Source organism: Aphis gossypii, chromosome 2 (genome assembly GCF_020184175.1).
Source record: "Aphis gossypii isolate Hap1 chromosome 2, ASM2018417v2, whole genome shotgun sequence".
In the NCBI taxonomy this organism is placed as follows: Eukaryota; Metazoa; Arthropoda; class Insecta; order Hemiptera; family Aphididae; genus Aphis; species Aphis gossypii.
In genome coordinates, this window is record NC_065531.1 from 56,163,199 (window position 1) to 56,307,377 (window position 144,179).

Here is a 144,179-nt window from a genome sequence, read left to right on the forward strand (position 1 = left end):
TACAAAGGGATATGAAACCGAGACTGATGCACAACGCAAAAAAACTTAAGGAATATCCAATAGTTAATAGAGGCAAAGAAATGTCTGGATTATGTTCAATTATGTAAAAAAAGTATGGTTTATGTTGTGAATTAATAACCCACAAATTTTAATATAAATGTATATAATATATACCTGTTTAAATTTTGTAAATGTATGTGCTTAAAATGTGATATATATTATTTATATATTTATAAATATAATATAAAGTACATTTTGTTTGTATATTATTATAATAATATAAAGTATTTGATTAAGTTGTTCACATTGTTGATTTTTTTACCAAAAATAAATTATAATTTTATAATATTGATTTTAATTTAATTTTTAAAAATGTTTCCTAACTATTCATTTTCTGAGTACTATACTTGAGATTTTTAGTTGATTCATAAATAGTTAATAACATTCAAATAGATATTATGTTTTTTCAATTCACAGGGTTAAAAACAATAGTTGTGATTTGTAGATAGTCTGTATGCAACATTAGAAAAATAAAATCAAGTTATTTCTTTTTATTTCGCATATATACTTATGTTTGTATAATATATTTTTAAGTAATTAATGAATAAAAAAAAATTATTAGTTATCATTACCTATCTTAATAATTACTAGTTTTGTCATTTTTTTTTTTTTTAAAGCGATTTAAATAATACAATATTGTTGATTATTAATATTGTGATGGATTTCTTGTTTACAATAAAGAATTATGCTCATTATTTTATGTATTGTTTATCAAAAATTTATTTTCATATTTTTGTGTGTACATTGTATACATCATGTGTCATCACAGTACCAGCCAATTAATAGTATATGATATTAAAACAGCAATAGAATAAAAATTTAAAATAAAATATAATATATTTTAGTAAATCAAGTTGATTATGATAGAACATACTATATAACAACCAATAGTAATAACTAATAACAAATAAACTAAAAAATAAGTTTTATTAATAATCTCAAGAGTTACATTTTACAATTATGTGGCCATCGAGGAAATGCAATAGTGTCTTTAATATTCTGTACATCTAATAAAACTTGAAGAAATCGTTCAAAACCTATACCAAAACCAGCAGTAGATACATTACCAAATTGTCTCAATTCTAAATACCAATTAAGTTTGTCTTCCATTCCTATCAAAGACAATTTTTTTTTTAAAACATCATAATTGTCTTCACGCACACTTCCACCACATAATTCACCAACATTTGGACATAATAAGTCTACAGCATACACCTATATAATTAAAACAAATAAATTATTATCTTGGTTATTAATTGTTTTTTTTTTTTTTAACATACCAAAGACTCATTATTAGGTATAGCTTTAGCATAAAATGGTTTTAAATCTTTAGGCCAGTCTATGACAAAAATTGGTTTCTGACCATTATATTTCACTAAAAATAATTCATGTTCTTTAGCCAAAGGCTTGCCACGTATCATTTTATTTTTAAAACAATTTTCTTTCTCTAGTACATCACATGCTTTTTGATAACTAATTATTTCATAAGGAACATTCACCATGTTCACGGGGTCATTGTCTTTAGAAGCATCAATGATTTTCCTGTAATGGTATATTTCATCACTAGAATGTTCCAATAGTTGTTTTACAACTGTGGATGTAGTTTTTTCTATTGAGCTTAAGAGTTCCTCTATATTATTGATGAAAGCTTGTTCTGCTTCAATCATATAAAATTCTGATAAATGTAATCTAGACTTAGAATTTTCAGCTCTAAATGTTGGTCCTAATGAATAAACGTTAGTTAGAGCCCGCGCCATACATTCTAAATGCAACTGTCCAGATACAGTTAAATATGTTTGTCCATTAAAGAATGCTTCCATAGGTGACTGATGTTCTTTTGAAATCATTTCTTTAATTAAATCATCACTATCTGGTTTAACTACAAACACTTCACCAGCTCCTTCACAATCATTAGAAGATAACACTGGAGCATTTATTTCAATAAAATTATCTTCAGCAAATCTATTTCTAACAGCAACAGACAATTTATCTCTAAGTCTAAGTAGGCTACTAAATGTTGCTGTACGTGGTCGAATATGTAAGTGTTGTCTAACATATTCTGGATGGTAAGTTTTTCGAGCTCCAAAAGGATAACCATCTTCGACAACACAAGACCCATAAACATTAATAGTTTCAGCTACCAATTCAAGTTGATTGTTAGGATTTTTAACTAAGACACCCTCAGCTTCCAAGGAACATCCATAGGACAAAGAATCTGGAACCTTATTTTTAGGTACTACTACTTGTAAATGGCGATGTGTAGAACCATCATCTAAGTCCACAAATATATTATTTTTCATTTTACGCATTCCTCTTGCCCAACCCTGAAAGTCAAATTAACAAAAGTAATTAGTAAAATATAGTTCATAAGTATAAATTTTAATCAGGACTCTTTTTAATTTTAAACATACAACCATGAAATAAATCTAATAGTTGTAGGAACTTATTAAACATAAAAAAAAATAAACAATATATACTTTTACTTTGATATTATTACATTTTCTCAGTTTTTAATATTTAATAATAATTTCTAAATGGATGCATTTAAAACTTTTGCACAATAATATCCAACTATTAATTTAAAACTACATTATTTTTCTAAACATTTATTATGACATACACTTTGTAAACTCATAAATAATATTATTTAAAATAAAATTAAGATTGATATTATTGGTTAAGAATTTCATTAGAATTAAATTCATAGGTACTTGTAGTTTTTTGATAGGTATTACCTTTAATTTTTTCTTACAACCCTCGGGTTGTGTATTTAAAATGTCTTTTACTGAACAACTGGAGTACAAATACCTGTTGAAAGTATATCTGCATGGTAAACTTAAAAATTTCATGTTCATTATTTACTATATATCTGGAATTGAAAATATGATTATTCATTTTATACCAATAACCAAAAAAATTGTGAAGTATTTTTACTATATTTTTTAGTAACTTATTTCAAAGTATTCAGTTTAAAGAAAACTTTTTAAACCATATATTTTTATTTTGTTTATTACCTACCTACTAATTTGTAAATTAATAAATCTATTTGTACTTTATTAAATGTAATAAGGAATCAATTGTTTTAATATAAGTTAGATCAATGATTAATGAGAATTTTGGAACATTTAAACTTATTAAATTAAACATTCGAATATTCCAAACATTCTGAATTCAAAATTCAAAATAATATATTAATATAATCAATTATCTAGCAATCGCCAATCCTGAATTTATTTTGGATTTGTAAAATAGTAAAATATACTGTTGAGCTAAAGATCTGAACATACCAACAGAATTAATTTTGAAATACCTACTGATGCTAGAAACAAGTTTACGACATAATCATAACACAAAGATCGATTTAATTGTAATAATAATTTTCATGAGAAAAAATTAATAAAAAGTAAAATCAAAATATTTCATGGTATAGGTTTTAATTTATTTGTAGATAAATAATAAATAAATGTTAACTAATAATAATTTAATTACATCTCAATAAAACTGTTATCACGTAAACTTTTTTCAAAGCCATCGTAGTAGAAACCTGGGTAACATTATATTGGTATTTTATAGATAATGGTGGAAGTACTAACCCTGGTCCAGGCGAAATAAATTTTATCTGATAATTTATTTATTTTTTTACTAAGTATTGGGTTTGTTTATAATTTTCAATTTATTTCCATTAAAACTATTAACTATGATGTTCAATATCAATTTAATAATGAGAATATTATAGTTATGTGTATTACTCATTTAACTTTTAACATTACCATTTTAATCTATAGATTATAATTTATAATACCCATCTAGTCTATCATATCTGAACCATTATACATATCGTTTTAAATAAAATTGAAAATACCTGGAACACATAGCGGTAATTCTTTTTTACTGTTAATATATTGTATAACTAGAGTTTTTTCTAAGTGTAATGTGTTATTTGTATAATTAGAATATGGCCACAGACAAGGTGACACTGACTGATGCTTTGTCAAACGTGGACGTGCTCGATGAACTTACACTGCCTGATGAACAACCGTGTATAGAAGCACAACCATGTTCAATTCTTTATCAAGCTGATTTTGATACAAATTTTGAAGATCGTAATGGATTTGTAACAGGCATAGCAAAATATATTGAAGAAGCCACTGTTCACGCCAGCCTTGTAAGATAACAATTAACAACTTGTTGATTACTGAATGCGTTTATATTTATATAATATTTTGTTCTTTTTGTTCAGAACGAATTGTTAGAAGAAGGACAAGTGCATGCGGTCATGCTTTACACATGGCGTTGTTGTTCAAGAGCAATTCCACAGCCAAAATCCAATGAACAACCTAATCGAGTGGAGATATATGAGAAAACTGTTGAGGTTTTAGGACCTGAAGTCAACAAATTACTTCAATTCATGTATTTCCAGGTAACTAAATTAAATTTTCTCTTTATCTTTTACAAAATCTATATTATTCTGTTAGTTTAGAAATTAAAACAATTATTTGTTTTTATAATATTTATTGTATATTAGAGAAAAGCAATTGAACGCTTTTGTGGAGAAGTTAAACGTTTGTGCCATGCTGAAAAACGAAAAGACTTTATATCTGAAGCATACATACTAACACTTGGAAAATTTATCAATATGTTTGCCGTACTTGATGAACTGAAAAATATGAAATCTAGTGTAAAAAATGATTACTCTAGCTATCGTCGAGCCGCTCAATTTTTAAAAGTCATGGCAGATTCTCATACACTTCAAGAATCTCAAAATTTGTCCATGTTCTTAGCCACACAGAATAAAATTAGAGATACAGTAAAAGAAAATTTAGAAAAAATTCCTGCTTATGAAGAACTTTTATCAGATGTTGTCAATTTATGTGTACAAATGTTTGAATCAAAAATGTACCTTACGCCATCAGAAAAACATATGCTTGTTAAGGTAAATATGAATTCTACTACATTTTTATTTTTATTTTAAATCCGTAGCTTGTGTATTATAAGCCAATGTGATAAATATGTAAATGTCATAAACCATGACTTAATTCAAATGAGGAGGAATAATTTCGATAGAATTTTTCAGAGCATGATAATGTTATTAATTAAGGAGGTTTCTACATCATCGTGTTTTGTGATGGCTTGGAGGGTTAGCAGGTAGTGTGTTTAAGGATTGATGTGAGATGAGTGGATTTGTATGGTGTTGTAGTTTCACATAAAATTTGGTATAGTAATTTCTAGCTAATTGGTCAACTACTTTAATTTCTTAGTATTTGTTTAGTGCTTTATTTGTTATAAACCATGGAACTAAGACTATAAGTTGGAGAGAGATTGATTGGAAAGCTTGAATTGTTTGAATTTGGCAAGACTTGGTGCAATTTCTGATTCGCATACCAATATACCATATGCCTAAATTGGCAAAAAGGGTGCTCGAGTTTGGGATTTATGTTTGAGTGGTTTGAGTTTGAGTGGCTCTACTACATTTAATTTTACTTTTTAAAGCTCATATTTATTTTACTTACAGGTTATGGGATTTGGATTGTTTCTCATGGATAATGAGTTGTGTAATATTAATAAATTGGATCAGAAGAAAAAACTTAATTTAGGAAAAATTGACAGGATTTTTAAGGTTTTAATTTTTTTTTTATTTAATTAGTTTTAAATTGTTATTAATATGTATTATTTATTAAAAAAAATTAGAATCTGGAAGTTGTGCCTTTATTTGGAGACATGCAAATAGCGCCGTTTAATTATATAAAGCGATCTAAACATTTTGAACCAGGACGCTGGCCTTTATCTAGTTCACCACAAATAAGTCCTCAAGCAGATCTCATGGTGCATTTACCTCAAATAAGAGAAGATCATGTGAAATATATAAGTGAATTGGCACGTTATAGCAATGAAGTAACCACTACATATAAAGAAACAAGAACAGATACCGAAAACAAAGATACAGCTGAATTGGCATTAAGGGGTTTGCAACTACTGTCTGAGTGGACCAGTGTTGTCACAGAACTTTATTCTTGGAAATTACTTCATCCTACCGATCACCATCAAAATAAGGAATGTCCTGTCGAAGCTGAAGAATATGAACGAGCCACGCGTTACAATTATACAGATGAAGAAAAATTTGCACTTATTGAAGTAATAGCGATGATAAAAGGATTACAAGTACTTATGGCTCGTATGGAAACAGTTTTTACGGATACCATTCGTCGTAATATCTATGCAGAATTACAAGATTTTGTTCAGTTAACATTGAGAGAACCATTAAGAAAGGCCATTAAGAATAAAAGGGATCTTATTAGAAGTATACTCGTTTCAGTTCGAGAAACTTGTGCAGACTGGCAGAGAGGTGTAGAGCCATCAGCAGATCCAGCTTTGAAAGGAAAAAAGGATCCAGATGTTGGATTTGGAATTAAAGTGCCCAGAAGGAATGTTGGTAAGTTATAGATTACAATAATCATGAAAATACATATCTAATTTTGTGTTTCATTGTTTCTAGGTCCATCATCTACTCAACTTTACATGGTTAGAACAATGTTGGAATCATTAATTGCTGATAAATCTGGTGGTAAACGTACTTTACGAAAAGATATTGATGGACAATACCTAATGCAAATTGATCAATTTCATAAGACTTCATTTTTTTGGAGCTATCTCCTTGGATTTAGTCGTATGTATATATTATATTATCATTATTTATATTTCGATATGTATTTGTTATTTTGATTTCCAAGATATTATATAATTAATGGAAAATATCTCACATGTCAGTTAATTGGTAAATAGCTTATTCATAATAAATAAGTGTAATATTAACAATCGCTATACTTCCCATTCTACATTAACTTGTCAACAATGCAACAAATTGCTGATATTGCTGGTAAAATAGTGAAAAATGTAATCTAAGGTAATTTTTATAAGCATGGTAAATGGGTTCAATTGTACATTTGTACGAGTAGGTAATAGTCATTGACTACATTATTCAATTACTGGTTTGATATTATTATTATTGGAATTCAATTGTTATAAAGTTAGTAAATATAATAAACACTTGGGGGGGGGGGGGGTGAAGGACAATTATTTTGATATGTTTTGGCTTAATTTAGAAAAAAAATCTAATTTTATCTATGCAAATAATAATTTATTATATTTTTTTGAATTTATAAAATCATTCAATAATAATCAATTTTTTTTAGAGTCATTACAACAATGTTGTGATCTTTCACAACTGTGGTATCGTGAGTTTTATTTAGAAATGACTATGGCAAGGCGTATACAAAAATGTACTGTCAAACATCAGCACAATGAAGAATGTAGTGATTTGATTACAATGGAGAAAAGAATTCAATTCCCTATTGAAATGTCAATGCCTTGGATATTGACTGATCATATTCTGAAAACAAAAGAACCGTCCATGATGGAATATGTCTTATATCCACTAGATTTGTACAATGACAGTGCTCATTATGCTTTAACTGTATTCCGCAAACAATTCTTATATGACGAAGTTGAAGCTGAAGTGAATCTTTGTTTTGATCAATTTGTTTACAAATTAAGTGAGCAAATTTTTGCTCATTATAAACAATTGGCATCAAGTATATTATTGGACAAGAGATTCCGTGTAGAATGTGTTGCTATGGGAACATATCTTATTTTATATCCAAGAGCAAACAGATATGAAACTCTGTTAAAACAGCGGCATGTGCAATTATTGGGACGCAGTGTAGATTTAAACAAACTCATTACACAGCGGGTTAATGCAGATATGTTGAAGTCTCTGGAACTAGCCATTGCAAAATTCGAAGGTGGTGATATCACTGGAATTGTAGTATGTTATTTTTTGACTTTATTTCTTATCAAGTGTTAGAATGTTGTATGATTTAACCATATTTGTGTATAGGAATTGGAAGGTATAATGCAAGTTAACAGATTGTGCCACAAATTATTATGCAAACATTTAGCTTTGGATGAATTTGATGCCATGTTTCGTGAAGCTAATCATAATGTTCTGGCCCCATATGGCCGTATTACTTTGCATGTTTTTTGGGAATTAAATTATGATTTTTTACCAAACTATTGTTACAATGCTGCTACCAATCGCTTTGTTAAATGTCGGGGCATAAGTTTCACACAACCTGTACAAAGGGATAAACCTCCTCAAATGGGACACCAATATTTGTGGGGCAGCAAACAATTGAATCTTGCATATACTACTATTTATGGACAATATACTGGCAAGTATTATTTATTTTGATGCTTAAATTATTTTATTAATTTACTTTTTTTCAATAAAGGATTTGTTGGCGCTCCACATTTCCGTACTATGTGTAAAATGTTAGGTTATCAAGGAATTGCTGTTGTTATGGAAGAATTGTTAAAAATAGTCAAATCATTAATTCAGGGAAATCTTCTACAATTTGCAAAAACATTAATGGAAGCTATGCCGAGGCAATGCAAATTACCACGATATGACTATGGATCACCTGGTGTTTTAGGGTATTATCATGCTCAACTTAATGATATTGTGCAATATCCTGATGCAAAGACCGAATTGTTTCACAATTTTCGAGAATTAGGCAATACAATTTTATTTTGTTTGTTGATGGAACAAGCATTATCTCAAGAAGAAGTTTGTGACCTCTTACATGCTGCACCATTCCAAAACATTTTACCTAGACCTTTTACTAAAGAAGGTGAAAAGACGGAAAGTAAACAAAAACGCTTAGAAGCAAAATATGCTGCTTTACAAATTGTTCCTAATATTGAGCGATATGGAACAGCTAAAGTTAGTTATTCTATATAATCCATAAACTATTAAAGTACTGTTTATTTATATTATAATTTTAATTTTAGCAAGTTACTATAGCTCGTGATGGAGACCTTTTAACACGTGAGCGTTTATGCTGTGGTCTATCAATATTTGAAGTGGTACTTTCAAGACTTCGAGGTATGTTAGATGACCCTGTATGGGTGGGTCCACCACCTCAAAATGGTGTAATGAACATAGACGAGTGTACAGAATTTCATAGACTATGGTCAGCACTTCAATTTGTCTATTGTATACCAGTGGGTGATACAGAATTTACTGTTGAGTAAGCACATTAATTTATTACTATTATAAATGAGAACAAAGATTGCTATTATCATATTTTAGGGAACTTTTTGGTGAAGGACTTCATTGGGCAGGTTGTACAATGATTGTTCTTCTTGGTCAACAGAGACGATTTGAGGCACTTGACTTTTGCTATCACATACTTAGAGTCCAACGAGTTGACAGCAAAGATGACAATGTTAAGGGAATTGTATGTATATATTATATGACATATTTTAAACTGTAAATTGAATATTGTTTTTTTTTATAAATAGCACCTGAAACGTATGGTTGACAGAATTCGTCGTTTTCAAGTTTTGAATTCACAGATTTTTGCTACATTGAACAAATATTTAAAAGCTAATGAAACAGATGCTAGTGCAGTAGAACATGTTAGATGTTTTCCACCTCCTGTACATCCATCTCATCCTTCATCCCATTATTATAGACCTGATCAAACTGGGTCACGATAAACTCTTGACTACTTCTTTTTGAAGTGCTTTTAATTTATTACATTGTCAAAACTAAATATCTATTTACCTACTATGTACGTTTTAATTTATCTTATATTTATACTTATTTTTAAATGTATTATAATCATTGGATTTTTACTATAACCAATTATATTTACTTTTAAATAATCAGATAAACAATATTATGATAAGTATCTCCCTTTTTTTTATATATATATAATTAGTTAGAAATTTAATTTTGTAATAATTTATTATATGTTTATTATATTAGTTGGTTTTCATAGTTAAAATATTTACTTAATCACTGATTACTTTATTAAGGTAATATTTAAGCAACCATTCCATTTTAACATGGAATTCATTTATTAGAATTAGAATTATTAAAAAATATAATTTATTTTTTATTTTATTTTAGTGCATTTTTTAATGATTCTGCAGATAAAACAATTGATTTGTTGTATACTTTTGAATCATTTGATTTACTAATACTAATAAAAGATATTTCATTACAACCTTATAGTTTTATTGTATGTTAGGTAGTATACTGATTATTAAACTTGATATATTGGTCAACTTAAATTAAAAATTTGTTTTTTAAATAATTTACATAAACAAGAATATATTATTTAAAAATTAAAAAATATATATGTATACCGAGTAAAATCTTATATGACAAAATGTTCCATCAGTATTTTTTTTTAATGAATTTAATAATAAAATTTGTAGTCTTTACATTATCTAAAAAGTTTTATATACAATGCTCCATTTACAAATATTTATTGAAGACCGGAGAAGAAGTCTGTGGCATTAACAACATTTGATGATGGCAAATTAAATTCTTTTGGATTAATCTTCTTAAAGTGTTTTTTTAAATCAAAATCCTCAAAGAATTCTATATTCCAAAATTTAACAACACTACTGAAATAAGATGTTGAAGCTAATAAATGGCCATTGTCTGATATATCCAAAAGATCAACAGACATATCTTGATGATGACCAACAATGCCTAAATGACAGTTGGGAAATAAGTTTGTTGCCCTAAACAATAAATGTTTAAATTTTAATTATGTTTGTGTGAAAAACAAAATGTGTATTTGCATACCTGATTTTTCCATTATCTAAAGCACTTATTACAATGTTTTCTGTAACTGGAACTAATCTGTTCACAGCGGCACCCTTATCAACACATGGAAATTCATCATTGAACGCACTGTAGTCTCCTGCATTAAATGTAATCAAGGATCCTTCACCAGTACCACATACTACTTTTGTTTTTCGTTTCATTGTTACACAGCTAGTTAATACAGACTTATAGGGCTCTGACTGAAATATAATATTAAAAATATATTTAATTTTAATAAAAATCAAATAATGCGTATAAAAGTAAAAATATATTAAAATACCTGGACAACCATTTTCTTTGTTGACAAGTCAATAATAGTCAATGTACCATCACCTGATGTGCAAGCTAAAGTAGGTTCATTATTACTATTATTAATAGTGATCATTGAATTAATACTATCCTCAGTTTTCTTTAATGAAAATCTAAGCCCTTTTGCTCTTATATCCCAAACTAAAATATATATATATAAAATTAATTAAATAGAATATTGATAAAATGTGTGACTACTTTGTTATTTTTTTTACCATTAACTACACCATCTTCATCACCAGTAGCAAACACATTTTCATCAATAAAAGAAAGTGCAGTCACAAAACTCCTATAAAAAAATGCATATTTTATACTAAAATTATAGAAATGAGCGAAGTTTAAATAAACTAACCCAGCTGTATGAGCTTTTTCAAAGTATACTCTCATTTTTCCTGTTTCAGCATCAGACACTGAGACATTGTTGTCTTTACAAGCTGAGTATATATAATCACCAGTTTCATTAAATTCTAATACCATAACTTTTTTTAAATGAACATTATCATTTGTTCTCAAATGCTCATTCATTTCATTAGAATACTTGTACCTATAAGTATAATAAAATGTATTTATATTTAAAATATTCATAACTACTATTTTATATTTTTATAATAAGAAAAAATGTTGCATACATAGCAATATCACCATTTGAGAGACCAAGAGCAATAATATCTGTGTTCGGGTGAAAAGAAAATCCACCAATTAAGACACCAACAGATAAATTAGGTGGATGGTTTCTATTTCTGTCTGAACTAGCTGAAAGGAAAGCTGCTACCACTTCATCTTCTTCTTCCTCTTCTACTTCTTCTTCTTCTTCGTCATCATCTTCATCACCATCACCGCCCCCGTCGTTATTTTCTTCTTCATCATCGTCATCATCATCATCATCATCATTGTCATCGAATTCTTCAATATCATCATCACTTACATCTTCATCATCTTGTAAAATAAGAGCGGCAATTTTAATTGAGTAAAAATAATGAAGAGATAGCAATATAAATTGCTATCTCTAATGACGACAATATGTGGCTTTGATCAGAATATACTAAACAAGTAGATTCAAATCATAGACCTATGATAGGTTTACTTTTTTATTTTTATACGTTTATAATAGGTAATAAGATAATTCTATTATAGGTTAGACAATGCACATTTAACTCATCATGACAATAAAATGCTTTATATATATTAGATGGATCATATTAATTACCTAAACTTGAATCTGATGAGGATTCATTATCGGAATTCGAGTGATAAATGTCTTCGTCACTTTGTTCCTCTTCAAGCACACCATCATCATCAGACATTGACGAGTCGTCAGAGGGTTTCTGCAAATCAGGCATACACATTTCACCTGTAATAAAATATTTTAAACAATTAACATAAAAATGGTTTCGTATTTTAATTTATAATCTAAGAATATTTGAATAATCATTCATATTAGATCCATGTTCTTACGCTATTGCTATCCTTACTTGTTGATAACTTGTAAGCAATTTATAAGTTTTGAACAAAATGTGTTAAATCAAAGTTTTTATTTAGTACTCAAGTAAACTATAAAATTGAAGACGAAACTCAAAAGTCACCAGTCGGTAGTCACTAGTCAGTAGTCGGCAGTCGCCGAATCGGTATGTCGTCACTTTTACATTAAAATCGATATGGCGGATATCACGACGAATGATAATAATAATAAAAAACAACATGAAATATAGTTGAAAAAGATAAAGAACTGCACGACTTGTGTGATTAATATGAACATAGAACAGGTTAATCGTTTAGACATAAACGATTTTTATATTTCATTCACAGCTGATCTATAAAAATACTAAAAATATATCACCTAATATATCTGTGATTTCATTTTTCAGTTTTTATCATGATGCATGGTATGAACTATGAAGTTACGAATAATAATAAATATAATATAGATATTAGAATTAGATAATGTTGTAACTTGTGTCTTGTAATAATAAAAAAATATATATAAAATCAAATTACTTTTTTCCCAATTCACGTTCACGGTTTACATTCCACAGTTTGAATTTCAGAACTATATTGTAGCATAATATAGTAACTATAATATGTATCTATAACTCATAAGCGTGGACATTGAGACATTGAGTTCCTAATAAGTAAGGTGGCGGCCCATGATCTTGGGGCAGATACTTTTTATAAGATTTTTGAACTAAGTCCTAACCCTCCAGATATAAGTAATGCTTCCTTTTTGTTAGATAATTATTTGCCTCTAACTTATACATAAATAAACAAATGACTGGAAGTATCCTATTTCTATATTCCTATACATGGAAAGATGACTTAGCCTTCCAATTAAAATCGAGGAAGAGTACCTAGCTAGTATCATAGTCCTTCCGTTTTAAGGATAAATGCGTGGAAGGATAAAACAGCGGATACTACTATATTAAAAGATAAATATTGAATAGAACCAATAGAACATCTACTTCAAGTGTACTATTTACAAGTCAGGTATTAAAGTCATTTCCTAAATAAAATTATAGTGGGAGTTGGAAGATTTAAATAAAGATAATATTATGATGGAATTGAAATAATTGGAATAAGTACTTTATTACTTTAAGAACCGGCGCATTTTTGATTCAGACACCATGCATGTAAAAAAATTTAACTAGTTATTAGGTATTCAAAATTTTACTTTTAGGTATCAAATTTGATTAGATTTTATTAGTAGTATAATTTTTTTTATTATTATTAGAAAAATATAAAAGAATAAGTTGAAAATCAAAACTTTTGAATTGCTATGAAATACAGGGATAACAGACACGCATAACTAAAAAAATAAATAGTAAAATCAATATTTATATAATATACATTCATGGTTCATCACGGAATTAAAAATATAAAAAATAGCTAATTGTCAATAATTATACAAGATATATTTCAATATTTATTCACATTATAAAAACTATAGTAAATACTTTTTTAATTACCTATTATAATTATTAAATTATAAGCTGCATAGACGGAATTTCGTTTTTAAACTGCGCAACCAGTGCAACCAAGATAAAATATATCATTATTCATTGGCCACAAACTTTTTTAATTACTCAAAAAGTGCATCTGTATCTATTCTATAAAATCATTTGCTATCTCCTCAACAGTATACCTACACAATTATTTTTTCAACAATTCTTTGTTTTCTTATACCAAGATTAGCGCATTTGGTGTGCCAATATATTTTATTCAAAATTTTTATGTTTTATTTATTTTTTTTATTTTAAAATATACCTACAATCTATAGGTACCTAAGAGGCACAATAATCACATGTGGTAGAGGGTAAAATACGTATTCATATATTTTGCATTAAAACGCTAAAATAGAGAACTAATATAGGTAAACATATATAATATATTATATTTACAGGTATAGGGAGATCAAAAGGTCACTGCATCAGCTTATAAATTTAAAATTAAGAATTAACCAAGAAGTTTATTAACCAGATAAAACTTATAGATTCTGAACAGAATGATGAATGTATTGATTTTGCAATGATGTGTGTTTTTTGTTGTGTCTGTGTAATTGTGTAAACTATAACTTGTCAAAATAATGCTAATCTTCGGGGGTGGTTTCCGGTGGTAAATTGAATAACCTTGGTGCATTATAGAGGTAAAAAGTAAGAAGTTTCCAGTAGATTTCAACAAAAATGGAAAATACCAAAAATAAAGTGACAGAAAAACAGGAATTTTTACGCAAATCCAGTTTTTGACAAAATTGATTTTTTATGTAGTTGCAACTCAAAAACGAATCACCGTAATCACCGTTAATACGTAAAATTTAAGCTATTTATAGACTACTGAATTTTTCGATTTTTCTAAATATCGTCGATAAAATTTTTTTGAAAAAACTTGAAAATGTAATAAAAGATTTTTTATAAATTGTTCTTATTGTATAGGTAGTTAAAAAAAATCAATATCGCTAAAGTTTGCGAGTATAATTTTGTATAGTTGAAAATTCATACACATTTTTGTATTTATATCTATATAAGGTTAAAAAAACTCAGCATTATTGTCATTACAAATGTATGTGACCCCCAAGTAACTTCCAAAAATTACATTTGGCCCTTTTTAAAATCCTAGTGAGGACCGCTAGGTTAAAATATACTGCATGCCACACAGGCCAAGTGGGATGCAGGCCTCGCGAAATCTTAAATACGCCAAAGGGAAATGGATAGGTACCTAAACCTTATAGAATTATTAGCTGACTTCACTATCCTTGTTTAAATAATCTATCTTTTTATCGTTTTGCTTTAGTTAAAATAATACCTATTTAAAAAATCCACAATTACAATGGTTATTTTTATGATGTCAATATAAAAAACTGGTATAACAGATTCCACAATTGCTTATAAAAGCCAACGTAAATCAAACGTCGTTTAGATCGGTATTAGGTTTTAAGTGTTTATATCAAACATTTATTTTAAGTTAAGAAAGCGATAATTGAAAATTATAAAATTTTCATTGTAATCGTGTGCATAAGTATTTGGTTTAAAGATTTTTTTTTTTGTAAATATATCTGTAACCAATTTCATATGCAATATTCATACACACTAATAATTAATATAATCTGTAACCAAACATTTAAATAAACAAAAATAAATAAACATGAGCTACCTATAACAATTAACAACGTATAGAGGTTGAAAATAAACTATTAACACTTCCCCTACCGGATTTCAAGGACTCTATATTGATATAACTTATTGAAAACGGTACAATATCTAATGTTTGGGTATATATAAGTACATATAAAGGACAAACAAAGAAATATTCATTGTTTTAAATTTCAAATGATGATTATATTTAAGAAACTGGTTGTTATTTCAAGATATGTAGGTGCCTAGGTAGTACGGTATACTACTTTTTTTTGTGTAATAAACAGAAATCGCGTTCAATACAGGACAGAATGACACTTACGAATTTATTAAATTAATTTAGTAACAACAATTGAATTATGACCTTCGTTACTGGTATCGATATAACCTATTAAGTCTAACTTTTTTTTACAAAATCTACTATTTATAATTTTTATGGCTATGTATATGTAATATGTATGTATGTATATTGTATATTATTATGCAGGGGTACTCCACTCTAAATTTTTTTATCAAGCAAACCGATATTTCAAGTCACTTATATCAAAACCATTAAGTTTGGTGAATATACTTTTTCTATCATTGATATTTGATAAATTACATAATTAAAATTTTTGACTGAGATAAGTTTTAAAATTGAATATTTGATCATTACACATTTTCCCCCTACTACGTATATCAATATTCATAATGTTTTAACCAGAAAATTTTACTAATAAATAAATTATAATATTTTATCAATTAATTTTAATCGCCTATTTTTTTAAATTTTTATCTTGAAAATTATAATTTAATAGCTTAAAAATAACATAAATAATATTAAAATCTGGATGTTTAATAGGTATTGAAAACATATCTTATTATCTTCATAACCATTATAAAAAATAAAATATTTGAAATTTTACTAAATTATATAGTTAAGAATTATAATAATATCAAAATGATTAAAGAATAAACTTATATATTTATATTATGTATTCTGTCCCCGTGCATTTCGTTATCACATATCAGTATAAAATGCTTCAGTGTTAAATTTGATTGCTTAATGCCCTATAATGGTCTAATACATATTATATTAGCGTTACGGGCGTAACTCATGTGGATACATAATGATATTTCCAAAATATAACTAGGTGTTGACCGTTCAAAATTTCAAATTTGTTTGACCATTTAAAAGCATATCAATAAAATGGTAAATGCATATAGGTGTCATATTAAATATTGTTTTTTAGTATTCTCTAAAGTTTTTATGGATTTTCAAATTATTTTTTTGAAAACTACGTAATTTATTTTTATGATTAGGAGCATTAATGTATAAATTATTTTCTTAGCTTAAACGGGAGCAAGCAACATAGCAGTTATCCTCGAGTAGGTACCTCGTTGCTCATAAAGATTACGCCTTTTATGTAATTCAAACTTTGTTCATAATTAGCTATTTATATTCGTCAGTCACAGACAATATGGCGTTCTTTTTAAATTCCTTAATGTGCGTATTTTTCGATTATTTAAAAAAATAATAGGTAACTTAATTGTTAATCAATTTATAGTACGAAAATGGGCTTAGAACGTTCCCCGCCTGAACGAATGCACTGTAGGTCTGTAGTATGTATATCGCTATATCTCAGGTCTAGTATACCTATCTATTAGCTTATTGGCAAAATTTAAATTTTTTCAATCGATTTTTATAATTATTTTTTTTAAATTAACACAATATTCACAATTTTTCTAGTTGTGTTAGGCTCGACTTCGCCATGGAAAAAGTTTTACGTATTTTTGTATTAAATTTAAATTGTATTTTTTTTGAGGGGCAGATAGCGCCACTATTACCTATATTCATATTTTATCGCTCAATATTCCGTAGACAGGAGTTGAGTCCATACAACTACGCTTAAATCTTGCACCATACACTGTAGTGTGCTCTTTTATTTAAAACAAATGACGATTGACAATCGGACGAGCAGTTTCTTATAAAATTGACATTTGAGATTCACTATGTGTTATTTTAGTAATATCCATGTCAAAATTTTCTAAAATCAGATTACAGCGCCATCTCAAATTGTGAAAGTAAACTATGTAAAGACCCACTCAAACACATAAAATATTTCATCAAACTCAGTTCAGTCGTTTAGGAAGAGTTCGGTGCTGTACATACAGAAGAATTATATAAATATTTAGGATACAGGTTTATTAATACAATACATTGAATATACACAAGGAGAAAAAAATGTTCTGATGGTTTTTTAATTTTTAAAAATATTATTTTATAAATATTGATTTTGTCAAACTCATAATGTATAAATCCTATAAGTAGAATATTTTATATTATAATATTATAGATTGTAGTCATGTTATAGTATAACAGTTATAGATAACCATGAATTACTAATAGTCCATGTTTACAACTTACAAAGTTAAGCCAATGGGCAATGATGATATGAATTTATATATGATTTGATAGTTATTAGCATAATTTTGTTTTGTTTACAAGACCATAATAGTTATTATTATTATCAGTTCATGGCATTTATGGTCACTGGACATAATAATATATAATTTATTACACAATTAATTATAGTAACATTGATTAAAAACAATATAGTATTGAGTATACTCACTAAAGAATATTATAAAGTAAAAGTAAAATTAAAATTAAATCACATTATACTTATATAATACAATAGGTAGAATTGTTGTATTGTGTTGATTTTGTATTCAATATATTTATATGAGTTTGGAGGTATTGTACACAGCACCGGATTTAATGTTTCAGATAGATGTCAGTTGATTTTAAATATTCTCATCTCTTTATTTATTATTGTACCTATATTTTGCATTCTTTAAGGTTAATAAGGTTAAGATATATTTGAGTATGATAGTTCAGAGAGCCATCAGTATTATACTACAACACAATCAAATGAAAGTGTATTCTTTCTAGTCTCTCCATTAAATATAGGTGAGAAAAGTAGTAGGTATCTTATTTTGAATAATGTATGCAAGTTTTATATTTTCTTAGAGTTGTTGATGAAGAAGACCCAAGGTATAACTTTGTTCAATTTAGTTGATACCGAGTTTGTTTTAATTTTTCTCCTACTGAAAATGTTTATCTATTTTCATTACTTTCTTTATGTCATGATATGAGAAGAGAGGGTTATAACTTATAAATAAAGTATCTGGGAATGAACGGGCAGGTTTAGTGACCTTGTTAGCACGTTTGATGCCCTCAATATTACAGTGACCTGAAAGAATTAATGTGTATATTATACACATATTATGTAATTTTTTACCAGTTAATATTGTGCACTAACATGTTCTAAATTTTCCTAACGATATCAGAAGAATTATGAAAATTTCAGAGACAAGTGAAGCTAGATATAGTAAGTCGCTGAATAGTTTACAATAATATGCTGTAGACTGTAGAATTGGCGCACGCAGAAATTTGTCTAGGGGTGGGCAAAGTTATAAGATTTGAGGAAAATTATTATAACTTAACTTTACTATTTTAAGACATCAACCTTTTTTATTATACTTGTATAGTTATATATATATTTTATTATGTTACAACTTACAAGTATATGTACATAGCCACATAGGTATAGCCGTATAGGTAAAGTTAACTTAATTAATTCTCAAAAGAAATTGTAGATAATCGTCTCGCATCTTTTCCAAAACGATCAACAATTTCATCATAAAATTGGTTATTTCTAATTAGGCTATTCGCTGTAGAATTATTTTCCTAATATCATAAAAATCAATGTTCACAAAATTCTAAAAAAATTAATCATTCAGTTTAAACCAGGGATGGAAAATGTTTTTAAAAATCGTTGAAAAAAATCAAAAATGAAAACAAAAATAAATCATACCTCGAAAAAAATTAATATATAATAAGAATTATACTTTTGTTATAATTAAAAAAAATAAAAAATGTTATATTTATAAAATGTATGATGAACATTAAGTTATAAAGAAAAAGTTATTCTTGTTTATAACTTAATATTATATTAAAATATTAAGTATTTATTAAATAAAAACAGCTTGTTTTATTTTATTTTTATCGGTGTTTATCTTTATTTTGTATTTAATATTTATTAATTAGTATTTTTGTTTCAATGCGTAAGAGCAAATTTTTAATTTTGATGTTAAGAAGTATTTTATACCTACAACTGTATGTTAATAGCTTCTAAGTTCAGGATAATTTTTATTATTTATTCTAAAAATAGTGTTTCACTTAACCCATGCGCTTTTATAATTTAAAAGCATTTTAATTTAAAATTTTGAATTTTCTAATTTTTATATAAATTATGAATTATAATTTAAATTAAAATACCTATTAAAAACAATTAATTATTTAAATATTTTATTTTTTGTATTTACCTATATTGTGTGGTACACTGATACTATAATAAATTATAAGAATATAAAAAAAAAACGAAAATGAAAGTATCAAAAAAGGTTTAAAAACATTAAACAAAAAATAACGAAAACGGAAAAATTAAAAACGTTTTCCATCCCTGGTTTAAACTTAAAAATTTAATTTCCACTTTATAATATTTACGCAGGCCTCAAAATAATAGTTATCTGTATAATTTTTATGTACCTATTATTATGGTTTTTGAGTTTTCGATTGCAAAGAACCTGATCTAATGTTTTTACAATGGTTACCCATTATTCAAATAATCATTTTCAATTTAAAAATATTTTGGAAAAGTTGGGGGAAATGCTCAAATGCCCCAGCTTGTCCCCCTCCGTACGCTTTATGGACTGTATAATATGTATTCGTTTATGATACATTAATTGTGATTGAGTGAGAGATTACTATATGTACCTACTGGGGCAAGTTGATTTCTTGGGAAGTAAATGTCGGTCAAGCTTGATATTCATTTTATGTCAACTGCAGAGATTATGTTTTCTAGTCTGCATGTATTTTATTTATATGTTGTTGAACAAAGATTATAGATTAGATGAGAGGTCTTTTGGAGATCTTGACATTCCTGCAGCTGCTATTTTAGACGTCATGTGCTCCCTTTACAGTTAAGGAGGGAATGCCTCTAATTAATAAAATTATTTTGATAGATCTGAAGCGGAAAGCACCGATGTAGAGTTAGATTTCCGTGTTGTTGATAGGTTCAAGCCTCAAACCTAACCCTCAAACTTCCACATAAATTAAACGCTGCCACTGAAAATATTCAGTTATCTAGTGGATCTCTCAGCTCCTGCGACCTGCATGTACATGTATTATACCTATATAGGTATGCATTTAGACACATAATAGTTTTTAAATATTTTAAGTACTACCTACTGTACGAATATTATCTAAATTCTAAATGTGTAAATGAGTTATGATTAGGACTCGGAAGTTGTAGGAGCTAAAAAAGGCAAAATATGCATGCAAATATGCACAAAAAAATTGTAAAATATGCATGAAAAAATGTTAAACATGCAAACAAAATTAACCAACTTGATCAAGTTTGTGACAGAACACGGGACCGGCATCACGTAATCGCCGATAAGCCACACATGAACATCTGAACAGTATCTAGTTTTTAGTCTAATATATATATAAAAATAATAATATATATACTTAATATTATCACATTATTCATTTTAATTTTAAAATTTAACTTGTATACAGGACTGCCCTTAGGGTTTTCGCCGACCTAATCAATTTTAACATTTCTATATACTAGATAATAATATAATAATTAAATCGATTTTGTTCATTCGAAATTTTCCATCCTTAAACTAGTGCCGCTCTATAAACGGCTGCCTATTTTGCTATCGCCTTGGGCCGGCCCTGCATAGTGCATATATATTTACAAATAATTAACTCCAATAATTTCTTAACATTATTTTAATTTTACCTATAATAGGTACTTTAATAATTAATTAACTAATTATATTTTTCAATTTTCGTTTCAAATATTTTTTAACATTCATTTTTATTACACTATAAAAAAAAAACTATAAAATATTTTATACAATAAGTTTATGTGTTTTAGGTATATTTAGTAGCTTTAATATATAATTGAATGAAGTAACCTTCCAACGAAGGCACTTCGGCGTGGTTGTGTTGATTTTCAGTGAATTAATAGGTCTTGACACCACTTACGTTTTAGATGCCTTTCAGGGTCACTAGAAAAGTATAGGGTCATAGGGTGTGGCTAGTTCCTTCATGAGTGGATTACGGTGGCTTTGGATATGAGTAAAATTGAATCTTTTGTTAAGAGTGTTGACGATTTTAAAGATAAGAGGGATAAAGAGATCAAAATGAAGTATGTAATTGAAGTATAGTGTGGAATTTTAGTTTTTTGGCGGAGGCACTTTGACTGGAGAGTTTAAATACGATTCATTTTAGAGGGTTTCCTAGGTCCAAATGAGTTTCAGGAAGGTTTTTTAATTAATATTTTGTTACGGAGATATTTGTATTTTGTGGTAAGGAGAAAACAAAGTTATCGGAATCTATTATATAGAATAAGTGGTTTATTGCAGACGTGACTGATGTGAGGTAGGTACTGAGGTACCCATGTTAGAGGGCGGTCAAGATGTACATAGTTCAAATAATTTAAGATACTGTCGTTTTATTTCGCATATTTTAAATCTTAAAAAAAATCAGAGAAATTACTTTACTCATACTGGTGTAGTATACTAGTATGGTCAGTATAGCTGTATAAATGTGGTTTATATATTTATATCTCGTCATTGAATACGACGCTGTAACGTGTTAGATTGAATTACCTATACATTATAGGAATGTAGTTTTAAAATTTTTATCTTTCAAAGTTTAAACTGAGCGTATAATTTTGTTATCAACATACTTTGAAGAAATACTTATCAGTAATTCAAATTTATTTTCATATAATTTTTTATCGATTTTGGTCGAAAATCGGTTTCACGAAGAAAATCACGGTTATACACTTATACTATAATACATTTCTGTCATTTTAAAAGTTTTTAGAACTGTTTTTATTGTCTTCTCAAAGATAACGAATAAAACTACCGACTGCAGGCGACTATGAACTAGACGTAATTTACTAATTTACTACCAGAAACCACCTTTAAAATGGAATATAGGTAAACAACGGATGAGAAAAATAAAACACGGTCATAATATTTGTAAGACGTTTACCACCGATCGCTCCGATCTGAAACTCATTTTCAGATAATAATATAATAATCGATATGATAATGTATGTCACGATCGTATAATCTTAAGTAATAATAATACGTGAACATTTTATTATAATAATATTATTATTACAATAATAATAATAATAATATATTATAATATTATAGAAATATGGCCGTAAGACATCGGCGTCCGGCACTGTCTGTAGAGCGGGCGCATATCGTGGGGGACACGTCCAGACGAGCACACGATCACCGCCACCGCGGCGGCGAGTCGGTGGTCCCGTTTCCGTGCCATGTAATCCCGTCAGTGACGGGCGCGCGCGCTCAAACAGTGTTGCCAAGATTCCTCCACACGGACGGGCGGCGCGCGACGTGCACCTTGCGAACGGCGGCGGCGGCGATCTACAGACTCGAAGTCTCGAACCGCGACTGTTGTAATACTCTACGTACCGGGGACAGCGAGTCGTACGTGCACAGCGGCAGGCCACGCACGGGGCGTCCGGCACCAGCCAGCATTGCAGCGCACCGCGACAACGGCACTACCTACGGGGCCGCGGCGGCGGTGAGGTTACAATATATAGGAAACCACCTGACACGCCCCCACCGTTTTCCCAGTCATCACAAAGGATCCGCCACTCTCCGTAGAGCTGCATCTTCTAATCAACCGAACGCGCGCGCACGTCACGTACACACACACACACACGCACACACACCACATACGCATTAGTGCGCACACACACGCGCGCTTGAGACGCACGTACTCTACACTCACGATATATTATATTATTATTATTATTATTATATAGTTACAGATACATTTTATTATTATTATTGTTTTTTTTTTTCGAATTTTTTTTATTTTATTTTATTTTCTCTTTTGTACGCCACTGACTGATGTGAATAACTTATTAGCGCTGCGCTGGCTCCTCTCGCGTACGGCTGGCTGACGGTGGTGTGTCTCGAAAGCGGATTCTCGTCAAACGATAATAATAATAATAATAACAACACCAATAGTATCTAACGCAATATCGTATTATTATTATTGTTGTTGATTTATATTATAATATAATATTACGTTACCTATCCTCTGACGTTTGTGGGATTTTCGTTCCGCCGCCGCCACCGCCGACGTTGTTCCGTACGTATTATAGTAATTGTTTGAGACTTTTTTCGTCGTAATCGCGTCAATATGGCGTAGTGCCGCCGTTCGATTTCGTCTTCGTCGTCGAGCTGCCGCCGTTAACGGTATTGTCGTAGGTAGTTAAGTAGTTAGCCGTCGCACGGTTCAGTGTTAGTGCGATACATAGCTCCGCCAATAATATTTACCATACATCATAAGATTGTTGTATTGTACCTAATCGCCAATAAATAGTGCGACCGGAGTTTTACTTTCGTTATTGTATCTGTAGTGCTTTTGGATTTCCAAAGTCTGTGCGTGTTACTGTTACCAAGTATCGTTCATTAGTGGTGTTGTAGTCGTTGGCGTGACCGTGAAAAAGAGTTGTCCCTGTTCCATGACTTCGACGGATTTTTTATCAGCAATCCGACAACGGACAACACTCGGAGTTACCTTGTAGCGAACTAACGTCGCTCTTCTTAACAAACATGACTACGTCCATCAGGTCCATTCCGTCTGACAAGGTATGTCAATTTATATTATTTAATTGTTTTTGACATCATTAATAGGATAAAAAAACTGACTGTTTTATTAGAAAGTACCTATGTGTTTTAATATGCACATTGATTTTATCTATTTGTATATGTACTATAGAGTTGTCTAAACATTTCAATATTGTAATTTACAGTGTAAGACAAGTACTCGTCAGTCGTCGTTGTTTGCATATTGTTGTACATGATATGAACCTTAATATCATACCTATAGATACTTACCTAGTTTTATTAAATACAACTATCCAGGATATTAAATTTTTTGTGGATTGCATAAACTAATTTAAAGAGAAAGTCTACCAGTTCTTTCATTTTTATTATGTAGGCATAGAAATGATTTTTACTATCAAAAATAAATTATAACAAACACAATTATAAATAATTTTGCCACAAAGTTAAATATTTGCTATGATTACCTAATATTTAATATCTTTCAGTATAGGTACCAGGTACCTGGTACCTATTAATATTGTAAATTAATTATGGTTGATTTTCAGTAATTTTAAAAATTAAAAGAAAATACAAAATGTTAAGTAGGTAGGTGCTTATATGATTGCCCTTATAAGTATGTTATGAATGTTTTTTGTTGATCTATTGAGGATTGTATGTTTAAATATGATTAAACATTTTGAAGTAAACTCCATCAAGTCAAATAAAAAAAATAAACTCATTCAAAATCAATACATTTTTCTGTACCTAGTTAGTTAATCAGGTATCAGGTTTAGTCTAATAATTAAGCCTATAGACAATACAACAATAATTTGTAGGTATAGCCGTATAGGTATACATTTATTTATTTTTGTTTTAATGATGATTATATAATATAAAAAAATTAATTTAACAATTATAATTCTGCTTAAGTATTTTATGATTTTTAATAATTATATTTCAATCATTTAAAATACTCAATTATAAGTAGACATTGTTTTTTTATTATTATTATTTTAGGTCATGTTTTAATGTACCTAATAATTACTTATTTTGATTGTGTGATGGTAAAGACACATCAATGTAGCATCATAAAGCTGCCACATGTAATATTTTTCATTGATAGATGATGACATTTTACAGTTATTATAACAGTTGTGTTATTAATGAGGTGTCCTCGATACTGTCTATCAATATATTATTAAATTATTTATTAGGTACCTATCTAATTAATTTTGGTGTTTATTGCATGTAACATAATTATAATGTAGGTCTTTAATTGTTATCTATGTAGATACATATTATATTGGTATAGGCCTAAGTGGCTGAGTATAGACTATAGAATTTATCTAAGATTTGATGTAGATAGATAGGTATTATATTTTAAAAATTATTTTCATAACTAGTTTGGTGAACTTAAAGTGTATATGATTTGTAACATATAATACCTTTTTTATTTAAGGGACAATAAAATAACTTTGAAATATATGAATTTATGAGTATACCTATTTAGAAGGTTCTTAGAAAAGTAGAAAGTATTATGTTATATATTTTTATAATAATTTTATTGTATAAATTTTTCAATAGATTTTTTTTTACTAACAAAACAGGAAATAGTTACCTAATTAAATTTATCAAGAAAAATTTGATTAGACCACACTATTTTTTTTATAAAATATTTTATGACTTATGAACAATGTACCGATAATATTATTTTCTAATTTAAAGTGGTACATTGAGTCATTGAGTGATAGTGAAAACTATTAAAAAAAAAATTGTTAAGTATCTATTTACTTAAATAATTTTACGTTGTATTAAAATTTCAACCAGATAATAGTTAAAATTTGACACAAATAAACGATAGTTACAAGTTAATGGGGGTAAATCAAGTCTATAAATTAAACTCAATCAACCATTGTAAAACCAATATTTTGTTGTCATATTTTGAATATTTATTAAAAGAATAGAAAATAGTGATAATTTAGTAGATTACAGTAATTCTTAACTTCTTCCAAGTTTCAATAAAATTATTATTATATCAAAAGAACATTTTTAAGTAACTAGCAAAGAAATTAATTTATTGTTGTAAAACATTGGTTTAAGATTATTACCTATGACCATAATTTACAATAGGTACACTCAATAATATAGCTAAATAATAATTGTTAAAATAATTCTATTTTAGGTTTCAGTAAATTCAAATTCTTAAAAATTTAAATTTCTTTCATCATAAGTTGTTAAGTCATTTGCTTATCATTAATATCTTTTGAGAATAGAACTACAGGATCACCATAATAATTAATAGTTAATAGTTACAGTAGTTTTACAGTTTTACCTATAGATTTATAGTGTAGTCAATATTTGCATATTTATTGATAATCTATTCTTTAGAATAGAGGGGGGGGTAATATTTTTACATAACAAGTAATTTTGTATCATTGTTAATATTTATTTGCTTCTTTTTAGGTAAAAATTGCATTTTTAGTTCTGAAACCTTAACATTTTATTGTAGGTATACTAACTATATTTAAATAATTGATATTGATTATCTTTTTATTATTGTTCAAGTTCAAATTATATTCTCATAACAATGTTGTAAGGGATAGGTGTTTTAAACAATTTTATTTTAATATCTTCTATTTTTATTCTTACCATCATTAACAAAATTTGATTTTATGTTTAAGAGTATTAAAAGTTTTATATGTATTTATATTTTATATATGTGTTTTTAATTTTAGAGTAACAAAAATGGAAATAATTTATCATTTATAAATAAATTGTAGTGATTCTGACACTTCTATTTAAGCATTGTAGTTATAGTTAGCTAGTAGCTATTATGTTAGTAGTATACTTAGCATTTAATTTATAGTAAGTTAGTGAATAGTGACTTCAATTTACATAGGTAAATTATAAATGCATATTTCAAGTTTTTATTTGATCATTGTTGATTTGTTTGTTTGTGTTTTCATTTTATATTTTATACAAGCACTTAAGCGCTCGGCAGTCTAGTTAATTGTTAAATTGGATTCTTAAAATAATGTTGTTATTATTGATATATTTTTTTATGTTTTAATTTTGACTATACACAATAATATGTATATGGAATATTATGTACGTATATATGTATTTATTGTTGGGTGTACTTAATTATTATGTGTTATCTACAAATATAATTATTATTTAGGTAGGTAGATAATTAAAGATGAAGTCATCTTAATTGCATTTAAATATATTGATAACTATAATTAGCATATTTTTACAATACATACACATATATAATATTTGTAATAAATATATTGATATAAATTATGAAAATATTTTTTAATATTTTTAGTATATTTGATTATAGTAGGTACATTTTATATTCATTTTTTGATATTTGTTATTTAATTTCAAATTTTAAATGATGTTAAATAGTAATTACTTTTTAAGTTATTTACATATTAACAAGATGTACATGTTGTTAATTGATGCACATTTTTTGTATAATAATTCATAGGTGTAACTACCTATAATCTTTTGAAAAACAGCTAAATAATAGTAGCTATTCTAAAAAACTCAATTTATTTTTTGTTATATCATATTTAGTAACACTTGTCTATTTAAAAGTATAAATACATACCTATATTTTACATATTATTTTTATTTATTACAAAATAAAGACATAGACACCACTGTTTTGGTTAATCTCACGAGTATTTTATATTAAATTTAAAAGCATAACTATTATTTTATCCAAAAGATGATTCTGGAAGACTAAGATTTTTAAAGAATAGAGAATCACTATTAGAGACTTTTTAAAACTAAATATTAGTACTTAATATTAAATTTGTAATTAATGGGGCTCGAATTTATGTGTATATATATTTACTGTTACTAGATAATTTAATTTAGGCAATGGATAATTTCATTTCAAATAATTTGTAATATAATGATATATACATATTGATATAATATATTTTTAAATATTTCTCACTAATTCCATTTTTTCTTATATATTAACTCAATTTTAATATACATTGTATATTTGCATAATTTTAAGCCTAACAATGACTTGAGTTCAAAGAATAGGACTCATAGAAGCTATAGAGAACATAGAATAAATACAAGAATCATTTGGAGTGGCTGTTTAAGAAAAAATGCACAGAGTATTAAATAAAAATCTTGTTTTAAAGTCCGTAAAATTAATCAGAGATATCTATTGTGAAAAAAATGAGACATTATTGCAGACTAAAATAACTGTTTGGACATTGCATAAATGAAAATTGCACGAATTACATCGAAGTTGAGTGTTTCTTCAGTTGGTATAAATCTATGTTACAGTCAAATCATAGAGCATTCAATTTTGACAATTTGTCTAATATGTTTATTGTTTATAGTATCTCATTTCATTGCTATCAATATCAAGAAGAATAGGTTCAATTTAATTGCCTTAATTCTTTTGTAATTTTTTATAGCTTTCAATATTTTCATTTTTTTTTATCACATATTTTATTATAATTTATAAAGTGATTTTTTTATTGCACATATATTGTACATGTTTTGGTTATTTTAATATATAAATCCGAGCCCTAACAATTAATCATTATTATTATTTTATAATAGGTATTATAATAATTAATAATAGATAATTATTAAATACTATCTATTAAAATTTGATATCACTTGATTTTTTTTTACGTCCAAAATGCTTATGAATCTGGTTTTAAATAATGCTTTTAATTCTGAAAATTTTTTATCTATTTAATTTGCTTTTCAGTGATAGGCGGAAGTTTTTTTTGTTCTGGAATTTAAATTTTTATCAATGTTTAAAAAAATAGTTAACAATTGAATGAAAAAATGCTAAAACCGATTTATTAGAAGAATAAATGATGACTTAAAAACAGTTTTAAAAATTAAAATCTGTGCTTTAAACTTTAAAGACATGCTACATGAACATGAATACGTCCTCCATGCGTTGGTTAAAAATAATATTGATAGGCGTTAGGTAGTAGCGGTGCAGCCTGCTGATAGTTATATTGAACATTAGTGCATTTATCAATTATTTATGATTGTTATACGTAGTATTTTATTGAAATTTTCCATGGATAAACGTTCTTAACAATTATTTTTGTTTTTCATTGATATTTCAAATAATAATCTCTGTAATAAGTAATAACCTAACTTATTTCATACTTGAAACTTTCTAACTTAAACCATTATTTAAGGGTTACGTTCCATATAATATTATGTTTAAAAAATCAGCCCCCACCCCATTGGTCAAATTGTGTGATCGACACTGAGAGTACATTAAATGTAATTTAATAAAAAAAAAAAATGAAATTTGTAATGAAATTTTCACGAAAAAAAAAATCGAAAAAGTCGATACGACAATTACGTACCCTGGCGATTGGCGATGTCGTATATTGTATATTTGTATAAGTATATTATATAAACGGAGTTAATCTGATGATAAAATACCGTTATTTATAATGAAAGCATTTACACAGACATTTACATATAAAAATATAAATATTATGTTTCATACAATTTTAAATATCTCTATAAAATATTTCATTTAAAATTAGTTTGGCAATAATTATTTTTCAAAATTGTTATTAATTTACAAGGTTATTGTATTATTTTACATAACTTTTATTTATTAATATTATTTAATTTATAAATGTGATGTCTTCTGAATTCTGATACATCCGGTATGTACGGACTGATTCTAAAATGTATTGCACCAGCACCATACACTGTTCTCCAGGAGGTCTTAACATTTGTATCTACAATCTATTATTATTTATTTAATGACCCAGATGCCATTGAAATGTATTATTGTTATGTAAAATACGTGTCATGTTTTAGTTTATTTTAACAGTCAATGCGTTTTATTTTTATATGTATATTATATATTTATAAACATATAAATAAAATGTAATATCTATTTTTAATTTACAATGTCTATTGTACAGACGTAGCTCGTAGATAGTATTAACACTTATTTATATTTATGATTTTTTTTTTTTAACGCGAACATATTATGATGTATGCACAATAGATTTTGATATACCTATCACCTATGTCACAAATATATTAAGGGATCCATTGATAATATTATAAAATTAAAAAAATATATATTTTTGTCTTTTATTTTTATTTACACAAATAACCATAAACTTGATTTTAATTGGTATCTTAAAACAAAATATTTAGTAGGTTCTTAATATTTTATACCTAAAATATAGAAAAAAAAAATAGTAAATTCTAGCTTAAGAATAATATACCAGTTTATTAATCTTTTAAATATTATTGTTAGGTAGTATTTAATTTTATCCTCGATTTTATCTTAATAATACGATTTTTAAGATTTCTATTTAGTTTATATCTTTGTTGTGCAATTTTGCAAAAAATATAATAATATAGGTACAGATTTTACAAGGTTATCTATTATGCGTAGGTATATTGATTTTATTTTGTTCAAGAAGTCCATTTAATGTCTATGATATTTATGAAAAATAATATGATCGAGATAATGTCAGTTAATATACCTTATATTTATTGAAAAACAAATATTTTTTTCATTCTTAGATAAACTGTTTGAATTAGATTTCTACTCGATAGACGATAATATTATGTGCCTTTGTGTATATAATATTGCTTATTATATTATGCTATTCAAAAAGTATTATTTTTCTTAATATTTTTATACTGTGACCAATTTTCTTAGACTTAAACAATAAACTAACGTCCAACAGATTAATGTAATTCTAAACAATTTTTTATTCGAAGATATTAAACGTATTATTTTTAATAAAATGTTAAAACTTAATAAGATATAAATTTAATAAAAAAAAAACAAAAGATTAAGTAGTTCGATTTGATACCTGGTATTTAAATATGTATGTAGATAGTTACATTGTAAATGCTTTAATTTAATTTAATTTTTTTTTTCATAAATATTAGTAAATTCAAGTTAAAATGATTCATGAACTACAATTTTCAATTACAATCATTTTCTTATATAATATAATATAGGTACTTAATATTGATCTTATAAATTCTTTAATATGTTTATTATAAGTTACATAAAAATACGTTTATATCTTATATTAAGTATAATTTATTGATGTTTAATAGTTACACAAATACATAGTCATATTGACATATTTTTTTATTTTATAAAGTATTTATTTTCTTTCCTATTTTAAGAATGAATTAAAAAAAGCCTTTTGTTGTCTGTAAGGTGTTTTGTCGACTGTTAGGTATCAGCAGTTTTTTCCCTTCCTTTTGTCTCTTAGTCTACCACAGAACCGTCAGAATATCGATTGCGCCCTTCACCCGGTAGGTTTCGTTCTCTTTCTCCCTCCCTTTTGCCTTGGGACTGAGCCCCGGTGACCCATTTCCGTCGAGCAGGACCACCCTTTTTGCAACAGACGTGTTCTATTTCCGAGAATAAACTTCAAACGAATGATTAAAAACTATCAAAAAATAATTAATTAATTGTATTTGTATAATGAATAAACCCTTTAATTTTGTATCTGTAAAATTAATAATTTAAAAAATATGTAGGTACTCTCATGTTAATTTTTGAGAAATATCTAAATTTACTAAGTATTCCTATTTTACAAGACAATTTATTATCTACCTATAGATGAATGGTATAAATACAATGTTTTATACAGAATATGCAGAAGAACTTAGATGACTCGAAAAATTAAATGTAATTTTTATTTTTTGTTAATAAATATACAATTGAATAAAAGTTTATTTATAATAAGAATATGAAAACTAAATATAATAGTATAAGTTACACGAGAAAAGAAGTAATCCTGGGGTTATATTGGTTATACTTTATTCATAATAAACGATTTGTAAACCATAGTTAATTACATAATATTATCCTACGTATTATCATAAATTATTTTATATCTACAGAATAGATTGCACTTATAAATAAAATCAATTTTATTTAAAATATAAATGATTAAGTTAATAGTTTTTATGTATTTATAATATATACATTATACATGTATTATTAATTTATATTATAGTTTATAGTATAGTTGTATTATTACAATTAATAAAAATAAATATTATTTAATTGTTGGTTATTCTGGTTAAATTTTTATCTTGCAATCGTTAATTCATACTAGTTGTAGTTTTATGCATAAAATAATAATAAAATGATATATTTTCGTCTAAAAATATAATAGTATAATAATCTACCTATTTTATTATACAATATCATGATTTTATGAAATATCGTTGGTATTCTTAACCCAACGCACGTACATATATCAATACTTATGTGATGTCCGTACATATTGTCCTTGTTTATAAACAAAGGCATGAATTGAATAGGAGTAGGATGTGAATTTTACTTCCCAGTCTTCAATTGTTTATTTTATTGTTTCCAACAGTGATGGTTCGTGAAATTTTCAATTCTAATTTTGTGTTGTACCTATATTGAGTCAGTTAACATCGAAGTCGACATTTTTAAATTAAAACATGGTTTTCAGTTATACGCCAAAGAGCGATAAATTGTCTGTAGATCATGATTTAGTTGTTTTAGTGTCTGTAGTAAATGGTCTTAACCCTGAAGATTTGTTAAAGACTAAGGTTTTTTTGTATAAAAACTAATTAAATAGAAATTTAAAAAAAACTTGTTGGTATAATAGATTCATGCAGATATTTTAATAAGTATTAATATTTATGTTATAGATAAACCTCAGATTGATTCTTGTCAGCGGTAAAACTAAAGAATTCATATTTAGTCCTAACGACTCGGCGGGTGATATAGCTCAAGCAATTTTTGATAATTGGCCAGAAGGTAAGATTTTTTTACAAATTAGAAGTATTAAAATTAGTAATGTAAACATTTTAAACAAAAATATTAAATATAATTAAAATATTGTAAACTAATTGTAAAAATTCACAAATTAAAAAATTAGAGTTTTAATTATCAGTAGACGTGTTGAATATTTAAATATACCATAGAGGAGGGATATATTAATTACATTTTGCTCTACTTCAAAGCAAATTTGAAAATTTCTTAAAACCTTTCTTTTAGTTTACAAATTATGAACTATTATATGTATATGAAACAAATCAAATGTTTACATTTATTTTTTTCCAATTTACTCAATAAACAAATTGTTTTTTTTCTTTTTAAAATAGGTACTTAAACATATTATTGTGTTCATTATTAATTCGTAATATAAGCTATTGTTGCAGGTTATTATTAAGCTTCTAAAAATAAATTGTAGTTCAAATAACTTTTGTACCTATTATTCATTGTAATTAAAATTTAGAGTTATAATTTACAAATTAGAATGTAGCTTACTTGCTTACTTTAATCTTCGCTTTAGTCTCAGTATGTGTTGTCTCTGTCGTATTAATGTAAAACTAAAACAGCAAAGACTGTTTTGCGCGAGAAAGAAAGAGTCATGACTAAGAAACAAAATTTTCACCACATAAAAAGGAGAACTTTTGACTGTGAAATATCGTTTTTTTTCGATATCTGAACTAAAAAAAAAAAGTTATTCAAGTTGGAAAAATACAAAAGTAATGGATTTTGAAACAATAAGAACTTTTTTCGTATAAGTGATATAAAAAAATAAAATTATTTTTCACAGTCAATGTTCTCCTTTTTATGTAGTGCAAATTTCGTTTTTTAGTTATAAGTTTATAACTTATGAGTTATGACTGTTGTTGTCTTTCTCGGTTATTTCCCGCGAAAACTGCAGTTTGTTTTATGTTTACATTTTTAAGACTGAGACAACGCATGCGTAACTGTACCCTCTTAATTTAACTGTTAGATTTGGATCTACATAAAATGAAAACTAAAATTTCTCTTATAATAATAACTAATAAGTAATACACCATTCAAAACCAAATTAATAGTATTCGTGCCTACTAGGTACAGGGTTATAACTTACAGAAATTTCAAGTAATGTTTTAAATTTTAGCAATAATGGTATGTACGGTGTACGGTGTACGGTGTACCTACTATCTTTCTACTGGAAACAAAAATAACACATTGTTATTGCTTGTGCGTTAATGACGTAAAAGAAAACGATTATTTACTAAAAACAACATGCCGTATTTACGTCATGAAAATACTTTTTCATTATTATAAATACGGCAATACCTACAAATAATTGTTTTACATTAAAATAATAATAAGAAGCCAATTATATTTTAAATTATATTTGAATTTAATATTATTAATTTTTTTTTTTTTTTTAATTTGACGTTAACAGTTAAATTCATTGAAATATTAAGTTTTATTTAATTTTTAATTTTTGTCTCTTATTTTAATTATAAAAAAAGATATGATTTGTATTTGGGTGTTATTAAATTGTTGTTGATCTGTTCTTGTGTATAAAGTAATATTATATTAGTCTGAATCGTATATTCTTTTCAGTACAAAATCACACGTGTTATATGTAACTGGGCGGGGCAGTAAAATGGAATTTTATTATACTAATAATCAACATGTAAAAACAGATAATTGTATTGTAAACACTTGTAGGATAATTAATAGTTAATACTATTTGGTGCAGTATCTATAAGATAAAGTTTTCATTAATATCTAATCATTAAGACTAAGGATCGATGTTTGTTCCATGGATATCGCAAAGGTCCTTATGATTAAACAGTTTCGCGAAGTTCGAAATTCATTTAATGAAATATTATTCAATTTCCAAAATATACGTTTAATAAAATAATAGCATTTTGTTACTAATGTTTAACTCCAAAGTAACATTTCAACAAAAATCATTGTTATTGATGTCGGAAAAAAATTGATTGTATCTATGGCTATTATTTTAATATATATTTTGTAATTTATTTTAAGTACGTACATTTATACTATTTATATAATTATTGTTATTTATTTTCACGAACTAGTATACATTTTAATACAATGTAGAACCTACCTTTACTGGCTATACTAAGTATAATAATAATATGTACCTATTGTTTTTATTTACATGGAAGTTAACATTTTTAGATCCAAAAATGCTATACTCTTTTTGTCTGGCTCAATCTAACCCTTCCTCTTTCTTTTTGATTTTACCAGCTAAGTTTTCCTCTAAAAACCATAGAATTCTTCACTCGTTAAAATACAGGACATAGTATGGCTAATAGGTAGATACATTTATTTGTAAAAACTGTAGAAAATTTAGTACCTAACTTTAATTTAAAATTATACTGATTATTTTCAGTAAAACCATGTAAAAATATCTATTCCAAATTTTTATGAATTTATACATTTCGTCATTTAGCATTGAAGTGAAAGCTTCTTCTTTTAAATTTATCTTTCTGTTGGCCGTGTTATAGACCATGTAAATGGGCCGGTTGACTGGTGACTGAGTTTTTTTAAGACTTTCTCTCACTTTATTTTGCATCTACAAGGTGTATCATATATAATAATAGTGTTCAATTCAAAACGTATCATTAAGTAAAAGAGCTACACATACAAAACGTATAGATATAAATGCAGTTTGATTTCCATGCTTATTTTTCGATAATTTTTCTTCTTATAATAAGTATATCCTCATTGTAAAAATTTCTAATTACTTTTTTTTATTTAATATACTTTTTTATTAAAAATATTAATATAAAAAATTTTTTACTTAAAAATATTTTAGGTTTTTCAGTATTTATTTTTAATAAAATACACGTTTAATTTTCTATTTAGTAGTGCTTAAAATAATTATATCGTTATAGTAATTGTTATTTATCAATCTCCCTATCTGGGGGCCTTTTTATTTACTTTCTAAGTCATATATCATAAATCATAATACATTATTAGTCACTAGTCTGTCACCATAACGGTTCTTAAAATATGTTCTAGTTCAATCGTGATTCTTTATGACGTGTTGGTTAGACAAATATGGAAAACTAACTGAATTTGATTTTTTAAATTATTATTTATAAATACTTATTATAAAAACAATTTTAGTAATTGAAATTCAACAGTTTAATGTGAAAATAAAATTGACAAATTCTTCATATTAAATGTATACTAGCTAATAGGTATCATTAATTTAAAAAAAATAATCTGCAAGTGGCATTATGAATTTATTTTTTGAAGACATTACAGTAATATGAAAAATCATTTTTTTTTTAGTATAATTTTCTAAGTTAAAAAATTGATGATTTTAAATATTTAAATTCAGTATCCCTAATCTCAACTTTAGCAAACAAGAAAAAAATCGAAAATGAACATGGGTACTAAATAACATTATTATTTGTTCCAAAATGGGCAAAACGTCTATCAAAATTTCTACTTGCAGTTAATTAGTCATCGCCAGGGTATTATGTTATATTTAACTTAAAAGTATTATTATTTACATAAATTAGTTGTATATATTATTATGTTATACATTCATAATAATATGTTACATGTATTATGTATACCTAATATATTTTATATATGTTTGTATTCATCGTTAAGTTTTTGACACTTGTAATAAAACCCTGTTATGATCTTAAAAGAACTAAAATATCACGTTTTCTACAGAACTCCGGGTAAAAATATTCATTTATGCAGTTTCTTACTTGACTATACCTACCTAGTTCGGCAACAAGTGGAATTGTATATCCTTATACATTATTGCGTACGAGATAAGTACTTTCCTAGCAGTCGTTCCCCCTCAAATATTTATTTATATTTAGATTCTGCAGAATATCACACGCGAAGCTATGAATGCATTGCTTTTACAATTATGTGTGTTTTTTGTGTACGTGTACACGATGATAATGCTTCGATATTCAACTTTGAGGGAGGTTTGGTATTTAGAAAATTCGAGTTTGTTTGTACGTTACCAAAATTATAAATTCTCAATATTTTTCAACATATTCGAGAAAAACGAACAAAAAGTAAAGGAAGAATGGAAATTTAAAAACATCAATATAAAATTAATATATTTATCGCTGTGCTCAGAATCTAAGACTAGAAAATCGTAATATTTTAACGATAGATTGACTTATTTTTATACTCTTCGTATATTGTACTCGTTATACTCAAGTTTCCTAATGCATTAGTGATATTGGAACTCTTTTATTGGCCAAATTTAAGTTCCTATATAGTTTCTGAATTAAACTTCGAAATTAACGTATGTATACGGCTGTCCAAAAATGCGTATTGACTAGCTGGTATCTACTGCTGTACAATAGTTATTTAGTAACAAAAATAAACAATGAATGTATTTGATGGAATTATTATTATTATTTTCACAAATCTTAGAGATTTTTTTTGTATAAGAAGAATGTAAAATCATGGTAAAGATTAACTGTTTTTATGACAAGTTTTTCTTTTATCATTCATATTTCTATTGTATTTATTGTGTTTAATTATTGCTGCACATATGATAAATTATAAACTAATATTTAGATAGTATGTACTAGACACTAATCTAGAGCAAAGATCTGGCGGGGGTGGGGGTCTAAGGTCTAACAGTTTTTTTACAACACAAATACAATCACACTATAATATATTTAATTCTTAAATTAAAAATGTTACCATAATAGTACATGTAATTAATGTAATAAATAAATTATTGATTATTAAATATATAAAGTAACAATGTGAAATTTTATTTGAAATAGAGTAGTATCAGGATCTGTAGAATTAGAAAAAAATTGCAAAAATAATATGTCTGTGGGGGATCAAGGTCCTCCAGGATCTGTTCCTATGTATGTACTGTTTACTACCCATAATACTTTTTTTTTTATCTCGAAAAACATTAAACTACTGCGGTGTTGCTTCATTTATCTATTGAATATGTGTTGACATCAATGTATTTAAGTATTTAATTGTGTTTTACAATAATTACAGATTGGGCGGACGAAGCAGTCGAAAAAGCTGAGATCCTCAGACTGATATATCAGGGTCGTTTTTTACACAGCAATGTCACATTGGGTGCTCTAGGCCTTGTACCAGCCCGTACTACTGTTATGCATCTTGTACCAAGGGAAACATTACCTGAACCTAATTCACAAGGTGAGATATATAATGAGCGAACAATTTCTGGTCACTGGTTGTGGTCTCCCAATGATCTCACTTACTCTTCTAGTCCACAGTCAACATCTGAAAATACTAGTACTCAACCTCAAAACCCTTTAGATCCTTGATTATTCCTAATTATTGATATTTAATTTTCATTGTCTTAACATCAAAATCATCATTAACCAAAGTTCAAAAACTTATTCATTTTTATCATTTTTATTTTTTTTTCATTACTAATTTCTTATTTTCTTATGTTTTTTTTTAAAGAATAATATCCTTATATAATATTATGTAACATAATTAATAAAAACATAATTGCACTATTAATTTTTGTTTAAAATTGAATAAATAATTTATAAGCCACTAAAACAATTTATATTTTATTTTATGTTTTGCTTTTAAACTCTTAATAATTTATGGTTGTTCAATTAATTTTGTACGTTTATAGTATATTTTTAAAGTAATATTCCAAAATATTTTATTATTTTTATTTTTGTTTTTCTTAAAAAAAAAAAAAAAACATGTATATAGTTATTTATTTAAATATTAACTTAGATTCTCCTAATAATAATTAATATTTATAGCTTAACATCCTAAAATTACATTTTTAAATAGGTACCACAGTAAAACATTTATGATAATAATTATATAAAATATTTACGACTTATGTAGATATGTAATTTCTTTGTTTAACCTGGTTCCATCATTAGTTGATAGTATTACTATTAATATGAATTCAAACATAAAGTTTGTATAATGATCAATGTACCACTACTATAATGCATTTATATACCTAATTAAAATTAAATACCTAGTTAGTTTATTTAATTAGAACTATTTTCAATAATACTGGCAAAACTTCAATTTTTTTTAAAATAATGTAATGTTTCAATTTTTAAATTAGTGTTAGTAGATTTTTAAAATAAAATTCTTTCTTCTTTTCACTTCCTACTAGCTCCTTTTATCTTTATGGATTAAACTTATTTTTTATTTGTTAATACAATAAAATAAAATATGAATAAATATTATTATTTTTTCTAGATCAAAGACAGAAAAGTAAAGGTGCAAGCAGTAGTTGCTGTTCAGCTGCCTGTACTATATTATGAATGTGTTCTATAATAATGCAAATATTGTGTATTTAGTAAAAATAAATTAAGTATGCTTAAAATGCAACTTTCAAAATAAATTTTTAGTGAGTGGTCTCACCATTTACCCAATGATGAATTGTGACCATTGGTGGGTTAATGTTCTATAGATTTTTTTGACTTGTATATTTTCAGATATCCCCTCCAAATTTTTTTTAATTATTATTATTTTTGTTTTTTATTAACTATATTATAGATAGGTATAAGGACAAAAAATGTAATTGAATGTTATATTAGGTTTATTAATACATCACAATTATGACATAAATATGAACCTGTTTCATTTGTGTCTGTATTATAAAAAACTGTGTTCAATTTATAAAAATTAACGCAACAAATTTATACCACCATGATTACGGAAAACCGAAATATCCCTTATTTTGTATTGTTACAATTCATGATGAAAATCTGTAATCTTTACTATTGTATGTTATTTAGATTTATTCGGTTTCCTTTAAACAACAAAAAAAAGTTAATAAAAAATAAAAATATTTTTATAAAAATATATATCTATACATTTAAAAATAAATGTTATTGCACGGTATATGATTACTGTTCTCCATTTGTCTTTATGATGTATATTATGTGTAAATAGTAATATTCATTCATTTAAATTATGTTTTGAATTATATGTTCGAGATGAACGAAAACAACCTGCAATATCTCAGAGTCGTGCTTTGGTTTGTGCTCATTATTCTTAAGCTCTATGAAATATAAACTTGATCTTATTGTTGTATGGATATTAATTATATTGGTTGTCTTAAATCATAATGTTTATAAAAATATTATAGTATAATATACACTATTATCAAGAAACTTAAAATATATAAATTATATTTTTTTTTTTTTGCTTTTATTCTTCTGTGATTTTTTCGTTATTAAATAATTTTTTTTTAGATATTGTAATTGTGTAATATAGTTCGTATATACATGTATAATCTCACCTTTTTGATTCTTAATGTAAATTGTATTTTATTTCTAATCTCCTTATTTTTTTAAACCGAAATTACATTTTGGATTAGGTGTATATTATTATCGTTGTCGTTGTGTAAAGTATATTAAGAAAAACGAATACATATAATTATATATAACATATATGATTATTTTAATTATAACAGTATGTATTATTATTATCATCAATATAGTATTATTTAATTGTTCGTAACTATTTGAATATTTATTTAATCCCTTTAAAATAAATATAATGTTAATTACATATTGCCATAACAATATCTTTGTTAAATATTGTACAGTAAAATATTATGATACTGTTAAATATTAGCATAATATTCTACTTAATATTGTGACTGATGAGTGAAAATTATAACTATTATACTAGTATATTTTGATAGTTAAAAATTATTGTTGGTTTTAAAGTATTTTATTGCTCTATGTATAAATAATTTGAAATATTAAAAAAATTAGGGTTTTTTCTGTGAAATAAAAAATGAAATAAATTGAGTTTATTTCCAAGTTCCAAAATAAATTTCAATATATTAAAAAAATTAAAACATAAGTAAAATAAATGTTATCACCATTATTATAATACGAATTTATACTATTAGAATATTTGTTATTTTATAAATTATGGTTCACTAATTAAGGATAATTAATACCTGCGATGTTTGAATAACAAGTAAAAAATCTCAAAACATTCATTCTTAATTATTAATTTGATTTGTAATCTGCTAGTTGTTTTGAAAACATCCGATGGCTTTTAACATATCTGTACTAAACCTTATTTAGGAGTCGATGGATTAGTTATGTTGGACTTGTTATTTTGTTATGTATTATTACATAATATTATCATATGATATATATGTACCACGAAGAAATGGATAATATTAAGTCATTTTTTAATGATTTATGTCCTTAATCCAAATTTCCCCGACCAGGAAGGTGTTGTGAACTTAAATTAAGAGTGACGTGAACTTAAATATACAAATATATAATTAATGTTAAATATAATAATATTTTGTTTTATAAAACATGTGTCTATACATTACTATTTTTAATTATACTCAGGCACTTAGCTAAAGAAATCCAAAGTTACGAGGTTTAAATATACGATATATTACTATTGAAATATTATGGAGTAATAGACGATAAGCAGGGGTCGACAACTGGTGGACTTGGATGGCAAAACTCTGGACAACACATTGTACTTGATTATGTTATTTACTCGAATAGTATATAGTACGTATATAATATTATCATATTATTGTATTATATTTATTATTGTTATTAATAGAAATTATAAAATGAATATTCCACTTCATTTTTTAAACTCGGATAAAGTTGTATCATAATTCATCGCAAATATTTTATCGTTAGGTATTAATCGTTTTTATTACGATTTCATAAATGTAAAATTAACAGACTCTCAGCTTGAGGACACACTGCGCATATGCTGTTCCTACCATGTTCCCGATTTCAAAAAACTGGCTAAGAAAAGAAATGCAATTTTTTGCATTAATAATTACTTGGTAAATTATTGTTATTATTATAAAAAATTATTATTATTTACTCAATATTGTAAGTTTTAATTTAAATTAATTGTAATAACTAGATAATTATTTTTATTTTTATATTGCTATTTTTCAAGTATAAAAATTTGATAAAGATTTTTTCTCTAAACCTCACATTGATAGACTATTTTAATCTTTAGGACTCCATTAGAATTTACTTACTTGCCGACCCCTGGACTATAGGGTACCTCCGGAGTTTTATTTTTTAGACAATTTCTTGGTCAATTTTTAATTTATTTTATTTTTAACTTGGTTTCTGGTAGTAAATTGAATTTTTTTCTTTTTTTTTGAGATCAATTCCTAGAACTTTTCTAAAAAAAATGCTACATTCCCCCTTTTTTAGGTATTGGCCAAGACTAGAAATTGGCTTCTGCTATGGATTGGTTAAACATTTTTTTTATTATTTTATTCATATACATAATATTTATTAAATTAATAGTAAATGGTAATGCAGAAAGATATCGATGTAGCTAGTTATTTCTTTCAAGAATATCGATATTCGATATTCTAGTCGATGTAATAATATCGACAACTACATAGCAATTTAATATTTTTATTTTATGGAAATAAATTTAATAATTTCATTAAATATTGTTTTATACCTATAATATAAAATAATAAATTAAAATATATAATTATGTAGGTACCATTCTGCTGTAGATTAGGTGTCTGGTGATATATACTGCAGGGTGATTCTTTTATCAAACAAAACTCAAAATAAAATTTTTTTTCAAACTTCTAGATACCTACATGTTTTTCTACCATTGTATACAATTTTAATTTTTTTTCACTCTTATATTTAATATTAAAAAAACTATCAACTTTTGATTTTCAAATGGCAACCTATATTAATGATTGCATAATAAATTAATAAAGCCAATTTTTTTCATGAATTTTCATGTTGGAATTTTTAATAATTTTCGTTGATCCGTCGGCGATTTATAGCTGCTCAAAGTTAGTTGGTTTTAGAAGTTTTTTAGCTATATACGTCAGTACTAATTAGCACCGTCATATCTGGGATTTTTATTTGTAAAATCTAGTAGCTATAATGATAATAAATTCGTTATCGTCGACCTCATGGTGTAGTGGAGAGTGGTGATAATATTTGTATCTGTTACTACCTGTCATACGTACAGTTTATTATAAATTTTCATATAATTACTAATTATTACTAATTATCTACTGACGAGTTTAAACACATTTACACACAATAAACACTTCCCAAAACTACCCAACTTGAGAAGCTATATTTCATCAACGGATTAACGAAAAATAAAAATTTAAGTGTAGGTTGTCATTTGAAAATCAATAAAAGTTAATAGTCGTTTACCTGATAAATATAAGGGTGTGTATATGAAAGAGTTCTACAATCCTAAAACAGTACCTATGGATCTTAAATGTTGAAAAAAGTCAATACTTTTTGAAATAATGAGTGTTGTTTGATAAAAGAAACACTTTGTATATGAAAAATGATTCAGAACGTTATCTGTCTATCAGTTTATAGTATATCATCAAGTAATATGTTTATTTGATAAATAATAAATTTTATGATTTCATTTCAGAATGAAATACTTATTATAAGATACAATTACAAAATAATTTGAAATTTTTCGCGATTTTTTTGAATTTTGTCAAAATTTTAACGCTTATAAAAAAATATTGTAACTACAGATTTTCGATATTTTTAAACAAGAAATTGATAATTTATAACGAGCTTTGTTAAATATTTTAAGATTTTCTACCTATTAAACAATTTTTAATCGACATTTATAATAAATAAAACAATTTATAACTACAAATAGCTCAAACTAGTCAAAATAATTTGAAAATTTTACGGTAAATAGAAAATGATATTATAAAAATTTGATGAAAATTGCAAATATCTAGATACCTAGGTACGAATTTTTTTTTTGTTTTCGAGGTATCAAAAAAAAACAATCGATTTTGTCGAAAATCGGATTTGCTTAAAAATTCTCGTTTTTTATAAATATTTTACTTGTTTTTTCCAAATAGGTATTGGGGATTTTTAAGTTTGACTTCTCTAAAGTATTAACTATAGATCAGCGGTTCTCAACCTTTTTGTACTCGCGTACCACCTACACAGTTTGAACATTTTTACGTATCACCTGACAGTGGCGTAGCCAAGATTTTTCTTCGGGGGAGGCTATCAGTTTTTTCACAGCGGTAGTGTACCTAGGTTCTTTCATAAGTGTAACATATAGTCATGCAGATGCTGAAGTATTATTAATATATAACATAAAAAAGCTATGACAATTTAAAATCAGTAAAATACAATTTGAGATTTTTGTAGCGTTTTTCATAGACCATTAAAATAATTTTTCAATTTTCTTAAAATTTCGGGGAGGTCTGCAACCCCCTCAGCCTCTCCCCTGGCTACACCACTGTGGCACCTGACCATTTTTTTGCTTTTTTTTTGTTATTGATAATGTATACGTTTATGTTTTTTATAAAGGAAGATTTTTTTTGCGTACCACCTATGAGCTTTCCACGTACCACTAGTCACTAGTGGTACGCGTACTACAGATTGAGAACCGCTGAACTAGATCCAATTAAACAACCAAAACCATCTCCATTTTTGAAAATCGAATCATTTTATCAACAACTTATCGTGTACTCATCCAAAAGCAAATCACATTATTGTAAAATCAGTATATTTGTTTGTCCACTCAGAATCCAAAAACTTTTTAGTATGAGTATATAAAAAAACGCTGATTGCTCTTAGTATTATACGCATATGTTATTGTTATTCAATATCGATATCTCTCGTTCTTTGATTTCGCAATTTACCAGTGGCTATGCAAAGATATTTTATTGAGGCATAAACCTCAAGACTAAGTAGAATGGGTAGATTGTAATCAGTAAAATTTCCATTATTGATAATTTATGTATTTACCTAATACATATATATATTTGTATTTAACTTTTTTTTTTAGTCTCATAACTGACATAATGAAGTAGGTGTTAAAATAAAAATAAATAGTATAAAATGTAGATACCTACCTTAAAGGTTTTAATAATAGTTTGTTCGCCGCCACTGTCCACATGATATCGTTACCTATAATAATATGTATGAAATGACAAAAAAATATCTTGCTGTAGTTTATATAACAGGATGATATCGGTTTATTAGTTAAATTATTATTTTGTCAAAGTTTAAACTTTATAAAAATTCTGTTGTTACGTCCAGTGTACCTGCTACCAGTCTACCACCTACATTAGTTGTGGCACTGCGTGCATGTAATTACTATAGCATGTCTTATCATATTATATTTTTCGTTTATTAAGAACTAAATTCGAAAAACATAGTTAACAAATGATGATTCAGTCGTGCAGGGAAGTCATTTGACCCAGTATTAGACAACCTATACACAGTTTTATTAAAGAAAATTGAATCACTGCAGGAATTCAAAAATAAGAAGGGTAAAATTTAATATTTTCATTAAAAATAAATAAAAGCAATTGATTGTGTATTGAATATAACTATAAATATTATTTTATCTTAAATATTGAAAAATTATTTATAATAAGTAAGAGAGGATCTTGAAAGATAATGTTTTCCACAGCCTTTCGAAGTTTTCGGTTATTAACACAATAAGTTATGCATTATAATATTATGCTTGTACAGTATTGCATTTAAATTTTAAATATTAAGTGACGATATAACAACTAAGGCATTATATTTATATGGTTAGTACAGTGTATATATAAATATATATATAACGTTATATATATTATATAACGTATATTATAAATTATAATAATGTACTTAAGCCACATTTGGCAAAATACAATTAATTATATCAATCTAAAAATCGTATATAAGAAGCGTATAAACATGTGGTGAGTAGGTAAACAATTATAAGATTAAAGAAGTTTGCGGAAAAAAAGTTGTTAATTTTATAAGCGTAAGTACAGAGAAAAAATAACTTTTGACACATAGTTTTCAACAAGTCTAAAATGAATATCACTTAATTCCTAGAAAAAAAAGATATTTATATTTTTTTAAATTATTATTTTTGTTAATTATTGTCGACCATAATATTTTAAACGTTGTATATTAACATCTGAAATCCAATTTGTCATCCTGAAATTAAATGATTAATGCATTAACAATTATGAGATGAAAAAACAACAGTTAGTATACATAATTAAATAGATAAAACAAACCTTTAAAATTTAGAGCTTCTTATACCAAAATAAGTAGTGTTCGCCATTTTGCACGATTAAATCGTCAACACCGGTCGGAGCTACTAGTTGATTGCTCGGAGGATTTTGCGGGTCAGGACATGATCTCAGTTTGTACAACAGCCAAAAATGATAACTCATTGGTTCCTCTTTAAGTCCCGATAAGGTGTGCACGTAATGACCGTTTGGCCATTCCGTAGCTGAAAACCTATATGAAAACCAATTATTACCTATGTAAGTTTTGATGAGTAAATGTTACTGACTAGTTTAAAACAATTTTTATTTTAAGGTTAATAATATGAATAAAGGAGGCTTAATTGTTTGTAATGGAAATAGTGTACATCCAAACTCAATCAGCTAAGTTTAGTTTTTTTTAAATTCTGTTCAATTTAAATGTGTAATATAATATAGCTTAAATATCTTTAAATATAATAGATGTATAACATTATTTTCAGGATTTAGAAATTAAAATAAATACAGGGATCACGACTATTTTATAATTCTTAAGCCTTTTAATTTTATTACGTAATTTAAGTAATGATACTAATGGGTGGCTTTTTCTTCAAAAGTATCACATATATCTGCTCTCCTCACATTTGCTTTTTAAGTAAAATATAATTTCAATAAACTCGGATGTCTGATTTAGAAAACATTTAAGTGCCTCTATGTACATCAGTGAGTGATGTTACTAGGACTACTTTGTGGGGGGTGATATAGATATTTTTTATCTGTAAAAAAAACAACATTTATAGGAATCTCACAAATTATAATTCATTATAATATAGAAAAAAAGGTCTAGGGGATGATATATCATCTACATCACCCTCCGGCCTCCATAGTTACGCTACTGATGTACATTATAGGTATTTGGGATTACATTGGTACAAATTGATACGTCTATATAATTATATAACGTACGTGAAAGCGCTGTCCAGATCAGACGCTCTTTGCATGATCTCGTAAAACGTGACGTTATGGTCGGCCGTGATGTTGATAGATCGTTTTTCCGTGATGTTGCTACCGATCCACAGCGAATAGCTGACCGTCACGTTAGTGCTGCTGTCCGCAATCTGTGGCAGATGGTACTCGTCGGTGGCAATGGGTTCGCTCACGTTGACGGACACCGGACGTTTGGTGTCGACGGCCGACGGGTGTGGTATGATAACCGCGGTACCGACGTTGTCTTTATCTATATCGTTATTTATCATGTATTATAATATTTAAAAAGGCGTATTCTTAACCTGACAGAGGAGTTTAATATGAATTAAGATGTTGGCTCATCAAAACCGGGATCAACTATTCCCCCTCCCCCTCTCGTAAATAAACTTCTCTGACACTCACCAGCTCCCGGCCGGACCTCACAGTGGTCCGCTATCCCTTCGGCGACGCCCGACACACGCGCCAAGGCGATTATCACTTCAGCTGTTGTTGCAATGTCGAAGAAAGCTCCGTCGGGTCCTTGATGGTTCAACAGCCAGTCGACTGCGTTTGTCCGGTTCCACGTGGCTTTGCCTTCCTGTAATGCCTGTATAACAGCAGCAAAACGGATAATGAATTGTAAGTATTTCTGAACAATTAATGTGTAAAAGGTATTGTATATTTATATCAATAATATAAACTAGTTTATTTAGTCGTCGATTGCAGCCCGGCAGCCGTAGATACGCGAAGATAGATAGGTACATTGCATGCACTGCAGTTGTGGATTCAGCTGGAAGGGAGCGTAAAAAGTGATAAAGTACATCATTGGGGGAGTTTGACCACTCCTAGCATGCTACTTTTATTTCACTTTACTTTCTTTCATTGCGTTTTTTTTGGTAATTGATAAATGTAATACTGAGTATAAATAAATAATAATAGCATATAGATTAGTAAGAAAGACCGAAGCTATAATGGATATTGGATATACTCTTTTCATGTTTTTCACATTTCATATAGGTAGGTAATTCAGTTTCATAATTGTTTAATATTCTTTATCGCTCTATAAATATGTAAGTAATTGCATAGTTTCTACTCAATTATTATCTGAATGATTAATTGGATTTGGTAGTTATTTATAAAAGTAAAAAATGAAAAAAAAATGTTTTGTCAACTACCCCCAAAGGTTGAAATTGGGTTATATAGTTTAGCTAAGAATACCTACATTTTGTAAATCTTATATACTGTGTTACCTAACTCCTATGACCAATTTGTCTTCCCCTCCTCTTAAGTCGTAACTCGTTAGCCAATATATGTTTATGTTTAATTTATATCCGTATAGTAATGTGCCGATACCTATAATAATATGATGATACCAAGTATAAGAAATGTGCAGTTCTTCATATATATCACAACATCACATCTTATAGGAACATTTGTAATTTGTAAAGGTACATTTTTGTACAGATTTGGGCATTATTCTCTATAAAATATATACGATTGATATCTACTTCCACTACTGAAATTTGAATTGATTAAGATTTATATTTTATACTCACTCTGATTGCAAGTGCAGTTGTGTGAAGACTACCGAATCCTCCGTCTGGCTGTTGTAGTGCTATCAATGTCGCTAATGGTTTTTTGAGTAACGGTTTTACGTTCCGATTGCGATGATCATGTTCTACACACTGAAGGGCTAATATAGCCACACTCAATGAATCTGAAAATAAGTATATATCGTTATTCGCTTGTTTAGAAAACGTAATACATTATATAGTCGGTCTATTAAAATTCAAAATAATGATATGTAGTGATCGTTTCACAAAATGTTAAGCCAAAACGAATATTTTTTTATAAAATAATGTTACTATATCGGGGTTAGATACTTAAAAACAATAATGAATTTACAATAATGAAAATAATACCCCTGCATCATATAGAATAAATATTAAATAGGTACCAAGATATAATATCTTAAATTGTGATAGTTACTAATATAAATTTAATATTCTTGTAAATAATATCTAACTCATTGGAACTTAGTAATTTTTACATTTTTAATTTTTTCTTACTTTGAAATTTTATCGTATTTTGTCTTAATTTCATTATAAATTAATATATTTGTAGGTAATTGTACGGGTATGTTTATTGTGTTGTACGTCTTGTACCTACTTATATATTTTTTATTTTTACTACTCGTCTATCACTAAGGCTGCATTTAAAATTATGTTCTGAAGACACAATATTTTTATGTTACAATATTTATTAGTTACCAAATTCTATGGACTTATATAAACACATAAGTATATATTTAAATTGGCTACATTTTGGGAAATATACACTTCTATTATTATTTTATGATACATGATTATTAAGCCTATGTGCGGCTAGTTATTATTTTTCTTTTAAATTGTACGGTAACTGACCCACTGTATGCTTTGTGTTAGCTATCTCCATTAGTCTTCTAATATGTCTTTTTCTGACATGTGTACCCGATTCACACGCCACCAAAGAGCTATACGAGAAATCCAAATCGGATATAGTTTCATGTTGTAGCAACGAACCTGAAAAATAAAACTGTTGCATTAATACCACGTTTCACGTTTAAAATCAGCAAGACGATTATACTGGAATCGATTACAATTTTTATTGACTATCAAAAGTAATTTTTTTTTTATAGTTTTTATACCAATCAAATCGTGTCCGTGGAATTGTCTTGGATCGTGACAAGCACTAGCCAACGCCATTGAGTATGTCGCGATGTTGGCTACGGTCAACGCTTCGTCTTCATCGTCTTGTTGTTGAAGGGTAACTGAATCTGGGTCGTGGTGTTGCCAAAGTCTGGCCAAAAGCTCTATTTCTAGTTGTTTGGCGCTCAGTTCTCGTTCCAGACGTTCCCCGGTTTTCGTCATCTCCATGGCCACGATGGCCTGAGCGGTGTCCGTCCCGGTTCCCCATCCCCAGTCTTTGCTTCGTTGTAAAGTAAGCCAGTCAATAGCTCGTTGTAACTCTGTAACACAATAAAATACATTAATTTCCGTTCGAACAAACGTGCGGTAATGAAAAACCAATGACCGGATACGATTAACACTGAGGGTACAACACATTATTGCACAAAGCTTCGATAAACATACAGACTCGTGTATTGTTTTATTATTTGTTGATAGCTTTGTTTAGTGAGTATTATCTTTTTTTCATTTTCAAAACCAAAACATTTTATTAATGCATTGATTGTAAAAATGGATTATAAACCATATAATGTACTTATTGGATTTTGTTATAGCTATTAGCTAATAAAGGATTGAAATAAGTTAATAAAAATTGTATAACTGGTGAAAACTCAGTTATTTCAATTTGTATTTTATAGCAGAAAAAATACATTTTTGAGGCTTTAAATAATATTATATGATTACCTATATGTTAATTTGTATACGAAATATTTTTTATTATATTTTATAGATATTCAATATAATATTGACAATATTTAATAATGTTTAACAAACATAGAGTGGAATGCTTAAAAACCAATTAAATATCAACGAACTATTACAATTTACTGTCAAATTTTCAAATAGGTATTTGGATATATAATATCATTAGTAATAATTATTAAATTAATATTTTAATTTCATATTTTATTAGTTGTTACAAATATTATACGTATGGTCGAATTTATTAGAAATAAAAGTGTCGGTTTCAAAGGACACACCTCTAATTGACTGCTGTGTCAAAAAATGTTAGTTATTGATTAAAAATTGTACTAAAATATTTCAATAATCTTCAGGATGTATTATAAGCAAATATACAAACAGTATTGAATTAATTCATCATCAAAACATGAAGCTTTGAGTTAAAATTGACTCATACAATACTTAAATACGAATCATTCAGTAGGTGTATAATGTATAAGTAATATTTACTTAGTTTATCAATATCAGTTTAGTTTGCATTACGCAATAATGATAATATAACCCACTTATGTGTAGGTAACGTTACCTCCGAATCAGTGTAAGTTCTAAGGATGTAAAGGTCTAATATAATATATCAAACGTCAATATTGCAGATGTGAAATTATTTAGCATTAATTGTCATGTTAACCGTATTCACCATCATCTACAACTAGATACCTAAATCAATTCATACATAAATCACTCCTGTCACTATCCATGTCAAATATTTGGAAATTTATGTGATGGATTACAATTGTGATATCATACTTAAGTCTTGTTCAACTCTGTCAACACAATATATATATATCCTGAACGGTCGGTATATGACTACACAATTCACTTTAATTAATTTATTGATTACAACAATTTAGGAGTTGTATTACAATGCGCGTGCGTGATTTGATTTATTGAATAGCTGATCGAGTATATCAGTTCTGATTATTTGAAAAATATTTAAATTTTAAATTGATAGTAAAAATGTATTAATATGTAAATGACCGTTTTCTTAAAAATGTAAATAATTAAAGTAATTTATATGAGTCATTTATTTTTTATAATTTGAATGATAATATATGTTTGAATTTATCATGTTTATTATAACCGTTATAATACATTATGGTATACTAACTATATTATAGTCTACAACCTCGCCCATAAATGACATAGATAAGTAATGTGTGAGCATCGGCAAAGTGCTAGTTTTGTACCACTCATTAGTCGTTGATATTGTTATAGTGAAGAATAATTTTGTATACTGTAAATTATAATATTAATTGCTTGTACATTTAATTAAAATAAATTAAATTAAATCATGACTTCGTTAATTTCATCTATAATATTTCGTCTTAAACTGGCGCAAGTAGTGAGTATTGCATTAAATTTTTTTTTTTAAAAATGTATAAATCGGTTTGATTAAATTAAAATTAGATTTTGTGAAACAACCATTGTTTTAATACTTATTTGAATATTATAATTTTCGCTTTTTTAAAAAAATATTATGTAATAAGTAATAACTAATAAAATATGACAATTAATTTTACTCAAAAAAAAAAAAAAATGTTATTTTACATAGGTAATAATAATTAGTAATTTGTTTTTAATTTTACCATTTAAAACTCAACACAGGCATTTAATTATTAATAAATTATTATTTAACATAAATGTATTACGTTAAAATAATATATAGCCATATAATTTATAAGTATATTTATATGTAAATAAATTAATACAAATATATATAATATGCATAAGGAAATATGAAGATTTAAGAATTATCATGTAATATTCGTACAAGCACATTCTATGAAATATTAATAAAAGTCTATTGTATTGTTAGCTTAAGATATATAAGTATTTAATTCCAAATATAGGTTAAATATTTATGAGATATTTAAATATGTTATTGATGATTATATTCACACCTAGGTAGTGATATAGATACTATACAGTTTACACTTAGATAAGACAACACGACTAAATTTATAGTCTTTGCGTTTATTGCCAGGGTTTATTTTCTTATCATTGTTGTAAGAGTGATGCGATTTTATAATGAAATTATATTTTTGTAATGTCATTTGAATCATGTTAAGGTTAACTATACTAAAATATTATTACGGTTTAATATGATCTGTATTTGAATTAACTCATATAGAGGTTCCATGATTGAATAGCTGAATAAGTATTCTTTGAGTAAACATTTTCTCACGGATAAATCTAGTTTTAGATAAATTTAGTTTTATTGAATGTCTAAAATCAAATAAAACTTGAAAACTTAAAATGTATTTATCATGACTCATAATAATAGTTTTGTCGAGCTTATTTAATTTTAAAACATGACGATATTTATGGGTGTTGAGCCTTTGCATGTGGACATACATCATAGTATATAATTTGTAATTTGTAATGTGTATATTGTATAGTGTACATCAATCTATCATAATATATTTTAAGTTGCTTAATAATATGATTCATTTAAGAAAAATACCGGCAAAAAAAAAAACGATGAAATATAGTTGATCTAATATTATATATTTTTATTTTATCAGAATTTCACGTATGCCGTAAAAATAGTTTTTTTTTAATAGAAAAATGATGTTTTTTGTATGTAAAGACAAAAAAGTCTCATTAACCAATATACCTTATATACATATTAATCAATCGGCTTTTATATTGATAAATACAGGGGGCATAGTGATAAATTTAAATTGCTTTTTAATGATACGATGTTGTATAATTGTACCTATATTAAATTATCCTGTCTAAACAACGGGCTGAGTTATTTTTCCGAGCATTATCTATGTAAAGTCACCTACATTATATAGTTATATCAGCTTAAAATGTAATAATTAAAAGTTTTAAGTGGTAGTTAGTACTTATTATAGTGTAAAAAACAATACATTTTAACTTTTATGGAGAACTAAATAATCATATATTATATTCATGTAGAAAAAATGTATAAAGGGCTAGTTTAATTTAGTGCTTGTCAAATAAATTTTAAATTTTAAACAAACTTTATAAAATATATAAATCTGTATCTGTGATTAACACAGAAATTTCATCATAAAATGTGGAATTTCTTTGAATGAATAATTCAGTGTTGTATCAAATTTAACTAAAAAACAAATTAAAGCCTATTAATAACTTTACGTTTTATAGATTCTATAAGAAAAATTAATAATTAAAATGTTTATTTAAAAAAAATATAAAAAAAGCTTCTTTGTAATAAATTAATTTTTATATTTACACATTTCACATTTAAAATTATATATATTTAACAAAATAGAAAATAGAAAATGTTTATAAATATCTTAAAAAAGATCAAAATATTTGAAAAAAAAATATGAGTTATATAGAAATTAAATATATAAACATTTGATGAAAATATCAAGTATCGGTTATTAGTTAAATGTACTACCTATGTAGTTATTATTTATAATGGTGAATTTTCTAGGTTAGGAGTAAAACTTCAAACAGTCATAAAAAATTAATTTGACCTATGGTAAAATGTTTTTTTAATATAGGTTAAATTACTAATGAGAAGTTTTGTATTCAAATCTTAGATTTGAAAGAAAGTTTTTTATGAATTTCTAACTACAAAATAATTTGTATATACATTTACGTAATTTTAATGAATTTTGCTAAGATTCTAATTTTAAATACGTATAAAAATATATTGTAATTAAAAATTTTCGATATTGTTTTAATTGGTAAATACGTATATTATGAGCAATTTCATATTACATTTTCAAGCATTTGTATATATATATAATATATATATATATTATTAGCATTTATGGAAAAAACTAGATAAATTGATAATTTGGAATGTTTATAAATAGTTCAAAAATATCAAAAATATTTTGAAATTGTTCACATACATAGAACATTATAATATAAATATTTATTAATATTTATTGATAATATAAAGTACCTATCTAGAGATGTTTATTTTTGAATTAGATAAGTACAACAAAATTCAAAATCAATTTTGTCGAATTCTGTCAAATAATTTCTGTTTTTGCTCAATTTTCAGTTTGTTTTCCCGATTACTTACTTATTTATTATTTATTTATTTATTTTTTTGAACCTTTAAATACTAAATATAAGATTCAATTTTCTATCAAAAACCACACTCAAATTCTTAAGTCGATGCATTTACTGCCAAAAAGGTGATGATAGAAAACATACACAATTGTAAAATTAATACATGAATCTAAAATACTAAAAATTTAGAAAACATAACAATTATTTAGTATAATAATTATTTCTAATAATTTTAAAATAATAGAACATTTTTTTAATCATTCAGATGATCAATTATTAAAATATTAAATATATTTATAATTGTATGTAAATTTCAACTTTTAAATTATTTCAAGAATAAAATAAAAATATGATATATATAACATATGTGATAATAAAGTATAAGCTATACTAGTTTTTATTTTTAAGTGTTAGTTCTGTGTCATTAGTCGTTAAACGCTTAACTAATACGCAATATTTTAAGTAAATATTAAAGTAGTAACAACTTCATGCTCAAACTATTAAATTACTTATATTATTTAGAAGTTGAAAACATTATTTTTTTTATTTTTTTTGATTGAATGCAACGAGTGTTAAATTATTGATTAATTTTACGAATTAGTTAACCAATGGTAATATTACTTATTACTTATAAAAAGTTAGCACCTATTTACACTATTTATAGATAACTGAAATTTTCAATTTCCTAAATATTTTTTTTGAAATGTCGATAAAAACATTTTGGGTTCCCAAAAAAAACTTAAAAATGTAATACGACGTTTCTTATGAGTTTAGTCTTATAGTGATTCAAAAATTATAAGAATACATAGGCACAATTTTTTTTTATTAGCATTTGAAGTTCAAATATTGACGAAATTCGTCAAAACTATAAATATTTGTAAATTATTTTGTAGTTAAAAATGTATACAATTTTTGTATAAGTAATAATGAGTTGAAAATTTAACACAAGATTTTTCATAAGTTTGGCTTATAATAATTATAAACAAAGTTGAGAGATTGCCAATTAAAAAATCTTTATACCAAGTTTAAAGTTTTACAAAATCCAAAATTCACGCGTAAAATAATGATTATTTATTATCAAATAGTTTTAAATTTTCGTCATAGTTAAAAATCACTAGTCATAGAAACTTGAAACATACATCAGTTGTTTAAATTGGCATTTTCTTTACAATATTTAATTTTAGGGTATTGAAGTCATTAAAACATAAACTACTTTTCTCACCACCCAATGGAAAATATATATCCTAGCCCCTAGGCTGACCAATAATCTCCGTTCAGAATCGTTTTTCGTATACAATAATATCTATCACTGGATTCAAATTTAACACAATCATTATAGTGATCTACTCTATGTCCGAAATCCACTCGATATCTATTGTACAACTGAGCGTTAACCACTTTATTATCCTTTTTTATATTGATTTTGAGGGGGGGGGGGTTATAACAACAGGTCATATTTCACCAAATTGTGTTTAAATAGATTTATTATTTCACAAATCTAATGTGTTCGAGAGAGGAATGATGTTTAAATAAATAGAAATATGTACAGGTATACAATTAATTGAGGAATTTTAAAATTAATTTTCGAAATATAATATGACCTGGGTGAATTGTATACGTCAACTTTATTTTTTTACTGTTTTACTATTTTATTTGTATTGATAATTCTTATTTTTAACTAAATTAGAGTCTAAGAAAAATATAATAAAAAATATAACTAAAAGTGTATCCATGCATAAAAATATAAAACTTACATAATAAATAGGTAATAATATACTTATTTTTATTTTTCAGATTCTTTCTTTTGGAAGTATTATACCAGTGTTCGCCGAATTGGATATTACCTATTCGCGGTTATCTTCAGATTTCGCGTACCTAACGTTGTACAGTTACCTGGGTATTGGTATTATCACCCTGGTGAGCTTATGTATAGCAGAACCAATCTCCGAAAAATTGGTAAACATAATACATATACATTAAGTGTACCTACACATTGCTCGAATAACCTAAAAGGCCAAAGCTTATATTTATACAACTTGCCCTTATAAAGACCTAACCTTTAATATAATACATACACATGTAAATGTCTGTCGTTGCAGGTTTTAACGGTACCCTAGAGAAACTCTGTTGAAATCTTTAACTCTCGTTATAAACCCCCCTCCACCAACCACTCACCCATTCTATATTTCATCGCTCTTATGCTTTAGGTATATGATGTGCGTAGTTCAAAGTTCGAGTATATTAAGTATATACTCGGTAAGCAAATAGCCCGAAGGTTTTAACATAAATTTAAACTGAAAACATCATGTGTAAAGAATTATTAATGAAGTTGGGGTCACAAAATCCAACAATTTTTTTTACATATACCTAGGTATACCTATATGTCTTGTAGTAAATCTTTTTTGAGGTAACATAATATTTAAAAACTTTATTTATCGTAAACGATTATTATCTGTGCTACTTATAAAATAATATATAAATATATAGCTTATAACCTATATTTTTTTTTATTGATACCTTGTTTTCTAAACAATACGATAGGTACTATACAGTATAAATATAGTAAGACAGTATTATTATACCTACCTATAATATCGAAAAAATAAAGTTTAATATTTTGAAATTTAATTTTATATTTTGTTTCGACGAAAGTCCTCTTTTTTTATAAAAATATATTTGATTAATGAGAATTGTATATCATTGATATTATTTAATCTCAAAGTTTCTTGAGTTGACAATATGACATTTGCAGTAAAAAAAAAGTTTGTTATAAATGTATTTAACAAAAAGTAATAATTCTAAAAAAATAAAATAAAATAATAAGCAATGATTGCATAGGGTAAGTTGCATACTTGTATATACTCGTAATTTAACAACGCATTTAAAATAAATAGTGAATTTTATTTTTTTGAACTCAGTATTATAATTATTGAGTACTTATCTATCGGACAATAATGAATAAATTGTAGTTGTTTAAATATTAGTGAAGATATTGTCGATTGACCTCAATAACATTTTATATGACATATGAAAGTTTAAAAGTTGCATGCGTGTAAAGTCACACAAGTCTATCCTTTATACGCCATATAAATAAAATACAATGAAACATAACGTATTATAAGTTATAATAGACATACAAATACGACTAAAAATATTTAGAATACATATTTTAATACTTAACATTTCTTTATTGGGACAGTAATTAATATTGGTGTCCATTTACTATTGCATCTTTTAACTAAAATATCAAGTATTGTGCAAAATAGTTACCTATTTTACGAGTTTACCACCAACAATTAAATTTCCTTTTCCACTTTTGAAACAATTGAAATTATAGTATAAAGTTATTCGTTAATTTCAATTTGCTCTAAGTGCAAAAAACGTATACACATATTCGATTAGATGTAAAAAATCATTCATGATAAGATTGTGGTACCTACTATGATTGTTATATGTACGATTATTTGATCGTAAGATTGTTTTCAATCTTAAATATCATGAGATTATTATTATTTATTTTCATGATTTCGTTAGGTTAGGTTAATGTATAACCCCGGAGTTCATTGCTCCATTCAATTAGTATGAACTCAACTCGTATTAAAGTATTTAATATTTATACCTACCACTCATGATTTTTACATATTAAATAATTTTATTTTAAATCGTAGATGGTTGGTAGGTATATAGATTTTGATTTATTTCTACAAATACGTTTATTATTTTGGACATATGCATTGTAATTTTCTATATCTTTCACCGATTTTCGATTGATGATTATCAGTAATCACCATTAGGTATTTCATATTATATTCATATTATAGTATACCTAATGGCTAATATACTAATTCTGACAAAATAATAATAATAATATAATGGATTTTAATATTTTAATAGGTGTGAGCTTTTCCAATTAAATATGAGTCATGTATGTATTATAGTTATCTACATGACGAAATGCTTTAAATAAACTTAATAAACACTACGTATGTCCGTACACGTCATAAAAATTTCACACGATAAATTGCTTAAAGGTACCCGCTATATAATAATAATATAATAATCCGGCTAATTCGACGACATTACTTGCCGCCATCGTCGTCAACGCACACGCACACACAGGAAAGGGATGTCGAACATATAACGAAGGGTTAATATGACCCTATATGGCTATATATATACATAATATATATATATATTAAACACGCACCTACACACATAAATTATACGCGTCTGTGTGCAGGTAAAATTAATGAGCCAGCTATATTGGGTGTAAAAAATTCATTGTCATATGTTGCCGAGGGAAAAACTCGCGTGTTGAACAACCAAAGTAGAGGAAGGAGGTCCGTTATAATTTCGTATGTTATTATTATATTTTACCGGCGTGACAGAAAATTGGATGCGAAATATAATAACAACACGCGCGCGACCCACACACACACACACATACTATAGCTAGCCTGACGATCAATATCACCCGGCTGATTGTTGGTATGTTTCGCAAAACACACCGCGAGCCTCCGCGGTATGTTCGATATTTAATAAAATTACGTGGGCATACAGTCATAGCACTTGAATGAATTAAAATTAAACAGAACTCCTGTTCCGGAACTTGTTTTTACAATATAAATATTTAAATCCGCCGAAATAATGACATATTTATCGGGAGGCAGTGTAATCAGCCAGAGTTTTATAAACTATTAACAATACACCAAACTAGTGAAATTTGTTTTTTGAAAATTATAGAATTTATTATTTTTTTATTGGTAGGTATTTAAAAGATATTTTTGCACACGTATGTATTCGTAGTTATTAACAAATGATCATGACGTATTAAATAACTTCGCAATATTAAATCTGGGAGTGTATTTGGGTCGAACGTCCGTTGCTTTCTGAAAACTGTCAAATCTTTCTCTCCTTCCGCCAATCTAATCAAATATTCTTAGATACATATTTGTGTCACGCCATAAAATCAACTGTCCGGATACGTTTTTAATTTTATTTTTACTGTCCCCCGGCCAAGTGCACACGTGCTCGCGGATGTTATTCCCTAATTATTATATTATACTGTCATTGTTTTTGATGTTGTTACATCGTGTGTTGTCGTTTCTAGGCTCTATACTCTTCGTGTCTGGCCGTGATCATGCACCTGATATCGGCAGTTTGTATCATTATCGACGTGTTCGGCCACGAGTATTTATGGGGATTGCGGCTCATCAGCGGACTGTGCGCTGGGGCAAACTCTGTGGCCTACGGATGGGAAGTGTTGTACACGACGAAATTTGTCCATCACTGAGGACGCGATGACGGCCTTCTACGCCGGAAAAACCGGAAAAAAGAAACGACGATTGCTCGAAAAATTAATATACTTATAATAGGTATCTTTTTTTGTCCTCTCCTATAGGTACTATATTATTATTATTTAATTCTCCGTCACCGTATTATCGTATAGCACATGTATATAAAGCAGTATAAGCGTCGCTATCGTAATAATTGTACAGGTATACCAATATATGTTATTATATAAATATACTTTTTATGATATATTATAATATATATCATCTGATAATATTTAACATAATAATTTATCAATTTATTATTAATAGCTGATGCAGCAAACGTTGTTTTGCCTATAAAGAACTGTTTTTAAATTGTATTACACTGTATACGGCATTGGCTATGAAAAGAATTTCGAATTAAACTATAAGTATACCCTCTGCAGCTGTAGTTTTTAAATTTCTGTCGAACACGATATTATTTACCGAACGCAAAAAAAAAAACAAATGTACCATACTCGTGTCATTGACTGTAATTCATTATTATTAATAATATACTGTCGACCTTACCTGATTTGTCTTTGACGGCATTTTGGGCGGCGGCCAGATGCGGTACGACCGCAATGACAACGGCGGCGATGATTATCGCGGCAGCCGGTGGCCACCGTGGTCGTCGTCGTGTAGCCATATGACTACGGTGGTGCGACTACGCGGTGGTGCCGGGACATCGAGCCGACGCGTACTTCGCGGCGTCAGTGGCGGCGGCGGCGGCGTCAGTGAGGGTTCCCGACCAGTTGCGCCGCGTGCGCGTTCGATAAGCTGCCGCCGTCGCGCCGAAGCTGCTGGCCACGCCTACCCCGCAACGGTCAACGCGACGCCACCGCTAGGCATCTGTGGCGCCTGTACGTCGCCGCGGTGATCGGCGAGGGGAAGCGCGGGGTTGAGCGGATAGCGCAAGGGGTTGTAAACGGGGGAAAATAACCTAGATCGCATTTCTTTTTATTTCTTTTTATTTCTTATACCCTCATCCCCGTCCGACGAGTGGTAGCCGGTGCCGTCGTTATACGGTGCGCACACCTCTGCTCGCATCCATCGTCAACGCAGCAGCAGCGAGAGGAGATATAAATATGATGAGGTTAGTCGGAAGGAAGCCCGCTGCTGTACGCGACCGACGCACTTGCCGGATGAAGTAAACATATATATATATATATATATATGTGTGTGTATGTGTATTGTGTATATAAATGTGGTTTCGGACGTGAGTGGTGCGGATGAAGGAGAAATGAATATTTCCGGCACGATTGAAAATCAATTTACCCTACCACGGTTAGGTCGCAAACGCGGCGCGGTTAGAAGAAATGCCAAAAATTCTGTAGAAAGAAAAAAACGAAGATTATATTAATATATACGATCATTCCGTTTATTAAATCGTATATTATACTATGGTATAATGCCGTCGTTATAATATATATATATATTATAAAAGTACTGCAAAGGTACCTAGGTACTTGGTCGAAATTCCTTTGAGTATGAAATTGCTCTTATATCGCTAATGCGATATTGATGAATTCTGCCGCACCATAATATATAGCGTAATACTTACATACATACATAAATTTATACCATATACTTGCACCGTTGTTGAATAAAGTTCAGCCGAGAAAATATATAATATCGACGAATATCGTGAACAATAGTGCTGCTGTTTTAGTTATATACAAGTTTAAGTTATATCTTATATACAAATACATATTTTAATACTGAATACATGGCAACGCATAGAAAATTGTGTAATTTTATTGTATCATGTACATATACTATATATATGTAATATGTGTATAATACATGTTTTAAAAGTCATTGGTAACAGTTGTACTTAAATACATTATTTAAAGTAATACTTAACTACCATGTTACTGCGCCCATGTATATATTGTATAATAATCCTTACGGTCTACATTAGCCTGAAATGTATCTACGCATTACTTAATGTGTTCGAATCATATTATTTGTTTGTAAAACTGTACGCTGTACTTTTATACTTTTACTTTCCACCAAAATATTCATAAATATAAAATACTACAAAATAGATAATACCACGAAAGATTACCGATCATAATAATTCACTGTATTTAATACTTTAAGTTTTATACTGATTTTAATACTATTGATGTATCAAATAACTAAAAACTTATTTACTATAATTAAATGTATACACGAAGTATCATATTATAATATGAAACACGTTATCAACCTTCGGCATCTTTTGCATTTTAAAACATAACCGTCGATCGATTTCGTCCCGAGGATTTTTGGAAGATTTAGCCGTTTAAGCCTTTGAAGTAAACAAAACTTTGTAGTATATACATTTTCTGCTTGTGGAATATTCAATGTTGATATATAAAATTATCAAAGTTTTTATCCATAATGGCGATAACATAACGATCATAGGCGTAAATCAGGTACAGTTATTGTGATAGGGGAAGAGCCATAACAATCTAAATCCCTATATAGGTACTTAATTCTTAAATACAATAAAAATGTTTTTCTCTGCTTGAAAATGTGTAAAAGTATAATATAAAGTTCATATTATTTATTGATTTTATTAGTATTTGTTTAAAAATAACGAACATTTACAAACAATTTTGACGTTTACATTTTTTTTGATAATAATCTTTTATAAACTATTCAATTTAAATACCTAAAGTTTGATTATATATAATTCATAAGGACTTTCATAAATTGTTTTTATTGAAATAAAAATAAAATTTTCTATAAAATAATATTAGGTAACTAAAATGTTATAAACTAAAATATTATTTATGAGTTATGATAGACTTAAATACTTTCGAGACTTTATTATTACTTATACTGTAATAATTTATTATTAATTTTTTTATAGATTTTAGATTAATTTTTAGTAGTATACAATTTTTTGAATAAGTTAAGGCCCAGTATTGAGACTTGCTAAAGTGATACAATGTTCCTTATCCAAGCTGTTCAGGAATTTTAAGTATCAAAAAAAAGCTTTATTTGAAAATAAAAAATAAAAAATAATTTATTTGGGTTTGCTCGGAACACTTTTTTCGTGTATATCTAATGATTCTTCTTGTACGGCAGTATTCCAGACCCTATATCGAAAATCACTCTCCGATTCTCCATTACTCCAATAATTATTTCCGTTCACTCTATACACAATTACACAAGTAATTCATATGAAAATAATGAAATTTTATGAAATTATTTATTAGTTTTAATACCTAAAAAAATATACAACATAGCACTTTTTAAATGGACATTTTGGACTCTGTTTATAAAGAAAAATATAAAATTTTTTTTTCTTTATTCATTTTTAAAAGCTAAGCCTCCAAAGCCCTTTTCCTGATTTCCACCAATAATTACGAAAATGCAATTGATTGTGTTCAATGTAAAACAAATTATAGTGTATAAAATCAATATTTTAAATTACAACTACCTATATAGACTGTGTTTTGTGTATTACGTATATACATGTAATATGCATACACCAACACATTTATTATGTATTTATGTATTGACTAATAAAGGCTAAATAAATAATATTAAACAATGATAGTTGACATTTATATTTTGTAAGTAGGTAGTTATTATTTAATATTGTTAAAAATATATAAATAAATCTATTTATTTCAAATATTTAATACAGTCAAATAGTATAATATTATACGTGGGTACGAGTGATACGACGTCTGTTTAAGAACAATATGGAATTCTTTTTAAAACTAAAATTACTATTTTTTTTAAAAGATTGTAATTTATTATTTCCCATATTCGCTACAAAATACAAAAATATTAATTACAAAAAAACTATTGGTCTGAATTTCGATCTAGATACATCAACATTAAACAAAAAAAAATCAAATACTTAACAGTTTACAGAAGAAGAAGGAGGTTTTCATCGACTGAAAAAAAGTTAGTGTCGCCCTTGTTACTTCTTCATTAATAATGGTATAGAAAAGAATAAAAGTTTTAGACTATTATTAACTCTGCTTACATGTCCTTAATAGGTGCGTATAGAATAGGTGTAGATCGTGAACTTCGCAGGACCGATAGGTAGGTAAATATACGGTGGTTTAATAAATTCATATATAAAAAAGTGCTGTACAAATATGCTAATTTGGTTGGTATCGATTAAGTTTTCGAGTTTAAACCTTGAGTCATCAGCCACGATAAACAAAATAATATTACCTATGTAATATGTATAATTATTTATTAAATTTATTAAGTTATATATTTTACTATATTATATTCTATATATGATTGTACAACAGGCAGACATATATAAATATATTATTAATATAACACAATAAACTGCAGAAATAGTGCACATACAAATCGTACAAATATTGTTCGTTTTTACATTTTTGGTTGAATACATCCAAAAAATCTGTGGAACTGTCGTTGACAACTACGTAAAATAATGACAATAAACCTTAAATTAAATATCAATAAATTTTATCAAATAATAAAGTATATTGGATTACTTTTAAAGTTTATAATGTAACTTTGATGTGGTTTAAAGTTGCTCTAGAAAGCGTATGACATGGTCACATGAAATTTATTTAATAAACTTTTACAACTCATTCATACACGCGTGTTACCTGTAAGTTGTAACTCATTGGGTATAGTTGCGATAGTCACGTGCGTTCTTTACTTTGGTACTGCGTAGTGAGTAGATACATAATATAATAATTTGATATCTATGTATTATCTAATATTATGGTTTATACATGTAGTTAATTATTCTGAGTGTATATACAAAAACTTTTTTATTGCTTTAACAATGTTTTTGTATTATTGTTCGACATTATTGTGATTCGTTAATACAATACCGTCTGTTTTCTGGACATCGCAAACGAATATAAATTACCGTCAATGCTGTAAACTTAAACAGTATTATGATTTATAATAATGGTTATTTGAGAATTTTTCTCGATGTTTACAGTTTTAATTTTAACAAAATCACAGAGAACAAAAATACGATAATGCCCTAGCCTTCAACACCCTGCTGTATTGTCGTTGCGTACAGTATATAACATGTCGTCTCGATGATAAATGTGGCGCCAAGAAGACCCAAGCGAGTGTAACGAATCAGATGAGTCAGCTTTGCGAAGGGGACCCACAGCTTTTAAGACCCTTTGTTGGTTTGTCGATAATCACGCAGAACTGTATATACAGTGTGTAAATATGTAGAAAACGCATAGGTTCAGATTAATCTAATATTTTAAGTTTTTTTATATAGGTACTAAAACTATATAATATACAACTATATTATACAAAAAAACTAAAATCCAAGCAATACAAACTAGATATATCATTACGGTGACATGCTAAGCATTTCACTTTAGAGATAGAAGTACAAGTAGTATTCTATTTTTTTTCTTTAAGAAATTGAATTGATTAAATTATTATTACTTATATTACTATTAAATTTAAATCAATCCTGGACTATTTTAATAATAAAACATAACATTTATATAAAAAATATTGTTGGATCAAAAAATAATTAAAACTTATTAAAACATCAGTTTGTTCTTAAACGTATACTGGTATACAATATATAATATATAATATATATGTATAACTATAATTACATAAAATTTAATTTATCTAATTGCCTAAAGTACGTTTATCTGTATTTCCGACAGCCTGAATTTCAATGGTATATATACATAGAACTTAGTATTTTAGGGGATTGAAAATTAATTTTTGTCAGTAAAGTTTCCTTTAAAAATTGTATATTATGGTTTATGAATTGTGGTACACTACTATAGTTTCTCCACTTTTATTAAGAAACACACCTTGATATAGTTTATTAGTATTTTTTATCGTGGTAATTTATGCATATATTAAATTATTTTAAGTCGGTCTAAAAAATATATTCATAGAAATTTTTTAAAATTAAAAATATAATCATCCAAACCATAATAAACATAATAAAAAGCACACGGTGTCTCTTTTAAACTCTTGAATCCTGATCAGTCCATCACGTACCTACACTTTTACTCTGTCGCTTTTAACTTCAAAAATATCAAAATACTTAATAATTCTAAAAATTAAATATCGCTATTGAAATTTTTTTTCGATCTTACTTCATTAATCAATCCTTCCTTTTCTTCCTTACCATTGTTTTAAATGCACATCATAAATAAATAATAACAATTAACAATATTAAGTGTATCCCAAAGTCTATGATTATTTATCTATATTGATATTTATTTAATTATCAATGTATATATTCATTAGAATACTTTATAATTACTCCTGTGCACATCATCTTAAACGGATTTCAATGATATTATTATCTTATTAATAACTGCAAAAATAATTGATTAACAAACAATTTTATCGATGTGCGGCTTTATTCATCACTTTCCTCTATCACATTCTTGTCATACCTACTTTTATATCATCAGATATAATTTTAACAATTTTATAATATAAATTATATTATTTATATAAATAATAAAATAAATAACTTAAATTAATTTATAAAAAACTTTAAAAGTAAATATTAAATAATATTGCAGTATATGTGATATCCCATGGTTACATTTATTATAATAATTAAATTAATACGACGAATTAGTACTTGTTTCATGAAAATTAAAATAATCTAACCCCCCATTGTATATCACGCGAATAATAATTTTAAATGTCAAAAACATGACATTTTCCATTGTCCAGAAAAGTTAATAGAGCAATGACCTTTAGTGTGCACTTCAATAGTGTAATATTAAGACACGATACTACAATATCATTATTCACTTATCATGTTTAAAATACATATAATTTTGTAAAAAAAAATGCATATTAAACGTTAGTTAATGTTTGAATTGTAAAAGAATGAACAAAAAAAATACCTCCATGCTTCTGTAGCAGTAAAATAATAATAATCACTTGTTAATTGCAGTTGTCATATCATATTAAATGTCATAGATATAATTTTAAAATAATAATTTTCGTTTTTATTAAAATGTCAACTTTTGAGTTAAATTATTTTTATTTTGTACACATTGATAGTATTTCTATTTTTAAAACATCTATCTGACGAAAGTTGTTACTAATTTTTAGAGTTCACGTGAAATTACGCAATACACTTATATATAGTTATACCGGCAGAAATAGTTTTTATACTACTCTTGGCGGTTTGAAGTAGTGCTCTTTTCAACAATTCGTTGCAAACTTCTCACAAGTTGTTAAATATTTGTGAGTAATCTGTATATTTCTCTGCAGTCTGTATTAAATCGTGCTTATAGCTATAACTATTTGTTATATATGTGTGTGTGTGCGCGCGCGCTCGTGTGTGTGTGTGTGTGTGTGTGTGTGTGTGTGTGTGTTACACTGTGAACTATACTTTTACCTTAATAATAATCTTTTTAAACTTTCAGATGAATAAATAAAGTTGCAAGTCACTACAAAATGGTAGGTACATTTTCAAGTTTAATATTATACAGAACAAGTTAGAAAACTGTTGGCTGCAATAAATTTTAACGTTTTAAGTCAGGTTACAGTACCGAGGAAAAATGTAATTTTCAAAATAATAGAGAATGATTAAAAAAAAAAAAAATATGAAATATTTATACAACAATATCCTAAAAAAAACGAATAACGATAAATATTTATTTTAAAATTTTCTAGATGTTATATTATTTAAAGAATATTTTTACTGTTTTGAGTTATTTATTGATAATTGATATTTTGCACTTTTTTCATTGTTTTAGATTCTTAGTGAAGAGAAGAATGTATTGAATTTACAATAGTGTATATATTTTTTTACTTAATTATTTTTTATAGATATTTTAAGTTCAAATTTGGACGAAATAACATATTTTAATGAAGAATAATATTATTATTTATAAAAATTAACAAATAACGACGTTAGTATTATTTTGCTGTAACTTAAAAACATTATTCGTGGACACTTAAAGCTTCTCCGTATATTATATTAATTTTAAGATATTATCTATTTTTTATACTATGAAATATGAACCTATCCACATTTATTTTTATTTTTTACATTAATATTATAGATGTATATTGTAATAATCATTATACTATTTATAAAATAAATACAAAAACACAATATTATTGACAAAAATTAAATCAATCTTTCGTAATACTTATACTAAAATTAACTATTTAAATAGCAATATCGAATAACCTAATATGAAATATTCTTTGTGATAATATAATTATTATAAGTTAAACTCGATTTTTCGTATATAATCAACACTTAATATAAAGCAAAGTGGTATTTACTTGCCAAACTGTGTTTGCTAATTTAAAAATACTATATTATTTTGCGTAAGTTTTTTTATTTCAGTTTGAAAGTGTATAATAATCTCAGTTTTTTTATAGACCTTTTATGTTAAAATCATTATGAAATGTTGTATTTAAATAAGTTAATAACAATTCGTCTCTAACAATCAACAAATCATTAATTTTTTTAATTGAAACTCCAAAATCCATTATTTCTGTGTCTTACACGATTTCAAAGTACATTCGAAACACTTTGGAATTCAATTTTGTACATAGCATTGTTAGTGTAATGTAGTTCAAATAATTAATTCAATAAAATTAACTATAAACGATAATGATGTAGCTAAATTGCCTATCTATATCGCCGTCCATTTCATATGCATGTTAATTATTATTATTTTTTTTAAGACGCAGGCCATGTTCTGGAACAATAAAATATACCTAATTAAATTGCAGCACGAGTAAAATATATTTGAGTTATAACTTATTATTATACTAAATACTTATAAATATAAATTTATAAATATTTATTAAAAAAAAAAATTTTAATAACTTATTGTAAAATAAGTACCATGTCCGTGTAATAAATATTATATATATATATAAAAGTAAATATATACATAGTTTAAAGGGATTCAAAAATTGTGCTCTCGCTGAGTAATCATTATTAATATAAATTAATTATGATTTTTATAAATATATATTTTTTTTTCATAAATTAATATTAAACTAGAGACATACTATTACACTCAAACAATTTATAATAATATTTATTATTTGTCAATATTAGCTTATTATTTTAAAATAATTTTAAAAAGATTTTACAAAATTAAATCTGGGTTTTTTTTTTGTTTTGAATTAATCGTATTTTTATATTCTATTGAAAATATATCGTAATTCTTTCAAATTAAAGTCCATTTCATCGCTTTCAGTGTGTCTATACGCTTCTAATTTTATTGGAAATTTCTGTTTTAATTTTAGTTTAAAAATATTTATAGAAGTAATATTGCATTAAATTTAAAATATATAATCGGAAAATTTGATTTAAATTAGTAGCTCATTCATCGGGTTCAAATGATTCAATAATAAAATAAAATCTTTAAAAATGTGACTAGCTGCCAAATAATTGGGTTAATATTTTGTAAATGTAATATTTTAATATTTAACTTATACCTTTTTTTTAAATAAGGTTAATTACGGTCAATAACCGGGCGTTCAGTATTTCTTGTTATTTGTCTGACAAACCAGCTCATGAGGCTTTACAAGAAACATTAAACAATAAGTAATTTCAAAGAACACAATATTATTAATATTTATTTAACAATTAACATTAACATAAAATTATATACCTAGTTAAGTCGGAAGTACAATTACGTTCATTGAACTTTATCACATTAAAAATGTATGGATGAAATATTAATAATGGAGTTAGTGCTAAAATATTTAGCAGGTTATGTATTTTAAGGTTTTAAGGTATTTTAGGTTTATGTATTTTTTATCCTTTTACGAGTTCAAAAAAACTGAATACATATTATTAAAATTACAGGACGTAATCAGGTATTCGCGCTCTTTTGTGATTCGCTCTGTGTATACAACCATTACAATCCAAGTAAAAAATCTCTAAAAAAAAAAAAATCTTTAAATTACATGCAAATCCTGTAACCCTGCTTATGTATAAATTACAAAAATACATGTATAATATATAATCGTGTAATCACTCTCAGAATCATATTTTGAACGCGATGAGCCGATGAATAAATCAATTTATATTTAATTTAAAAATAGCAATACACAATACACATCATACATCCTGTTTTTTTTTCTGAAATCTTATTTATTTTAATAAGCGCATAGTGTATTATATAGTATACATTATCCATTATTGTTAAGCGATAATCCGTTGCAGTATTGTTATATTTATATTTAGTCATGATGATTTTGTGTCGAGTCTGCAGTTGTGTGTAATAAGCGATGTTTACGCAGTTTTTTCAGGATATGTGCATTGTAAAACTACTAAAACTACATACTCATCTATTATATTCACGTTAAATATAATTAAAGTAATTAAACACTAAAAGAACAAAAACAAATTTTATCGCTTCGTTTGAATTTTTACATCATGCTTTCAATATTATATCAAATTACAACACGATAAGCGTTATTAGATTATCTTATTTTTTTATTTCATGCATTAATCATTATTAATACACATAAAAAAAAATTTTAATTATTAATATATTTAACAGTAAAAATAACTGAAATAAGTCAATCATAAATATAGGTAAATGATGGATACTTGCTAATTATGTATTTTATGGATGTGGACAAATTTTTGCACATCAATATTCAGGTATTTAATTAATTTTATGACAAGTAAAGGTATACAAACGTATACACGAGTATCTTTTTTCGAGGTATACACTAATTTAGTAAAATAGTAAATGGCTATATATTGATATCTCACATACATGCACATAATATATCTCTTCAAAATGCCTGTACATAAACTGAAAGTCAATTTAGCCAATTTAGTTTTATTACTATTTCGCGTATAATACTTTGTGAAATGACAAGCACAAACGTAGTATTCAATAAATCATAGTCCTATAATATATTCATATGATTCACGCGATCAAATTTAGCTTATATTATACACTAGACAATAATGTAAATATAGGTAGATACTGCAGAAGTGTTGAAATCATATATTATATACAAATATCCATTACCTATACCTACTTAACAATTTCAAATAACTAGATAAGTATACGTTTTATTGGAAATCAAATAACTGTATAACAAAGACGATAGCATACCAGTAATTGTTGTCGTCGTTCTAACTATTAACTAGTGTTGATGAGCCGAATATCATAGAGAGAAATAAAAGATAAAGATAGAAGAACGTATCTGAAGCGTCGTTCACTCAGAGTTAAATCATAAGATATTATAATCTATCTATATCTAGTTTTTTTACTTAAGGAGATAATTCTACTTTACGTACAAAAATAATAAAATAAATAAATAACAGTGGTGATGTTTTAAATTATAAAATTATTAAATAAATGAAAAATAATAATAGAATAATGACAATTATTATGATAATAACTATATTAAATGGAAAGTACATTATATAAAATATACTACGATGTTTTATAATTATCCGTATTTTCAATATTAAAATTCCAGAGTCGAGCGAAAGAATAAATGCGTATAATATTTTTTCTGCATTCAATATAAATTAATTTCATATATATTAAAATCATTTTTTTTTAAAAAGATAATATTCTAGAAAGGCAATGATATTATATTAAAATATTAATATTGCTTTGATATGTTGTAATAGGTAACGTATTTACTCTAATCGAGCATACAATCTCATAACTTATTCCATCATAAATTGCACTTAAATATTAAAGAAAATATTTTGCACCGATTAATTTCATATTATTCTGCGAAACAAAATAGGTAATTGTACCAAATGAGAGACAAGAAGTCGCGTTCTAAAGAGAAGTAAACTGCTATAATACAAATTGCTTTTATTTGAAATACAATTTTAAAACATTTTATTGGTTTCATGCAATTCTCGGATATTTTACATTCCAAGTATGTATTTTATTGAAAATATAATTTGAATTTTAAATATTCAAGGACCCCGAAATACAAATACCTAAACCTTAGTTTAAAACGCATCTCGCAGTGGGGCGGGGACGCTCTTTAATACGGACATGCATATGAGGTTGTATATTGCAAAATATTTTATAGTGTTTTATTTTTCGTGTGTTTCCATTCGGAGAGGGAGAGATTTTATACGGAATAATATATTTTTTATTTCGACGATCAAAAATCACAAATCGTTATACCTACCGCGTAGAGACTATAGAATATTATTACAAGTTTATTTTGCTTAACGTGGAGTTAAGTGACGCCATCTAGTCATATAAAAACGTTATACGCGTTATCATATTTCATTACACACTCATCGCCTCCCTTCCACTCTACACACACACACAAACAGTCGTTCGCAGAACAAGGTCGTCACGTCGCGTGGTGACTGCGTTGTCCGAATTATGTACTTTCTTCGAATGCATTCATTATTACTATACTGTTAAATATGATATATTATAACGGTTGACCTCAAAAAAAAAAAAAATCTTATAAAAACAAAGAGCCGTATCGGAGCGCACACACATCGATGTTTCCGTCGCGATATCGTGAATCCTACGAGTCAACACCGAATACGTATAGGAAGAAGCGATTCACCAATACGAACGCGTGCGCACTTCGTCGAAATCGATACTACTTGTAGAGTACTTACTATATGGTTACTGTGCTGCGATGAGTGTTATTTACGTTGCGATAAACATATACGATTTTTAGGCTGTAAGTTGGATGAATAGGCCTACTCTTATAATACTCGACGTGCGTGTAATAGCACCTTAGGTGTTATATTATATGTGACGATCGATTTATAGATCTTCGTTTAGGTATCGATATTATTATCGTTGTCATCGCCGTCGCGGTTATCTTGTTTTCGCGCTCTTTACAGATTAATGTGGTTCCATACTTCAACGCGTGACGTCCGAAAAATAATCGTTAAACTTGTATACCGGAATTTCATTTATAAATAGTATAATATCGTATATCGTAACGGCGTCGTATTCCATTAATATATTACATTACCTATCTGTATATATATATATAATACGTAATACATAGGTACTTATAATATCTTCGTTGTTCATCGTCCATCGGCCAACATGTTGATGCTTTTAAGGATCGCCGAAATGGTAAGAACGCGCTCACTGCGCTTTGGATCATTTAATAGTAATAAGTTTAACAACGAAAATCGTATGAAATCAATCGTTATAATATCTATTAAGTATTGTAATAAACTATTTCAATAATTATAAACTCTATTGATTATCAAGTAAAAAACCACTCAAATTTGAATTTTTGAATCTCTATATTTCTTAAAAACCACAAAACACGTATACACTTGAAACTTGGAATAGTGGTTCCTCTAGAAGTATAATAGGTAATAGGGGTTTTTAAAAAATTTAAATTTTAGAGATTGGCTCACACAGAAGTTTATACGAATTTTTTTCAACAATGGATATTGAATATTTTTTGCATACTCACATATAATATAAATAAACATACCTATTTGGTGGCCACTGATCACAAAAAATAAAATAGTTATAGGGTTACTGTACACTTTTTAAAATTTGTCTCTCTTATAATTAAAAAAAAAAAACGATTTTATTATTATTTTATTTTCTTATATTCTTTATCTTGCCTATTACTAATGAACAGTAGGTAATTAGTAGGTAAAAATTGTATGTATGGTATGTTTAATTAACGTTAATACAAATATAATATTGCATAAAACATATACATTTGACTGTCTGTCTGTTTATCTGGGAAAAGCTTCGATTTTACTGCAGTTTTTAGACGTATTTTTTGTAGCACGCCTGCTTGAAAATAGTTAAATATTATAATTTAATATGATCTTTTATTTTATATTTGGTCACTACAAATAAAAAACCTATAACTTTGTTAAAAATCTGTGAAGTTTAAATTTAAGGGAGCTTAAGAAGGGAAAATTCGCAGGTAATCAGCATAATCAATCGGCTAGTAATTAGTAATTTATAATAACTTTATCAATTTTCATTTTAGGTATATAATAATAATACATATTATATTCTATTTTATAGTAATATCGACACCCCTCAATTCAAAATTTCAACAGCTCAAACATAAGTTATCTACGTGATATTATTTGCTATATTTAATTAAAATAAATATATGGTTAAATGTTAATTATACATAGTAAATGCATTCCAAATTTGAGTTTAATATTTAAAAAATAAATATGTATAACAAGTATTTGGTTTTCTAGTCATTATTCTAGAATAATAGTTATTTTGTAGTTATCATAGCTGTTTTGAACTGAGGCATAGACACATCTATAGACCACTTAACTGTAAGTATCAACAACTTAATAATAACGAGAGGCGAGTGAATGTTATTGCAATATTACATTTAAATTCATGCAAAATTGTAAATTTGAATGATTATTAGTCTACTCGATTTTTCAAAAAAAATTTTGGAATTATGTTACTGGCTACTGCCCAATATTTGACTTCGTCTATAATTGGCATACCTATAATATTTCGTATTATATTAGTCCTTCTAAACGTTAGCGTTAAACCACAAATCCTGATCACGTGCGCGTGAAACTTGGTGACGATAAATACATAAGTGACACAATAGTTAATAATATAAAATATTATATTAATATCATTAATCATAGTATTATATTGTTTTACTTAATACATTGTTATAAACATTGTGGTTATTCACTACATCAACGTCAGTATCACGTACGTGTTAACGTGTTATTGCGGTGAAACAAAAAAACTTACAAATTTTAAGTTTTAACAAAAAAAGTTAGGCAAGTGGATATTGTTCTGCTGTACATTAGGTATTTAGTGGGTTATTGTTATGGATGTGTTAAATTTGAATTCAATGGTACATCATTGTATACGAAAAAAGATTATGAGCGGATATGATCCATCAGAGTGTCGGCTTAAATTACTAAGTATATTTTCATGGTATGGGTTTTTAATAAACATAGCTGTAAAAGTAATTTATTTGACTTTTAGTATTGAAGTAGAATAAGTAGATTGATTTAATTTTTACACGAAATATTACAATTATTTTACTATTTGTATTTTATATTTAATTATTATAATAATAGATACTTTTATTATTATGTTATGTTAACTTATATAATTCAAAATGTAATAACATATTTCTGTAAATACCTTAGAACAGTAAAAGTATAAAGTATGTATAAAGCATAAAATATTAGTAGATGATACCTTAAAATAATTAAATAAATCAAATATGTGATTGTATTTAATAAAATTTATTATAATACAGAAATATATAATATTATACGTAAAAGTTTTAAATTCTCACGTTTTTGATTTATAACAAAATAATTAACATTGTTATTTATAAAGACAAGTAATTTTGTAAAAATTTGAAGTTTTTAAAATGTCCTTATAAATAATTGTATTTGAATAATTTTTATATTTTTTTAGTTTCAGTATAATATGCTTAATATGAAGAATATTATGTTACATTTTCAAATCTTAGGTATAAACAAAATTTTTTTTATGAATTTCTAACTAGACTAATTACAAAATAATCTATAATTTTTTAGGTTTTGAAAAATTTAGTCAAAATTTTAACTTTAAACACTTATAAAAAAATACTTTCTATAGATTTTCAAAAAAATATTTAATCGATACATAAACAATTTAAAATAGGAGCTAGGTATTAAATTTTCAATCATTTTTACCGGACGAATCATTGTTTTCAATCGCCCGCAGTTTTAAAAAAATAAAACATTTAAAATTCCTTTTGCCTATAAATTGCTTAAAAAGAGTCGATATATAATAAATAAAAATTAATCAAAATATTTTGAAAAATTGATCGTAGATAAAAAATTATAATAGGTTTATACATTTAGGGAAAATTTCAAGTACCTACAATAATTCGTTTTTAAATTTCACTAAAAAAAAAAAAAAAAAAATTAATATTGTTGAAAATTGGATTTGCATAAAAATTGTTTAATTGTTAAAACTTAATTAGATTTTCTTTGACGATATTACATGTTACAATTATTATATTACTTATGCTTTATGTCTTACTATCACTATTATTTTGATAAATTTTAATTCCTTATTTTAATTTCCGTGTAAATAAATAATAATAAAAAAGTTTGTTAGACAATATAAAACTACTTATTATTTGCTGCGTGCTACCTACTTACTAATACGGACGTAATAATAATAATAATAAAACTTTACATTAAATAGGTAAAACAAAATAATACCTATGATGTTTATTTTGATTTATTCATATTTAATATCATAATTCATAATTTATTTCGTTATCCTACTTTACCGTAAGATATGGTGTTATCGTAAGAATAATAACACCTTTTTATTCATTATTGTTATCTATAATTAATAATATGTTGTTTACATACTTAATTACAAATGAGTCATTATTGAAGTTTCGATTTTAAAATGAAATGAATTCGTCATAGATTTATACAATATAAAATAGGTATGTCGTTAACAGAAAATATACTACAAAACTTTAATATTTACTGTGAAGTTTTCAATCATAAATCGTATTATATCTCTAAATATTTAAACACCTAATATTTTAATATTGTCGAATTTTGATCGAAACAATTTCATTGAATGTTGAAATCATTACTTAGCAGATATTAGATCTATTGCATGGTATTGGTATTTGGCATTGTGTATAAATTTACATTATATATTATGTTACGGTTTAAGTCTGAAATTGGATAATATAAACATTATCCGAATAATGTGCACATTAGCTAAATTCGGACTTTAGCTATAAATAAAAACTATAAGGAAATTGATTATGTTTAATTGTATAAATTACCTAACTAAAATAACTTGAGCCATCATGTTATGGCTAATTTAAAATATTATTAATAAATTCATAATATACTTATATTTTGTTTCAATAAAATTAATTAATATAAGTTAACAATTAAAATATTAAAATACAAAACAAAATATAACATTTTTTATTATTTATTTAGATATGGTAAACTTAGATGACATTTAAAATTATATAAAATCCTAGTAGCTTTGTATTTGCATTTATTAATATTATTAATAACCTAACCACCTAGTCTACTTTAATGAATAGCTCAGGATAAACATCAAATTGAAACCTAGTATAATGTTGTTCTGCAGTTCCTTCTTTACTATCCAGCTCATAATATTCTGTGTATTTTATTGATACTTTTACAAACAGAATATTTCGAGGGTCTCATCTACTTCTTTCTACATCTGGTATGGTGACTCGAACCGTATCACTGATACTGACAGGTGGTAACTTATTAATTTATATAAATTAAATTTTTTTAGCTTGATATTCTAGTGCTTTTATAGTAAGGTTCTTATTTCATATCTTACATTTTAGTGCCGTTGAAAATATAATTATTAATTCCAGATTTTTGTAAATGTTTTCTACCCAGTTACTTATTCCATCTATCAATGACTAATGTACAAAATAGCTGGTTAACTATGGTTCTAAATATTCAGAGTTTAACTTTATCCAACTAGTATGGATTATGTGCGTATTATCCGATAATGTATACTATAATGTATGCTTATCCGCATAAGCTATAGGGCACATAAAATTTGATTTTCTTTTTTTCTTTCCCATAAAAGTCTAGAATAAGTATACAATATACCTACCTAATATTATATACTATATATTTATATTTAATACGTATAAGTATATATGAGTATTTGATATATTACAAATTGTATTTATTATGTGTATATATAACAATTGTTTGAATAGTTTTGTTGATTTGTATATTTCTGGATAATATAAAGATATGCAACGTGTACACATTAACTATAATTGAAAAATTAAAGCTAAGTTAAAATTATATTACATTTTAAGTTTATAATTTTTTGATTTTTAACTTTTTAAAATCAAAATCGTAAATAATCCAATGTAAAAAATATATAATATTATTAATATTAAGTTGGATAATAAGTTATTATTATACTATAACACAAAAACTAACAAATAACAACATATAATTGATTCTACTGAATGCATATATTTGCAATGTGCATTTTGGTTGAAAAGCGAAAGTAAATAGTACGCTTATATTCCTTTTCACAGTAAATTTTTAGTTATTATTCAAAAATTTTGAAATTTGACAATTATTATTATTTGTGTAATCAATTTAGATGGTAATTAAAAAAAATAATAGTTAGGTATTTATTTTTAATTGGTATAATTAATAATATTTTCCCTTCACAAAAATTAAATATAATATTGTATTTTAACTATTAACTCATACATAAGTATTTAATTTTGAGTTAACCTATCTAAATAAAATTAATTTTTATCAGTGTTTAATGTCTATTAGCAAAGTCAGGTAGGTAGTCTATCAATTTAGATTGCTGTTTCATCAATCTTTGTATTACTATTTAATATTTTTCATTTTTGTATCTATATAGGTACTATATTTATTTACTTTTTCGTTATAGGAATATTATTATAATGTGTGAATGTTTGGACAAAACTAAACGACGAATCCTTCAAAATGACCTTTAACAGTTAAATACGACTATCCTGCATACAAAATACTTATTTCATGAAATTAATATACAGTGTAATACTTTAATGTAATTCATCAAACATGCTCACCATTTTTTCTCTAATAATAAATGTATTCAACTTCTGATTATTAAAACTGTTAAATATAATTTAAGATTTTTTTACAACAGGAGTTTTCTGAAGCAATATAAACTTCTGTTTTTCAAATTAAAACCTCCCTTTTAATATAAATTATTATAATTGTATATTTTTTTTAAAAAATTTTACGTAAGCGCCTAATTTAAAATTAAAACAAGTAATTTTCTAATTATTAAAATCTTTATATTAAGAATAACAATGTGGTACTTAACTAAGGAGATTTTATAAAATGTAAATATTGATAGATTTTTAATAAAGTTTAGTAATTACTAAAATGTTCAAATTACTATAGCCCTCAATCCTCATGTTTTCCAAACTCATTGTCATTTACTTTTTATCTTTAGTACGGTTAAATACAATTCAAAAACTGCTAGTTTGAATTTTATAATGTATATTTTAATATTTTTAGAAAAATTATTCACTTAATAATTTGTAGTAGAAAATGGAGGCTTATGTTTGAAAATAAAAGTTCAGTTTAATATTATGTTTTCTTCCAAAGTTCCAACAATCTACAAAAAAAAAAAAAAAAATTCTCATAATAAATATGTATACCTATCAATGAACTTATTTAATTTATTATATATTTGATTTATTTACCCAAATAATAATTTACCTGAAAACGCCAAATAGTCTTAGTATAAAATACAAACACTTAAGATACTTAAATCTTACACCATAGATTTGTATGATAGTTTTCTTACTATTTTGTTGTAACTTATATAACCACAACAATACGTCATTTGAATAATAAATATTTGTATACTTCACACGCTATAAACATAACACGTATATAACATAATAGCTATTTATTATCTATCCTAACCAATGGTCTACTAAAATTATAAATTAATATACTTATACATATTCATCGTTTAAGAGAACTTATACATAATATTGCATTTAGTATGTTATACATATACCTATACGAACAACTATTGCCACGTATAAGTTTTAAGTGACACTGTATTAATACTACCTAAAAATAATACATTATATGTAACAATTCTTACACAAAAAATACACATTTATTAATAGACATATGTACACATAACACATGTATTAAAATTTAAACCACAGTATAATAAAAAATATTAATTAATACATGATAAATGTATAATAAATATTTTATCTTAATTAATTTAAAAAAAAATTATTATTACACTAGAAGACTATTCCTGCTCATACTACTTAAAATTCCCTAAGGATTTCACCCATTATACGATACAAATGTAACTCCCTTTGAATCTAAAAATTTACTATTTGTAATTTAAAATATTTAAAAATATTATTTACAAAACTTTATTATATAATAAAGAAATTATATGTTATGACTAATTTTCAGCTTATCCCAATTATGATATCCATTTGTATGATGGGATTCAAAAATAGAAATATTGCGGATTACATTAAGTTGCTCCAACTACAAAATCATGATTCGCACTGGTTCTTCAAAATAATTTTCGTTCAAGTTTCTATATATGTGAGTTTGTTTTTTACCATGCTTGTCATATGTGGACTAATGATTAAAGAACAAGTTCCTAAAAAATTGGTGAGTAAAATATATTACAATTATTTTTATATAGTTAACAACGAAGTAATTAATATAAAAGTAGTACTTATAAAATGTAACTAGGTTAAGAGTGGAAATGTTAATAAATAATAAACTAACTATTAAACGAATAAATATTACATAACAAACATTTTTGCGCTTTGGGATTTATTTAGTGACATTTGATTAACTATCTAATTGCCTACTATAGCTCTTTTTAATGCCATGTTCGGTTCTTGAATAAAGATCCATTGTCTGGTACCCGCCGATTTTCCCAAATCAAAATTCACAAATGTACTTTTTCCCCAATGATATTGTGCCCGAAAGTCCGAAAATCCGAAACCTTTTTTTTTGAACGCCTTTTCCCCAATGGTTATTGTTTCCGAAATAAAAAAAAATTGTTACTACGAGGAGCTAGTATTTTCTATATATTATATTTTATGTCTATTACTAATATACAACTATTTCTATACATTATAATTTATCAATAATCATTAATTATTCCGTGCGATAAAAGATAGTATTTACGAAAAATTACGGGTATTTTATCTTTATCGAATTTTACCGTTATTAAAACGACATAATATTAATTATTATGTATAATATATAAGGTATAATATTCTCGTTTATTTTGATCAGATTCATCATGTTTAAACTTTAAATTATTATTTTATAAGCGTCGATAGTTTTTGTTTCAATATCTCTCACTCATAAGTCATAATATGATTAAAGGCCTATTAGTCAACCTCTAAATTTTTTTCTTTCAACTAAACGTTATAAATTTGGTATCAATTTCATTCGAAGTCTGATCGAGGGCGAGTCGATTCCCCAAAACTTCTTGAATTATTTAATATTTTTGTTCCTAGTAATTCTTGACTTAAGAGTGCATTTTATCCCCTAACCAAAATCTAACTTCTTTAAGAACGTCACACTTTCAAAAATGATGCACAATATAAATTTACTTTAATATGTTTAGTACCTACTGAGGCACACATTTTATTTTTCTCATCCCTACAACGATTTACATACCTAAAATTTATTTTTATTTTCGCTTAAGTTAATTAAGTTTACACTCAAGTTAAACAACTGTTATTCTATTATTACCTACCCTTTGTATTTATGTTATTGTATATATTACGTTATATTGTAAAAAGAGGGTTGGCGTTAGTTCTATTAAAATAAGTGCCTATATAGACTATTAAACTTATATGGATATTTTCACATATTAAAAAAATATTGTAATTGTTAAAATAAACAATTAATAATAATATAAATTAAAAAATTAATATTTTAAAATAATAATTCTGTTTTAGTTCATGAAACAAAAATAGGTAATGACTAATGAGCTATTATCTTAACGGATTGATCACTATACTCGTATGATACAACTATTTTTTTGTAACAATAACTTTAAAATTGTATAATATTTTAAGGTTATAGTAAATATACCAAAAACAAAATTTTTTCTTCAAAATATGAAAATATATTTATTGCTGTTAATTTTTATAATAATAAAATACCTTTTTGTTGTGAATTATTAATTAATTAATTATGTATCTTCATTTTTAAAAATTGTTATGTCTATGTATATTATATTATGATACTTTTCAGGTACTCATTGGTTCAGTCGTACAAATACTTTTATGTATTTCATCTTCATTTTTTCTACTGCATTTTCATAAAGATATGGGCAAGTTTGAACTAATCCTATGTTCATCAGCATTTGGATTTAATGGCTTGCTGTTTACAATTGATGCGATAGTTATGTTTCAACAAATTGTATTTTCTCGTCCTCGATAAATTATAATCCATATATTATCTTGTATATCAATTATTTGTATACCATATTGTTATCATAAATGACATTTGTTTTCTATTTAAGTTAACAATTATAAGTGGCGCAACTAGGCAGTGAACTAGCACTAAATCTTAGGTGGGGGCTACAGTCCCTCCTCAATATTATACCAAAGGTAATACCAATCAAGAGCTCCAATCTATCTTAAATTAAACACCACAAATATATCAACATTTACTTTTAGTTATAGTACCTATACAATAATTGTTAACATGTTATTCAAGATTCATTTTTTTTATTATTATTTACGGCTGTAAATTGATGTAAGATTTTCTCAGAATCAATGTTTATATCTTTTTCAATACTTATTAGTTAGTATGGATAAATTACTAAAACAATCTTAATCTATTGCAGATCTTAAGTAGATATTTATTCACCTCACAGCATAAAATGCATGCTCAGATGCAAAAGAAATTGGCAATATATTGGCCACTTGAATCATCTTGCATAAGTTTGGAAAAATTATTTTGGATGCATTTTACTGTATGAGATCAAAATGTATGGTTTTTTTATTACAGAATGAATTTTAAAAAAGCCATTTCATTTTTTAAATCACATTTATTGATTCAAATAAATCCTACAAATAAATCGAGAATTGAAGTGAGCTGTTGGTAGTTAATTGGTATGAGTATGAAGGTGACACTCGTATAGGTACGTATTTATACGAGTACAATACCAGGAACGTGAGTAGGTACATAATGATAAAAATAGAAATATGTAATAGTAAAGGTAAAATAGGACTCTGGTATATATAGGTATAGCCACAATTTTTAGAAACCATGGTTTAAAATATACGTATGTAGGTATACTGTATTATCACAGAATAGATTAATTTATTATATAAGTTGTAATAAGATATTAAGATTTAAGATAGCTGAGCGAGGTCAAAAATATTTTTATTAAATTGATGTGAACAAAATAATTATTGCAAAAATGTATAAAAAATTTTTTGTTATGGGGGGCTATTAGAAGTTTTGGAGGAGGCTAATCTCCCAAAACAACCCCCCCCCTTAGTTGCGTTTATGGTTAAAATGTAATAACTTTTTTTTTATTATATGTATATTTTTATATTTATTAAAATAAATAAAGATTTATAAATTTGAGTTATTATAATATATTCATAATTCATTAGTGATTCTTTAATACAGTGAAATTTCGTTTAATCGTCACTCTAATAATTCACTTCTATACTTAAAACAGGACCCGTTATTACTCTTTTATTAATAGAGCCACTTCAACAAATACTCAGCTCATATATTCTGTTTCATATTTATGTGGAAAATAATATATCAGATAAGATTTTTATATACCTATGAATTTACATCTATAACGTGAACGTCATATAAAATATATACCGATGATAGCACTGTCGCATTGTTATGTATTTATGCTTTGTAGACTTAATACAATAATACCTAGTTAAATGTTACCACAGTGTAGTGTTTATATTATTAATACGTAATGCACTTGTGCTCTTTATATTGTTATACTTACACTGCAGTTATAGTTGAAGTATAGGGTAAACAATTTTATAAAAATAATTGGGGCGAGCGATTTTGGCTTGTCTCAAATAATGACACGCGAAAATTGTATAATAATAGCCAGAAAAAACATCCTAATTTACATTGAACAGAAAATAAAAATCTCCAACAATTAACACACCCCGGTAAATAGCCCAAGGACTGCAATGCGAATATCATGTAGGTACCCATCAAATTTTACTACCTATAATCAAATACTACAAAACATTATAATTTATAACAATTTATATAATACAATACAATTTTGACAACGATTTTTAAAAATAACTATTTTACATCATTTTTTCAAAAACATTGGAATACCTACTTAAAAAATCAAGTATTCTTTTTATCTAATATGAGTTAGTCGAGTGTCGAGATTGTGAATACCACACATACATGCATGGATATTATGTAACAATAAGTAAACGTGGAAGCATAATTTTAAAACCTGCAAAATGAATAGTAGATCATAATATTTTTAAACATCGCATACTTAGGTAGGTACTGAAAAATAACCCTATGGGCAATGCTAGACAGAAGCCTCAAATACCATCATCAGGCAGACTAAAAATATTATATTATATATTTAAATTACAATTATTACGTATAATATAGAATATAGATTATAACATTATTCTATTTACAGCTGTGGTATTAAACTATTAAACTAGTAATCTTCAGATCATACACTTCGAATAAAATGATCCAAGTTTTGGATACCTAGATACCTACGTACAGCAAAATTATAAGTTTTCTTTTATTATCCATTGTACCTACCTATATTATTATGCAATCATATTACTGTAGGATTATATGATTCAAGAGAGTTAGGTTCGACGAGAAAGTATTAATGAATTAACATTATTAACCTCTGTTTATTAAGTTTAATTTATAAAGTATGAAAATATAAAATATGAATATTGAATAGTTCATATTATTATATTATTCATTTTAAATAATAATATTAATTATATGATGCATGATAAGTGATAACAGTGATAAATGATAATCCACTTCTTATCAATCACGTTATCAATCTTTCAATTGGAGGCAAAATCATAAATAATTATCTATGGGCAAAATATTAAATAATGTAAACACGGTCTTAGAAGATCTTTTAAGATCGTGAATGTAAATATCCAATTTTTGGTAATTTGGAGAATTTTGTGATAGCTGAGAAAAGAATCGTGATTGTAAGTTATTGTATCGTTATTGTTATAATGGTAGGTGTGTTACCTATAACTTATAACTTATTATAATATACAATTTAATATTTATGGCTTTATGAATATTTTTGCAGTATCTAATTTTAGTTAAAATTATTAGTTTATTCGATAAGACGATAACGCATAATCTTTATTTAAACTATTTCCATTAGTTTTGAATACAGTAATAAAGTAGGTATTCATGTATTTAATTGTCAAATAATATTTCTATTGTTATTTCATTATATGTTTTTGTCAGTTTTTTCCTGTCAGACATAACTTAACATGGAACATTTTATAAACACAATTCAATGTGACGTGGAAATGCCTCTTCAAGTACACTATTGAACTAAATGAAGATTTTTTCAGAATATTTAGTAAACAATAAATAGGTACATATAATATTCTTAATTGTTAATTTAAATTTTTAAAAAATTTTGAATAACTTATCTTCGTTTTTATTTTTTTATACATTGGGTTACAAAGTAGGGAGATACCTCTTATAAATATAGTATATAATATGCATGACCAGTGGTGTGGTAAACCTTTATGGACCATGATGCATAACATATTATATTCAATTCCTATCCACTTTTTATCCCCTTAATATTATATTATATAATATATATAATTATTATGTGACTGTGTATATTATAATTTTTGTTTTATGTTATAAATCATGTATCCAACCACCCCACCCCCAAATTTTTTTTACCATGACTCCTAGGCATAATAAAACATTGTTCACTACGCCACCGTGCATGAAATTTTTTATATATAATTGTTCTCATATCTGATATTTCTTTAAATATCCAATTCATCTTTACTTTATATTTTTATAAGTTATTATTTAAATTAATTTAGATTAAAGAATTGATTATATTTTTAATCATTTTCAATGTTGTTTGGAAAGGAAGTAAGCTAGGTATTTAAGTCATGTGTACTATGACTAGCTGGAGAAAGATGCTTTTTGAATAAAATTAAAATTGCTCTCTCATAAGAGCTGCATTACCGCAGAATATTATTTTGTCTTTTTATCAATATTGCCATAAAGATGGTAATTATATTCATAATGACCACAGTATAGTCAAACTATAATAAATAATGAACTGTTCTTACCATTCTGAGGCTCTAGATTCTCCAAACAGATTCATAGAACAGCACAGGAATAACTCACCTACCAGCTAGTATTTGATTTATTAAACAAAACAGAAAAACAAGTTCATATAATATATTCCTAATTTACACAGTACATTTTATACCAATCATGCTAAAAATAATAATTTTTTATCACTTCAACAAGCATCAAAAATTAAACTTTAGTTACAGGTGTGACAAAAATGTATTTATGTATTCATTTAATATTATATTTAATTTAATATGTTTACTTCTAATATACAAATATATAATATATATATATATATTTGTTTAACAGATAAGTGAAGTTCAACTTAAAGTAATTCAGAGTTAGAAGATTAAACATGTCAAGTTTAACTGACGAACAGCGTAAAATGATTGAAGCAAATAAAAAAGCAGCTCAGGCAAAATTAGCAGCAAAATTGGCGCTTAGAAATACACCTCAACAAGTTATAAATAAAAATAATCAATGCACATTATCAGTATCTGGATTATCTGTATTTCCATCGCCTAATGTTAGGAGTACACCTCAACAAGTTATAAATAATAATAATAAATGCACATTATCAGTATCTGGATTAGTTGTATCGCCATCACCTAATGGAAAATTTATCCGTTCAAATTATAATAAAAGTTCACAGAATTCGCAATCAAAACCTATTCATGGTACTTGTGAAATTATATCAAAAGAACGGTTTACTTTACATGTTGCTTATCATCAACAATTAATCGATACTATTAAAACAATATTAAGTAAAAATTATGGTAAGATACATTTTGTATAGTATAACTTTATTTAAATATTAAGAAATTTATGTTTTTAGATCCCAAAACATCAGAATGGTCATTCTTAATAAAATATCATGACCAGCTTATGATAAGTATTAAACCTCTTGAGCCTCTTGTCAAAATAGAAAAGTTACCGAATTTTGTCTTAAAAGTACTGAGTTTCTAATTGAAATGTATCAATGTGACTAATAACCATTGTTACTTATTTCAGTTGTTTAAAAATATTGAAGACACCGAAACACATTATTCAAAAACTGACATAAGTAGTATTGGAAATGATATGCTGGATAACCTTTATCCATTTCAAAAACTTGGAGTCCAGTTAGTTTTCTATTAATAAAAGTCAAATTATACATTTTATAAATGTTTTATTTAATTTAGGTTTGGAGTATCAAAAAAAGGTCGCTGTATTATTGCAGATGATATGGGCTTAGGAAAAACTATACAAGCTATAGCAATTGTAAAATATTATTCAGATAATTTTCCTTTACTTATTGTTTGTCCTTCGAGTATGAGGTAAATAAAATTAATGTTTATTATTAATTTATACTGTTATGGCATTTAGATTTTATTACTAGTTAATTATTTATTTATTTCGACTCAATAAAAAATATTTTTCTTGTTAATGTTAGGTACACATGGGAAGAGGAAATTCGTTTAAGATTGCCAAATGTTCCTGTATCGAGTATTTGTGTATTATCTAAGACTAATGAACAATTTATTGATCCAGCTGTTGTTATTACTTCGTATGATTTAATGACCAGAAATAAAGATATGCTTTTAAAGTTTAAATTTGGAATTATTGTATTTGTAAGATATTTTAATTTTAATGTTTTTAAACATTCTTCAGTTTCAATTTAAAACCAAATGTTTTTATAAATTTTGCTGATTTTTTTTGTTAAGGATGAAAGCCACAGTTTAAAAAGTGATAAATCTGCCCGGACAAAAGTAGCACTTTCTTTAGCGATGCAAAGTAAGCAGTGTATATTGTTAAGTGGTACTCCTGCTTTGTCAAGACCTATTGAACTTTATTGTCAGATTAAAGCAATAACACGAAATAACTTTATAACTCCGTAAGTTAAGAGTGTATACCCACATAATTTAACATTTATAAATAATAATAATTTATTTTTGCAACATTAGAATATCTTAAAATTATTTTACAAAATTTAGCTTAATAAATTGCAGTATCCCATTTGTGATATGATTAATAATAATATTTATTACTACTACTTTAACTACTATTGTGTATACTACATTATTATTATGAAATTAAAATATAATTTTATAATTTTTTACTCAAATAGTTATATACCTAAAAAGGTATAAACAAATGTTAAGTATGTTTTTAAATTGAATCACTGTGAATCATAAATTTGAAAACACTTATGGGTGTGTATTCTAATGATATTTAAATCTAAATAAGTACTTAATTAGTTAAATATTAAATGGTTATTGTTTTTGACAACACAAAAACTGTATTTCATATCTGTTTTCCTATTATTTTTTCTATAAAGTAATAAGGAATTAAGATTTAAGGTTTAATTAAAAATCACGCATACAATTTAAATAACATTTGTGCTATCTAGTAGAATGACTTGATTTTTGTAAAATTTATAAATTTTTTTATTTAATAGATTTACTTAAATGCTGTTTACTCATTTTACAGTATTTTATGGCTTGTTTTCACATAACCCATGAGATCTAGTTAGTTTTTAATTTTTTAATTTGTTAGAATTAACTGACAATATTATTTATACTTTATATATATATATATATATATATATATATATTATATATTTATTTTTAATGTATTATGCATCCAAAAGTAAACATTTTTGATTTTTTTTAGATTTGTACTATGTATTTAATGAACAAAAAACTATAAAATATTATATTTTTGTATTAAAATTCACTATTCTGTTAATATTAAATTGAAAAACATGATTTTAGAATTGAGTATGGTGTTCGCTACTGCAATGGACGAGAAACAAATTTTGGTTGGGACTTTTCAGGTTCTAGTAATATGAAAGAGTTAAAAATTATTCTAGAAACACATTTTATGATTCGTCGTCTAAAAAGTGAAGTATTAAAACAGTTACCGCAAAAAATTAGGTATTTATAACATCATATTTCATAATAATATCAAGTTTTTTAAAAATATTTCTTTTTATTAAATGATTAAGTGGAATAATTAGTCTGATTAGATACTAACTTTTTAATGAGTACATTATTTTGTATACAAAAATTTAAAAATTTCAATTATAGGAATGTAGTAGTCTTAAAACCAGAAAATATCAAAGCTCGTACTCAAAACATGGATGACTTGGAAGTCATGATGACAAATACGTCTCTCAAGAAAACAGAAGTTCGTGGTGCTTTATTAAAATATTTTAATCAAACTGGAGAGGTAAAATTGCCTGCTATTTGGTGAGTACTACTAATACAGCTATATGTTATACTTCAATCAAATGATAATCTTGATTTTTAACTAGTAGTTATGATGTCTTAATTCAATATTAATATCAAAGTTATTAAAGTTCAATGTTAGGGTTACCATAATTTCATCAAGCAAATCCAGGACAAATACCTAAAATAGCAAATTAAATTGGACTTGAATTATTATTGAATCATATTAAGTATATATTTTTTTGTCAGTCCATCGTATTTCCCTTTAAATTTTCCCAATATTATTTTATTATTAGCTTATAGATTTGGCATCATTGCGTTTTTTTTTATTAACAATAACATGTTGTCTCTCAATTAAAATTATTATTCACCTAAACTAGGACATACAAAGTTCCTAAATTTATTTTTGGGATACTAGTATACTAAATTATAAACTAGTGAAAGTTCCGGTTTTCTGGGACATATGGCAATACTCTATACAATGTAATTTAATCATAAGCATTACTATTAACTGATTAGAATATTGATTCCTAGTTGTAAATTATTTTTTTATGATTTTATTTTTCATAAACCAAAGTAATATTTTGGTAACTAGTATTATTCGCTGATATGATAATGTTTGATGACGATAATTTATTCTTATTTGTATCAATTTTTAGAAGAATATGATAATTTGAGGAATTTTTAATGATTTCATTATAAATATTAACTTGCTACAGTTTTCTACATAGACCAATTTAGACCTTGTTATGAATTACATGATTTTATGATATTATATTTTTGATACTATTGTTTCATACTCATGACATAAAAATAATACTATAAGCAAAATTAATAATTTAGCTACTGAAAACTTTTACATTAAATTTAATATAATAGAAAAATAATTATAAACCAATAATTAGGTTCTAATCATAATTTTAAAAGAAAATTATGGTAAACATTAAAAAAAAAAACACATTATTTTGTTGTTTAGTGATTACATTCTAAATTTGCTTAAAGAAGGAAAAAAGTTTTTGGTATTTGCTCATCATCAAAAAGTTATTAATGGTATATGTGATGTTCTAGAGAACAATGAGACTTAGTGAGTAAAATATTATGATACATGTTAATTCTACGTGTTTGAACTATTTATTTAAATTGTTTTCAACGAATTGTGCCATTAGTTATATTCGAATTGATGGTAAAACATCATCAGAAGAAAGAAAAAGTGTGTGTGATCAATTCCAAAGTGAAGATATGTATAGGGTAGCTGTTCTTTCAATTTGTGCAGCTAATTCTGGTATTACATTAACTGCAGCAAAACTTGTTATATTTGCTGAACTTTACTGGAATCCCGGTGTAAGAATAACTGACTACAACATTGTAATGTGAAACTAATTTTTAAAAATATTAAAATATTTTCAGATTTTAACACAAGCTGAAGATCGTGCTCATCGTATTGGTCAAGCAGAAGCAGTTACTATACAATATCTTTTGGCAAAAGGTACGGCAGATGATCATATTTGGCCATTGATTCAGTTCAAATTAAATGTTTTAAATAAAGCCGGTCTCAGTAAAGATAATTTTAAAGATGACAGTACTACAGTTATTGTAAGTATTTAAGTATGGTATGTAATATAATTTGTGGTTTATGTATAATTTGTTAATGCTTTATTAGAACTGTTCGGCTAAATCAAACCAAATGAGCATTCTCGATTTCTTAAATGACGAGGATTCTGAACTAGATGAAAATGATTTAAAATTTTTGGATGAAGTTGAAGAATCTCAATGCAAACGTCCACGCAAATGTTAAGTTATGTATGTACCTACTGTAATGAAAACTCTTTTAATTTTATATGATAATAAATTTTTGTATCACAGTAAATAAAGAATTAGTTATAATTTTTCACTAAACGTTGAATATGTATGTATAAAATGAATTTACTTACCCAATGAATAAAAATAATTTTAGTTAAGTAATGTATTTTAAGAATACAATTTCCTTTTTTACATATTACAATGGGCATTATTTACATTGATAATACTTGAATGTTGATGAGTTATTGTTCAATGCAGATTTTTTTTACTCACTTTTCTGTACTTATAAAATGATATAAATATAACACGCTGCCTCGATATCTTTAATCGTCATTAGAGCAGTGATAAATTCATTCAAAAACAGGATTTTGCTATTGATTTTGTAATTTTTATTAAATAAATTATACTGCAAAATATGTATTATTTTATGTCACACAGAAGAGCAACGCCTCTAGATATCCAGTGGGCTTCTAATGTCCCCTTTGGCGACCTGAGACGCAATTCGCACACGTACGTTAATCCCGTTCTCGATGGTTTTTTGTAAACCGGACACTCGTAGCCGGGCATTAATTTGTTCCCGATCGTATTTATCGCGTATATGTGTATGACGGGCATTTCCGTGAACATGATCTTGTGGAGCGATTCCTGTAGTTCCTTCTCCCTCCTGTTCCAACTTGCCCCATCCAAGAATAGTCCGTACACATAAACGCCTTCCTACGGGTCGGGAAAAATGTTAGAACATGAGCGATTGGTAGGTAGGCTGATTAGTGATTACAGATTACTGAATACTGTTGTGTATAGTGTTTACCCAATTTTTTTGTTTTGTGTCCGTCATACCCTTATGGCCTTATATCGAGCGGTATAAAAATTCTAGTTATCCTACTTTCAAAACGTGATCAGGTTAAAAAAATTTGGCGAATAACTGTAATTTTTGACAAAATTGATTTTTTTTTTTTTTATAACTAGCTCGTTGACCACCGGGAAAATTCTAGTAGACGCTCTTAAAATTAAAAAGCTCGGTTCCTTATTTGTATATTTTTCAGTTAAATTCCGTAATTTTATTAAAATTAATTATTCAATTGTCTAATGATAATACAATTTTTGGTGAGTTAATCAGAAATTATCTATATTATGGATACATATTATAATATTATATTAGTATATTTGTACCATAAAGTAATATTAGGTACTCTTATGACGTAGTTTCGTAGAAAACAAATAATTTTTATCAGAATTTTCATGAATTGTGATAAGAACTAGAGTATAGTTACTCTAATAGACAAAGTGTACACATTATGGAGATACCCAATAATAACGTACACGTCATGCGTGGAGATGAGGGAATACAGCTATAAATGATACTATTTTACACTCACCAGTGGTGGCTTTTTGACGTCTTGTCTGTAGTACAACGTTACTTCGTTCTCGAGCACGATGTTGTCCAGCGTCCAGCCCTTGTGAGCTCTGGATATTTCTTGTTTCATCGCCGTGAGGAATCCCTGTGGGTTGAAGAAACCAGTCATCCAAAACTGTGCTGGTTTTTCCCTGAACACCCACGTCGTGATCTGGCTGTGCCGGTTTAACAACTCGTTGAACCAAAAACCGATAGTCGAAGAAGTCCAAGAGGCCCTCAACCAATGTGCCGGGATGCGGCCATCATACAAGTAATCCAATGTTTCAGACAAAACCTGTAGTTACAAATCGTTATAGGTATTATATTATTATAAAATACACAATAAAAGAAATTGGAATCGAAATAATAATTTTCAATTTTTCAATAGTCTTTCGATAAAAATATTGCTTAAAAGAATGTGTGTGAATATTTAACTAGTGTTTGATAAGTGACAATAATAAAAATTATCTATATGTGTTTTCATCGATATTTTAGTGTAAAAATATTACTATAATAATTTTTACTTTTTTTTTTTTTGGTTCGAGTTATTTATAGTATATAATATCATCTTTAATATTTATTCCAAACTCTTTTTCTATCATTTTAATCTTGTAATACACAAATTTATATAAACTAAGAACAAGGTCAAATGTTAACACGTTGGCTACCATGAGTATCACGGGTGTCACACATCATGATACAACAGCCATAATTTTGACGATCTCTGATTATGTACCACGAGAGTCACGAAGGACTCACAAATTGTCATCATGTGTGTACGTGTGAGTTGCGGGTGACTCTCAGGTATTTTGTTTTTTTTAAAGTTATGTAGAATTCAATAATCAAGAAAACTTATATTTTTTGTGAGTCACGGATGATACTCATGGTAAATAAAAAACAATTTTTGAAATCAGGTCTGGTAGCCAACGTGTTAATAATTGAAAACAAATACCTAGCCTATGTAGGTATATACTATATATAGTTTGTATACTACTTATACATATCTACTGAATTTTGTTCACAGAGACCGGATCTGTGTGACGAAAACTCGTTGTTTTTCCATTATGCATAATAATCATACTACTACCACATAATAGAATACTACAATTGACGGCACGGTCCGCCTATTTATCACCTGTGGCGGAAAAGGGATTTTTGACGGAGTCGCCCGTATTTCCGTCAGTTGGATGTGCGAAATGGTCCGGTCTCTCGGTGAACAGAGTAGAGTATATTACCTTTACACGTGTAATTATTGTAATCGATTTACTTCGTTCATAATGATTATTCCGTCAATCGCTAACAAGAGGTCTTCCAAAGTATTTTTCACTATTTCGGTAACCTTTTGGATGCGCTCGATTTCTTGTCCTAAGAAAATGTTCATAGGTTGCGTCGGACCCATTAACGTTAATCTATTATATAATTCGTGAATATTTATTTTTGTATTATAAATAATTGCAATTATTATGTTGTCTTCATAATATTATAATAAAATATTTTAATTTATAATAATTACTAAATTACCTTTCTTTGATGATAAACATGTTGAAGGCGAGCGGTAACTTATCCAACAAGTCCGAACTCGTATTGTACACTTTTTCTTCGCGGGTCACTTCACTACCGCCGCCAGAACCTTTTGGTTGAATCATTATAATAGTGTTAAACATTTCTTGAACCATATTAGTTTGGTATCTAAAAATGTATATCGGTTATTGTATAGTATATAATATTATTTTAATGGGTATCTTTATAGGTATATCATATTAAATGATGTACTGATAACGTTTAATGCTCACGTAATATCGGTGTTCGGGTGAAGTCCACACGCTTGAGGAGGATCTTTCAGTGGCATTTCATCAATAGCCGCTAAATACTCGGTCAGTTTATTAAATACCAATACGTTGTATCCTTCGTAAAAGCAAAACTGTTCGCTAAACATATCGTTTGTAAACCAAAGTTCAGTAAAATTGTTTAATAGTCGTCGGTCATAGTCATCGGTTACCCGGCCGCCGTAATGCACTTCGGCTAACATGTATCTGTAACCATAATAATATATCCTAATGAATATTACGTAATATTAAAATAATTTCAAAATCATATTCATATAAGATATTTTTACCGATTTTACTCGTATCTTTTTAATAGATTAACAACCTAAAAAAATCTTTATTCTTTTGTAAGGCAATCATTAAAAATTTAAAATTATTTTTTTTTGTATGTGTGCTCTAGAACAATAGTAAAACACTTAAGTCAACTATAAAATAAATATATAGGTATATAGGTATTTTATTAAATTGTTTATTTAACTATAAGATTGTCGTTGTCGTTATCGCAACGATGTCTCTATCGACGTTTGTGAGAGCACGACCGGTAAAAGTCTTCACTGGACGAAAGACGGCTTTCGCTCGACCGTCGTTACAGTCATTTTTGTATCGTTATAATTAATTTAGTTCTTAAGTATTAATAATAAGTGTTAATTATTTCAAAGAACCCCACACCTACAAGATTCTTGACCTAGTAATTTACCTTAAGGCGACCCAGTTGATTTCAGAAGTTGGTTCCATATCATCGACCATTTTTTGTAAGTATAAAGTCGATGAATACCAATCTGATGTATTGAATTCGTATGGTATGTTCCAACCGACGGGACCAAATTTTCTACGTTCTTGAACGACGGAATGGAGAAAAGAAATCACATATAATATTGGTTTATATTGCGATATGCTGGAGTAGACTAACGTGTCATCTCCCATATTGATAAAAGTTCTCATCAACCCGGCTCTCAATCCTAAATATAAGTTAGCAATGAATTATATAAATTACCAACTATAAAATATTCCCCTCTCCCCGGAGAGCAGTTAATAAATTTAAAGCGGCTGACGTAAGTTCATTTCTTAAAAATTGTAATTGTAAATAAAATAAATTAGTTTTTCTGTTTGAATTTGTAGTTGTTACAAATTTATCTAAGCGATCACTTAGGAAATTTACTCTTGGGTGTTTTTACCTTCTGGGGGCTCATATGTAAAATGTATTGATATTTGTAGAAGTGATATAGAGAATTTAGGATGCACTTCTGTAGTTATCCATATTCTAAAGTTTTCTTGGTTAGACAGGGCCACTTGTGTGTTGATATACGTAAACGTTTCTTGCATAAAATTCAAACACAAATGGCAATTTTGAAGTAATACCCATCCACCCTAAACAGATATGTCACGTATATTCATTTTAAAACCTATGCTTTGTAAGTAGACAATATTGTTATAAAATGTAAAATGGATTATATTATATTTTATGTATTTTATATACATATTAAATACTCACATTAGCTGCACATTCCTTCATCAACCTCTCAGCGTGTACTTCTTGACCTTGACCCATAGACACAGAATAGAACGGTATTTCTAACTTTTTTGCCGTATTCTCGATGAGGCTACTAGGATCAGAACCCATACTCAAGAAACAAATCATAGGCGTAATACTCTTAGATTCAAGGTACATCTCTTCAATATCGAACATCACAGTTTCTACAAATTCAGGTCCAAGCGATTCTTCGACGTAGGCAAATGCTTGATTCATCGTCCTATCCGGGCACCATGCCCTCACCATCAATAACCTTTCGAACACGTCAAGCCTATCAAATCCATCTGGCATTTTTTCTTTTTCCGGACTACTCTTCTCGTACCATTTTTTCCACGAGCTTCCATTTATTTCAACTGCAGTCATTATTGATTGGAACGGTGAAATGGTTTGCAATAAGCCCAAGTTCAGCCAACAAATATCAGTCACCCAATCAAATGGTTTAGGTTTAATAGAAGTTATGTCAACCGAAGCGCCACCCTTGATAAAATATTCAAACTGGCTTCTAGTGATTTTTCCTCTCTCTAGATCTATTTTGAGTGTCATGAGTATAGTAAAAAGTATTTTGTGTTTCTCGTATAAGCCACGGCATTTATATTTGAATATGGCGTAAGTCAAATATTCAATGATGTTATTTATTCTACGTTCGAGCATAACAGCTTTTTCAGAGTTTGATAACGATTTATCAAACTGTTCTAAGAACTGTTGTAACGAATTCTGATACATGGGATTAACCATTCCCATTTCTACGATTAAAAAGTATAATACTGAACCTCTAGTGGCAATCGGACGATACTGTTCACGCATCACGCTTATTGAAGCTTGAGTCTTGTTCGCAACCTCTATTTTTTCGCTGACATCAGTAGCCGTATCCTTGGTCTTATTCAACGTATATAATACTGATTCATCATCCACCAATGACCCTTTTACAGTAGTTAATTTTATCAGAAGGTCGTGTTCTAATTTTTGCATTTTTCGTTTTTGAGAAGTCACTTCGGCGATTAATTCAATACGCTCCTGTTCTAATTCCTTCTTCTCGATTTCGATTACTCTACTTAATAATTGATCTTCCAGCCCTTTTATAGTTACAGTAAAATCGATGATTATACATTTGGCGTAGAGTTCCGGAGGATACGATGGATTTCCAAGTTTTGAAGTAAGATATAATCGAAAATCTTCACTCACGTCAATTTCTTTATCTCCTAATAATACATTTAAGAATTTGCCTTTTACGTAATAGTTTTTCTCTAGAACGTTATTTATTATCGGGTCGACATCTTGCTGTACATCATAGATTAGTAATGGCTTTCCCAATGATAAACTATCTTCAAGATAATTTCTGAAATATTTATCATCAAAGGTAGTAACAACCATGTTATTTACCGCTTCTTTATTTTTAATCCAAGCTATTCCTTGACTCTGTGGGTCAATCATAATTGGATATTTTGATGATTTTGTTACAATAATACCGTTTTGAATTGAAAGTTCATCATTTGGCAATCCTTGGAGATTCCATTCGCTAATAGTTGGAGGGTCAGCCAATTTTTCAGACACATTCAAACTTGGTGAATTTGGAATGCTCCTCTCGTTCAATTGATCATACCACGATTGCAGAATCTGCGTTCTAAATTCTTGATTAAATGGCCCAGAATAATTTAAAAATGCCGTCAGTATAACGATATCTCCTAGTGAATATTTAATTTCCAAATTAAAACCCGCCAACTGATGTTTCCATCTTTTTCTTTCTCCTTCTAGACCTTCAATAAGTGCAGTTGCCGAATTCATTTTATTCTTACATTTATCTGCTTCATTTTGAATTAATTGCTGTGAACCTAAAGCTATATTTAATTTTTTTTTTGCTTCTAACAACTCCTTATTTTTTTCAAAAGCTATGGTCTCCGCAGCTTTTAATTGTTCTTTAGCTTGGATATGTTTACCCTCTTGTTTAGCTAAATTCGCAATCAATGGAAGCACTTCTTTGTTTACATTATAAAAATCTGACATAGCCAATGTCCAACTAAGAAGTCCGGCTACATTTCCGCATGCCAATTTCGCTTTTTCAAATGTATAGTCTTGATACTTAAAATATGGTTGCAATAAATCAATTGTTTCTCCATTGATTTGATTTTTTGGATAATTTTGAAGGTTGAATAGAAATCTTGTGTCAGACATTAACTAAAATAAAATATAATTATCAGATAAATAGGTATTAATTTTACCGTTGTTATGATTTGTAGCTGTAGCATGCAGAAGATTTACTTTTAAAGATTCCTTCCAATTGGGTTCTAAAAATACTTTGGTTGTATCCAATACGACTTTCGGTAATTTTCGTTGAAAAAATATGAGTACAGAATCCATGATCACCGTAATTAAGTAAGGTGGTTTGCCCAATTTCCGTACGGTAGCTATATCAGTTGCTGTAAGAGTCTAAAAATTAATTATTTTTTTTTGTTATTATAGAAATTATTTTATTTATTAAAAGATTTAATATTTTATTTATTCCTTAAGGAAATATAAGAATAATATGTGATAACAAAATACACTTCGTTAACTGAGCAGCATTATAGATATTAAATCTTTTAATTTAACCATTTATTGTTTATTTAATAGTGTAAAAATGAATACCTATTATAAAACTAAAATATTTTTATGATATTTAATTAAGTGTAAATATTAACTGTACCAATAAAGCTGCTTCGGCAGCATCTAATGCTGGTTTAGCTTTAGCAAGTTTAATTTCGGCGATCTTTTTTTCTTTTGAAATGCTTTTTAATAATAATTCTGCTCGATCTTTCACGACTGCTACTTCAGCTTTACTTATTTCTGCAGCTTTAACCACGATGTTCACTTTAGTCGTTACCTGTGAGAACCAATTAATATGTTTAAAATATTACGTATCAAAAACATCATTCTATTGTTTTCAAAACTCTACCTCTGTACTAGCTTCTGTTGCGATGGCCATTTCTTTTTCTTTTTCTGTCAATTCTTCTTTTAATCTTCCCACTTGTATCGAGGCATCGGCGAGTTTCTCTAATCCCAATATTCTTTGCTTTTTCATTTGCTCAATTTCGTGTATATTTTTTACATACAAAATCTTATAGTCATTTACAAACGAAAGGAATGATTTTGGCGTTACAAATATTTTTCGACGAAACCTTTATAGAAATTAAATAAATAGACTGATTGACGGATAAAAACAGATTATATTGTTATTATTGATTGTTATGTATAATTTAGCAATTTAAAAGTGTAATATAATTTAACTGATAAAAATGTAGCCGGAAGAAGGTTTTTGAAGAGAATGATTATAACTTATAACTCTGAAGAATATTAAGAACAATAAATTTACTACTTGATTTTGTTTTGTATTAAATTATGATTTGTAGCTATCACATGTTATACAAAAAGTAATATATATACACTATAAATACAGTATTCCGATACCTACCTTTGGAAGTAATTTGTGCAATCTTTTGCAACGTTATCGTGTATAACGCCAAGCAATTGTATCAATGACGTCTTTTCTTCTATTGTACCGACCACAGAGAAGTCATCTAGAAAATAATGAGATACTGCTAGTAGTGCATCTGTGGGCCATGCAGTGTACCAATCGATAATGCAACCAGATATGAGACCAGGAAACTTTAATGAACGTAAACGAAAACTTTCTCCAATCTGTAAAAAGAAATAATTGATTTGATTCAATTTATTTTGTTCTCCTTGGCACTTTATGATGTTGAGTTTAAAAATTAAAAAATAAAAATAAAAAATAAAATTGTACGTATACCAACGTTTAACAGTGTCATCTATGAAGAATATAAATTAATGTCCTGTATATCATGTGTTCAGATAGTTAAAAAAAGAGTGTGTGCAGCAACTCTGTGGCTAAAGAATAGTTTTTATTTTTATTAATTCATGTATACTTACTGGTGAAAAACATAAAACTAAGTGTAAATTGTTCATAGCTTGTTTAATGAAAAATTGGTACAAGTTGTCCATAGATGGATTTCCTCTAGGTGACTTCTTTTTAAATAACGGAGTTATACTATTCAACATTTCTTCGAGTTCATCTTTGGGAAACAAGTTAGCCACTTCTCCAGAACTCAATATGTTGTTAATATACTCAAGAAAAGACTCCTCTTTAATATCGTTATCTGTGAATACAAATGTGGTTTTCGTATCTTGGATTCCGGCGAATCTATAAAGTATTCTGATATCGTCCAAGAAATTGTTGACATTATATGATCTACAAATATTAAAAATAAGCAGTCGGTTTGATGAGTAAAATTCATTAAAACATTCAATGCATGGGCAATCGCATGGTAATAATGTTATTTATATATAATTATATAAAATACTATAAATCACTACAATAATTATTGAGTGTTCAATAATTACCTTGTTAAAAAGATTGAATGTTGTTTGTATTTAGCAATAAATGACGCCAAAGTGGTCACCGATCTCCGACCTGAACCTCCGACGCCTACAAGTAGACCGTTTCCACGAGGTATCCTTAGTATACGAGCTATGATAATCAGATGTATCATACAGTCTCTGAAAAAGACTAAATCTACTACAGTACCACGAGTCGCTTCTTTCATTTGACCCATAAACATCAGCATTCTATCTTTTAACACTTCAAAGCTATAAAATGTGAAATACAAGTAATATTTAAAGCCAATTAAATATGATTTATTAGCATATTATATTAATATAATTTATTCTAAAATATCTATGAACAAAAAAAATGTGTTAGTATTTTGTACGTACTCTTCGATGCTCTCATAAATATTCGGAGTCTCGGGTTCGAAGTCGTCTGGCTCGTCGCCAGTCGGATCGACCATGTCCCGCATAAAGTCGACAAAGACGATCGTTTTCATATTAGGTGGCATCATTCTGTAGCTCTCGCGTCCGAGAAACTTCTCAGCTGAAGACCGAATCGTCTCTAAAAACCAGTCTTTGTCTTGTGAGCTGGTCAACTTGTCATAGACGACGCGTTGTAGTTCATGACACCACAACCGCAACAACATCCGGACATCCGGACATTCTGCAGAGCATACTTGTAACATACCTTCCCAGATGCGGGACAAGTCGCGTAGGTTAAACACATAGTGGAAGTTGGCTGGAGTTGGTAGTAGCTTTTGCTTGGTCTTCTGCCACACGATTCGGGTGAGCGCCACTAGGCCGGGTAAGAATCGCACAACCTGGTCGTTGAACCTCTCCACGCAGAAGTACCCACATCCTAGTGCTCCAAATATCTTGTCCATGGATGTGTCCGATGGTAGCGTGCAGTTGAATATACAGAACTGTCGCTTAAGTCGGGGTGGAACGTCATTTCGTCCACCACCCGGGTGTATCATGGCTCCTAGCATATTGACGCCCACAATGTGGACGAAGTCACCAGGCTTGGTTAGTGAGTAGAATCCCTTGTTCTGAAGAAGCTGGCGTGTTATCTCGTTCGTCACCTGGCCGGGTATAAATTAAAAAAATCATATAAAGAACCTTGTATAAGATTATTATGACCAATATAATATCATGTTAACGCGTTTTAATCTGACACCTTGATCACTTATACGAATTCGTTTAACACAGAACTAATATTTAAATTCTGAAATTAACGAAAAAACAACTAATAGAAAACTTAAATCGTATATTTTTAATGACAAAATTTGTTAGGTTATATATGAGATATGTTACAGAGTTTATTAATATTTTTAATGCTTATAATCCGATAACCATGGGTTTTTAATTTATACCTCTTAACACGCACTGCGCGGTTATCATAATACCGCGGATATAGTATATTTTATACAGACCTAGGTTTTTAGTGCATTCCGACTGGCTACTACAGTTAGTTTTTAATAATAAAAAAAAAATTAGCTAATAAAATATTTTAAAACATTGAAATATCACATTAAGTTACAATATTGTACAGGTTTAAAGGAAAAGTGTATTTAAAGAAGAGCCAGTGGCCATCGTGGCTAGTAGCTTACGAAATTAATGTTACCATGAAAGTACGAAAAATAGACTCTTGATCAACGATGTAAGATGGACCGTGCAAGAGTGATGACCTCCCCCCCCCCGGAGTAAAATTCGATCAACGCAGTTGTGTCATTTTACCTCGAGTTTCAGTGGGGTTTGGTATTGCTATAAGAGACTGTTGAAGAAGGTCTGAGTCGCGTCCATACCTATATAATGTATAACCGTATATAATTATCATTTAAAATCGAATTTGTAACGAGAAAATATAGCAATATTTGTAGAAGTCAAAACTAAAGTAAATCATACTAAATGTATTCCATTTTCCATATTTCCATTATTTTTTGGATATAAAATAAATACACAGGTACCACAGGCTAAATTGAAGATCTAAATGTATGATAAATGGTAAATTAAAATTGTTATAATTACTTGATCTCCCCAGTCGTTAATGATTGGCATGTTAATATCATCGATGAATATTGTCATTTTACGATTACCTGGAGGACCATACGTAGTGCCAAATCTTTTCTCCATATACCCTTCGACAGTACTCTAATCGAAGAGATTAACAGTGTTATTTTTTGATACTTAACACTACTATCATATAAAGTGCTTGTTTGTTCTCACTTGAAACATGTTCGGAGTGGTAGCTGAAGAAAAGTTAAGCATTTTGCTCACTCTCACTTCGGGATCAAATTCTTGCATGTAACTTTTGATCATTACCGTCTTTGCAGTACCTTGTTCACCAATTAATAGAACGTTTTTCTCTTGATTTGCGATCAAAGTTATTAGAAACATGGTACGCACGTTGTCCAAATTCGGCACCAGTATATCACCATACACCGGTATATAATCAGTGGGATACGTATATGGTTCTATTAACGTTTCCCAGTGTATCCATTCGCCTTCTTTTGAAATAGTATAGTCATAAATTGATTCTCCTTCCTGTTGAAAACATAATATCGATCAGTTTTAATTATTTTTACAGACAAATAAGTCACTTTTCTTTGAATTAACGCACTTTAAGCTTTGGGACTTTAACTTTCCCTGCCAGATCTTTTAAGATAAACTCTTCCAGTAATAATCTGTTGTCTGACTCTAACACGGCAGCGATACTCCACATGATCGCAAATGTATATAACCGTGATAATATTTTTACTGATAATTCTATTAAATTGTATTTTACAATAAAAATATTTATTTAAAATTATATGTATTATGACATCCTATACCCAGTGATATTTACCTACATCTTCGGGGAACATGCTTAATAGTCCGTCTAGTATATCACATGTTTGATGAATGTAGTGAGGTTCCAATAAAGTCATTTTGGGTGTAAGCCTAGATTGAAGCATTTTTAATAATTCACTGTAAGAATCATCAAAAATTTCTTGAAAGCAATTAGACAAATATTCTGATTTAGTTTTTCCCCATCCCTGAAATAAAATGATTTATACTATATAATACTACTATACTAGATATAACTATAATTGTATTACGCATATTATATATGTAATTAAATTATTTATTGAAAAAAATTTAATTTATTGGCAAAGCTTTGAATACTTTTAATATGATAGAATAAAACTCATACAATTAGTTAAGAATTATAAATATAATTAAGTAAGTTAATATATATTGATAGATATTATTCACAGTAAAAATAAATGCATTTTAAATACTTTTATACTGTATTTATAAGAAGTGATAAAGAGTTATGTTAATTGTTAATGTTTAACTGCTTACGAAAGTATTCCATTTCAAATTAACAAAATAAAATTGTTTATTTCAATTTATCAAAGTGTTAATTGTGGTTTGATCAACTAAAATAAAGGTGTTAAACTTAAGGTCAATAAAGGTGTGTCTGACAATATAATATAATATCCATAAAATATATATTATATATGAGACTTTTAAAAAATATCACCCTTATATTTTTGATATTATACGACAACTTAACAATTAAATGATTCGAGACAGTTAACTTTTTATCAGTAATACCTACTTATAAATATAAATTTGTATTAGCAGAAGTTATGTCATACGATTTAATAAGAGACACAGCTTATATACTTACTCCAAATATCACTCTCCATGACAACACGGTAGCAGAGAAAAAAGTCATTCCCATCCTAGATATGGTAGCCGGAGAAGCATTGTCCACGTTGTCCGGTTCGAAGCAAAGTTTGGCGTTGGGGGCCATGACGATTCGATCACCATTTGCCAAAGTAAGTGTCTTATTATCGTCTAAGACTGAGTTTAAATTTTCTATCCAAACTGCATCCACAGGACCATCTAATACTATCCAGCAGTATTCATCTGGACTCAGCTGTGATAGAAGTATTGTACAGGCATAATAAAAGATGGTGAGGTAACTGTTTAATAATATGAAACTGATGCAACTAACTGTCTCAAAAAACGAAAAGTACCTTTAACGTCCTCCTCCAGAGCGTCGAAAATATACCATCGGTCCAATCATTTGTGGCCACGTCTAATCTCCCAAACATCTGTGATGCCGTAATTGCTTTTGGATTCATTCTATACTCGAAATGTGTCAGTCCAGTTTTGGTTAAGGCCGATAGGAGGCAATGAATAGCAGTTGTCTTACCAGAACCAGTGGGTCCCAATATCATCAGCCCGTGACGCACCAAAGACGTTTCATATACCTTAAACGAAATAAATACAAACCAGCGTACAGAATAAATAATATACTCGTAAAATAAACTATTATAGGTATGTTAATACTTGAATAATTTTTAAATTCCAAGAGGGATGGTTGACTAACTGTTTCTCAAAGCACGAGCTCACTATAGCTGTTTGCAAATCTTTATACGAAGACGAAGTCGATTTCATGCCAACAAACAAATCTTCGATCAAAGACAAAAAAATAGTTTCATCTTGATCGACTAATTTTGAAACGTTCATTCCCTTCAACACTCTCATGAGTATCGTTTCTTCGGCTTCGTTTGGGTTACTCCTCCTCTGAGTGCCAAGCGTACGCAAAACAGCCAATATATTACGCAGACCAAAATCATAGTGCACCTGTTTACTCAATTGTTCTTCGCATAACTGGTATAGTATGAAAAATTTTTTTGATAGAGGTTGGTTATTTTTAAAACCACAAGCTGCTAATTTCACTCGTATTATTATCTAAAATCAGACACGCATCACTCCGTTATTAATTTATATTTGGTTAAATTCCATTAAAAATGATTGTTTTAATTAGGTATTTATAGATGATTATTATAGTTTTTTTTGTAAAAAAATTCATGAGAACTAAAATATTTTTTATATACACAATAATCAGATAGGTAGATTAGATTGATAAAAATATAAGACACGTATTTGTACAGTTATTTTCTTAAAGTATGATATTTGATTAGGTACCATATTTATTTTGAAGTTAAAATAATAATAGTAATTATATCATATTGTTTTTATTATAATTTATAAATATGTGTAGTTTTGAATGTTAATGTTTTGCCATATGTATGATCATAATCATTAAGTTTTTTGTAACAATATGTATGAACCAAATTGATTAATATTGTTAAATTAATTACCAATCGATCAGGTACCATCATGGCTACACTCCTAAAAAGGACTTTTAAGTTTTCTGGTAGTTCTTGACGTCCAGCATATCCAGGATTCATGGTCAGAAATATAGCAAATTCTGGGTTCATGGGAACTGTATCTCCATCGCTAAAAAATAATATCATTACAAGTCATTATTACGTATACCAATACATTGGAGTTATGATTCAATAAATACCTGAATACGAATGTTTCTTTGGTGCTTTTTCGTGCCATAAAAACAATGTATACTTGCTGAGCGGCTACCGAAAGTACTGGAAGTTCGATCCGGTTGAACTCATCAAAGCAACCCCACGTACCCGAATGCACCAATCCTTTGAAAATACGACCAAGACCTCGGTAGTCCATTTGATCCGAACAATTAAAAACAACCACGTATTTTCCAAGTGATTTCCCCATGTCTTTTGTCGTCTCTGTTTTTCCTGTTCCAGCTGGTCCAGCCGGTGCACCTCCCATATTCATTCCTATGCATTTCCGCCCATTTTATATATTAAATAGAATTCACATATGGATGGTATGCGTTTAAAGTGTGTTTCGGTCAATGCATTAAGATAATAAAAATGATTTATTTTTCATATTTATAGCATGCTTAGAAAATTATATTATGAATATATCTAATGAAAATTTTAAGTCACTATGACTCTTAAGTTGCTTCCTTACGAACTATAACATAAAAATAAAATCAACTTTTTCAATAACTAGTGTAGCGTAAGTATTCTCGTTTTTGTGTTGTTCGTTGTAATTTTTCTCAATTAATTCTATTTTTATACCCAGAGTAATAACTAGATAAAACTATAATAGATTTATACGACGTCACCAAAATTATTTTCGATTTCTTACCAACTGCTTGGGCTAAGGTAATGTAACAGCGATCGGTGAGTGGCGTGATCACAAGCCTATCAGAACAGCCTAGGAACTCATTTTGATATACAAATAACACATCAGTTATGCGAACTTCGCATCGGTCAAATTCTTCTGTGTAATAAAACCGCTCTTGTTTCAACCATTCAAAATCGAGTAAGTTCGTAATCTTCATCTGGTACAATGATTCGAAAATGTCCCTAAAATATGTATGTATATATTTAAATTTTAAAATTTTTTCTGACGTATATAAATGCTCATTTATATTTTTGAAACCTTTGATGAACGTGAATCGTAATTAAAGTCTCGTAGTTTAATCTTTCATTTTTGGTCAAATTCTTAGTAGTGGCATCAATAAGTATATTGAGGAGTTTAATAAATTCTTGATTAGTGTCTTTCATAATTTTTTTCATGGTGACTGAGTTTTTAAGAGCATATTCTGTACGAATTGTCCACAGTAATTGTAAACCGATGAGACCAATCTGAAAATGAACTGTCAGATAAATAAAAGATAACTAAAATCTATGACATTTAAACTGATAATCGCACCTGAGCAGGAAATTTCTCAATCATTGTTATGATTGAGAAATTCGGGTCGGTCATAATATAATTATCCACGTTCGCTATAATTTGATTCACGGAAAATTTTGATTCATTAAGCAAAACATTTAACCAATTTTCCACTCCTCCAGAGCACAATACCGGGTGTTCTAATAAAATTTTTTCACCTTCTTTAGATACAATCTGCAGCACTTTATCATACTCGCTCTCGCTGTATATTAGTTTAGCTGTATTATCAAAAAGACTAAGCAAATGAGGTCCAATGTTATGTGAGTTCGAAGCTTGACCTAGAATTTCCAATAATACTGGGTCCGAAATAAAATAAAACCTTGAAAATATATTTCTTTTTTGATCCAAATACCTAATTAATTAATAATTATTTAGTACGTATTTAATATTAACTTAACTCTCGTCTAAAAAACGAAATAGCCGTGCAAGAATCACGTGAATTGCAACACTGCTTTAAATTCTTGCGAGATGACTCGCAAATAATTAAATAAGTATAAATTTGATTTTAATGATATTTTGTGATACCCTGCTAATGACTTTTGACACAATTCCAATTGTTCAAGCATATACGGCAATAAAATTTCCATTGACCCATCCCCGGTGCATATCTCAATAGCGTTCTCAAGAAATCGTGCTTTGGTCATCAAAGTTACCCACAATTTATCAATAGCCTAAACGTAAATCATGTAAATATACTGTTAATAAAAATTAGGATAAAACAATGTTTACAGTGAAACGTTTTGTTTCTTGTGGCAATTGTTTAGATATGTCGCCTCCCATAAACACGGCTTCTAAATACATCCAAAGATTTTGTACAAGAATCCAATTTTCCAAAACTAGACCTGTTACGGCGAATTTCTTAACCCAATCCATTATTTCTGACTTGAACGCGATATTATACCTATAAATATTTTATAATAGAGTATCATAATTTTTATTTACTATCAATAATATTTCATTATGTAGGTAAATAAACTTTTTTAAACTTGTTTCTTGTTTTATATAGGAACACACTTTTGTTTTAAACAAAAAAAAAATTTATATTCTATATTATTTAGATCTTTTATTGATTTTTTATCAATGTTTATAGAAAATAATAATAAAAAAACTTAGTGAAAATTTGAACTAATTTTTAAGTTATGAGAAAAAAAAGAAATTAATTTTTCGAAAACTGGTTTTGCGTAAAAATTCTTTGTTTTTCCTTAAAGGAAGTACTCAATACTGCCGAAAAGATAATAAAAAAACAGAAAAAACATATTATTGCAAAATCAATACATTCATTTTCCGTTCAAAATCTAAAACATCATAACTATGTACGTCATAACTCATCCTACACAGAGTATATACTTTTTTGAACTATTTCGTAAAATGTGTTACCTGTTGGACGCTAATGAACTCATAACCATTTGCGAGTCCTCTAGTATGGCTACGACTTCCGCTATTTCTTGTCCTTTTACAAGTAAAAATCCTCTGTTTTTAAATTGAGCCATTTCTATTTTTATAGTTGACCAATCAAGTATTATCTGTCGCAATTTCGCTTCTATGTCAATCTCTTTGATAGCTGTCTGGCATATGTCTTCCAGCTCGTCTTTACTTTTTAATAGAGGAGCAGACATAATATCCTTGAGTGCAAAATCGCGGTCGTTTACTGGGAATAATGTACCAGTCGCTTTTTCTATCATTTCCCAATGCCTTGGCTTTAACGAATTCTTAAACATCATTTCTACTAAAATCATTTTGTCAGACCAATCGTCAATGTTGTTTTTTAATTCTTCATAAGTTGGCCATTCCTTTAGACCTTTCGGTAGTTTACGACACTTTTGGGTGTATTCTGCCAAACTATCAATAATATCGTCTATTTTCACACGGGTCCATAGTGTACTAGACCAAGTTTGAATTGATCGATTGACTGAACTATATAGATCATAAAGTCTTTTTAGTAAGTTGAAAACTCGTTTAGTTTCACTCAACGTAGGATAAGAAGTCACTGGCATTTTAAATAAACGCTCGCCGTCTTGATAACGTTCCATCAACGAAACTAATTCTTCGAAACGGTCTTGAAATAGTAAAACCCTAAGCACAAATCAAACGAGTGCAAATTTAAAAAACTAAAATAACAGCATTAGATCCTAACCTCTCAGCGGCTTCAGAAGGCATTAGACCTTCAACCATAGGACCTCTTTCAACGAACTGTTTGTCAAAAACAAATATGTCTGTTTTAAGATTTAATATCCCTTCTTGCAATTCCGTGCTCAAAGGTTTATATTTATCCAACAATCTTTGTGTTGCGTTGCACATCTGTAAAACAATATCCATATTTTAATATTATTATTAATAATTATAAGCTCTTTATATTCAATAATATATCATGGAGGTTGTCACCTCCAGTTTGAGTTTTTTATATGTTTCGGTGAGTAAATTCAACTGTCTCTCGTCATCAGGCTTAATTGGAACTTTGTATTCACTTAACAAATCATATACATCAACGGTCTTTTCTATGTCATTGTCCAAATCGGTCAAATTGACTTCCAATTCTTCCAAACAAAATATTATCTTTCTTGCATCAACCAAATCATTGATGGGCGATGCAATTATATTGTATTTCTCCGCTATGTATTTACACAAGTATTTGAGTTTAGAAGACTCCAACACGCCATTGGCAAATAAGATTTGCCATGATATGATTTCTTCGCGAAGAGACTCTTTGAATTCGTCTAACAACAATATGGTTTTAGTGAAGTATATTTAAATAATATATAACATTTCAACAGAAATTAAGTGTTAATTGCAATAATCACCTAATTGAATTTCCAAAGGACCTATCTCTACACTCGAAGGTTCGTCGTAAATAGTATCAATTGTTTGTTTCATATGGTCGAATACATAACGAATTGAGTCCAATTCGCTTTGTTTTTCTAACAACCAATTTATATTTTCTATTTTATGATGATGTTCTACCCAAATTTCTTGATATTTATTAGAATATTCCTGAAAATAAAATGCCACGTTAAAACATATGTATATCGTTATTCGTTATCGTTGGTGAACAAGTAGTTACGGATATGACTTTTTCTATTTCTATTTTCAATGGCCTTGTAGCATTTTCTACTTCTTTGGCTGCAGCAAGCACATCTTTGTTTTTGGATATATTTTTCTTATAAAAATAATCGTTCATCTGTAAATTTAAAATCCCAATACTTAAGTATAAGAATTATTGCATAAGATGAAAATAAATAGTATGGAATGTGTTTGACATCGTGGTCTAAGCTCCAAATGACTACAAACAGATGAAGAAAAAGAAAGAAAGAGTGCTAGATAAAGAAAGAAAGATTCACTAGGTACAGATTATACGAGTTGATACCAATAACAGTAATAAGTAATAAGTGTGAGAATAAATAATATTTGAAATAATGGACATATTGTTAATAATATATTCTTTTAGTAGAATTTAATCTTAAATTATACCTTGAAAATAAACGAATAGATATAATGGATTAGTTATAATTTTATCAATTTATTGATCAACGAACACCAAAATGTGAACTCGAATCGCAATTGCATTTCTGCATCACTATGCGCAATTAAATAAATTATAAATACTACAAAATGTAGGTACCTATAATATTATACAATTTAATTTACCTTTATGTGATTAAAACCCCAACGTGTTAATGTTGTTGTAACATTTAATGCGTTTGAAGTTACATGCTTCAATGCTGAGCTAATCATTCTCCAAGTTGGTTCAATTCCAATTTCAGAATCAATCAAAGTTAATTTGATTTTCAAAATTGGTGCTCGTTCCGAATTTAACGTACGTCTTTATTAATATTATTATTGGTGAAAAATTGACTGGATAAAATAAATCGTATACTTACTGATAATAAGACAACCCGTCTATCAAATACTCAAAGGTACTTCGCATCGTGTTTACCAGTGACTTAGTGTAAAAAAAATTATAGAACCTAAAAACACTCATGCACCAGTCATCAACTTGTTTACTAGTTGGATGTTCGGCAGCAGGAAATTTTTCATCTATGTATAAAAATATATTTGTTGTGTGCAATTAGTAATTACAAGCAAGCACCACAAGCTGCGTAAAAAAATATGATCCATACCGTTACGTTTTGCTTCTCCATCCGTGTCTTTAATATCCTCCAATGCTCTATTAACGTTGAAAAAGTTATACATCATATCTTCGTCTTTGAAAGAGTATTTATCGTTTACTCTATAGAGAATCAACTTAATGGCATAATTAAACACATCTTCTATGAAAATCGATTTGTCTGAAATGTTTTTTATGGTATCCTCCAAATAAATTTTATTCAATTCTTTAAATTCATGCGGCCATACTGCTTCATCTGGCAACTTAATCAATAGATATTGGCCCATATTATCGATCTCAGTTCGTAAAATATAATTCAAATCGGAAAGCTAAATCAGTAAATATACATTATATAAATAAATGTTTATATTATATTATGGTGAGTCTAGGTATACCATTTTTATAAACGCCTCGCTGTAATTAAAATTGTACATAACTCCGTGCATTGTATTCATAGCCCCAGATGAAGACCATTTTATCGTATTAAGCAATGGTATCAACAGCTTATCCATTTTCATCAGTTCGAAATTGATTAAATTATAGAATACATCTGGTACCATTTGTCTGTAAACGTGAACAGCTTAAATCACATTCATTATTTTACTAATATTTATTACTAAGATAGCTTTATACCTCAATTGATTGTATCGTATTACGATATCTTCGGCATATATGTATCTTCCGTACATCATGTCTTTACGCTGCACCTTCAATTGTAGTCTCCGTGGTATGGGGAGTCTGTGGTAAATCATAAGTTGAGCAATATCGACTTTTTCAGTGATGAACTTCGAGAAGTTAACGCTATATTTTCTCGTTGTTTGATCTCTGATTAATAACGGGCCAGTCCTTGAGCTGTTGTCCTTTTTGATTTTAGAACCAAAATCAGTTATCATATATTTATATTTTTATATTTTTAAATATTTCATACATTATAGTAATATTGTACATAAAATACACTGAATCACAATTTGAAATCTTACTCTTACTTACTTTTTCCGCAATCTGATCGCTCCATTCTGTGTGCAGAGCTAATTCATGGTTTTTAAGGGCGATGCACAAAGCATTGTACGTATTAATATTTTCTCCCCACAAATTATGGCTCTTACTCTGTAAAACAACGAGTTGTAAATGTATAAATGCACGATACGATATAATATTTAGTTTTAGAACACAATAAGTATCTTAGTTTTTTTAGTACCAAAAAAAATTTCATCGGCGTTTTGATTTTTTCATTTATCATCGCTATCCACATGATTTGACAAGAAATCATAGGCAAATGATATGTAAATGGCAAGTCATCTCTGACCCCAGCGTACAAATCCCTGTAGTCTAAAATAAAAATTTTATATCATCAGTATTTATTGACGAACCTCTCGAGAGTAATTGTTATTATGAAGCGTCATTTACAAATGTTTATATTTTTTAATGTACTAATGTACACTGTTTCGAGATCCAAATCATCCATTTTTAATGTTTCACACTTTTTTAACAATTCAACCTTGTTTACAAAGTCTGGAGTTTCTTCTATCACAATTTTTATATGATTTTTTAAACGAATTTTCAAATCCTTTACATCCGAATCAAATTGGTCACTGTCTGTTTTAAATTTTCGATCTTCGATTAATTTTAATAGGTCTTCTCTTTTTTTTGTAAACGTTTGGAACATTTCTTTTAGTTCAGCATAAAGTTTTCGAACCATTGGGATCGATGACTTTTTCAAACCTTTATATGATTGATATGTTTCTATTATATTTTTCATCTGCAAAAAAATGATGATACAATAGAGTAGGTATCAAATACAAATCTCAAATATTTTTTATTCAAAAAAAGAAATAACCCTAGATTTTAATTAGTTTTAGAAATAGTTAGAAAATTGGGGTTTTTTAAGCTGACATATTTTTTACGTTTCCCGATTTTCACACGTGTAACTGAAAAACAAAATAATCTACAAACCAGTGGATACTATGTAAAATATGCCAATGAAAAAAAAAATGAAGACATATTTTTATATAACTTTAATGTAGTATTTGTAGTTAAAAAAATGGAAAATATTCGCTAATAAATTCAATGCTTGATAATTAAAAAAAATTATTGATATTAGAGAATTACAAACAAACATGCCTTGCTTAATATAAAAATACTCAATTGATATACTAGGTCTTGTTACTACGTATTAATCATGAGTATGCTTACTTTGTCAAGCCGGTTGATAAACTCGACGAAATTTCCAAAAGACGTGATGAATAATACCCGAAACGGCTCCCGGTCTTCGATGTTTATTTTGTTGACCGATTTGTTGTGGCAATAGAACACGTGATCTTTGAGTTCTATGCATAGTTCAAGTTTCTTGAGCAATATGGATTTGGATTGGCTCCAAAAGGATACAGTGAAGTCATCTGTCAGATACTGAACACAGCTTATCACCATCTGATTCAAACACGTCAATAGCACCTTAGTCGTGGATCGTTTGTCAAACGCGTACTTGGAAAAAAATTGTGCTATTGGCATAGCGTCGAAAATATTTTCAACTGCACATCTCAGACGACTTATATCGGGTTGGTACAGATCTTCGAACATTTTCTCGAACGAGTTCAGGAAATTCACAGTTTCGCTAATTTGTTGGTAAAAATGCATTGTTCTTTGTTTCACGATAATCCACGACTACATCATAATAGTATTCGTGTTAGAAATTATAAATCGTTATTAAAGTTTGTAATATTATGATTGATAATTAATAACTAATGTAACTCGTAGTAAAGTTTCGAGGGAAGCGGTATTATTGTTCATCAAATTTTAAGTATTTCACTTAAACATATAGAAAAAATGACTGAACTTTATTCTCTAAATAACAATTTATAATTAAATATACTTAAATATAAAAATGTATTTATTTGTTTAAAACCAATAATATAGAGAGGGGAAATTATATATCAACCCCTTTCAACATTCTCTTAAATTTAAGACTATACCTATATATGTAATCTACAATACGAGTACATAATATGTGTTATCGTATTTACTTTTAACAAGCTAGAATTAGTTCGCTCCATGGCCGTTTCGGCAAACATCACGAATTTGCTCTTGAACAAAACACACACTCGATCAAACTTAATACACATTTTTCTCCAGAACTCTATTTCTTTGTGAGGTCCGAACAAAGCTGGCTGTTTTTTTTCCAATTTGTATTGCTGAATCATCTATGAGCAAAACATTACATAATATTGTATTTATTAAAGCACACGACGTTGGTATTAAGTAGTATGCATTTTATAATAACTATTGTACACAGCATAATTAGACCAAATCCTATAGTTAGTGGTAGATTTAATAACGGAGCAAATAAGAACATTTACGAACTGGGTGCTTGACCAATTTCCCCTATACCCGGTCCCAAATAATATTTTTAACTTCATTAAAAGCAGAATGAAAAAAGATAGGCAAGTGGGTATCGCTTGATGTCAAATGAGACACTGTAATAGGTGTATTGAATTCAAATTCAAACCTGTATCACTGAATGCGAAAAATTCTTCTAAACAAAGACATTATATATAAAATAATAATAATCGTGGTATTGGTTGACTGACAGTCTTTGTTTAGAAGAATTTTTCGCATTCAGTGATACAGGTTTGAATTTGAATTCAATACACCCATTAGAGTATTATATATACCTATATATATAATATGTACCTATTAACTATTTTTTTTTAATTTTAGTATTACGTTAGGTTGATTTAATTTTTTCTGAAAATTTAACTCTAAAAACTCATGTAAAAAAAATAATTGTGTTTGTATATTTTTTAGAATTTTTAATTTCCAGTACAAACTACTTATTAGGAACATTGTACTAAATTTTTTACCTTAGCTAAAAAATTGAGATTTCATATATATTTTACAAAAAAATTGTTATTGTTTGTAAATTTTCGTGATTTTAAAGAATTTTTTAAAAATTTAAACTTCAAATGCATATAAAAAGTTATGGTAATATATTTTTATAATTTTTATACTGACACAAAAACAACTTGTGTGAGATCTTGTATTAAATTTGTAAACAGTTTGACTCAGCGTAATTATGTTTAATAAACAATTATAGAAAAACATTTTTGAAAAAAAATCGTAAAATTATTATATCTATAAGGCTATAAAGAGCTCGAATGGAGACATAGATTCAACAATTTTAATAATTTTACTATGTATAGAAAACAATAATACTTATATAAAAAAAAAAAAATTGCAAACACAAGACTTCCAAAAATTATTATTCACGAATTGTAAATTATTAATTTGCAACGATATTGGGTAATATCATAACATTATGTATAATTTTATAATTATATCATTCTAATTTCTAACTTTGTTCATAATAATATTATTCACTCACCTTCCGGAAAGTAAACATCCAGCCTCGGATCATTTCTTCACATTTCAAAACCAATTCTTTGGTTTTTGTCAATACATTATAATCGTTGGACTCGATTACCATGTCTTCGAAAAAATCGATTGGCGATTCGAATTCGATATCTTTGACGATACTATCGGTCGTATCTGTACTTACAAAAAAAAAGTGTATAATATACAAATAAATTTATAAAATGTTTAAAATGATGATGATTTATAGTCAACTTAAATAAAAGAGTTTGTGTATTGACAACTTTAATAAGTAAAATTATTACAATAAAATAATTCATATAAATGCATAATATTATACCGAGTACTACCTATATATTATTTAACAAACAATATCGGCTACACAATTATGAATTAATCGATTTACTCAGTGCACATTTGCGATTTATACATTTTATAACAAATATACTTATTTACAGGGTGGGTTTTAAAAATATATTCATAGAGAATCCGGAGTTAAAGTCTTAAAAATGACCAACTAAATTTAGAAATGCTGAATTTATAAATTTCATTTCCAACAAATTTAAAGTGCGTCAGCTGAAAATTTAAATTTGTAAAGTTGGTAAAGCTGTTCTCCCTCTACGAATCTCCCTTTGGTTGTTCCCTTCATATATGTATATTATAGAGTGCGACTTATTCACTATATCCCCTGCAGCAACTTCTTCTACAGATTTTTTAATTAAGTCTTATAAACCGTTAAAAAATCCAAAGTATTTTGGTTTGGAAAAAAAATCAATAATCGTAGGTAAAAAACATCGATATTCAGTTAAATTTACACTCACCTTCCATAAATCTTGCGATATCTTGAACACTTTTTACAAAAATCCGATATTCCGCGTTGTTCTGAGTATTCTGATTTTTCAACATACTCGCATACATATTGAATAATTTACTATGTTTGACAAAGTCCGACATGATGATTGGTTCTGCGTACAAGTTACATATAATATATAACAAAAACAATAAATTATATTTATTACATAAAAATTGGCGACGTAACTGAAATATTTTTGTGCTCGAGAATGACTGCATATTACTGACAGATACATATTATTAGGTTAGGTTTGATTATTATTTAATATGTTTTATGAAAAATCATAAGTATTGTACATTACAACTATTACAAGTTTACAAATTTATAGCAATCAGGTGCAATATGAATTAACATCCTTTAAAAAACTGAACCAGTAAGGCTAGTAGTGAAATATTCTCAAAGTATTCAAAGAACAATTTTATTTCTAAAATGTTTTCTGTATTATTTGATATAATAACCGCACTGACAACAGTCGTTATAGTGGACAACTCGTGCTTGAAGAGTTAATATTTTTAATATAATATTCATTAATTTTAAAATCTTAAAAAAATGAATAACACTTAATGCGTTTCTAACTTAAAAAACCAACGAAACTATATTTCTTTATAACAATATTAATAAATTCAAAATGAAAAAAAAATAATATTTGAATACAATTATTAGTTTTTTTTTTTAATAATTTCAGCGATATTACCATTTTATTTTTACCAACATTTGGCTATTATTTAACAAGACTATAGAATCCCCTATAACTTTAAAAAGCCTTTCCCAAGACTTATTATATAAATATACCAGTTTTATCAAGTTATGTTTATTTATAGGGATATAAATTAGTTATAATAACTAGGGCTCAGATTTGGTAGCAAAATAAATCCTTAAGAAAAGCATTACTAGAAGCCGGAGAATTAAAGCCGGATTTAATTCCAAAAAAAAAACTAATTTAAATTGCACACTAAATTATGCATTAAAAATCGAATTTACGACCATAATATATTTGGTCAAGTATTTTCGCTAAAACTCATCATATTGGGTGCTAATATATTTTTATACGTCTTAGAAAATTACCTTTCCACATTAACTGAAATAATTGGTGTTTATTTCATATAAACTAATAAATCATTTTAATTATACTGTTAAATTTAAGAAATATTGTACTAATACTGATCGACATTTGTGATCAACAATTACAATAATGATACCTTGTTATTTTATCAGTAATCTTGTATTTTCACTGGTTTTAAAATTCTGCCTTCTGGCAATAATAATATATAGTCAAAATATAATATACCTATGCGTATACATAGGTATGTATTTACTATTTAACAATAAATGTTCATGAAAATTATGTGAAAAATAAAAGTTCAAATGGTAAAAGAGCATAGTAAAATTTACTTCATTTAAATGAGAACGATTCAAAATGTATTTATATAAAAGAATTATCTTTCTCCCTTAAAAAGTAAGGTTTATTACAAACTCGGAGTCCTGGTTATAACTCATAAACAAATAAATTGTTTTGTATCCAAAATCATTGAAATGCACTACGTACGTACAGTAGTCAGTATATAATTGTAAATTACTTAGTCATAATGTAATGAATTGTCATAAAGGTAATTCCATAAAAATAAAGCAAATGTATACCTAACATTAATTCTTCGCGAACATAATAATAATATGAAAAAACGGCGTCGTATTATAATGGAAGCAGCCAAACATCCATGTGTGTATATGAAATTTAAATTAATCTTTTTTTTTCTAAATAATAATTTTTGAGAAATGACAGATACATATGATTATCGGCTTATAGATATCTTTTTACGTAATAGTATTAACTAAACGCGACGCCGTTCAAATCCGTGTTGAAGTTCTCAGGTGGTTGTAGTGGATAATCAACATAATAAAACAATTTTTACTTCTGACAATAATGCATTAAGCCATTTCACGTGACAATATTGTTTCAAATCAATGTATAGATTATAATTTTTAAAAAAATCATAGAAAATCATTACTTTGTTATACCCTATGAACCCGCGATGTCGCTTGGCAATGGTATGTACCTCACAGGTTTTTACAAAGTACGACAGTTCTTGCAGTACATATATGTGTGATTTGGTTATTGTGAGACAGTCAACAGTAAATGTAAATAAAGTTTATTTTAATGGTTTGTACACTAAAATGAAACAAATAACAGTAATTTTATAACGTAAGTATTACTAATCTTTTAAACATACAATTCACGGTCTCTTAGCAACAATACGTTTAAAACACATTAAGGTTTGTTATTCATTAACAAAAATTTGGAGCATTTATTTTAATCAACATGCATTCTAATCAAATAATGTTTTATACTTGACTACTTGACTACATATTGTTTTGTCGTAGCTATGATGAAATATTAGCTTTAGGAAAATAGTCACATAACCTTATAAAACATACCAAACGCGTAATATTAAAATAAAAAACAGACAGTCATTTTTTAATTTTTAAAAATTAAAAATAGAAGATTAGATATCTTCAATTATTAGATGAAATAAAATAAATCTTTGTTAAATTATCTTTACTTCAAAAAATTAATATTTATTATTGTGTATTAATTTATCCTTAATATGATACAATACACATTATTACACGTTATAATACATATTAGTTATTATTTTACTGTTCAAAACACGTACATTTTCTTGTAATTAAAACACAACTTATTCAGCTATTATTTTTCAGATTTTAAAATATTTTTTTTTATAAAAATAATTTGTTTTTTTTATTTTATTTTCAATAACTACAATAATTGTAAATTCATATAATGATTGTTTGAGATAATTCTATCACACATTCATTGATTACATATTTACATTTGATTATTTGAAGTATAGGTTCCATCGTTTTCACTACTCGTTTTTTCATGTGACAAGCTATTCGCCTCAATTTTATTATCTTAAGCACCACGTGTAAGCTTATTCATATACATTTTATAGTAAAAAAATCGTTTATAGAAGTATGTTCGAGTGATTTGTATTCAGTTTTATAATGATAACGTCAAAACCTGAGAATTCCGTTAAAACTTAACCCATCGAATAAGTACATGAATCTATATTCAATTAAAATATGTTGTTCGCGATAAAATTTTAGTTGTAAACAAGATATCGTTGGACTTCATTGGCAAACACCGAAATGAAAAATTAATTAAAAATCATGTAACTATACACTTGTTCTTTTACACTGACTCGGCGATAGAAATTTACGATTGTTATGTTTCATAGGTAATAATAGATACAGAAAAACTCACTGCACGATTGCAATTGCAATATTATAAACACCTACCAAATTCTATGTAAAAACCTCAAAAAATCACAGAATTGTCGGAGTAAGGTTAGGTTAAGTGGAAAAGTGTAGGTAACCGTTTTACTAACTGATGTACTTTAGGTGTCGAGTGAACCTCGTCATTGAAGTCACCACAATGGACGCGTTTGAATTTAAATTCAATGATAAACTATATTGCATATGATGAAAAACCGTTCTGAGCGAATAATGTCCGTCAGTCAAAAATAATAAATATATTCATATAACCTATTACATTAGAGTAATTTATTTTACTGTTAGAAAAGCCGTGGAATGATTCAATTTTTTCAAAAACATAGCATTAATTATCATCAATTATTATTATAATAAATAATTTATATCACGTATTATTGTTATTAACCTTAAGATAATCCTGACTTACCGTAGAACGATGTAGCTAGGAACAGAATGAACCCAAGCAAGCAATACCTTTAAATTAACCTAAACGCGTATTAAAAATTTCTTTAAACAATTTAATAATATAAGTACAATTTTCAATCTTTGAAAATAATATTTTTGTATTACAACAAAATAACTATAAAATTATTATTCTTCGTTTAAACATCTAATTTTGTCAAGATTGTAACTTAAAATATCACTAAAAAAAAATGTTTGTATATATTTCAAATTCTTATGAAATTTAGTAATTACTACTATAATGGCGAAACCTTTTATTAATTTTTTTAGCCTTAGCTATAAAAATTGAACATTTTTATAAATTGTTTTATTGTTTTATTTTTGATTATTTTAAAAATGTTGAAAATATTTACCTCTCAAAAGTACCAACTAGATCCTATTCACCTTATCAGAAACCTAAATTATTTCAAAGAACTAACAATTGTTTTCCATTAGGTATCATTCGTGAACACAGATACAAAAAATATCATAAATAATATATATTCATAAACCATAAATGTTCATTTAAAAATTGGTTATCAATTTTTCATTCCGCTCAAAATCTAAAATAAGTATAGAGCTGAAAATTGTTGCTGTGCGCCCCTCACCCAAATTCCAAAAAACAAATTGTTATGATATTATGTTTTAGACAAATAGGTCGAAAATCATTCGACCCCCTCCATACCCCATAAAATATTGCTAATTCATCAGATTGTATTGTAAACCATATATTATATAAAGTCTTATCTTTTATGAACAAATATCTCACGCCAAAGTAGTCAAAGCCGAATATCCCGTTCCTATATTACGTATATAATATGATACATTTTCACACATAATCTTCCAAAAAAGCTATTTATCCATTCTTTTTTATTTCTATATTTTTTTCTGATTAAATTGTTTATACACCTAGTTATTGCGATATCATCGAATTTTTTTCATGTAGAATTCTTTAGTAATACCTGTAAACTATAATATAGCAATACGCTGTTACATATTATCACACAGATTAATGAATTTATATAGTTATGCATACGGTACTTGGAAGTTATACCGGTATATTACTATAGGTAACTGTTAATTGTTTGTTTACGTAATTTTATAGCATAATCACATGTAAAACCAATTAATGCTGTTTAAAACACATATTATTATAGTTATGTAGATTTAGTATATAGTATATGCATAATATATCGTCAGCTTTAAAAATAACGCGATTATTGTAGGTTATACTTACATATTTTACAATTTATTTAAAATTCAGTTATAGGCGTAAATCGTATAAATAAACATTTACAAAACAAAATTATACAATAATATTACGACAGAAATTATAATAATAATAATAAAAAAAAAAAAACAATTTTCCTAAACAATTTCGGAGAATAATCCATTGTACTTAATACATAAATTATAATATAGGCATAGGTGTAGTGAGTTTTCAAATAATAAATAATGATGATTAAGTATAAAAAATTAATCCTTTACATCAAAAATATATATTACATAATAATAATAATAATATATAGGTTAGGTATTAACACAATCGTCCCCGCGAGGGTAGTTAAATAGGAAAATCGATCGGGAGGGGGGGGAGAAATGGTATATTCCCGAAGGAGTTATTGAAAAATGGCAGTTTTCTCCTTAAACGCGATTTTCCGTTTGGACATCTCGTCCTCTGTTCGTTTCTTCTCTTCCATCTCCTGCCGTAGTTCGTACTCGAACCGGTTCGCTATGCCTTGATACTCGATCTGCGAAAACAACCGGAACGCATTTTAACACAACGGCAACGAACAATAATAATAATTATAATCAAACGTATATAGTTTATTGTGTACACAAAACTGTTTGGACGTTTTATACCTTGGCCTCGAAAAACTCTTTGGCGCCGATCACGCCGACTTCGTCAACGTTGATTTCCGTCAGTCGGGCCAGCTCGTTGAGGCCGCAGTCCAGGGGCAACGAACCGTCGTACGCTTTGCGGTAGATCAGCAAAAACTGTACACAAACAAACGCGAAAAAATTATGACATAATAATCGATATAATATGTTTTTATTTATAGTATTTATACAACACCATGCGCAATAAGTAGGTTAAGATATGTAATATATTATAACATAAATTGTCGGAAATCGGAATAGCTCTTCTAACGCGGAACTTTGGTGAAAATAAAATAAATTCTGCAACTGTATCACCTTTAATTTGAATTGTACCTACATTATATAGATAATGTGATTGTTATAATATGATCTATGATTATTGTAATTATTCATATATATTTATAACACGGTAATAAATTATACAAAACGCTTAACACTCACAATATATATAAAATATATACGTATTCTGGGTTATGAAATCGTCTACACTAAATCGGCTTAAAGATGCATAATTATAAATATACAATATTTTTTTTTTTCTAAAATATTCAACCACACGTCCACAAGCATATTACATTTCTTTATTTTCAAAAATGTTTAGAATTATATTTACACAAATATTTTTAACATGGATCCCTAAATAATGTCAATGAATGAAGGGATTAGGTACGTGTTTGCAGGATTACAATCATTACAGTTATTTTAAATGGTAAATTAGCAAATCATACAGCGATGGTCGGTGATTTTAATTTTTAACTTTGTATTGGATTAATTCTGATGAAAAGGTATACGTTAAGTGTACGGGTACACGTCATATTACATTCATATACATAATATGTTACCATGTCGGTACTAGATAATAAGCGCAGAGAGAGTAAATTCTTTAATCACAATATTTTTTATTTTTTACCACCCTCATCTGATAATATTTACTTAAATACTGCGCAATACGTCATATAATACATAAATTATATGCCAACAGAACTCGAACAAACTGCGTCCATGGAGAAAGTTTTAAAAAACGTCCAAATTTCATAAACTCTTAAATATATATATACATTGCATTTTTTAGATAGGTAGGTATAGTTACTATATACGATTGTTACGATAGATCATTATTGTTGTCGTGTCATAGAGAAGAAAATTACAACGTGTATACACAAAATATACACAGTACAAAAAGAAAAGAAACAAACACATATATATACCTACCTAAACATTTAGATAGGAATTAGGTATTCGTATAAAAGTATATTATGCAACAGATAATATTTATGAATGTTTTATGTGTTTTTATTTTACTATTACTTTCAAATAAAATACTACTTAATTCTTCGTTTTAAATTATTAACCGAAAGCAAAATGTTTACGTATAGAATAATATTTATAAGATATAATATACAATATGGGAAAGTTTATACAGACAAAAAAGTTAAAAGAATGGAGGTATAGTAAATAATAATCATATATTGTGTGTATTATAGAACAGAGAAATTAACGTTCTCGCGTTTTATTAAATTCTTTGTATTTATTTTTCAAGCGCATATTTTAATCTTTATATAATAAAATTATTATAAAAACGTGTCGTGTGTTCGATAGTATTATGTTATTTACGGATATCGCTCTACTGTAGACGTGTCTACGGCTAGAAACGTCTTTTGGGCATGCTCTAGTGCTCACTGCTCATACATACATATCCTCAAACGGATCAGTTAAAGTTCCTTATCAAATATCATTCTAACTTATTATAACAAATAATTGTGATATTTTCTAAAAATTTCAATATATGAAATCATTAAAAGTTAAATACTTTACAAGTATATTAAATTTATTATGAGCTATATATCATAATATACATTTATACAATCATGGCTATTATATTTGAGATGTATAAATCATATTTCTTAGTTGTATACATCTTTAAAATATTTGAAAAGCTAACATGGATAATAATGCACACACTATAAGTTGTTACTTATGAGTTATAAGTGTATATGACGTGTACTATAGGAATTTATATATATATATATTATTTATAATATAATAATATACGTACTTCTCGAAAACTTATCTTATCGTCACCGTCTTCATCAACTTCCTTGATCATGGCTTTGAGCGCCAGATGAGTTTGTGGAACACCCAGCTTTTCCATCATCCGTTTCAACTCTCCCAAGTCTAAGTATCCATCTTTACCGGTATCAAATCTAAACAAAGGTCAAGAAACATCTTTTAAAATCAATATATATATTTACAATATGTGAAAATGTATAAAAAAAACTCAGATAATCGAGGACACTATAGTTAATCCGTAATTATTTTTGCTTTTAATATTTTATTTTTCATCTTTCTAGAATTAAATGTGAAAATTTTTTGGTATTGTTTCAGCGCCCTATTCGACCGTCAATTAATCCGGTCTAGTTACGCCAATGATTATTCTTCAGTGCAGGTAGAATTAATATACTATATATATATAGGTATATACTTAATTAATCTTACTATTCTTGCTGTGATTTTTCGTTATAATTGCGGATCACTCTATTTATTTATAGTAATTTAATAATTGTTTTTATAATCAATTGTTATCATGACAAAAAAAAATCTGACAACTAGACATATTTTTTAGAAACTATAGTATTATTGTTAACGGATAGAAAAAAATTAATAACAAAATTTGTTACAGATCAGCTATTTATAATAATCGGTCTGATTTATGAATTTAGAGTTAACGTATTTTCATGTTAAATTTGAAGCACAATGAGCTACTATGCATTGAGTAATAAAATACTATATATAGGTACGTTCACGGATGCTTTTACTTATTTATATATTATTATATATTGACTGTGCGTTGTGATTGTCTAAATAAGGTCAAATAAGAAATAACAACAAATCTGCAATCTTAATGAAAATATGAAAAATAAAAATGGTTTCCAAACCTTTTCATGAATATAAGTAAAATAAAATATATAACTAATAACAAATATATCATGAGCGCTTACGATCAATTATACTTAGGTAGGCACCTCAAGTAAAATTATCTTTGAATAAAAAATATACTAAAAATAGTAAGAGTAGTACATTTATCATTAAGTTCTTTTTAATATATCGTTCATAAAATTAATTGAATTGTGGCGTGGAAATCGAAAATGCGATGTTTTTATTTTTCAAAATAATATGATAATATAATTAATAACTATTAACATTCACACGTCCTGAGAAAGATTTCCAAACTTTCGTATACCTATATTGTTTTATGTAATAACAATACACTTACAAAGTTGTACGCAGGTACAAAGCTATAAGTATGGTAACTAATATCTTGTCCAAAACTTATATAAGTATCTATCAGTTACCTTGTACATACAGTGTAACTAGTCTATAGTTACATATTGTGTACACAACAACAATAAATATAGAAATTGGTTATAACGACTTTCTGCAATGAACCCGGAAAATCCGTCATCATAACTGGTACCAGGTGTAAATGGCGTAACAAAAAAAAAAAAATGGCAAATTAAATACATTCATCATTTATGTATGACAATTGTTAATCAATGGATAGAACTGAAATACTAAGAATATTGAGTAATAATAAAAAAAAATCATAAATTCCTAAATATACCAAGTAAAAAATGTATTTATATTATCACACATAATATATGCACCTATGCTAATTATTATAGGTACCTATTATTATTAATCAATTGGTTTATTCCTTGAATACAAGTTTGAACGCTATTTATCGTTCTGATACTGTTATCAAATACCTAGGTATATAATTTTGCCTTGAAAACGTATTATTATTTAAATGTTCTAATTTTGTACACCTTCTATACAGACATAACACTGACAATCACAAAACAATGACCACAATTGGGCCGTCATTATGATAATATCTACTCTATATCGTCGTGAAATCTGTTTCGTAAAGACAGCGCAACAACGTCATAAAACTGTGTAATAATCAATGTTAAACAATGGTGTAGTATATTTTCGGAACAGTATGCACATTATTCGGATATTTTTTTTCAGTGTCTAAAACCTCAGTGCAGTCGCTAAAACCCGATTATATCTACTGTATGTTATTATATTATATTTCCATCGTTTTACACGCACTTAATGAAAATATAATAATAATAACAATAATAACATAATCTCATCCGTCTCCGGTCGTTGCACCAAAAACAATCTCTCCGCTGCACACGTCGAGTGACCGTAAAAAATAGAAAAAAAACTGAAGCACATATTACACTCGGTGGCTTAGAAGTTTATAATTATTTATATTCATTATAATCGTTATTATATACTTATATATAATCTGATACACTATTAGAGATTGATCAATATGCCTATATTGCCTATAAATTGTAAAACAACTTAGGTATCTAAGTATATACAAACTTTATTTAGTTCTAACTAAGTATCTGACTACCTTCATTATATTAAAAATTATAATTTTATAGAGAACCTCAAGATCTGGATGAATTTGTACTGAGAACTTTCATCTTTTGATAAGAACCTGGCCGCAGTAAATGTAAAACCACCGTATTTTGTAAAAACAATAACTATACACAATAATAATTATAGCGTAATTTAATTATTCCTATGTGTAATTAAAGTTTTATTAATACGAGTACATAAACAAATTGAATACTAGGTACATAGTTTAGCTAAATTCTATAATAACTGCAGTTATTGCAATTAAGCATATTATTATCAGTACTTATACGAATAACTTTGATCATCAATAAATAATAATTATTATTTATTATTAATATTAATAGTTAAATTTATCAATTCATAATATTTTAAATATATTTGATATTTTGATTTCATAAAATTAATAATGAGATGATTGTTTATTATAAAATAGAGTGAATTAATAACTAATATTTTAACGATTTCACAAATTACAAATACATAAATCATTATCTATATTATACTGTATAACCTATACATTATAACTATTTATTATATCACAGTTTTTATTGTAATTAAAATATGCTATTATAAGTGTATATAATATGTAATAGCGGTTACAATTTACATATTATATGGGTATAGAAGAAAAAAAGGTGCTGTCCGTTGCAATCAAAAAACAGAATCAAGCTTTAAAAAACAAAAAAATAAAATGACATCCTCTATCCCTCCCCCGACAGAACAAATCCACGCTTATATGAATATATAACATACTAAAGAATAAATAATAATTTTTAGTATATTACATTTACGTGTATTTTGACACTGAAAACTATATTATGATCACAGGTGTATATACGATTATAGCGCATAATATTAAGGTATATAATACCTATACAGTTTAATGCCACTTAAACATACTATATATTATACATAGGTATATAATATACGTCTCACCGTCGCTAGGGTTTCAAGAACACATCCGCCGGCGATTAAAAATATAAATAAATAGATACCTATACAAGAATTCATGACCACATATGGAAGACACCAGGAAACTTATATAAAATATATTATACAATGTACATGTTATATATGCATTTGGTACGTAGTATAAAAGAGCTCAATTTGCAAAAAACTCGGGTTCTTTATTAAGTTTAAAAAAAAAATGTTCTCTACATACTCTATATTTGACCACGCTGGTAAGTAATATAATCAAGCTTAATTCAATATTATACTGATAATTGGTTTTTTCTAAAACGGCTGTGAAATAAAAAAAAAATACAGAAAATGATCACCACCGCATGCAGTATAATATGCAATATAAGTGTTTCTTATATACTGCCACAACGGTGTTTTTTTATCTAAGAGTATAAATGGTTACCTTGGAATATCGATTATTGTTATGGTTGAAATTTTTTTTTTCTTTTAAACGATTATTTATAGTCTTACCGTTAAAAATACATTTTATCGGTGTACGTCATCCAACTTCTGGCGGCATTGTCATAATGATATAAGTATTTGATGATATATGTTTTCAATTCTATGAGGTAATATATATATTATATATTATATTATATTTGTATCATATTATTTTATATTTTTATCGGTTTTTTAATTTTGATCAGTCACGCGCTACCTCATCAGTGACAAAAACGATTGGTTGATGGACAACATACCTAATTTATTGTTAAAAAAAAAAATAGATGATTACAGAACTTTTTTTATACGTGCGCTGATAAATAAAGGCATTAAATATTTTTAAATATCTTAATAAATTATTGTCGCTTGTTTTCAATAATTAAAAAACCATAAACACGATTGCTGAACTCGTCATGTACATTTTAAGATATATTCTAATTGACCACTGTGATTTAAAATTTAAAAAAAAATTACATCAGATGTTTAGTAGAATTCAAAATTAGTAAACTATTAGGTTAGTAACTATATAATATTATATTAATTATTATAAATTACCTACATAATGTACTAACTACTTATATATTTATTACCTAGAGGCTACAATACTTAACGTACATCTTTACTATACATTTAGTATGAGATAAACTAAAAATCGAACTCGTAATAGCTAGACAATATATTATATTATACAGTTTCGATTCGAATGATTGTTATACCACTCGACACTAATTTATAATAAAATATTGTCACCGAATTTAAAAATTAATAAAATAGCTAGAAGATAATTTATAAATTTTTATGAATTTTTTTGCAATTCAAAAATATATTAAAATCATAAAAATTAACTACTGGTACCTATATGTATAATTAATTTTATTTTACGAAAACAATATTCATGATCAGTTATCGGTTACGCAATTGTATCAGAATATTAATTATAAGAAGCATAAATACTTTGAATTCAAATAAGTTTCACACATATAATATTCAATAATATTTATGTTTGATTGTTTATTTAAGTAAGAAATATTTCAACTTTAAGCTAAGTCATATTTTAATACTTTATTATTTTATTATTAAATAAGACATGTACATTTACTCTTTAAATTATACATATTTTTTCTTTAATATTATAAGTAAATGATAAATGTATATCAGTTTTTTTTATCTATCAAATTAGTGTGTGCAAAACCGATACTATTTGGCATTCATATATATGTTTGCATATAAATCACGTATAGCTAAGTTAATATAAAAACATTAATTTAAGATAAAATATATACAAACATTAAAAGAAAGCAAGTACCTATATAGGTTTACCGTGTTTATAACAAATTATTGCACATTTTTTTCTGCATTGTAGTGTTAAGCGCCTATAAGAAAATATGATATTATAGTACTATAGTAGGTATCCACGTGTATGGCATGCGTCAATATTTTAATGAATTTTTATTTTATTTTTTAAATTGCATAAATACAGTGTAGCATGTGTGCATGAATAATATTGTGTAATAATAACTAAAATCAACTAAGTTTTAACATTTATAAAAATTATTAAAATCATAAGGTGACGAACTATAAGATCTGATCAACTTGTTTAATTCTTTTTATTATTATTATTATTATTGTATAATAAAAACTATTTGTTTTCATTAGATAAATCAAGTAGGTATGAGTATTTATTAAAAGTAAAAGAGTTTTTGTTGAACATTTTTACATTAAGAAGATATTAGCGTAATATTTATGTTTTATCACTTTCATCTGAAAGATTAAAATGGATAAGCGCATTCATATAAAATCTTTATTTTATGATTTGTGACTTTGTGAGTACACTTGGAATATTAATCACCTATTACAAAACGTATACATAAGATAATATTATTTTTGAACATTTTAAGTATTATTTTTATATTTTATTGTCATTTGATTTTTTATTGGACTTTCAAAATAAAAAATAAATTTTATAAATTTAATGAGTAATAAAAGACAATATTTAGACAAATCGATGTATCATACACTCAAAAATATTCTCTTTAATTTTTTAATATGTGATTTTTATTTAAGATAACTCAAATAACTAAAAAAGAAATGTTGCATGAAAACATATTTTTTTTTGTGTTATGAGTATATGTCGGAGAGAAAAAATAAACCGTGATGACATCTTCTTAAGAACAAAACATATAATGTTTTAGGTACCTAAATGTTATCTTTATTTGTATGCAAGTCAAAAATGTTATAAACTGTAACAATATAGTATATTGAATATACTATATATAGTTATAATATAGTAATTACTCACACAATAAATTATTAAATTACATGTATAATAAGATCATCTGACAATAATTTTCATTATTATGATTAGGTATAAATTAATGACTTTCAATTTATCAATTTTTAGACTTATAAAAATAAACACTCGTAGATAAAATAAACGTTTAATTGATTATTACTAATTAGAAATTACTATCTATTTGGACTATAGCTTTTAGATGCCATGTTTAAACGTAGGTAATCGTAAAATAATATTATTATATTCGATTCTAAATTTGAATGTACCTACCTATACATGCAATAAATAAAATATGTATAATATTATGAGTTATGACTAATAAGCCATAATTAAACAATCAACTGATTCGCATCCGTAAACAAATTAAATAATTCCGTTTATAAAGGTATATACAATCAATCAATAAAATAATTTCCTATATATATTTGTATATTATACTAAGTAGTTTATTTTTATATTGTATTATAATTATTTTGTAAAATTTTAAAATAGGAGATTCCTTGTAATTCTTGGATTCTGTACCAAATAAACAATTTGGTATTATACTCATGAATATAACATACTAACTATACGTAGTGAATAAAAATCGTATTCTGATAAAAATCTGTCTCTAAAAGACTCTTGGAAATATTAAGCAGTTTTACTGTAGGTACCTAATACCTACTTTATATTATGCATATCCCACTCGTATAACATTTATAAGAGGCCGCAAGAAAATGTTGAGCAATTTGTACACATAATGTACAAACGCGAACACACCTATACATATAAATATAATATGTTATTAAATTGATAATGAAACAAAAATGCATAACAGCTGGTATGTACCGTATATAGCAGTGGCGCGGCGCTCTATTACGTTTCTATAAGATGTTTTTGTAAAACCTACACGTGAAACTGGAAATAAGGTTCGTCCTCTAGAATAAGTATATTTTGTAGTCGGACAAGTATATTATAATACGTAGGTATTACAGACATTAGCATAAATTTCCGTGTTTGTACGTTTAAACGAAAACACAATTAACAGGAAATTCGCTTTCAACGATGAAATTAGTTAAAATAAAATGCAATAATAACGTTTTGTTTCCAAGTTAACCTTCAATTTCCTTTCATTTATTCGTTTTAACGCGAAAATGCGAATTTAGCGTTCACATGATAATGCTTTATGGAGATTACGGAATATTCGTAATTCCGCTAAGGTTATTAAACATATATATCTATATACATCTTACGTAAAATACATACCTACAATATAAACTCAGTGTTTGCACAAAAGATCAGCTGCAACAGTTATGCCAGATAAACTTAAAAAACTTATTACCTTATTATATATAAGAATAATTGTAGTTAATATAAAGGTAGTCTACCTAAGGTAAGTATTTCTATAAATATTTTTAAATTGGCAATTGAATAATTATTATATAATCGAAGAATATATTTAATGATATATTAATCATTTAAAACGAATAAATATACGTGATATGAATTCGAAAAAAAACGTATGATAATTAATCACAATAATTGATATTATTGTATTCAGAATTGATACGATATAGTATTACTTGAGTACTTATGTACATATATTATTATACTAAATGGGTCGGGTCAGTGGTTTGTTTTTAACGGATTTGAAGGTCAGCGGAGGTGTTTAGTTAAATAAAGAATCGGTATAATTAATATATCTACAGATTATAGTATACTATACAATGTGATTATCGTAAACGCGTTGATTGACCGCGAAAATGCAAAATCCGTAAATCCACGTATAAATACGTAATGATACATTACTATTACAGATACAAATATTAACCGACAGCTTTCGTATCGAACCATTTCACACGAGCACTAGGAAAACAGTTTCCAAAGAAGCGAGTTTTTTTTAATAGCTATTGTTTTTCCTTTCACCCATTGTTCGCGGCAATGGTGTTTTCGCTAGGAACAATAATATTGTGATTATATAATAATTTATACACTAGCGTAAGCCAGTAACATAAACGGTATACATGCACATATTCTCGCACACGTACAAACGAAGAAGCGCAAAACGAAAAAAATATATAAATAGGTATTATCCATAATATAAAAATGTCTTAATATAACACATTATTGTATTTTAATATACGATTCGATTCCTACATATCATAAATATAATATAATGTATAATATTATTATACGTAAATGATATAGTTTTCACATTTAAATTTATAATTTAAAAAATCTTATAATGAATGTCAAATACATAACATTGTTACATTTTGTAACATTTATAAACAAATTTATAATTTTTTACCATCGATAGCATTTATTCAAATAACATTGTTTTTTTTAAATTTATATTTAATTATTTATAAAATAAATTTAAGACTAAAATTAAATTAAATTAGAATTATTTTTTAAATACTTATTTCACCTTCATTACATTTGATTTGGATATTTTGTTTTATTTCGAACTTTAAGTTTTACCATAATAAATAGTTTAATCCGATATATCATTTCTCATTCGTTAAAGCCCAAACTACAATAATCATTTGGAGGTTGACCGGACTATTTTGAATATCTTAGAAATTAATATCAATTGGTAAAAGCCCAGAATTCGTATGCATCAGCAATAGAAGGTTTTACCGGTATTCGTATGTAGTTTCACTATGCTCAACAATTAACGTATAATGATCATTATAAAATACATATGAACTTATTGGCTATTATAAATATATATATATAGAAAATCAACTAAATAGTGTTTACATAATATATATTATTACTCGTTCTATTACATTGTACTTGTATATACCTAAATATCTTAACGAGAGAAGAAAGGAAACTAAACGGCGACCATGACGTCATTCCGTTCAAATACACGTGTAAATAAAGTGTATTTTTTATATATCTATATATTATTGAATGTGTGTGTCATGTGTGCGATTAATCATATTTTGTATTTGAGTGGTTAATTAATGATCAAGGTAAACCCGAATATCAATGCACGCGATATAATGAATAATAGATCATACATCATGTATAATTATAATAAGTATAACGTTATGACTGTACATATTGTAAGTTAGTTAAAATGTACCCTTTCTGGTTTAAAGGGATATTTTATAGTCCGATGACGCACTATTAGCCGTACACCAAATCGACTTTACATAATATATTATACGTTATGTTTCTACACGCTACACAATATGGATTATTTATATAATTATATATAAGTAGCAGTATAGCTTATTCGTCTACGCCCCCGCATCATATGAGACACTATAAATAATACTGAGACTTATCGAACGAAATTCTTTAATACGTCTGAATATGATATGTGATGTGTGATTGGGTTTCGTGTTTACGCCAAAATGTTGATTCGACCTACATGAGCGAAATAAATTGGAGTTGCGTGTTTTGTTCAAGAGTTATAATAATACATAACATATATAATATTATGAAATGCTCTATATGTATGATGAATCAAAAATCGATGGACTACGATTATTATATATTACAGTAAATACAGCTGACACGTCATGTTTCCGTAGAAAAGAGATATATAATTTCAACTATACGAGCGACTTCAGTACATACTGCAAGTGCATACTATATATTTTATACATATTATTATATTAAATTATAAAACTTGTTTAACACGTCATGCATATAATATTATACATAGAAAAACCAATCATATATTGCTATAAATTTGATGCGAAGGTGACTAAGACTTTTTCAATACTTCAAAATCGCGAAAATGGGTTCTACATATATATTTTATTATAATAAAAACACTGAATATTGAGATTAAATGCAATTAGTATAGATAGCAGTACCTATAACCAATTTTTCACCATCATGTTTTACAAACCACCATGATATACCATCATCCTGCATCAATTTTTATGACGTGGGAAAACGGAAAAATGGCTAGGCACCGATGGCACTTACATAGTTAGCATCAATTTTATGTTTAACAATAATATAAAGTGATGATAAGACGATAGACGATAGTTATTAAGTATTATTCGCTCGCGGTAAATACTTATTATTTTTGAATTCGTACCAAAACAAATTAAACGTTAAGGTAACGATATTGATTTTCCCAACACAAATATACGATAATATAATAATATCGTCATTACGATACACTAATTTGCACACACACTTGACGTGCCAATACCCAATATACCAACCTAATACCTACATAAATTGTACATATTATGATGACGTAAATTAATAATCTCTATTCACTGTAATGATATTCGATTATCCGTTATTGTACGTATATGCACATTATCCGCCTCATTTTGACTTCGAGCCGATATAAATTGCGTAAACACTATTATTATTTTGTAGTACTTTGTTCGTGAAATACTTAAACCTAGTTTTTTTTAAAGCAGAATAATTTCGAATAATTTGATGTATAAAAAATTTGTTTTAAAATAATAGTTCATTAGTTATAACTTAAATATTTGAAATATAGATAATGGATCAAACGAAGTAGTGGACCCACTTAAGGTAAAAATTGGGGTGTGTTTGAAAAACTAGTCTCCAAACACCATTCGATTTATATTATCATTCCTAAACGTACCTGCTGTGTGAAAATCAAAACACATGTTTTCGTTTCCGTATTTGTATACTTTACAGGAGTTCCATTGTTTATTTATTTTTTTACATCAAAATACGCGAGCCTATAAACAACACTTAAAACTTAAAATTAGCAAAATAGTACTAGAAATCGTAATAATGTATAAATATATACATAAATAATAAATATAAATAATAAATTATTTAATATATATATTAAATTTATATCTTATTTTTGAGCTTCTATAATTTTATTGCCAAAAAAAAAAATATGTATTTACTAAAACTTCCTAACTCTGAATATATACTAAAACAATAGAAAAAGTATAATTTTTTTTAAAAATTTTTATTGTGTTGTAATTTCAAACAGTTCAAACTAAGAAAAAAAAATGTCCATAAAACTTCATATTTTTCAACATAATTAATGTTAAAAGTTAAAAGTTAAAAGAATAAGCATTATACTTATTCTTTTAAGCAATTAAGAAGGTATAATATTACACAGTATGTAAGTAACCGACAACATGGTAATCGGTATAAATACTTATATAGTAAGCAATAAGCATTATGCATATACATACTATAAAGTATCTATAGATTATATCAAGTTCAAAATGCGCTATCGAAGGACTGGATAGAAAAAATAAAGAATTTTGTTCTATACTCCTATATTAAAATATGATTTACGAATTTCATTAAGTGATATTTATTTCAGTGACTATATCAAAGAATAACTATAATATTGCAGTCGGCGTAAATAATGATTATAAATTGACTAGTAGATATAAGAAATTAACTATACACGATCTATCATATAACAATAAAAGTATAAATCATCATACTGTATAGTATAATATACAATAGAAAATATATACTATGTTGTATAAACCAAAACCAAATACAATTATACAAATATTGTATTTTGCTATTTTACACTGCATAGCCTACTAAAAACGAAATGTGTTAAGTTCAACAAATATTAAATTTTCTTCCCCAACAATTATGTTTTTCTAGTTTCCTCGAGTAAAATATTGTTTCCTCACGTCCTAGGTTAAATAACATCAAAAATAAAATAAATTATTTCCACACTCTCACCACCATAATTATTAATATCATATACCAAAATATAATAAAAATGATAATATTAATAAATTAAATACGAATGTGATTCGACTCAATCGACTCGTGAGTAAAGATCATAGATTGATAATAATAATAATTACCTACTATTTTATACTATTATATTTTGCGTGTCAACTAATTTAATGACCTTTTTAAAAAATCTAAAAAAGTCTATAGCATAGACTATAGTTATAATATAATTATATAATATACGACTCATATAGATATGGTATTATATATCGTAGTCTTATCGACACAGGACTACCTTTTAACCTCCAACAAAACACGACATCATCCATCACCAGCCATGAGGGTTATACATTTAGAAACTTTCAAACAATTTTTACCGGCTGAAAAAAGATAAAATAAGTCTTTTTGGTGTAAGTATCTATTTAAATAATAATATTCGTATCATAGATATTTATCAAACACAATGTCTAAGTATTAGTATAATATATTATATTATAGTATATAAGTATATGAATGTGTACAGATGTATAAATGTATAACATAATCGCATGCCCCCACAGCATGGCATGGTTGTCTGTATACAATATATTATGTAGTATTATAGTATATAAATGTACACAATGTCGATCCCCCATGCTACATATGTGGTCCATAAATATTATAGACAAAGCGAAATACAAGCATTTAAACGAAACGTTATCACACGAAGCCTCTCTCTCTCTATTTTTCTCCGCTGGAGTTAAATGAAAAAAAATCTCATAACAAGCATTGTTGCACTATACACGTGTGCGCATGTATAGTGCATATTATATTATAAACTTAAGAGTTTCAAAAATAAAACACAGTACCTACGTATTAGTATTATAATAACAATATAACGTCTGCAATGTTGGTGACGACAACTGCGTAGGCGTATCGATGTACGAGTTTAGTGGAACTTGCGATTATAATATGTCTGAAACCTGGTACAGGAAATGCGGTTAATTCAGTGTTTCTTTATTATTATTATTATTTCTATTTTTTGAATTGGATTAATATTCGCAGATGTGCACAATTTCTCAAGGTTTAAAATTTTTTCTTCAATACTTTCATAAAAACTATATAGGTACTTACACACATTATGACATACATATTACATAGAACGATTATGAGTGCAATAACCTCGATCAAAATACGTTTAATGATTCTCGATATATTAATATATTATTAAATTTATAAACGATAAAAAAAAATTACGTTTGATACCGTTTTTCTTTCATTTTTTGTTTGCAGGCCGACTTTGGTTATATTAACGTTCAATTAGGCAGTAATGTCGTCGGTAATGCATTGGTTAATGATCGAAATAATTACCACCGAGTAGTCTTTTGTATAATAGTATAATACCAACTATATAGAAAATAACCATTCACGGCGGACGTAATGTCGTAATATATATAATAATAATAGTATAAGTAATAGGTATACAGTATACCTATATGCATTATAATTTGAGTTTAAAAAAATAAATATATATCAGCATTGACATTATGAGAGATTTGAGAAATAACTGAGCGCTCGTCTATAACGGTCAATAGAGAAGCTAGACAAGAAAAAATCACGATAGTCGTGCCGAGGTAGTTGAAGTAGGAGAAATGTTTTTTTTTAATATAAATAATATTATATTGATAAAATAATCAAAAACATTTTATAAAATTAAACACAGATATATGTTGGTTTGTCTAAAATATTATAAGTATAAAGGTTAAATGTATATTATATAAAATATACAAAAACGCCATTTTCACTTTTTTAGTTTTTATTTATTTACTTACCTACTATTGAAAATATCTTTATAAAATTTAATTAATAAATTATTTTTATGTCCTCGCGGTGGATTTCACGTTTGAATATATTATTATTAAACGTATATGTATATAGTGAAACTATTAGAAAAATAATATGCTCTGACGTAAACAAAAACATTCACTTTATGATTAATTTCAACATCCGCCTATGTTCACTATCAACCAAAATAGTGATTAACTCTTTTGGTAAATACAAATTTAAGAGTTAAGATTATCACATTTAAATAATTTCATAACGATGGTAAAACGTGTGCAACATAAAATTGAAAAATGTTCGTAAATTCAACATTTATATGAACTAGAAAAGGAGCAAACTTTAAAACTAAATCCATTTAGTCTAAGCTACAGCATTAGCAAAGATAAGTTGATAAGACACGTTTCATACGGAAAACATTAAAAAAATAAATAATACTAAAGTCTAACGATTTATTTTAGTAAAAATTGTTTACATCGTTGAACCTTTTATTACATCAAATACTTAAGTCGCACGTTTATCCTGCAGGTAGTAAAATATTATGCAAAGTAATTAAACAGTTATTAAGAAAAAAATAATAATGTTAGAAAATTCTAACGGTTAAATTTATTAGTATGGTAAGTGGTATTTTTTTAACACCGTGACTTTTATTTTAAACCTAAATACGCAATTTTTTCTTAAAAAAAACTTCTGAGTTTATTTCGGTTTGCTTCAATTCACAGCACAACAACGAACACTGATTGTATATATTATGTTATGTTTAAGTATTTAATTTTCTTATTTTTCAAATAGTAAATTAAAAACCTTCACTAATTAAATTTTAAAAGTAGGTACCTAATGAGAGGTGTATCGTATATTTATTATTCAAACATTTTTGTTCTATACTAAATAATAGTTATGGAAATTTAATTTAGGCACACCAAATAGAAATACTGCATCAAGGATGATTAAGAAACGAATAAAAATTATTTTAAATTACCTAATGATTTCATAAATTCCAAGGAAATAAAAAAATTGGAATAATATTTTACATGGTAGATGCGTCAGAAAAATACGAGCGAAAAAACAAACTACAGATAATTAATGTTATTATTACTTAAAACAGTAAAATAAAAGTACCATAAAAAGTCAATATTATATAGGTTACTTATTAATAGTTAATACACACTTCATCATTAATAGTTACAAATTACAATGTGTTTTAGAAACATTAGGACACACTGCAAAAAAATAGTTTAATATAGAACATACTCTGATGTACGTGATTATCGTTGCAGTATACACATACAATATTGTAATTTATAATGATTGTTCATGCATCGTTCGTGTTGTCGAAGTATAAATAATTAATATTGGTTTGTATCATGTATGACGGAACGAACAGTGCGTTAAGTAGACGTAAATAATAATAACAATAATCATGCTAAGAGCTGAGACAATATTATGAAAAGTATATAACTTATAAGACATAATATTATGCTACGACGATTTTGGTTTACAGTTTAGAAAAGACTCGAGCGGTACCTAATCAGTTTGCGGCAATCGTTCCGAAAAACCGTTCGAAAGTTATTTTCAAATCAAGGTGTATTGATATCAATACACCTTGTTTCAAACATTCAACGGCGTACTGCAATCGCAAAAACGATAACTTAAGTAACGACTAATGACTATCTCGATTCGCTATACCCGATACGAGCGGTAGATAAATATATCGTATTTAATAACAAATATTAGGCTGTGTAAATATAATAATCACGGGCTTATGTGACTGTCAAAATTTGCGGACAATCAAAGGCGCTCGTATGTGCGAACAACAAAAAATACATATTAATCACTATCAACTACCACAACCCTTTACCGGAAAGGGATGCGGAGGACGGAGAGGGGTGGTAAAACGCCCTCGCCCCAACTGCAACGTAGAGACAATACGACGTATAAAATATATAATATCGTAGTTGCGCAATAATAAATGCGTGTAAGTATACGCGAGTATTTAAACATACTTGGGATTATGACTAAATATATACGTATAATGGACATGGTCGTATATTCGAATACACACTTGTACCTGGTCACGGGCACCAATAAACTATTATTTTTTATTATTTTTTAATTATTATTTTATCATTTATTACTAATAAGAGAAACTCACTTTTTGAAAGTCGCCTCGTATTCGTTGATCTGCTTGCGCGAAAACTCCTTGAACTCGAGGTACACATTTTTAGTGGACGGCCGCCTGTTGAACTGAGGTGGCACCGGCTTTCCGTCTTCCAGCGCCTCGTTGATCTTCTGCCGGCGATTGAGCACGGCCGACAGTTCGTCACCGTCGGCGGACGAGGAACCCGACGAAACCGAAACGTTGTCCATCGCGATGGTCAAATTCTACTAGCGTATTACGGAGATTACGGCGACGAAAAGCTAGAAGGTCTGTCGGCGATCGTCCGGTAAATCTCTGCCGCAAGACGAACAGGGCCGGTGTGTTACGTAATGTTTTTAGGCGCTCGGGTGTAATAATATTATGGCGATGATCACGAAACGCGATGCAAAATAACGGATTAAATTGTATTTCCAATGTCGTGCGATTAAATTCGTAATAATGATCGTAAAATCGTAACCGACGTGATGAGCACTGTCTCGGTGTTGTACGTCCGACGGTCGTTCGCGGAGTATTGCGCCGAGTGTGCGCCGTGTAAATTGTTTTATTTTATCGGCATTCAGCGGCCCGGTCGCCGGTCGTGTGTGTGGTAGTGGTCCGCCGCTCACTCGCCCCGTCACGAACGTTTTTGCGCCGCCGGTTGCTGTATGGCGCGTATTTATGTGCGCGTGCGCGTTTCGTGTCGGCGGCGTCTCGCGCGCTCAGTCGATACGGTTTTCTCGCGTACGCCCTCTACTGCCGCCCCCGTCGTTCATGCCCAAGTCAAATTTTGTCAATTTTTAACGATTGTCATGATATAAACATGATCACATACCGTTCTGCATGATCATAAATCATAATAGTAATATTATTTACACGCACAATTGAATGTTTTACGTAGGTATAATATTTACTATATTTTTCATCATAGATTATTCATTATTATGTAACGCGAGTGGTATCGATCATTGCCGCTCGCAAGAAGCACTGATGAGTAATAACCGATGACCAGGTTTTTTTTACCGATAGTTTCAAAAAAATACGTCTCATAAAGTCATAACACTATTAAATCGCTTTGTAACATTGCAGTTTTTGAACGTATTATACGTGCACTTGTATAAGCGCTGCGTTATTTGGACCCTAGGTGGTCCAAAAATCCCTGACCGACTTAGAACGTAAAATTTGATGTGTTGATGTTTATGTGATTATACTGACCCATTTATTATTATGCGCGCGAAATTCATCCGGGAATTTGTTCGGTTAGTATCTCCCTCCAGCTTTCTTCCTCTCCGGCCGAGACTATAACTTACTAGTTTAGTTTAGAATATGTAACTATATAGTACCTCCATAATAATATAATGACATCGACATGCATTTAATTTATGAATACATTAAGTTGTTTATCGATTGGAAGTTTCCAGATCACCCCAATCTATAAATGGTTCATGTATACATTGTATATACAATATGCGTACGACAAACAAACACCGAAACACTATGTAAATATTTATATTTTTTGATCGGTATATATACGAGTGGGTGGTCGAATACTCGGATCGGATTTCATAACCCTCTCGCAGTCAAAAAGATTGGTGAACACCGATCCGTATAAATTAATTATACGTTTATGCATGATATTTGATTATTTAAATTAATTATCGATGAATATTCAACTTAAATAACTAAGTATAGTTATGGTGCATTATTTTGAATTTATGTTTCACAGAACTAATCTTGTGGTTAATATTATACAATTATCATATTATACCAATACATAAAAATGTATCATATTTAATATTTTAATTTCCATCAACTTTAACAAACAAATTTCCAATTTTGTATTTATATTATGGATTTAATTTTTCAAACCCTTTATGCGTTTCTCAAATTTTTATTATATTGAAATTATACACGAAATAAGAAACGGTTCCTATATTCTGCAAATATTATAACATACCTAATATTATGATAATTTTATAATATCCAAATAAACCAAAACTGCTTATTATAAATATGCTTAAACTTTTAAAAATCATACATTATTATACGTTTATATATGAAAATAAATCAAAAAGTGTAATCGATTTTTACATTAAAATTTATAATAACCGTAAAACCCAAATTTTAATTCGTGTATAATTAAAAAACTAAGAAAAAAGTACAATAATATATGCCCAAAACGTAGTAAAAAATATTAGTATATAGAAATACCTATTATCAACGAAGTTCGTAAATGGTTTTTTTATATAATCTATATACTATAATGGTATTTACAATGCGGTCCATTCATGTATATATATTCTTTTATTTTTTTTTTATATGATATGGCCATTCTGTGGCCTGGTTATATATTGAGAATAATCGAAAATATCATATTATATACCTAGGCATTTTTTTCAAACATATTTTTCTTATATTTTTAAACATTATTTTTTTACATCATGTTATTATTTTGTTTTTATTCGCTACTCATATGCATTATACATATATAAAATAAACACACGGAAAACCGTAATAATGGACATCGAAGGTAGGTCAGCGAAACCAGTACGAAAAAACTACAGGGCGTTGTAATATATCTAGTTATCAATTTTTAAAATGCATACACCGTGACTATGCTCAGAAATAATGTTTTGAATTTAAACGGTCCATCGCACATGATTTATAGCCGCTATATAAGCTCAGAGAATCTGATATATGTCGTCTTGTGCATTCATTTATACTTTATATAGGAAATCTTTAATATGATACCCGGTAAGGTGGTAACTGGAGGTAACAATCCGAATTATTGTTATTCTCTTATTCTCTTAATAATATACAAAATGCAGAGCTTATATTATAATTTATATGTTATGGTGAAGGCGTAGTGGTGTTGTTTTTGAGACTTGTGCATCTACCATAATCGGATGATTTGGTTAAGAGGAGTAGTGAGATACGCAAAACTGTAAATTTGGTACTATTGGTTTACTAGATACTTCTAAAGTTCTATAGCCATGGCCCATAATCCAAAATATAACTAACATATTATATTATACAACAGCTGTTTATCCATATAATATATTTAGTACCTATTACTGTGTATTAGTATTAGTATCAAGAAAGTATTATACATAGCCCATTATTTAGTTTGGCACATAAACCGTAGGCTTAACATTTTTAGAAGCATGATAGTATTGGCATTTCTATTATGTTTAAGTTTGAAAGCGAATGAAAGCGATTATGTGCAACTTGAGAGTCGAGTGCTAGAAAACCACGCGCTGTTTACGCGCTAAATATCCTGTTCGTATCATTGTATATGTATTATAATAATTGTTTATGGATTTCGCTCTACTAGTTTACTCATATATTTATATTATATTTTATATACCTACTGTGAACCAAAGTTAATGCATTATGGAAAAACATATCGTAATTATACTGCTTATATACATATTATATCGTCCTATACGAGGTATATACATTATTCCATCAGTGCGAGTCAAACGAACATTATATTTTATATACTATATTATATACAATTTTAAATTGTTATACCTTATAGTGTAAGACAACTATTGGGTTATACGATTTATAAGTATACCTACAGGCTACAACCTATACTATATACGTACAAATCGTACAATATAATATTATTATTGGTATAAAACTTAGATACATATGGATATATATTGTATTTTGTATTTTATATTTATATTTCTTTTTTTTTTTTGTACTAAACCAAGGCGTATGGCGCATACAGTAGACTGAAATTCGAGTATATAGAACCAAATTTCAGCATGTATGTATTATCATGTATTTCAGTGTTCATATTATATACGTATCGTACGCACACTGAGCTACAGTATCGAATTGCACCACTATCTCATCGGAACATATATTGCAATGTGTATACGTTTTACGTATATGAGATATACAAGATCTTTGAAGTTAAAAATAATAATAATACCTATAGCGACATATATATGTTATGCCTAATAATAATATTATAATATTAATAATATTGTAACATAACGCTTAGACAATATGTCTGGAACGCGAACCGGAAAGTGTATCGTCTGTGCGTAGTGTAATCGTATAGACGCGTATTATAAGGAGATGTATATTTAATATTATGAAAATCCATGCATGGCTTGGCAACGTGATGGGATTAGCTTTGCTGACAGACCCTGAAATTTAGAGTTCATAGCTATATAAACTTTAAGCATATTGTATGTATATGACAACTACCACAACCGAAATTACTTTGTTGTAAATGTTATGTTTTTTATCTTAATCTTTGAGACAACTACGAAATATGCATATCAATTTTCAAAATATTAAATGAATATCAATTATCAGATACTGCATGTTTGTCGTCACAAGATTACTTCACTTACTCAACAAAAAACAATACTTCATTGAATAAGAAAAAAAATGTATTGGTTTTTATAATAGAACGGATAGTTATGGAATTAAACACCATCGTGAAACAAATACAGTTGTTTTATTATACCTAAATTGGAAATAACTTAATGGCTAAAATATTGTACAGGTTTAAAGAAAAAGCGAATTTAATCCATCCAACGGCCGTTGAAACTAGGGACTAATGCAACACGTGTCACCTCTCACCACGTTTCAAGCAAATGCAACAATGCAAGTACGAAAACCGGCTAGAATCTAGAGTCTAGACTATCGGTCTCCCGACCACGAGAGATGAGACGAGCAATAAAACACTTATCTCATTCGCCAACGCAGACGTGTCATCATAAACCTTGAGGACTATCATGGTCGTCGCGTTTGGTATTGTGTCTGTGTTCAAAAAATACTTACTATAAAAAGGATTTAACTAAATATTAATCATATAATTATATCCAAAAGCGTATTTTTTATTATTAAAAA

The 144,179-nt window shown here is 27.4% G+C and overlaps 11 protein-coding genes and 1 long non-coding RNA gene across 24 annotated transcripts in view; 7 read left to right on the top strand and 5 right to left on the bottom strand.

The window, feature by feature from the left end:
* LOC114125401 (uncharacterized) overlaps nt 1-755 on the top strand; it is an 18,956-nt gene extending 18,201 nt beyond the window's left edge. For all 3 annotated transcript variants that reach the window (XM_027989024.2, XM_027989026.2, XM_050200677.1), the window contains exon 14: nt 1-755. This exon is cut by the window's left edge and continues 1,012 nt beyond it. In XM_027989024.2, the coding sequence (XP_027844825.2) occupies nt 1-107 (107 nt within the window). In that variant the 3' untranslated portion in view covers nt 108-755.
* Nucleotides 756-968: 213 nt separating this feature from the next.
* On the bottom strand, nt 969-3,538 carry LOC114125403 (probable asparagine--tRNA ligase, mitochondrial). 3 transcript variants are annotated; one of them, XM_027989031.2, is made up of 4 exons: nt 3,375-3,538; nt 2,796-2,929; nt 1,341-2,384; nt 969-1,275 (listed from the first exon to the last, which is right to left on the bottom strand). In XM_027989031.2, the coding sequence occupies exons 2-4, from the start codon at nt 2,913-2,915 to the stop codon at nt 1,006-1,008; spliced, it is 1,434 nt and encodes a 477-aa protein (XP_027844832.2). In that variant the 5' UTR covers nt 2,916-2,929; nt 3,375-3,538; the 3' UTR covers nt 969-1,005. The 3 variants fall into 3 exon arrangements, with proteins under 3 accessions (XP_027844832.2, XP_050056635.1, XP_027844831.2); XM_050200678.1 differs by having other exon boundaries at nt 3,348-3,538; XM_027989030.2 differs by lacking the exon at nt 3,375-3,538 and adding an exon at nt 3,079-3,305.
* A 155-nt stretch (nt 3,539-3,693) lies between these two features.
* Nucleotides 3,694-10,025, top strand: LOC114125402 (cytoplasmic FMR1-interacting protein). 2 transcript variants are annotated; one of them, XM_027989028.2, is made up of 13 exons: nt 3,694-3,953; nt 4,013-4,225; nt 4,301-4,480; nt 4,586-4,993; nt 5,573-5,677; nt 5,749-6,490; nt 6,554-6,724; nt 7,251-7,882; nt 7,955-8,288; nt 8,349-8,839; nt 8,908-9,146; nt 9,209-9,356; nt 9,421-10,025. In XM_027989028.2, the coding sequence occupies exons 2-13, from the start codon at nt 4,016-4,018 to the stop codon at nt 9,616-9,618; spliced, it is 3,858 nt and encodes a 1,285-aa protein (XP_027844829.1). In that variant the 5' UTR covers nt 3,694-3,953; nt 4,013-4,015; the 3' UTR covers nt 9,619-10,025. The 2 variants fall into 2 exon arrangements, with proteins under 2 accessions (XP_027844829.1, XP_027844828.1); XM_027989027.2 differs by having other exon boundaries at nt 3,694-3,937.
* A 215-nt stretch (nt 10,026-10,240) lies between these two features.
* LOC114125404 (WD repeat-containing protein 55 homolog) lies at nt 10,241-12,725 on the bottom strand. 2 transcript variants are annotated; one of them, XM_027989033.2, is made up of 8 exons: nt 12,506-12,725; nt 12,258-12,401; nt 11,680-11,986; nt 11,403-11,594; nt 11,266-11,339; nt 11,022-11,191; nt 10,721-10,941; nt 10,241-10,656 (listed from the first exon to the last, which is right to left on the bottom strand). In XM_027989033.2, exons 2-8 carry the CDS (start codon nt 12,394-12,396, stop codon nt 10,395-10,397), a joined length of 1,365 nt encoding a protein of 454 aa, XP_027844834.2. In that variant the 5' UTR covers nt 12,397-12,401; nt 12,506-12,725; the 3' UTR covers nt 10,241-10,394. The 2 variants fall into 2 exon arrangements, with proteins under 2 accessions (XP_027844834.2, XP_027844833.2); XM_027989032.2 differs by having other exon boundaries at nt 12,523-12,724.
* A 10,528-nt stretch (nt 12,726-23,253) lies between these two features.
* On the top strand, nt 23,254-40,705 carry LOC114125398 (ubiquitin-like protein 3). Of its 2 annotated transcripts, XM_050200428.1 has the most exons (5): nt 23,254-23,935; nt 24,207-24,438; nt 33,100-33,208; nt 38,225-38,389; nt 39,437-40,705. In XM_050200428.1, the coding sequence occupies exons 2-5, from the start codon at nt 24,403-24,405 to the stop codon at nt 39,499-39,501; spliced, it is 375 nt and encodes a 124-aa protein (XP_050056385.1). In that variant the 5' UTR covers nt 23,254-23,935; nt 24,207-24,402; the 3' UTR covers nt 39,502-40,705. The 2 variants fall into 2 exon arrangements, with proteins under 2 accessions (XP_050056385.1, XP_027844822.1); XM_027989021.2 differs by lacking the exons at nt 23,254-23,935; nt 24,207-24,438 and adding an exon at nt 32,830-32,997.
* Nucleotides 40,706-45,539: 4,834 nt separating this feature from the next.
* On the bottom strand, nt 45,540-60,741 carry LOC114125392 (uncharacterized protein CG3556). Its single transcript, XM_027989009.2, has 8 exons — nt 60,526-60,741; nt 49,879-50,199; nt 49,616-49,753; nt 48,749-48,909; nt 47,616-47,799; nt 47,193-47,463; nt 46,257-46,482; nt 45,540-46,173 (listed from the first exon to the last, which is right to left on the bottom strand). The coding sequence occupies exons 1-7, from the start codon at nt 60,641-60,643 to the stop codon at nt 46,266-46,268; spliced, it is 1,410 nt and encodes a 469-aa protein (XP_027844810.1). The 5' UTR covers nt 60,644-60,741; the 3' UTR covers nt 45,540-46,173; nt 46,257-46,265.
* LOC114125393 (uncharacterized) lies at nt 51,811-60,400 on the top strand. The gene is made up of 3 exons (XM_027989010.2): nt 51,811-52,001; nt 56,477-56,638; nt 59,793-60,400. The coding sequence occupies exons 1-3, from the start codon at nt 51,951-51,953 to the stop codon at nt 59,973-59,975; spliced, it is 396 nt and encodes a 131-aa protein (XP_027844811.1). The 5' UTR covers nt 51,811-51,950; the 3' UTR covers nt 59,976-60,400.
* Nucleotides 60,742-72,299: 11,558 nt separating the features above from the next.
* On the top strand, nt 72,300-83,107 carry LOC114125408 (uncharacterized). Its single transcript, XM_027989039.2, has 3 exons — nt 72,300-73,043; nt 79,943-80,149; nt 81,761-83,107. The coding sequence occupies exons 1-3, from the start codon at nt 73,014-73,016 to the stop codon at nt 81,947-81,949; spliced, it is 426 nt and encodes a 141-aa protein (XP_027844840.2). The 5' UTR covers nt 72,300-73,013; the 3' UTR covers nt 81,950-83,107.
* A 1,347-nt stretch (nt 83,108-84,454) lies between these two features.
* On the top strand, nt 84,455-91,025 carry LOC114125397 (SWI/SNF-related matrix-associated actin-dependent regulator of chromatin subfamily A-like protein 1). Of its 6 annotated transcripts, none has more exons than XM_050199395.1 (15): nt 84,456-84,750; nt 84,828-84,924; nt 84,992-85,124; nt 86,168-86,634; nt 86,694-86,809; nt 86,870-86,979; nt 87,040-87,174; nt 87,291-87,468; nt 87,562-87,731; nt 88,612-88,773; nt 88,927-89,088; nt 90,044-90,151; nt 90,234-90,408; nt 90,475-90,660; nt 90,728-91,025. In XM_050199395.1, exons 4-15 carry the CDS (start codon nt 86,214-86,216, stop codon nt 90,860-90,862), a joined length of 2,058 nt encoding a protein of 685 aa, XP_050055352.1. In that variant the 5' UTR covers nt 84,456-84,750; nt 84,828-84,924; nt 84,992-85,124; nt 86,168-86,213; the 3' UTR covers nt 90,863-91,025. The 6 variants fall into 6 exon arrangements, with proteins under 6 accessions (XP_027844821.2, XP_050055352.1, XP_050055353.1 ...); XM_050199396.1 differs by having other exon boundaries at nt 84,456-84,720; XM_027984376.2 differs by lacking the exon at nt 84,828-84,924.
* A 208-nt stretch (nt 91,026-91,233) lies between these two features.
* On the bottom strand, nt 91,234-118,470 carry LOC114125396 (dynein axonemal heavy chain 8-like). Its single transcript, XM_050199394.1, has 47 exons — nt 117,948-118,470; nt 115,910-116,053; nt 115,102-115,265; nt 113,744-113,920; nt 112,917-113,384; nt 112,131-112,482; nt 111,922-112,052; nt 111,714-111,830; nt 111,357-111,583; nt 111,119-111,287; nt 110,737-111,052; nt 110,497-110,653; nt 110,264-110,438; nt 109,680-109,796; nt 109,420-109,609; nt 109,004-109,335; nt 108,756-108,919; nt 107,999-108,694; nt 107,351-107,522; nt 107,147-107,292; nt 106,601-106,973; nt 106,328-106,533; nt 106,031-106,251; nt 105,369-105,654; nt 105,160-105,298; nt 104,342-104,746; nt 104,026-104,262; nt 103,674-103,925; nt 102,843-103,032; nt 102,618-102,763; nt 102,224-102,541; nt 102,026-102,148; nt 100,385-101,079; nt 100,013-100,258; nt 99,542-99,860; nt 99,063-99,289; nt 98,547-98,769; nt 98,298-98,474; nt 97,874-98,041; nt 95,579-97,789; nt 95,262-95,454; nt 94,784-95,045; nt 94,054-94,293; nt 93,782-93,949; nt 93,528-93,669; nt 92,244-92,555; nt 91,234-91,581 (listed from the first exon to the last, which is right to left on the bottom strand). Exons 2-47 carry the CDS (start codon nt 116,040-116,042, stop codon nt 91,288-91,290), a joined length of 13,176 nt encoding a protein of 4,391 aa, XP_050055351.1. The 5' UTR covers nt 116,043-116,053; nt 117,948-118,470; the 3' UTR covers nt 91,234-91,287.
* Nucleotides 118,471-119,051: 581 nt separating this feature from the next.
* Nucleotides 119,052-119,845, top strand: LOC126549629 (uncharacterized). Its single transcript, XR_007603732.1, has 3 exons — nt 119,052-119,132; nt 119,199-119,307; nt 119,362-119,845. It is a non-coding gene; the product is annotated as an uncharacterized LOC126549629 (long non-coding RNA).
* Nucleotides 119,846-120,890: 1,045 nt separating this feature from the next.
* On the bottom strand, nt 120,891-139,936 carry LOC114121888 (EF-hand domain-containing protein D2 homolog). Its single transcript, XM_027984385.2, has 4 exons — nt 139,320-139,936; nt 123,611-123,758; nt 121,537-121,671; nt 120,891-121,424 (listed from the first exon to the last, which is right to left on the bottom strand). Exons 1-4 carry the CDS (start codon nt 139,532-139,534, stop codon nt 121,293-121,295), a joined length of 630 nt encoding a protein of 209 aa, XP_027840186.1. The 5' UTR covers nt 139,535-139,936; the 3' UTR covers nt 120,891-121,292.
* Nucleotides 139,937-144,179: the final 4,243 nt, after the last annotated feature.

What these genes read in the sequence shown, in the direction of transcription:
- LOC114125403 (XM_027989031.2), bottom strand. Translation starts at nt 2,915, where the DNA reads ATGAACATGAAATTTTTAAGTTTACCATGCAGATATACTTTCAACAGG. An exon ending in GTTGTAAGAAAAAATTAAAG is followed by an intron (nt 2,385 to 2,795) that starts GTAATACCTATC and finishes TTTGACTTTCAG; the next exon opens with GGTTGGGCAAGAGGAATGCG. An exon ending in TACCTAATAATGAGTCTTTG is followed by an intron (nt 1,276 to 1,340) that starts GTATGTTAAAAA and finishes TTAATTATATAG; the next exon opens with GTGTATGCTGTAGACTTATT.
- LOC114125402 (XM_027989028.2), top strand. Translation starts at nt 4,016, where the DNA reads ATGGCCACAGACAAGGTGACACTGACTGATGCTTTGTCAAACGTGGAC. An exon ending in CCACTGTTCACGCCAGCCTT is followed by an intron (nt 4,226 to 4,300) that starts GTAAGATAACAA and finishes CTTTTTGTTCAG; the next exon opens with AACGAATTGTTAGAAGAAGG. An exon ending in AGTGCCCAGAAGGAATGTTG is followed by an intron (nt 6,491 to 6,553) that starts GTAAGTTATAGA and finishes CATTGTTTCTAG; the next exon opens with GTCCATCATCTACTCAACTT.
- LOC114125404 (XM_027989033.2), bottom strand. Translation starts at nt 12,396, where the DNA reads ATGTGTATGCCTGATTTGCAGAAACCCTCTGACGACTCGTCAATGTCT. An exon ending in CTCATCAGATTCAAGTTTAG is followed by an intron (nt 11,987 to 12,257) that starts GTAATTAATATG and finishes TTATTTTACAAG; the next exon opens with ATGATGAAGATGTAAGTGAT. An exon ending in CAAAGAAAATGGTTGTCCAG is followed by an intron (nt 10,942 to 11,021) that starts GTATTTTAATAT and finishes ATTATATTTCAG; the next exon opens with TCAGAGCCCTATAAGTCTGT.
- LOC114125398 (XM_027989021.2), top strand. Translation starts at nt 32,887, where the DNA reads ATGGTTTTCAGTTATACGCCAAAGAGCGATAAATTGTCTGTAGATCAT. An exon ending in TTTTGATAATTGGCCAGAAG is followed by an intron (nt 33,209 to 38,224) that starts GTAAGATTTTTT and finishes CAATAATTACAG; the next exon opens with ATTGGGCGGACGAAGCAGTC. An exon ending in ACCTGAACCTAATTCACAAG is followed by an intron (nt 38,390 to 39,436) that starts GTGAGATATATA and finishes TATTTTTTCTAG; the next exon opens with ATCAAAGACAGAAAAGTAAA.
- LOC114125393 (XM_027989010.2), top strand. Translation starts at nt 51,951, where the DNA reads ATGACTTCGTTAATTTCATCTATAATATTTCGTCTTAAACTGGCGCAA. An exon ending in GTCTTAAACTGGCGCAAGTA is followed by an intron (nt 52,002 to 56,476) that starts GTGAGTATTGCA and finishes TTTATTTTTCAG; the next exon opens with ATTCTTTCTTTTGGAAGTAT. An exon ending in AACCAATCTCCGAAAAATTG is followed by an intron (nt 56,639 to 59,792) that starts GTAAACATAATA and finishes TGTCGTTTCTAG; the next exon opens with GCTCTATACTCTTCGTGTCT.
- LOC114125392 (XM_027989009.2), bottom strand. Translation starts at nt 60,643, where the DNA reads ATGGCTACACGACGACGACCACGGTGGCCACCGGCTGCCGCGATAATC. An exon ending in TAACACAAAGCATACAGTGG is followed by an intron (nt 48,910 to 49,615) that starts GTCAGTTACCGT and finishes ACTTATTTTCAG; the next exon opens with ATTCATTGAGTGTGGCTATA. An exon ending in TGAGGTCCGGCCGGGAGCTG is followed by an intron (nt 47,464 to 47,615) that starts GTGAGTGTCAGA and finishes ATAACGATATAG; the next exon opens with ATAAAGACAACGTCGGTACC.
- LOC114125408 (XM_027989039.2), top strand. Translation starts at nt 73,014, where the DNA reads ATGTTGATGCTTTTAAGGATCGCCGAAATG. An exon ending in TTTTAAGGATCGCCGAAATG is followed by an intron (nt 73,044 to 79,942) that starts GTAAGAACGCGC and finishes ACTAATTTTCAG; the next exon opens with CTTATCCCAATTATGATATC. An exon ending in AACAAGTTCCTAAAAAATTG is followed by an intron (nt 80,150 to 81,760) that starts GTGAGTAAAATA and finishes GATACTTTTCAG; the next exon opens with GTACTCATTGGTTCAGTCGT.
- LOC114125397 (XM_027989020.2), top strand. Translation starts at nt 86,214, where the DNA reads ATGTCAAGTTTAACTGACGAACAGCGTAAAATGATTGAAGCAAATAAA. An exon ending in AATATTAAGTAAAAATTATG is followed by an intron (nt 86,635 to 86,693) that starts GTAAGATACATT and finishes TTATGTTTTTAG; the next exon opens with ATCCCAAAACATCAGAATGG. An exon ending in AATTTGGAATTATTGTATTT is followed by an intron (nt 87,469 to 87,561) that starts GTAAGATATTTT and finishes TTTTTTGTTAAG; the next exon opens with GATGAAAGCCACAGTTTAAA.
- LOC114125396 (XM_050199394.1), bottom strand. Translation starts at nt 116,042, where the DNA reads ATGTCGGACTTTGTCAAACATAGTAAATTATTCAATATGTATGCGAGT. An exon ending in AAATAGAAAAAGTCATATCC is followed by an intron (nt 109,610 to 109,679) that starts GTAACTACTTGT and finishes TTTTATTTTCAG; the next exon opens with GAATATTCTAATAAATATCA. An exon ending in ATTGGAAGGAATCTTTAAAA is followed by an intron (nt 97,790 to 97,873) that starts GTAAATCTTCTG and finishes ATTTTATTTTAG; the next exon opens with TTAATGTCTGACACAAGATT.
- LOC114121888 (XM_027984385.2), bottom strand. Translation starts at nt 139,534, where the DNA reads ATGGACAACGTTTCGGTTTCGTCGGGTTCCTCGTCCGCCGACGGTGAC. An exon ending in TACGAGGCGACTTTCAAAAA is followed by an intron (nt 123,759 to 139,319) that starts GTGAGTTTCTCT and finishes ACCTTTGTTTAG; the next exon opens with ATTTGATACCGGTAAAGATG. An exon ending in AAGAGTTTTTCGAGGCCAAG is followed by an intron (nt 121,425 to 121,536) that starts GTATAAAACGTC and finishes TTGTTTTCGCAG; the next exon opens with ATCGAGTATCAAGGCATAGC.